Below are 122,845 nucleotides of genomic sequence, written 5' to 3' on the forward strand. Positions count from 1 at the left end.
GTGGTTCGTTCCGCTCAGCACTCCTGGCTGCGGAAGGCGCGTCCATGTGACCGGGGAGGGGGGGGCAGAACCTGGCCTGGATGTCCTTCGCCCACGCCGCGGCCCGCCCATCCGCACCTGGACTGGGCCAGAGCTCGAGGCCGCGGGGTGACCCTCAAGGTCGAAGGGCCTTTTCCCGCGGCCAGGCCGTGAGGCCTGAGGCCAGATCCTGACGGGACAAGGCGGTGACCGAGCCCTTTGCTCGGGGATTTCCAACCCAGAAGTGAAAACCCAGGCAGCTCAGTTCTTGGCTGCCCTTTCCCGAGGCCCCAGATAAATGGCGTGTGCGTCTGCAATAGCGAAGGATATTTCTGCGTCCCCCTACCCTTACTCCCCGGCCGCGCGCCACACACACACACACCCCCAGACCTAGGAACCGCGAGCAGCAGATCAAAATTCAAACTTCCGGGATGTAGTATCTTGGGCAAGTTATTTCCTCTCTCTGCGTATATTCAACTATTAAATGGAAATAGTTATCAGCTACTTCATAGGGCTATTCTCATTTCGTATGAAAAATTCCTGATAAAAAGGAGACCCTGAATTTAACGACAGGGGTTATCCTAGAGATCTCAGTATTCTCTCTTGCATTTAGAAGGTGGCCAGAAATTCTTTCTTTGTCAGACCATGCGTTCTGAGTTTTGGTTTGGAAAATGTGGTCACAGGTGAGTTGGGATATTGGTCTGGGCCACTGCCAGATGGCAGCAGGAAAGACACTAGAGGCTGGCTTGAGAGGAAGGAGGGAGGCTTACCCATGAGAGTTGGAGGAGGGGGGCAGGGGCTCTGTCCTCCCTCGCCACCCTGGGAAGCCTCACCTGCTCGGACTTGGCACCTATCTAGAAGGGACTCCTGCCCCTTGGGCTGCCTTTCACCCGCCCCCCAGCACCACCACACACATGTTCGCTTGGCCCTGTGGGGAGAAGAAATGGTCAGTAGTCATCATTAAGCCTTCCCCACAAGGTAGACCTGGGGCTTTGCTCCTGACCAGAAGGCCTCCATTAGAGCTTAGCAGTGAAAAGAAAGGTCTTATGACTCAGCCACATCATGCCACAGCACAGAACCCAGGATGTTCACCTCCAGCAGGTGGCCCGGGAGGAGGTAGGTATTCCAGGGCAAGGCTGGGTGGCAGAGCTGTGAAGAAGCTGAGAGGCCTTGAAGCAAGAGGGGCTGCAGATCTGAATCAAGGCCCTTTGGGTGAGGAGCACAGGCTCAGCTGCCACTCTTAAATTCTACCTGCCTCCAGCAGGCAGCGTTTTCCACTTCCTCGAAGCACGGGCTTGAGACAGAGAACTATGTGCTCTGCAAAACTTTGGTTGAGTCTCCTGGTTATTGATTCGTCTGCTAAAGTTTCAAAACACCTTATGCAATCCCCTATCATAGCATGTATCACGTGTATTATAAATGCCTATTTCACGTTCTCCCCTATTTAGACTGTCTTACTTGGGGCAGTGTAGTAGATTGTTGAGAAATGGATTTAGCCCAGCCCTAAAATGTCAGTAAATAGTATAATAACAACATGGGACTTCACTGGCAGTCCAGTGGTTAGGAGTCCGTGCTTTCACTGCAGGGGCCCCGGGGTTCGATCCCTGGTTGGGGAACTAAGATCCCACATGCCCTGCGGCATGGCTGAAAACACACACACACACACACACACACACACACACACACAACATAAGGATAACAAAAATAGCTATCATAACAGGTACCATTTATTAAGCATCTATTCTAAGCCCTGGGCAGATGTTTTTAAATATATTATCAAGTTTATGCTTCAAAATAACCCTGTGAGGAAGTTGTTACCATCCTCATTTTAAGAGGGTTGGAGGGAATTCCCTGGCAGTCCAGTGGTTAGGACTCCGTGCCTTCACTGCCAAGGGCCTGGGTTCAATCCCTGGTCAGGAACTAAGATCCTGCAAGCTGCATGGTGCGGCCAAAAACATTAAAATAAAAGGGACTGGAGGCTCAGAGAGACGAAGTGACAGAAGCAGGATTCAGCCCAGGTGTCTACCTCTGAAGCCCACATCAGCATGAGGTTAGTCTCTGACTCCAGTCAATAACTGGTGTACATCATAGTAAGCTGGAATCCCTTCTGAGATATTGGAAACACCCCCCTCTGGGAGCAAAAGCCCTGAGACCATGGCACCACCAACTCCCCGCACTCCCAGGACAGCAGGGAAATGCTCTAACCCCTGACGTGAATGACCTCATCCAAATGGTTTCCCAAGGAAAACTGCACACCTCAAACAGATCAGGAACTGGGCTGCAGGCACCTTATTACAGCGTGAACCACCCTTGGCAGTGAGTTTTACACATAATAAGTGCCCTGAGTTTATCCAGTGCCTTTGCTGAAGCATTCCAAGTGCCATTAGCTTATTAATCCTTCCAGCGCCCCTGTGAGGCAAAGCTGGCGGCCTTCTTGACTGATTTTATGGAGCATTAGCTCCTTGGAGCGGGAGCTGTGTGGGCCTGCCACACACAGGTGTTAGAGAAAGAAGTAACGGTGGTGTGGCAAAGAAACCGAGACCCTCAGGGAAGTGGTTTTAGACAGAAGTGGGGACACAACCCAGGTGCCTTGTTGCTACCCTGGGACCCTAGACTGTTTCATCAGGAATCCTTGCATTGCCATTATATTGCTGTGTAACTTCGGAAGTTATTTCATCTAGTCTTAATTTTTCCATCTGTAAGATGGAAAAGGAAACAGTACTTACCTCATGACATAGTTTTGAGCATTACAGGAGTTAGTGTATATAACTCAGGTAGCACCATACAGGACACATAGTAAGTGTTCAATAAATGTTAGCTATTATTACAATTATTAGAATGGTACTTGGCACTGTGGAATGAGTAAATGGAATGAGCTTTGCTACTACTGACTCTACAGAGTTTATTTCAAAACTGCTGGCTCGGGCTCCCCTGGTGGCGCAGTGGTTGAGAATCTGCCTGCCAATGCAGGGGACACGGGTTCGAGCCCTGGTCTGGGAAGATCCCACACGCCGCGGAGCAACTAGGCCCGTGAGCCACAATTACTGAGCCTGCGTGTCTGGAGCCTGTGCTCCACAACAAGAGAGGCCGCGATAGTGAGAGGCCCCCACACGGGAATGAAGAGTGGCCCCGCTCGCCGCAACTAGAGAAAGCCCTCGCACAGAAACGAAGATCCAACACAGCTAAAAATAAATAAATTAATTAATTAATTAAAAAAAAACAAAACAAAACTGCCAGCTCTTGTTCTCACTGTTAGCTTTGTGACCTTGGACAGACGGCTTAACTTCAGGACTGAACCTCTATCCTCATCTGTGAAATTGGATAGCTCTGAAATGAAGATCTTTTTTTTTTTTTAAACAGGATTTATTTATTTATTAAATCTTATTTATTTTTAGCTGCATTGGGTCTTCATTGCTGTGCGCGGGTTTTCTCTAGTTGCGGAGAGCGGGGGCTACTCTTCGTTGCAGTGCACAGGCTTCTCATTGCGGTGGCTTCTCTTGCTGTGGATTCTCATTGTGGTGGCTTCTCTTGTTGTGGAGCACAGGCTTTAGGCACACGGGCTTCAGTAGTTGCAGCACGCAGGCTCAGTAGTTGTGGCTTGCAGGCTCTAGAGCACAGGCTCAGTAGTTGTGGTGCACGGGCTTAGTTGCTCCGTGGCATGTGGGATCTTCCTGGACCAGGGCTCGAACCTATGTCCCCTGCATTGCCAGGCGGATTCTTAACCACTGCGCCACCAGGGAAGTTCCTGAAATGAAGATCTTGAACGTGTTTTATAAACTGTCAAGCACTACATGGACATTAACTGTGGTTCTGTACTGTGACTCTACAGGAATCCCAGCTCTGCCCCTCAAATTCCCAACTTCTAAACTTGCCTGGTGGGACTTCCCTGGTGGCACAGTGGTTAAGAATCTGCCTGCCAATGCAGGGAACACGGGTTCAAGCCCTGGGCCGGGAAGATCCCACATGCCACGGAGCAACTAAGTCCGTGCACCACAACTACTGAGCCTGCGCTCTAGAGCCCACGAGCCACAACTACTGAGACAGCATGCCACAACTACTGAAGCCCACGTGCCTACAGCCCATGCTCCACAACAAGAGAAGCCACTGCAAATAAGAAGCCCCTGCACCGCAACGACACTTGCCGCAGCTAGAGAAAAGCCCACGCACAGCAACAAAGACCCAACACAGCCAAATAAATAAATAAATGTATTAAAGTTGCCTGGTGTATAATATGGCGGTGATGATCACATCTATCTCAGGGGGTTGTTGTGAAAAAAATAAATCATGAAAGACAATATATTTAAACTATGCAGCACGGTAGGAGGTAGTCCATACATGTTACTTCCCTACCCCCTAATAAGTGTTGCCTTTCAAAGTCCTAAAGTAAAGGAAGCTGCAGGGTGTGATGGGAAAACTATGGAACTGATAGAGCTGGGATTATTCCTGGCTCTGCCACTTTTTGACCTTGGGCAAGTTACCTAACCTCTCTGAGCTTTCCGATTTCCTAGCTAACGCAAGATAAGGTATGCCTACGCTGCAAAGTTTTAGGAAGAAAAGACAGAGCCAGGGCTTGCCCAATAAATGGGAGCTACTGACAAATGCACAGGCAGGCCTGTGAACTACTCTATGCAAAGGACCCAGTTGGAAGCAACGACCAAAATTCCCCAACCCGAAACCAAATGGGGTCATGAGCTGCAAAATGAGCGATCCGGGCTCCAGAAAGTTCAGCTGACCCTGGGAGGTTCCCGCCCAGCACTGCTTAGCTTGTCTGGACCCTAGCAGTGGACCGGTCAGGAGAAGGCCAAGAGAGGATTCAACCCCCCCCCCCAAAGTGATAACCGGGGAGGGGGAGGCAGGGGGAGGAAGGAATGTACTGATTCACCGCCCCACCCATCCCCTGCCTCTAATCTCTCTTCCGGAATTTTACAGCCCTCTTTACAGGGGCGGAGGCCGAGGGGGCAGGGCGCCGGTCACTAAGGGCTGCAGGAACCTTGCCCCCTCCCCCGCCCCCGTGCTTGTCAATCAGCTTCTGCGGGAAGCCCTGGGGAGTTGTGCAGACCCCTGCAGTTTGCCCTCGGGGGCAGCCTCCAACAGAAGAGCCTGGGTGCGTGCTGCCTGGGGAAGCCCAGCGGGGAGGGAGAGGAGCTGTAAATTCCGGGAGACGTCAAGGCTTGCTTCGCGGGTGGGTCTGCGGGTCAGGAGTTCCCTCCCCTGGTGCCGGTAGGAGCTGGAAAGCTGCTGCTGAATCAAGGCTGGGCCTGGGTGCACTGGAAGGCCGCGGCCTCCTTCTGGATCCTTCCCTCGGCCAATCAGCTATCAGGATACCCCTCTCCACCGCTGTCAGGTGTTACTGGATTTCAGCCAGAGATCCAAAAGGAAAAAGACTTAAGGAACTGACAGCGAGGGAGAGGGAAAAGTTTAGAAACATGGCGCAACCTCCTTACTTTATCTTACTAAAGATGGGGCAACTGAGGCCCCCAGAGGGCGGGGATCAGCTCAAGGCGGTGCTGAGAAACAGCAGTGGACTCCAGGCCAGTACTTTAACCTCTGGCGCTGCCCTGACTGCTCCTTTCAGTTCACAGCATTACCTGACACCTCGAGACTTCGTTTCCCCGTTTGGCAGTTGGAAAATACCAAAGAATTTATTAATAAGTGAAACAAGCGCTGTTGGACGTGAAGCAGCGAATTTCCTTACACAAGGAACGAAGTGATTAGGAGGTAATGATGCTCAGAGCTAACACTTATTGAGCACTTACTATGTGCCAGGCACTGTTGTTGTAAGCCCTTTATAGCTATTAACGAGTTTAATTTCACAACAATCCTAGGAGGTGGAAATTATTATTCCCATTTTACATACGGGGAAACTGAGGTGAATAACAGAGAAGCCACTTGACCAAGGTCACCCAGCTAGTATGTGATAGAGGCAGGATTTGAACCCAGAGAGTATTTGTCCTGAGCCTCACACCCTCAACCTCTATGCCGTCTGCTTCTCAAATGAGAATGTGGTTACGATCTACCTACATTACAGATGTTGGTTTAACCGTGTGAGCTCTTTTCATTATGGCAACTTCTTTTGGAGTGACATAGATTATCTGCTTGTGTATAAATGTTTAATATATGCTCTCTGACCGTGATAATGTTTCTACACACTGAGGCTTCAAAGCACCAGGTTAAATGGGGCAATCAAGGTCACATTGTGAAATCGAGAGGATTCCTTCACTGACGGTACACAGTTGTCTTAATTCTGTCAGGTGCTATGGCCAGAATCCTGACTTTTCCCCCCAACAGTGGCTCCCTGCTCTGCTACCCTCAACATATCCCCTACGCTATCCTTAGCTTGTGTACATATAAACTGAACAATTGAAGATTTCTTTCTTGACTTAAAGCCAAAATGATAGTTCTTATTTTGTTAAAATGCAAGCATCACAAGAGTGAAAAACTGGGCCTTTCCAGCCTTTTTCATGTAATGAGAATGAGATTTATCAACTCCTCCCTAAAAATGAATTTCAGTAGGAGAGAGCAGAAGGACTACAAATTCACCAGAATTAATGTTTGAAAGAACTTCAGAAGTCATCTAGTGTAGCCTCTCCTTTCATAGGCCCAGATAAAGAAAAGGAGTTTCCCAGCCCACTCAGAGATATTGAGGGCCCGAGGAGGGTGGGAGGGCCCACTGTGGGGAAGGGAACAGAAGGGCAGGCAAAAGGACAAAAGATTAGATTACCCTCAATGTCAGAAGCTTTTCCTTCTAGTTGTGTTCTAACCCTCAGCTCCAGCCTTAAAAATTATATGTGCATTTTATAGTATATAAATTATACGTTAATAAGACTGTTAAGGGAATTCCCTGGCAGTCCAGCGTTTAGGAGTCGGTGCTTTCACTGCCAGGGCCCGGGTTCGATCCCTAGTCAGGGAGCTAAGATCCCACAGGCCACGTGGTGTGGCCAAAAAAATAATAATAATAACGCTGTTAAAAACTAAGACATGCTTCCTATAAAAAAAGTTTTTAATTACAGAGATGAATGCTTAATAAAGTAAAAGTCCCCCATAATCATACCCAAAGAAAGAACCACTATTAACAATTTGTATTATATTGTTCCTCCCAATTTTTCTCTGTACATTCATATTTTTTCTGTGTATTCATATATGCATACACATGTGTGCGTGTTTATAATAGAGTTAGGATTGTTTCTCTTAACAATATGTCTTGGACGGTTTTCCATGTCAATACATTTAGATCTACCTCATTCTTTTTTTTTTTTTTTAATTTATTTATTTTTGGCTGTGTTGGGTCTTTGTTTCTGTGCGAGGGCTTTCTCCAGTTGCAGCGAGCGGGGGCCACTCTTCAGCGCGGTGCGCGGGCCTCTCACTGTTGCAGCCTCTCCCGTTGCGGAGCACGGGCTCCAGACGCGCAGGCTCAGTAGCTGTGGCTCACGTGCTTAGTTGCTCCGCGGTATGTGGGATCTTCCCAGACCAGGGCTCGAACCCGTGTGCCCTGCATTAGCAGGCAGACTCTTAACCACTGCACCACCAGGGAAGCCCCTACCTCATTCTTTTAAAGGCTGCGTACATAGTATGGCTGAACTATAATTTATTTAACAGATTCCCTAATGATAGATACTTGGATTGTTTCCATTTTTTTTGCTAATACAAGCAGTACTACAATGGACATTTCTGCACATACATTTTTGAGCCCTTTTAGAGGAATTCTGTAGGATAAATTCCCAGAGAAACTGTTCCTTTTAAAGCAACATGCCTCATAGATTATCATTTTCATCTTATTCCAAATGCCCTGACATAAAAGCCTGACCCTGATCAAAATCACACAAAGTGCTCAGGCTATAGTACACATTAAATAATGTGTTATTTTCATGTTAGTTATTTTCATGATTATTATTACTATTATTTCATGATATCATTAGATTGGTGGGTAGAAGTTCATTCCTTCAGTTAACAATTATTGATGAGCTTCTGCCAGGTGATGGGCTGGAGGGTCCAGCAGTAAACAGAAGTAGACCCTGCCCTCAGGAAGGTGACAGTCTAGTTGTTGATGGATGTATCAACCAGTGATTACAACACTGTGAGATAAATGCTGCAAAAGTGGTAACTGTAGGGGAGATAAGGGAGCATGCAGGAGGGACAATGACCAACCTGAAGAAGGGCAGGCAAGAGAGGGGAGATGAAAAAGAAGTGACAGCTTGAATTATCCAAAGAGGGAAGGTAATGAGCGCCCCAGCCACCAGAGGTATCTGAGCAGAGGCCAAGACACCATCTCCAAGAACTACTGGTAGGAACAGTAAACCAAATCAGTGGTTTCTCAAATGTCCACGCTCAGACTGGTGCTAGTGGATGGGGATAGCAGAAAATTAAGGATAAAGAGGTAAATTTCATATGCTAAATCTATTCAGTTTAAAGGACAGGTTTTCATTCTGAAAGTATACCCTTCCTATCCTTTTTGGTATTAAAATGTCCTTCCTTTCATGAAGCAGTGGTTGTAGTAAATGATAGTTGTTTTTCTTTAATTTTTTTTTGGCCAAACTAAAAGCTAGCAACCATGTCTGGATTTTCCTCCTTTTTTTTTTTTTTTTTTTAATATATTTATTTATTTATTTTTGCCTGCCTTGGGTCTTTGTTGCTGCACGCGGGCTTTCTCTAGTTGCGGTGAGAGGGGGTTACTCTTTGTTGCGGTGCGCGGGCTTCTCTTGTTGTGGAGCACAGGCTCTAGGCACGTGGGCTTCAGTAGTTGTGGCTCATGAGCTGTAGAGCACAGGCTCAGTAGTTGTGGTTCATGGGCTTTGTTGCTCTGCGGCATGTGGGATCTTCCCCGACCAGGGCTCGAACCCGTGTCCCCTGCATTGGCAGGTGGATTCTTAACCACTGCGCTACCGGGGAAGCCCTCCTCCTTACTTTTTAAACTTCTGGGACCTCTGAGCCAGGTGACTTCTAAGGCTCTTTCCATCCTTGTGATCATAAGATTCTCTACTCAACAGTGATCATGACCTGAAGCTAAATTAAGTTTTCATTCTGTGAGCCAAATCTTTTTCAACAGACCCAAGGTAAAAAAAACAAAACAAAAACACAAGTATGTGAGTAAGTAAAAGAAAGAAAAAAACTTGGTACTCTCTTTTTTTTTTTTAATTTATTTATTTATTTATTTTGTATTATTTTTAGCTGTGTTGGGTCTTCGTTTCTGCGCGAGGGCTTTCTCTAGTTGCGGCGAGTGGGGGCCACTCTTCAACGCGGTGCGCGGGCCTCTCACTATTGCGGCCACTCTTGCTGCGGAGCACAGACTCCAGACGCGCAGGCTCAGTAGTTGTGGCTCACAGGCCCAGTTGCTCCATGGCATGTGGGATCCTCCCAGACCAGGGCTCGAACCCGTGTCCCCTGCATTGGCAGGCAGATTCTCAACCACTGTGCCACCAGGGAAGCCCCCTGGTACTCTCTTAAACACTTATTTTTTGGTTCCCAAACCACATCAGAGTACCTCAAGTTTCCATATAGACTTGCTCTCTTGCTCCCAGAAAATGCAGCACTGAAGAAGAGAAACCACAGAAATAACAGATAGAAGTGATATGGGAAAAATCAATTTGGTGCAGTTTTCACAAACCTTTAAAATAGAGCAATTTAAGTGATGATGGGGTTTCATGACCAGCAGCGGCAGAGCCTCTGATGGGACTGCTGGTGTTTTTCTAGCATTTCTCTGAGCAGGTGGGGAGGGGATTTTTTTTCCTCCCCTTTCACTTAGAAGAAAATGGAAGCAATGAAAAGCAGAAGCCTCCTGTAAGGTCACATCAAGAGGAACAAATGAAATGCGGCTCCCCTGTAGCCAGAAGCAGTAAACCCTCAGACAGGCACCAGGCAGTACTTCCCTGCAGGAACTGAGTATTCGCCAGCACACCTGGCTCTGCTGTTACCATGGCAACTCCTCACCTTTACATTCCTTGACTTGGGGGTTGAGACTGGTTCAGGGCACATTTGAGTTTTCATGTTTCTCCTTGGCTTCTAGAAAAGGGAAGGGGAGGAGAGGGAAAGGATTCAAATCAGCTGACCTCCTGCCTTGGCTATTTGCTTTGCAGCTTGTGTAACTAGGCCTCACTGGTGAGAGGGGCCTGCAGCAGGGTGAGGGAGCCCAAAAGGCCTAGGTTCAAATCCCAGCTCCTCAACTGAATCCATTTATTCATTCCAACAAGCCCTCCTCTGGGCCAGGCACCAGCAGTACAGAGAGATGACTGAATAGCCAGAGTTGGCCGTCAGAGAGCTGGCAGTCCAGAGGGAAAGCTGGGTCAGCAGCCACAAGCCAGTGTGACAAGTGACTTCACAGAGGCAGGTGTCGATTCTATCACTGCCCAGAGAGGTGACCTTGCAGGGAGGGGAGAAACAATATGTGACTCACACTGCATTGAAAAGGACTCTTAGGAACACTCTAGCAAGAGTTCCGTCCTCTTGGGCCCAAAGAATTCAGCATGAGAGCCTCAAATTAAGGCTGACAAGAGTTGAGATTTGCACTGTGACCTCAGGCATGTCAACTCACTTTCCTGAGCCTCAGTTTCCCCATCTATAAACCAAAGCTAATAATAACTACCCTACTCCTGTTGAGAAAAATTACATTAATTAATATAGAATGATGAATCAAAGAACAGATAGACGTGGATCCAAACCCTGACTCTTCAATGATCAACTGAGAGATAATTCTGGACTTGAACCCCTCTGAGTCTCACTTTCCTCACCTGTAAAAGAATCATCATAATCATACAACTCATAAGTGTTGCTAGAATTAGATGGGATAACACAGGTGAACCACATAGCACCAGCACACAATAAAGTGCTAGTTACTTCTTATTACAGAATCTCCTGATCTAGTGCCTGATGTGTCCCTAAGTCAGATGGTATTGTTATTATTGTCACATGGCACCTGGTAGGCACTCTGTAAATGTTACTTTCCCAGCTTCTTTGGACCCTCTCCTCCAATGACTCACCTTTGCATCATCTCCAGCTTTCAAATCTGTTGGCTGTTTCTTTCCCAAGCCAAGGAGAGTGCAATTTAATTTGCATCCCTCCCCAGCATCCCCTTCTTCACCTTGGCCTGAGCCTCTCTCCTGGGCTGGGCCTGGCCCCAAGGAGCTCCTCTGGAGACTGAGGTGGGGGAAAAGGCAGGGAGTGCGTCAGCCCTGATGCAATCGCAGGCTCATTGCTTGGCCCACTTCCTCCTCTTTGGGTGTTTACTGGAGCCTGGATTCCACAGGAACCCTTGGAAGAGTGCACTGACAGTGGGGGCGGGCAGCACACAAAATTGTGCCTGCTTTGGGGACAGTTTAGGGAGAAAGAGATACCGTGCCAGCCTGGGCCTCACGCACCCTGGGCTCATGGACACGAGAAAGAGATACCAGGTGTCAAGTCCAGAGGGAGGGGCAGGGAAGACAGGCTCGAGGAGGGGGGACTAACCACTGGCTGCTGCCAGACCACTTCCAGACCAGCTCTGGGAGGCCCGATGAATAGGCGCTTTATCCCTGAGCTTAGAAGCTCGGGGGAGGGAGCCCTGGAAGAGGGTCTCAGGTGACAAGGAGCCTCAGAACAAGCTGAGAGGATCCTGTCCCTTCCTTCTCAGTAGAAATCCGAGCTGGAGAGAAGCTTGTTTTCCAGGTATTTGCTGAGGATCTTCATTTGGGAGGCCCCTCGCCAATCCCACAGCCTTGCTGTGTCACCTAGAGACATCCTCAGAAGTGCAGAGCTGCACAGGGCAAAGAACACAGGCTTCTGGCAGTCACTTCTCAGAACTTCCCGTTACTGGCTGGATGCCCCAGGCAAGTGACTTCACCTCTCTAACTCTCAACTTCCTCATGTCAAACGGGATAGTCAAAGTAGTAGACCTCAGAGATAAAGCCTGTAGGCCCTCAGAACAGTGCCTGGCAAGGGTGAAAGCACTCAGTAACTGTTACATATTGTTATTTTTATTTTTATTAAGACACAGCAGGAGGCAGAGAGGCAAAGGATCCCAGCATCAGCTGTTTGCTTCCAGATCCAGCCACTAAAATTCTTTCCTGCTTAGAGAGCCTTTTTTTTTTTTTCCTGTCTTATTTTCCCTCTCCCTTTACCTCTCTCCCTCTCCCTCCCTCCCCCGTCTCTCTCTTATTTTCCTGAAGCTGAGGCCTAATTGTCCTTCTTTCAGTATCTAATGACTGTTTCCCAGTTATCAGGAAAGCATCCGACTGCCCCTCCCCCAGAGCTGTGAAACCAAGTAAGCAGAGCTTGCTTAAGCTCCTGAGTCATTCAGCAAAGCCAGCCTGAGATAATCAGTGGATCAAGGAAACTAGATGCAGAGAGGGGAAAACCCAGCAAAACCCAGCCACAAAGCCTGGGCCTACTCTCAGGGCAATTTCCCTCTCCTGGCCCCTAGGATGAGCTTTCATTCAGGCTCCACAAACACGACAGCACCCGGCACCTGAGTCCTTCCCAGGCCCTCCTGTACCCAGAATAAGACATCAGCTACACCTGGGTCTCTAGCCTGCAGCCAGGCCTTCCCATGGAATCTTGTTTGACACAAACTCTTTGCCCGTGGACAAACTCTCTCCTTCCCGCTGCACCCCGGTCCTAGGCAGAGTCGACACCCTGCCTCCCATCCTCCATGCCCAATCATTTCTCAGCCCCTGCGCCTTGCCTTCGGCCCAACCACTCCACTCCCATCACACTCATCAATGGCCTCTTAGTTGCCAAATCCAAAAGACTGTCTCCGGACCTTTCCTTCTTGCCCTCTCTAAACACTCTGACCACTCCCTTCTTGAAACTCTCCCTCCTGGCCTTCTCTGAGGCCACAGCCCCATGGTTCTCCTCCTCCCTCTGTGACCAGCACTCCGGTTGCTGGCTGCTCTCCCTGCTCGGCGTTGCTCCTTGTGGTTCTGCTTTTAGCTCTCTTCCCTTCCTATCTTCTCGCCCCTTCCCAGGTTTAATCTGTGCCCAGGTCTTTAACTTGCACCTCTTTGCTGGTCACTTTCCAGACCATATCTCCAGCACAGATCTTCCCCCAAATGCCACTAAGCAGCTCTATTTGCATGACCCCAGGCACAGCAAGCTCAACATGCCCCAAACCCAACTCTTTACTTCCTCCCAAACCTGCTCCTCCCCCTGGGTTCCCCATCTTGATGAATGACACCACCTTTTACCCTGTTACCCTGTTACCCAGAGGCTCAAACGTCTTCTTTGCCATCTCCCTGCCCTGCCCACAAATCACCATGCTCTTAGCATCTTATAAATCTCCTCCTTTCTCCTCCATTCCCACCGTTTCTGGTTCAGTTCAGGCCTTCATCATGACCTGAAGCCGAGATTATTACATGTCTTATAAGTAGGCTCTCAGCCTTCATTTCTTCCCCCTTTGTACTAGACTTGTCTGGGTGTGTCTATCCAACTGCAGTCCTTTTCCTGAGACCCACTGTTGCCTACAGACCTCACTGAAGAGGTGCCCTTAGACTCATGTTGACCTCACCAAAGGCTGCCTTGTGATCATCACAGTGTTTGAACCAGAGGTGTACATTTGACCCAAGCTGAGCTGAACTCTGTATTCTGGGACTCTGAAATTGGGACGTAGTGACTGCAGTCCAAATGCCCCCCAGGGTCACATCAGTAATGACAATGAGTGGAAAAGCCCAAGGAGAGACAATGGGGAACAGGCGATGGTGGCAAATGGAGAGTTCGGCCCTTGTCTCATGACAGCAGCTGCTACTCTGCTCTGGCAGATGGTTGCCATGGGAATATAGGCCCAGACTTGTCAGATATTCTGATTTTCCATATTTTTATGTGAAATTTCCAAATTTTCAAATATTGGGCTCTAATTCATTTTTTTAATGCCACAGGCTAAGAATATCTTGTGCATCATATTTGACCTACAGGGCTGCCAGTTTGTAATTGGCACTAGGGAGTGAGGGTTAGGAACTGGACCCAAAGCTGGGGACGGCCACTTTCTGCCATGTGTATGGAGAAGCAGAGAAAGCCCTCTGTGTAGACAGAAGAACAAAGGCTGTTCCTCCCGGCTCCTTGCCCTCTGCGCCCCCATCCCCACCCCAGGTACACTATAGGCCCACCTGTCCTGGCCCCAAACCTCCTGCCCCTCTTTCCAGGCCCAGAACTATGTGAGAGTTAAACTTATGGACTCTGAAGTCAAAGAGACCTGGGTTCAAACGCTGACTCTGACCCCTGGCTGTGTGCTCTCGGGCAATTGACTTCACCTTTCTGAGCCCTGGTTCGTTCCTCTGTAAAATGGGGTACTTTCTTCATAGGGTTGTTATTGGGGTTAAAGGAGATATTGGTCAGAAAGCTCTTAGCACAGTGCCTGGTACCCAGTAAGCATTGAATGAGTGTTAGCCATTATTATTATTATTGCCATTAGTAGCAGTAGTATTCCTCCTCAGCACAGCCCTGTCTCAGATCATTTTCTTGTTTGTATAACTCTGGGCACTTACCATTTGTCCTTATTACTTATCACTATTTTATCTGCCTTGGTATATTGTAGACTGCTAGAGGGAAAGGCCACGTTTTCTCTCTCTTTATACGGAAGGGAGGGGAAAGGAAGTAGAGTTGGAACACAGTGTTATGTACATAGTAAGTGCTCAAGAAACATTTATTTGTTGGTACACTACTGGAATTTAAGCTCCATGACAGCAAGGACTTGTCCATCTCATTCACTATTTTATCCCCTGAGCCTAGTACACTGTTGCACACATATAAAACCCTCAATAAACATATACTGAATAAAAAACTGAACGGCATCTCCTCATCCTCCACCAGGATTCTTTGTTTAATATATAAATTTATTTATTTATTTATTTATTTATTTAGGCTGCATTGGGTCTTCGTTCCTGCACGCAGGCTTTCCCTAGTTGCGGCGAGCAGGGACTACTTTTCGTTGTGGTGCGCGGACGTCTCACTGCGGTGGCTTCTCTTGTTACGGAGCACGGGCTCTAGGCGCGCGGGCTTCAGTAGTGGCATACGGGCTCAGTAGTTGTGGCTCGCAGGCTCTAGAGCGCAGGCTCAGTAGCTGTGGCTCATGGGCTTAGTTACTCCACGGCATGTAGGATCTTCCCAGACCAGGGCTCGAACCCATGTCCCCTGCACTGGCAAGCAGATTCTTAACCACCAGGATGTCCCTCCACCAGGATTCTTTAACATATGTAGGAGGTTATTGGTGCAAATCTAATTCACTGTTTTAAAATAGTAGGTTCTGGAATCTCTGTTAAGAGCTCCCCATTTTTCCTTAGGGAAACTGTCCTTCCCCCACACAATGTGGCTGCCCCACCTGAGTGCTAGGAATGGTCATGTGACCCAGGGCTAGCCAATTAGAGGAAACTAACCCCTGGCCACAGTGATTGGTTCAAGATGGGCTTATAACTCAATCAAAGCCAATAAGACTTGAAAGGATTGGAAAGGAGAAATTTGCTTTCCTCAGAGGAAGCTAAGTCATGAGAATACAGGCCTAGAGCTGCTAGTGGCCATGTTGCCACCAAGAGGAGAAAGCTTACCTAGGAAGGAAGCAAACACAGAAAAAGGTCTGAGAAATTGAAAGAGATAGGTTCTTTTTTTATCATTTAAATTTTATTTTATTTTTTTTTTACATAGAAGGTTCTTATTAGTTATCTATTTTATACATATTAGTGTATACATGTCAATCCCAATCTCCCAATTCATCCCACCACCACCACCCCCCCCCACTTTCCCCCCTTGTGGTCCATACGTTTGTTCTCTACATCTGTGTCTCTATTTCTGCCCTGCAAACCGGTTCATCTGTACCATTTTTCTAGGTTCCACATATATGTGTTAATATACGATATTTTTCTCTTTCTGACTTACTTCACGCTGTATGACAGTCTCTAGATCCATCCACGTCTCAACAAATGACCCAATTTCGTTCATTTTTATGGTTGAGTAATATTCCATTGTATATATGTACCACATCTTCTTTATCCATTTGTCTGTCGATGGGCATTTAAGTTGCTTCCATGACCTGGCTATTGTAAATAGTGCTGCAATGAACATTGGGGTGCATGTGTCTTTTTGAATTATGGTTTTCTCTGGGTATATACCCAGTAGTGGGATTGCTGGGTCATATGGTAGTTCTATTTTTAGTTTTTCAAGGAACCTCCATACTGTTCTCCATAGTGGCTGTATCAGTTTACATTCCCACCAACAGTGCAAGAGGGTTCCCTTTTCTCCACATCCTCTCCAACATTTGTGCATTAATTTTGTATCCTGCAACTTTATCAAATTCATTGATTAGCTCTAGTAGTTTTCTGGTGGCATCTTTAGGATTCTCTATGTATAGTATCATGTCATCTGCAAACAGTGACAGTTTTACTTCTTCTTTTCCAATTTGTATTCCTTTTATTTCTATTTCTTCTTTGATTGCCGTGGCTAGGACTTCCAAAACTATGTTGAATAATAGTGGTGAGAGTGGACATCCTTGTCTTGTTCCTGTTCTTAGCGGAAATGCTTTCAGTTTTTCACCATTGAGAATGATGTTTGCTGTGGGTTTGTTGTACATGGCCTTTATTATGTTGAGGTAGGTTCCCTCTATGCCCACTTTCTGGAGAGTTTTTATCATAAATGGGTGTTGAATTTTGTCAAAAGCTTTTTCTGCATCTATTCAGATAATCATATGGTTTTTCTTCTTCAATTTGTTAATATGGTGTATCACATTGATTGATTTGCGTATATTGAAGAATCCTTGCATCCCTGGGATAAATCCCACTTGATCGTGGTGTATGATCCTTTTCATGTGTTGTTGGATTCTGTTTGCTAGTATTTTGTTGAGGATTTTTGCATCTGTATTCATCAGTGATATTGGTCTGTAATTTTCTTTTTTTGTAGTATCTTTGTCTGGTTTTGGTATAAGGGTGATGGTGGCCTCATAGAATGAGTTTGGGAATGTTCCTTCCTCTGCAATTTTTTGGAAGAGTTTGAGAAGGATGGGTGTTAGCTCTTCTCTAAATGTTTGATAGAATTCACTTGTGAAGCCATCTGGTCCTGAACTTTTGTTTGTTGGAAGATTTTTAATCACAGTTTCAATTTCATTACTTGTGATTGGTCTGTTCATATTTTCTATTTCTTCCTGGTTCAGTCTTGGAAGGTTATACCTTTCTAAGAATTTATCCATTTTATTGGCTTAGAGTTGGTTGTAGTAGTCTCTTAGGATACTTTGTATTTCTGCAGTGTCTGTTGTAACTTCTCCTTTTTCATTTCTAATTTTATTGATTTGAGTCCTCTTCCTCTTTTTCTCTGTGAGTCTGGCTAAAGGTTTATCAATTTTGTTTATCTTCTCAAAGAACCAGCTTCTAGTTTTATTGATCTTTGCTATTGTTTTCTTTGTTTCTATTTCATTTATTTCTGCTTTGATCCTTATGATTTCTTTCCATCTACTAACATTGGGGTTTTTGTTTGTTTGTTTGTTTTTAACATCTTTATTAGAGTATAATTGCTTTACAATGGTGTGTTAGTTTCTGCTTTATAACAAAGTGAATCAGTTATACATATACATATGTTCCCTTATCTCTTCCCTCTTGCATCTCCCTCCCTCCCACCCTCCCTATCCCACCCCTCTAGGTGGTCACAAAGCACCGAGCTGATCTCCCTGTGCTATGCAGCTGCTTCCCACTAGCTATCTATTTTACATTTGGTAATGTATATACGTCCATGCCACTCTCTCACCCTGTCACATCTTACCCCTTCCCCTCCCCATATCCTCAAGTCCATTCTCTAGTAGGTCTGTGTCTTTACTCTTGTCCTGCCACTAGGTTCTTCATGACCTTTTTTTTTTCCTTAGATTCCATATATATGTGTTAGCATACTGTATTTGTTTTTCTCTTTCTGACTTACTTCACTCTGCATGACAGACTCTAACTCCATCCACCTCACTACAAATACCTCCATTTCATTTCTTTTTATGGCTGAGTAATATTCCATTGTATATATGTGCCACATCTCCTTTATCCATTCATCCGATGATGGACACTTAGGTTGCTTCCATGTCCTGGCTATTGTAAATAGAGCTGCAATGAACATTTTGGTACATGACTCTTTTTGAATTATGGTTTTCTCAGGGTATATGCCCAGTAGTGGGATTGCTGGGTCGTATGGTAGTTCTATTTTTAGTTTTTTAAGGAACCTCCATACTGTTCTCCATAGTGGCTGTATCAATTTACATTCCCACTAACTTTGGGTTTTGTTTGTTCTTCTTTCTCTAGTTCCTTTAGGTGTAAGGTTAGATTGTTTATTTGAGATTTTTCTTGTTTCTTGAGGTAGGCTTGTACTGCTATAAACTTCCCTCTTAGAACTGTTTTTGCTGCATCCCATAGGTTTTGGATCGTTGTGTTTTCGTTGTAATTTGTGTCTAGGTATTTTTTGATTTCCTCTTTGATTTATTCAGTGATCTTTTGGTTATTTAGTAATGTACTGTTTAGCCTCACGTGTTTGTGTTTTTTACGTTTTTTCCCCTGTAATTGATTTCTAATCTCATAGTGTTGTGGCCAGAAAAGATGCTTGATATGATTTCAATTTTCTTAAATTTACTGAGGCTTGATTTGTGACCCCAAGATGTGATCTATCCTGGAGAATGTTCCGTGCACACTTGAGAAGAAAGTGTAATCTGCTGTTTTTGGATGGAATATCCTATAAATATCAATTAAATGTATCTGGTCTATTGTATCATTGAAAGCTTGTGTTTCCTTATTGATTTTCTGTCTGGATGATCTGTCCATTGGTGTAAGTGAGATGTTAAAGTCCCCCACTATTATTGTGTTACTGTCGATTTCCTCTTTTAGAGCTGTTAGCAGTTGCCTTATGTATTGAGGTGCTCCTATGTTGGATGCATATATATTTATAATTGTTATATCTTCTTCTTGGATTGATCCCTTGATCATTATGTGGTGTCCTTCCTTGTCTCTTGTAACATTCTTGATTTTAAAGTCTATTTTATCTGATATGAGTATTTCTACTCCAGCTTTCTTTTGATTTCCATTTGTATGGAATATCTTTTTGCATCCCCTCACTTTCAGTCTGTATGTGTCCCTAGGTCTGAAGTGGGTCTCTTGTAGACAGCATATATATGGGTCTTGTTTTTGTATCCATTCAGCAAGCCTGTGTCTTTTGTTTGGAGCATTTAATCCATTCACGTTTAAGGTAATTATCGATATGTATGTTCCTATGGCCATTTTCTTAATTGTTATGGGTTTGTTTGTGTAGGTCCTTTTCTTCTCTTGTGTTTCCCACTTAGAGAAGTTCCTTAAGCATTTGTTGTAGAGCTGGTTTGGTGGTGCTGAATTCTCTTAACTTTTGTTGTCTGTAAATCTTTTGATTTCTCCATTGAATCTGAATGAGATCCTTGTCAGGTAGAGTAATCTTGGTTGTAGGTTCTTCCCTTTCATCACTTTAAATATGTCATGCCACTCCCTTCTGGCTTGTAGAGTTTCTGCTGAGAAGTCAGCTGTTAACCTTATGGGAGTTCCCTCGTATGTTATTTGTCATTTTTCCCTTGTTGCTTTCAATAATTTTTCTTTGCCTTTAATTTTTGTCAATTTGATTACAATGTGTCTTGGCATGTTTCTCCTTGGGTTTATCCTGCCTGGGACTCTCTGCATTCCTGGACTTGGGTGACTATTTCCTTTCCCATGTTAGGGAAGTTTTCGACTATAGTCTCTTCAAATATTTTTTCGGGTACTTTCTCTCTCTCTTCTCCTTCTGGGACCTCTATAATGCGAATGTTGTTGCGTTTAATGTTGTCCTAGAGGTCTCTTGGGCTGTCTTCATTTCTTTTCATTCTTTTTTCTTTATTCTGTTCTGCGGCAGTGAATTCCACCATTCTGTCTTCCAGGTCACTTATCCATTCTTCTGCCTCAGTTATTCTGCTACTGATTCCTTCTAGTATATTTTTCATTTCAGTTATTGTATTGCTCATGTCTGTTTGTTTGTTCTTTCATTATTCTAGGTGTTTGTTCTTTAATTCTTCTAGGTCTTTGTTAAACATTTCTTGCATCTTCTCGATCTTTGCCTCCATTCTTTTTCCGAGGTCCTGGATCATCTTCACTATCATTATTCTGAATTCTTTTTCTGGAAGGTTGCCTATCTCCACCTCAATTAGTTGTTTCTCTGGGGTTTTATCTTGTTCTTTCATCTCGTACAAAGTCCTCTGCCTTTTCATTTTGTCTATCTTTCTGTGAATGTGGTTTTCCTTCCACAGGCTGCAGAATTGTAGTTCTTGCTTCTGCTGTCTGCCCTCTGGTGGCTGAGGCTATCTATGAGGCTTTTGCAAGCTTCCTGATGGGAGGGACTGGTGGTGGGTAGAGCTGGGTGTTGCTCTGGTGGGAAGAGCTCAATAAAACTTTAATCCACTTGACTGTTGATGGATGGGGCTGGGTTCCCTCCCTGTTGGTTGTTTGGTCTGAGGCAACCCAGCACTGGAGCCTACCCAGCTCTTTGGTTGGGCTAATGGCAGACTCTGGGAGGGCTCACACCAAGGAGTACTTCCCAGAACTTCTGCTGCCAGTGTCCTTGTCCCCACGGTGAGCCACAGCCACCCCCCAGCCTCTGCAGGAGACCCTCCAACACTAGCAGGTAGGTCTGGTTCAGTCTCCTATGGGGTCACTGCTCCCTCCCCCTGGGTCCTGATGTGCACACTACTTTGTGTGTGCCCTCCAAGAGTGGAGTGTTTCCCCCAGTCCTGTTGAAGTCCTGCAATCAAATCCTGCTAGCCTTCAAAGCCTGATTCTCTAGGAATTCCTCCTCTCGTTGCCGGACCCCCAGGTTGGAAAGCCTGACGTGGGGCTAAAAACCTCCACTCCAGTGGGTGGACTTCTGTGGTATAAGTGTTCTCCAGTTTGTGAGTCACCCACCCAGCAGTTATGGGATATGATTTTATTGTGATTGCACCCCTCCTACCATCTCATTGCGGCTTCTCCTTTGTCTTTAGATGTGGGGTATCTTTTTTGGTGAGTTCCAGTGTCTTCCTGTCAATGATTGTTCAACAGTTAGTTGTGATTCCGGTGCTCTCGAAAGAGGGAGTGAGCGCACGTCCTTCTACTCCGCCATCTTGAACCAATCTCCGAAAGAGGTAGGTTCTTAATGGTATTTTTTGAGCAAATAGATCTAGCTGTGCCTAAATCCAAGCCCTTGACTGTTCTGTTAGAAACAGTAAATTCTCTTTTTTTGTTTAAGTCATCTTGAGTTGAGTTCCTGTCACATATCCAAAAGAGAGCAGATTAATATTTGGATTCTATAGATAGGGAGTCATAGCAGACATAAACATACACCTTTATAGGAATCTGCCCATCCCACAGCAATCTCCTCTCTCTAAGAACTGGCCCCTACCCACAGACTAGACTAACAGCCATGTTAGTACTGAACCCTGTCCCCCAACTACACAACTGGTTGGACCAGAAGTAGACGTGTATTGCAGCATAATCAGATCAGATTCTCTCTCCTGGGGATTTGGGTTTAGGACCGAGAGATCCTAGTTCAGTCTGAGCTGCATGCTTAAACTGAGGGGATGTAAATTGGCAGCTGGGAGAAGGTCACATTCGTGGGGGAGCAGAGAAACTGATCTGCTGAAGAAGAATTAGGTTGACTCACACATGGAAGCAGAGGCCGTGACCTCTCAGGGGGAGAGAGAGAGAGAGAGAGAACAGAAGAGAGAGACAGGAAAAGAGAGAGTTGCTTCCTGATCTCTCATGAGACTAATTACTTCTCCTTTTGGGTTCCAAGAGATTTCTCTGTGTTCATATAATTCTCTCCTCCACCATTACCCTCCCTGCCTTTTCTAAAATTTACAATAGCTTTAGTGTTTTGGGGGGTTTGGTTTTGTTTTTTCTTGTAACTAAAATATTTTTAGACAACCATCCTAGGAACAAGTCTACAGCCAAGGCTGTTTATTAGGCTGACAAAGACCCTGGCTTCCTAATCAAGACACCCACACATTCAATTATTAGCTGTGTAACCTTGGCCAAAATACATGGATTCACTGAACTGGCTTCCTCCTCTGTAAAATAAGAATAATAATGCCTACCCTACCAGGTTGTTGTTAAGACTGAAAGAGATAAGGTAGAAATAAGAGCTTAGCACAGTGCTGGACACCAAGAAGCCATGTAATCATTTTGTGCTGAATGCAGAAGAGGGGTTGGGTCCAAGCCTAGAGCCAGGCCACTAGTAGGTGCCAGCCAGGACTACAAAAGGAAGCTTAAAGGGACAATCCCTCTCCCCATCAGCACCCTTTTCATCATTTGTACCGAATTTTCAAAAGCATTGAGGAGGGAAAGAATATCTTTATTTTTAAAAATCCCCATTCTGGAACTCTATTCTAATGATATAATCAGACAAGAGAAAATACATATGCATAAGAATGCTCATTGCAGTAGTGTTTATACTGGAAAAAAATTGGAAATGACTTAAATGTTCAACACTGTTTTGGTTAATAGATGATAGTACAAACATACAATAGAGTATTATAAAGATTAGGAGAACAAAAGACACAATATTTTCAAATAAAAATAAACATGGAGTAGCATGCAAAATATTATAGAGTATAATGCAAAATTTGTCTGAAATTTTAAGGTAAAAGCTCGATATTTCAAAGAAGTTTCTCCCACTCCCTTACATTCCAGCACCACACACACTGTCTCACACACCACTCACCCAGCAATGCATTCATCTTCTCTGCCTTTGGGGTAACTTGGATGGAAAAACTGAAGAAGCATTTATGTAAGTACAAGTCCTGAGGCCTCTAACATTAAAGGTATTGACAAGGATGGATGTTCACAACATTTTTCGAGTTTAAAAAAAAAAGCAGGTTACAAAAATATTGCCGAAAATGTGAACAATGGTTATCTCAGGGCATGGGATTTCAGGCATTTTTTTTTTTCCTTCTTTGTACTTTCACATATTGTTTGAAATTTGTATAATGCGTGTACATTATATTTATGAGAAAAAATAAAACTATTTTCATAAGGGGAGGGAGCTACTTTGATTTTATTTTCTCCTATATTGTCCTCAACACATGTTCTACCAGGTTACCTCTAACATACCTTCCTTCTTCAAGCACAGGGAGATTTACCTGGCTGCCCTGTTCTGTGGAGCTGCTCCAGACAGAAGCTCCTTGTTCAGGGAGAAGAGCCTTCCATGAGCCTGGCAGAAATGCTAGGCAGCTCACTACTTCCCTCTCCTGGTCAGAACAGGTCAGAGCCTTATCTAGCTAAACAGCACACCAAGTGCATCCTGACTGGCCAAGGTCATCCCAGAGTCGTGACTTCTGGCTACCCCTGCAGTCATCAGTGTGCTGCACACCACCACTTGCTCTAGCAGTTGGAATAGAATGTTTCCTGGGAGTCTCTGGCTTGGTGTGGACAGCACTGTCCAGATGGGCTTGCAGTCATTAGACTCAGCCTGGCTAAGCCCAGGTCATGGCCTGTTTGAGGGTGGGGTGCTGAGCCAGTGATGGGGACCTTTCCTGCCCACTAGAGAGCACTGATGGTCTGGACTTGAGGTTTGAGAAAGTAGAAGGCAGGGTTGCAAGAAGATAAATGCAATCATCCTAATTATAAAAGCTCTTGTTCTTGTATGGTTCTAATTACTTTTCAAGTATTTGCCAAGGCAGCTTGACATGTACAAATAAATTCGTACAAGGATGATTGCTGAAGAATTGTTGGTAACAGCAAAAAACTGGAAATAATCTAAATATCCCTCAGTATGGGAGCATTTGGACAAAATGGAATAGTATGCAGCTGTTTAAAAGAATGAGGTAGATCTTCATGTGCTGCTGTGGAATGATCTCCAAGATTCATTGTTAAGTTAAAAAAACAAACAAACAAAAAAAAAAAAACAAGCAAGATACGTAACCATCAATAAATGTGAGTGTGTGTGTCTTAAATAAGGATCTGTATAACTGTATACATATCTATTTAGATATGTATAGAATACATTGGAAGGAAATACCAGAAATTAATAATAATGACTGTCTCTGGAGATAGCAATAAGAAAGAGACCTACTCTCACTGTATATCCTTTTGTACTGTTAAGTTATTTACCATGTGTATGTATTACTTTTTAAGATAAAATTTGTTTAAATTTCTAAAATAATATTTTTCAAAAGACAGTTTGATATAATAGAATCAGAAAGACTTGGGTTCAAATCCAGACTCTGAGACTTAACCAATTGCATGACCTTAAGTAAGTCACTTAACTACTCTGAACCCTGATTTTCTCATTTCTAAAAGGGAATTAGTAACATCAATCTCATCGCATTATTGTGAGGATTGAAGATAAGCATTTGGAATCGGGAAAATCTTATTGCACACTTCCATATGGCATTATTTACATTGTTTTCTATATTATTGGCACCCTCTGGGGATGAACATTGTGATGGTCCTGTTGAATACAGGGCCTGGTACATAATAGATGCAGGGAAAAACATTTACAATTTTCATATACATTTTCTCATTATAATTTGTCATTTCTTCAAAAGAATTTTATACCTGAAGAAACAGAAATAGATCAGCAGCAAAACTTGGCTTGGAACATGGGTCTCCAACTCCTACTCTAAGCTGAAAGCAAAACACTAGGCAGATTGGCCTAAAGGCTATGTGTGAGAAGAATGAAAGACAGAATAAGAGTTGGGGATTGTGGCATCTAGATTGGAAAGTAAGAAGTCTATTTCCATTTGCAGATGACATGATATAGGACATCCTAAGGAATCCACACACAAAAAAAAGACTATTAGAACTGGTAAATGAGTTCAGCGAGGTTGCAGGATATAAGATCAATACACAAAAATCAGTTGAATTTGTATACACTAGTGTCTTAGTCCATTCAGGCTGCTATCATAGAATACCACAGATTGGGTGACTTTAAAACAACAGAAATTTATTTGTCACAGTTCTGGAAGCTGGAAGTCTGAGACCAGGCTGTCAGCATGGTCAGGTTCTGGTGAGGACCCTCTTCCGGTTGCAGACAGCTGTTTTCTCTGGTGTCCCTTTTATAAGGGTTCTAATCCCATTCACTGGGCTCACCCTCATGACAATATCATTTCCCAAAGGCCCCACCTCCTAATACCATCACATTGGAGATTAGGATTTCAATGTGAACTTTGTGGGGACACAAACATTCAGTCCATAATAACTAGCAATGAACAATCTGAAAACGAAACTGAGAAAATAATTTTCTTTACAATGGCATCAAGAAGAATAGTACACTTAGGAACAAATTTAACAAAAGGAGTATAAGGCATGCACTGAAAACTACAAAACGCTGTTGAAAAAAATAAAAGAAGAAATTAAAAGAAGACCCAAAACATATCTAAGACCTAAATGGAAAGAAATCTGTTCATGGATTGGAATGAACAGATGGCATTCTGGGGAGTAAGATGGCAGTGGTCCCCAAACTGATTTACAGTTTCAATGCAATGCCTATCAAAATCTCAGCTGGCTTTTGTGCAGAAATTGATAAGCTGATCCTAAAATTTATATGGAAATGCAAATGACACAGAATAGCCAATAGCCAAAACAATTGGGGCGGGGAGGGATTTCAAGCTTCTTACATAGCTAAAATAATCAGTGTGTGGTACTCACATATGAATAAAAATAAGGTTAATGAAATAGAAATCAGAGTCTAGAAGTAAACCTTTACATTTATGTTCAATTAATTTTATTTTATTTTTTAAATATTTATTTATCATTTATTTATTTTATTTATTTTTGGCTGCGTCGGGTCTTGCGGCACGCGGGCTCTTTCATTGCGGCACAGGCTTCTCTCTAGCTGTGGCATGCGGGTTTTCTCTCTGTGGTGTGGAGCACGGGTTCCAGAGCACATAGGCTCTGTAGTTTGTGGCACGCGGGCTCTAGTTGAGGCGTGCGAGCTCAGTAGTTGTGGTGCGTGGGCTTAGTTGCTCCGCGGGCATGTGAGATCTTAGTGCCCTGACCAGGGATCGAACCGGTGTCCCCTGCATTGGAAGGCATATTCTTTACCATTGGACCACCAGGCAAGTCCCTGTTCAATTAATTTTAGACAAGAATGCAAAGGAAACAACTGGATATCCACAGGCAAGAGAACAAAGTTGGATCCCTACTCACACCATATAAACAATTTAATTCAAAATATATCATAGACCTAAATGTAAAAGCTAAAACCACAAAACTCTTAGAAGATATAGGAGCAAATCTTTATGACATTGGATTATGCAATAGTTTCTTAGATATGACACCAAAAGGACAAGCAACAGAAGGAAAAAATAGATAAATTGGGCTTTGTAAACATTAAAAATCTTTTGTGCTTCAAAGGACATTGGAGCAATGAAAATCTTCTGGAATTAGAGTGTGGTGATGATTGCACAACTCTGTAAATATACTAAAAATCACTGAGTTTTATACTGAAAAGTGAGTTTTGTTGTATGTGAATTATATGTCAAAAAAGCTGTTGCTTAAAAAAAAAAAAGAGTTGGTGATCGTTAAATGGGAAACACTCATAACTTCTTCCTGATCTTTCCCTTCCATGGGAAAGGCATCCATTGACGTAATAATCCTGGCTCCTCTCTGCCTCCAACTCATTCCTCTCCTAAAGGAGAGAAGTGACTTAATCTATCTGAGTTTGGGATAAAGAACTGGTATGTGCAGTTCTGCACACTCGTTTCCTCCTGGAGGTGGCGTTCTGCCTATTTCTCTATGCCTATTTCTCTACAGCATCGGGCACTGCCAGTGAAGGGTGGTTAGCTGGTCTAATTCTGGGGTCAATATTAGGAAGCACACCTAGCCACAGACATAAGCTACTACCTCCAACATCAGTTTTATCAATAATAAGGCTGCTATTTTAGTCTCCATATATCTTATTTCTTCATCTTATTTATCAAATCGTTCAGAACTTTTTCAAGCAGGGAGGGTGCTATTTACTGACTAATCCCCAAGAACCCCAGCAGCACTGCGGGCCTGGTGTGAGCACCATCAAATAGCTACTTGTGTATCACAGAGACATTGAGTTTGGAGAGGTAGCATGAAGCAATGGGATGAGTCAACAGACCTCATTTCTCCTTCTAAATTCATTCATTCATAAGTTTATTCAACAAATATTTAGCAAGCACCTAGTATGTGCCAGGCATTGCTAAAGGAGTTGGAGAGTCAGCTTTGAAGAAAACTGACCAAACCCCTGCTATAAAGGAGCATACATTTTAGTGAGAAGACTGGTAATAAACCAGAGTATATATTATCTTAGATGGTGCTAAGTCCTAAAGAGAAAAAAATAGCACAGGGAAGGAGAATAGGAAATATCAGTGGAGGGTGTCAAATTTGGGGTGGAATGTCCAGGAAAAGCCTCATGAGAAGATGGCATTGGAACAAAGACCTGAAAGAGATCCAGAAGCAAGTCATGTGTGTATCTGGGGGAAGAGATTTCCAGGCAGAGTAAACAGCATATGCAAAGGCTCTGAAGTGGTAGGGAGGAGGAAACTAGAACATGAGGTCAGAGAAGTCTCAGGAAGGCAGCTCAGATAACGCCTTGTAGCTTAGAGTAAGGACTTTAGCTTTTACTCATCAATTTACCCGTTGAAGCTTTCGAGCAGAGGGGTGACATCTGAATCTGTTGAGACTAGATTAAAGAGGGCAAAGGCAGAAGCAAGAAAACCAGCAAGGAGGCTATTACAATAATCCAGGTGACTGATGATGATGGCTTAGACCAGAAAGGGAACAGTAGAGGGGAATTCCCTGCCGGTCCAGTGGTTAGGACCCCGCGCTTCCACTGCAGGGCCCCGGGTTTGATCCTGATCCCTGTGGCACCAAAAAAAAAAAAAAAAAGAAAAGAAAAGAAAGAAAGGGAGCTGTAGAGAGAGTGAGAAAGGGTCAAATCTGGAGGTATTTTGAAGGTAGAGCTGACCAAGTGTGCTGATAGCCTGGAGCTAGTGTGTATGAGAGAGAGAAGTTAAGGATAACTCAAGGTTTCTGTCCTGAGCAACTAAAAGATGCAGTTGCAATTAACTGATCGGGGGCTGGGGAGAGTGGACACCAGGAACTCAATCCTGGACATGTTAATTTTCAGATCCCATTGGACATTCAAGAGGATACGTTAAATAAGCAGTTGGACATGCGAGTCTGGAGTTCAAAAGAGAGGTCCAAGCTACTCATTGGCTTACCGTTTAGCCATTTGCTAGCCTCATGACCTTAGACAAGTCACCTATCTTCTCAGAGCTACACTTTCCTCTTCTGTAAAATAGGGATAAAAACAGTAGCTATAACACAAGGTTGTTGTGAGGATAAAATGTGATGATCAGTAAAATAACTGGTTCACAGGAGGCTCTGAACAAATTATCACTAATATTAAGTTCAATTAAACATGCATCTAGTTGCTAGAAGCACAAACAATGAAAGATACAGTCCCTGCCCACAATCCCGATGGAGAAAACTTTGTCAAAGCTTTCAACAAACAATCTTTCAGGTAACAACAATCATCTGGGAGAATCATCGGGTCCTGGCACCTAATAGGACAAAGAGAAGAAAGGAAGAGTCAAAGATAATGGACAAGTAGCCTCAGGATGAAAGCAGGCCGGGGGATTGGAGGGAAAACCAGAACTTATATCTGGTCCTCACACCTACTTCTCTCACTTCCCTAACGGGTAAACCCCAATCCCTCGAGATGTTTAAAAGTGACCAAAGTTGCTCAGGGGAAAACCACAGATGCTGTGATGCCAGTCACATCACTTCCCTCATGCCTATTTTCCCACCTGCTCTCTTCTGATTGAGCCCTGTCTCCCCATGAGGACTTCTCCAAACTTCTGTGGGTCCTGAGCCTGGTTTTTCTCAGCTTCTAGGCAGAAGGGTAAATAGCTCAGAGACCCCGTGCAACTTTGAAGAACCTAGAACACAGGGGAGATAGATGCTAGAACCAACACGAAGGGGAAAATCAGGAGCATAAGAGGAGGAAAGGTATCATTGAATTCCTACTGGGCCAGGGGCTGTGCTAGGTGTTTTCAGGGCTGAGAGAGTTGTTCCAAGAATTCAATATGAATCCATGTTAGGGCATTGGGCCCAGGGCCTGGCACATAGTAAGAGCACAATAAACGTTGGCTGTATTTTTATCTCTTTTAATCCTCACAACAACCCTACAAGCTGGGCTCTAAACTAACAGGCAGTTTGGTATAGCGGTGTATGCTCTTGTGTCAGACAAACCTGGGCTCAAATTCCATCTTTGCCACATCTAGGCTTTTGTGACTCTGGGAAAGCTGTTTTACCTTTCTGTAGAGAGGAGGAAAAATGGTCCCTACTAAACAAAGATTCATCTAAAACCCTTAGTGTAGGGCCTGGCACACATTAACTGCTCAATAATCACTAGCTATTCTTAGTACTCTTGGAGAAGAGGACATAAAAGTTCCAGAGGTTAGGTTACTTTTCTAAATTCACACAGCCAGGTAGAATAGACTCTTGTGATTTTGCCCTGCTCAGCAGGCACACTCCTCTTTTGGTTAAAGTACCGTCACTCTCTTTGGGGAACCACCCTCCCCCACTCTTAGGCCTTGTGATTTAGGTGGAGTTGACACCTCTATTTCAAGCTCCAGGGGAGAGCATGTGACCCACGTCTGGCCAATTGCTTATTCCATCTCCCTGGTCACAGTAATTGATTTGAGAGTGGACTTGTGACCCATGCGGAGTCAATGAGAATGCTGGACCTTTGTTGAATCCATTGGGAAAGAGATGAACCTGGTTGTGGACTTGACATTGGGAGGATATAAGCTTGGATTCGCTGGGGGTTGCCTGAGTGCCAAGCAAATCCAAAGGAAATAGAGCTGAAGGATGGAAAAAGACTCAAGCCTGCAGACTTTGAGCTCTTGCCTAAACACTTGAGCAGATACATCTAAAGTCTGTACCTCAAGCTTCAGGTACACGAGGCAATAACAAGACAAGAATTCACATTCTCTCTTCCTCCCTTAAGACAACCAAAAGAATCCTTATTTGGCAAAGGCATCAGTCAGGGTCCCAACTGAAAGCAGATGGTACATTGAAATTAGAATTATTTGAAGAGGGTTTGTTTACTACGGTACAGACGGTGTAGGAGAACCACAAGGGGTAGTGTGGTAACCTAGGGCTAGTAACAGCTGAGGAGTTGTCACCACCCCTAGGCCTGAAGGGACAGAGGAGAGATAGTCACCTGAACCCAGAGGGAGGGAGTTTGGGAGAAGAGGCCTCCTTAAGAAGAGCAGTGACTGTCAATCACAGCACACTGCCAGCCGTGGAGGGAGCCAGGGGCACTAATACCTCTCTCTCCTCTTGCCTCTCATCCACAGACTCCCCCTTGAACATGCCCAGCAAGAAGCCAGAAGGCAAAGGAGCCTGTGGGTATAGCGAAACAAGTCAGACCCAGAACAGGATGAGGGGTGGGTCTGGAGGGGCAGGCAGGAACTAGCCCCACAGCCTGGTCTGGCTGTCTCTCCCACAGTCCCATGAAGACTTTTTGGAAGCTCAGAGCAGAGTTTTAAAACTCTCATAGTTCCCTTTGGTCTTCCTTGTACAGTGCTCGCCCTCCTTCCCTAGAGAAGAGCCCCAGGTTGGCCCACAGGAAATAGGGATTCTGAGCATGTGGGAAGAAGATGCTAACCTTGCAGGGAGAAAGAAGCCGCCAGGCCAGCTGCCCACATGGCCAGAGAGTCCTGGACTGACCCTGAGGCCCTCACCCCGCCAGCTCCCTTGCCTCCACGGAAATCTGTCCGCCGGCCAGTTTGGCCCCAGTCTCGGGCACCACGAGGCAGCAGCTCTGTGACTTCCCTTTCTCTCCATAGGAGATGTCTCTTTCCTTCTGCAGCCAAGCCAGAGAAGCTTCTGGGATTCCCCACTACTGGCAGGGGCCCAACAGGGCCCTAAGGACAGGGCTGAGCGGCATCCAAGTATCTCATTTTGGCCACACAGACACCTGTTCCCTCTTCTTCCTTTACAAAACAACTCACCCTAATCTTTTTTTTGCCAAAATAGTTTCCTCCCTACCTTTCAAATCCAGTTTAAGCCTTAGGATCTCCTCAGAAACCTTCCTCATTACCTTGCCTGACCTACACTCTCCTGCTATTACAGTGATTATTACCAGAAGTACTTCTGCAGGTAAAAAAACTAATAATAGCAACTCATATTTACTGAGTGCTTTCTATGCGCACACCACTGAGCTAATTGCCTTGTAGAAACCATCTCATTTAATCCTCATGACCACCTTGTAAAGTAGGTGCTATCGATATATAGAATATGTTGTCATTGGCACCCTTCAGATTGGCACCTTAGAAGCAATTACTTTATCCGTTTCTACAGAGGAGAAAACTGAGGCTCAAAGAGGATTAAATTACTAGTTTAAGTTCACACAAGCAAGCAACAGGAGGAGATGAGACCTAAACCCAGGAATGACCAGCTATGAAGCCCAAGCTCCTAAAACCGAAATGTTTTACTATAGCCCAGCTATGTGCAGTCCCAGAGTTAGGTAGCGGCTGGAGGAGTTCCTGAATCTTCTCTCTGACATGGATATACATGTGCTGGCATCACAGTCGAGGAACCTAACTTATTATGCACATATCTGTACACTGTAAGTAACGCTATCTCCCAAGTTTTTGCAGCAGACATCACCATCGTCCCTTTGTGGTTAAATCCACTTGGTCACCACTCTGGCTCTCAAATCCTAATGAGATGCCAAACACTTGAAGAAAATTTCATTAGTGATGTCAGAACACATTAAGGACAGAATAGAGAAAGCAAAGGAACCGACTAGGAGTTACTGGTAAGACACTCAGGCTATTAGCCTGCCCCATTTCCCACTGCCAACAAACCATCTTTAGCCACTTGGAAAATTGGCCTTGTTTTCACTTCCTTTGTGAAATGTTTCATGTGGTATTTTTCCCGCAGTGTAAACAAGTCTTTTTACAGTAATCAGTTCATTTAATTCTCACAAAAACACTATAAAGTAAGCACTGTTATCATCTCCATTTTATATAGATGAGGCATCTGAGGCACAGAGAGGTTCAGTAACTTCCTCAAAGTCACACAGCTGGTAAGTGACAGTGCTGGGATTTGACCCTTTGAGTCAGCCTCCTGAACTTATGCATTTAACAACTGCTACTCTGTAGTTTGACAATAAGGCTAAGTGAGATTATTTGAAAACCCATCAAAGCACTAAAAATGAAAAACATGCTCTGGAAGAGTGCTTTTTCTGTAGAATCCATGTGCTCCAGTAATGCAGAGGAGAGATCTCCCACCTAGAATGTGTGGCTGGTTGGATTGACCAGCAAAGAAAATCTGGAGAACAGAGAGCTGAGGAACAGCCATCAGAGTGTCTAGTGGGACAGGCAGGTAAGCTTAAAGAGGAATCAGGGAACAGAGATCCATGGCCGAGAATGAGTGAGCAACCCTCAGACCAGCAAGGGTAAACTTGAGGATGGTGCTGGAGCATCAGCTGGCAGGGGAAGTCGAGAGGAAGGACCTAGCAAAGTGAAGAAGAGGACCCCCTTCTTTTCCTTCCTTAAACCCCTGTTTGCTGAATTCCTATCCTATGCCAGGCACTGCAGCCTTCACGGAGTTTACAGTCTAGTGGGGGAGTGTATTAGCACATTTTTTGTTGCAAGTGACAGAAACCAATTCAAATTGGATTCAACAAAGGGGAATTTATTGGCTCACTTAATTGAAAAGTCAGGGCTTCCCTGGTGGCGCAGTGGTTGAGATTCCGCCTGCCAAGGCAGGGGACACTGGTTCGAGCCCTGGTCTGGGAAGATCCCACATGCCGCGGAGCAACTGGGCCCGTGAGCCACAATTGCTGAGCCTGCGTGTCTGGAGCCTGTGCTCCGCAACAAGAGAGGCCGCAATAGTGAGAGGCCCGCACACCGCGATGAAGAGTGGCCCCCGCTTGCCACAACTAGAGAAAGCCCTCGCACAGAAACGAAGACCCAACACACCCAAAAATAAATAAAGAAATAAATTAAAAAAAAAAAAAGTCAGTTGGTAGGATGGGCTTCAGGCTGGTTGATCCAGGGGCTCAAAAATGTCAGTGCGATTCAGTCTCTTCCTACCTTGACTCTGCTCTCCTCTGGGTTTCCTCCATTCTCAGGCAGCTTTTCTCCTTGTGGTGGCATGATGGCTGCCCCTCGCTCCAGGTTTTCTTCTTAGCCTGTCAGTACCATCCCTCCACCCCTGCCCCTGAAAAAGACTGTTTCTTTCCCAGTCGTTCCAGTAAAAATCCTAAGATTGGCTCTGATCAATTACCTTGATTCCACGCTTAACATTGACCCAGTTATGGGGCTTAAGGATGGAATATGCTGACTAGCCAGGCCTGAGTGATAGGCGCACCGTTCTGTGCAGCTCTACCTAGACCACACAGATTGAGGGTGGAGGGATTGTTCCCAGGGAAAATTGCAGTACTAACTAAGAAGAGGGGAATGAATGCTGAGTAGGCAAAAGCAACAGATGGTTGATCCAGGGATTCAGGCAATGATCCTGGTAATTATAACACAGTGTGATAAATGACATGGTGGGAAGGAAGTGGCTGGGGGAGTGCATAGGCAGCACCTAACCCAGAGGAAGTGACTGTAAACTGAGACTTGAGGAGGTCTCAGGACAAAGAGGGGCATGAAAGGAGAAAGGAGAAAACAGGTCATGCAAGTTTCTTGAGATATGTGAGATTGTGGCCTGAACGTTAAGAGGAACAGTGAGAATGAAGATGATGGGCCAGATTATGAACTGCGCCTGAGCAGAAGGGAAGGAAAACGGATTTGGAGTTAAGAGGAGATGAAGATTTCAGTTTGGAAGTAGAGTTGCGGATGTAGAAAACAAACTTATGGTTACCAGGGGATGGGGGGGAGGGATAAATTGGGAGACTGGGATTGACATATACACACTACTATATATAAAATGGATAATTGATAAGCACAGGGAATTCTACTTAATACTCTGTAATGGCCTATATGGGAAAAGAATCTAAAAAAAATAGTGGATATATGTAAAAAAAAAAAAAAGATTTCAATTTGGGATGTTGTTTTTGAGGAGCAAGTGGGTCATCCTGTTAGAGATATCAAAGAGCCAGCTGGATATGTGGGTGGAGAGTTTAGGAGCAGAACCTCTGGAGGCAGCACAAGGATGGTCATTGAAGTGTGGGTGAGACACTTCTGGGTGAGAGGATCAAGGTTGATCAGACTCTTTGAAAAGAACAACCAAATGGCCAATAATAAGCATATGAAAACAACATCATTACTCATTAGGGAAAACACATGAAAACAATGAGATACCACTACACATCTACCAGAATGGCTGAAATTAAAAGGAATGAAAAGATCGGGTATTAGCAAGGATGCCGAACAAACAGAACTCCCATACACTACTAATAGGAGTGTAAATTGGCATAACCACTTTGGGAAAATGGCGTTATTTATTAAAGCAAAACATATGTATCCACTATGACCTAGCAATTCTACTCACATATATATATAGCCAAGAGAAATAAGTGCTTAAGTCTGCCAAAAGATGCGTAAAAGAATGTTCATAACAGCATTATTCAGAAGAGCCAAGGGGCTTCCCTGGTGGCACAATGGTTGAGAATCCACCTGCCAATGCGGGGGACACAGGTTCGAGCCCTGGTCCGGGAAGATCCCACATGCCACGGAGCAACTAAGCCTGTGCACCACAACTACTGAGCCTGCGCTCTAGATCCCATGAGCCACAACTACTGAGCCCGCGTGCCACAGCTACTGAAGCCCGTGCGCCTAGAGCCCGTGCTCCACAAGAGAAGCCACCACAATGAGAAGCCCGCGCACTGCACCGAAGAGTAGCCCCTGCTCACTGCAACTAGAGAAAGCCCGTGTGCAGCAACAAAGACCCAACGCAGCCAAAAATAAAAATAAATAAATTAAAAAAAAAAAAAGAAGAGCCAAAAGCTGCAAACAAACCAAATGTCCTTTGTTATATGTTCATTCAATACAATACTACACCATACACATTAAAAAAGAACTAAGTACTGACATGGATGAACCTTAACAGTTACAATGTTGAATGAAGGAAGCCAGACTGTGATCTCATTTATAAAAAGCTCAAGGGCTTCCCTGGTGGCGCAGTGGTTGAGAATCTGCCTGCCAATGCAGGGGACGCGGGTTCGAGCCCTGGTCTGGGAAGATCCCACATGCCGCGGAGCGGCTGGGCCCGTGAGCCACAACTACTGAGCCTGCGCGTCTGGAGCCTGTGCCCCGCAACGGGAGGGGCCGCGATAGTGAGAGGCCCGCGCACCGCGATGAAGAGCGGTCCCCGCACCGCGATGAAGAGTGGCCCCCACTTGCCGCAACTGGAGAAAGCCCTCGCACGAACCGAAGACCCAGCACAGCCAAAAATAAATAAATAAATAAATAAATAAAATTAAAAGAAAAAGCTCAAAAGCAGGTATAACTAGTTGATGGTGATAGAGGCCAGAAACAGTCGTTTCTATTGTGGGAGGGGATGCACCTGAAAGGGAGCCGCAGGAGGCTTGCCAGGGCGCTGAAAATGTTTTGTATCTTGATCTGGATGGTGATTATAAAGGTGCTTACAGTATAAAAATTTATCCAGCTGTTCATTTAAGATTTGTGCATTTGTACAACACGGGGAATATAGCCAATATTTTATAATAGCTATAAATGGAGTATAACCTTTAAAAATTGTGAATCACTATATTGTACACTTGTAACTTACATAATATTGTACAGCAACTATAGTTCAATAAAAATAAAGTACTTAGAAGAGTTAAAAAAAAGATTTGTGCACATTACTGTATCTATTTTATACCTAAAATCCAGGAGGGAAGCTTAGCCCCTCCTCCAAAAGACAAAAGAAATTATGATAGCACTGACCCAGGGACTAACAATATTTTACAGTTTGTGATATGAGATGACAGTTCCCCGGACCCAGCTTGATGGTGAAGTCCCCCAGGGCCAGAAGTCTTTTTTTGATTCTGATCTCTATTGTTCCAAAGCATCTATATTGGGGTTCAGATCTCAGCAGGCCCACAGCATTCAGGACTCAGCGTCTGCTCAGAGCAGCACACTCCAGCCCCTGAGTGTTCAACTCAGCACTTATTTCTGGCATGTCTGCTCTGTGCCAGGCCCTGTGCTGAGAGCTAGGAGTATGAAGACAAAACACCATCCCTGCACTTAAAAGCTGCCAACCAAGAGGTCGGTGCTCCAGGATGAAGGAAGGGTTCTTGCAGCAGTGAACTCATCCATCAGCACATGTAAAATAATAATAGTAACAAACAGCCACCATTTAAAAACTGCCAGGTGCTTTATGTAACAGATTTTTTCCCCTTAATTGCTATTTAAAACCACAACTGCCTGCAGATACTTTTGTCTGTTAGGGGAGTGGCATAATTTTTCCCTGGGTATAGGGATCTTTGTTTAGGAAAATACTTAATAAGCTGCTTTGGAATGAAGAATGAAGCTCCCCAGGGCTAGGCAAGACAAAAGAGCTGAATCGCTTTGCAAATTAGAGTGGGGAAGTGTGGCCCTAGGGAGAGGGAGGGAGGTCTGAAAACCTGAGGAGGGGAGACGTTAGGAGGTATGGTTCGGGAGATCTATGTTTTTGTTTTCTGACATTCTGTTCCTTAGAGCACCAACCCCTTTGCCTTCCTAGCGTCACTCGTTCTTCAGGTTTTGCCTTTTCAAAAATCACTTCCTCATACCACACACAGCCTTCAAAAGGAATGAGGCAAAGCTTGTCCTGACGTGGAAAAAGGCACAGGATACGTTGTGAAGTGAGGAAAAGTAAGCAGCAGAGTAGGTGCTTAATAGAATCCCATTTTTTAAAAGGAGTGCCATATATATGTATTTACACCTGGCTACATAAGCAAAATTCCTGAAAAAGTACTGTATTAACAGCTGTTACTACTAGGGAGCGGAGGGGCGGATAATCAGAAGCTTCTATTTTCAATTTTTCCCCTTTTTACCTTTAAATATTTTATCATGAGATTTTATCCCTTTTTCAAAAGTCTCTTCCTCCAAGCAGCCCTCCCTGATGTCTACGGTAGATCAGGTCCCCGTGGTATCCTGCCCTCCTCTGTTGCGACATTCAGACCTTTGTAATTCCTGCTCCCTACCTCTCCCACCCCTCTACCTCCTGTACCCACTGTGCTCTCCTCAGCTCCAAGATGACAGGGACCAGGAACTCCTAGCAGAGTGCTTGGCATAGTTGTTAACCAAATGAATAAATTCTTCCACCTTCCAAAGAGTTTTCTCCTGCCTGGCTTTGAATCTTCCAGAGAGAGGCAGCCCCACCTGTGTGTGCTGCTCAGGCCCGGCTCACAGTGTTCCAGCTAATTCTCTGCCCCGGGCGGGGTGAGATGCCCTCTTTCTTGTTCTGGAGAGAAGCGTAAAGGCAGCAGCTCTGCCCTCTTCAGTGCGTCAGCCCTGAGGGACACCGAAATGCCTGAGACCAGGACAACCTGTGAGAGGTGTGAGCAGGTGGGGGAGCCAATTACCAGAACGAGCCAGGGAAGCCTGGCTGACCTCGGCAGGAGCAGAGACGGCTTCCCTTGCATCTTCCTTTTCTTTCCAGCAGCAGGGGGAGGAGGAGACGAAGGCCTAATTGCTTTCACCTTGAGAAAAATCTGCTGCTGACCATGTGCAGAGAGAGAATCGCTCAAGTTATACAGCAGGGGCTAGAGATGATATCAGATCAGGAAGGCTGACATTTTCCCTGAGGCCCTCACTAACGACTAAGGGGAAGAGATGTATGTACTGGGCCTACTGCTTCCTCCTTGCTCGGGCCCACCAATCACATGTCAGCCCATCTCCAGCTTTCTTTCTGCCCAGAACCCCACAGGGAAATCTCCATGTCTGCCTCCTTGCCCCGCAGGCTGCTGTCACTAAGTTGTTGCCTTCACTAGGTTTTGCCCAGGCCAGAGCGAAGGTTCTGGGAGAGAATTTAGCTGTCTCACAGGCCCAGACTGCCGAGTGGACGCCTCTATCGACCCAGCCAGCCTGTTCCCACCAAGTTCAGACAGGAAAAGTGATGTTGGCTGCTGCAACAGCCAGGGAGTGGCACTGGCCAGCCACAAATGCCTGATTCTGCTGGAACACTTCTAACAATTAAAGCAAAGGATGAACTCTCAAGGCTTTCTCCATCCCTGATGAAAGGCAAATTCAAAAGCCACACACTGTCCTCAACCCCTGGGTTGAAGCAAGGAATGTGATAAAGAGAAAGCACTGCAACTCAGTAGAGCAGTCTTGAAGTTATACTGATGCTATACAGGGAAACTGCCACCAGAAGTTCAGCATTCGAGCCACTGAAAATCACCCAGGAAATATGTGATACTGTATGTGATACAATTAATGACATAAAACTTAAGCGAACTAGCTGGTCACCTATTGGGTCCCGAGTAGAAATTTCCTTTAAGAAATTCTTGAGGACTTCCCTGGTGGCGCAGTGGTTAAGAATCCGCCTGCCAATGCAGGGGACGTGGGTTCGAGCCCTGGTCCGGGAAGATCCCACATGCTGCAGAGCAACTAAGCCCGTGCACCACAACTACTGAGCCTGCGCTCTAGAGCCCGCGTGCCACAACTACTGAAGCCCACATGCCTAGAGCCCCTGCTCCGCAACAAGAGAAGCCACCACAATGAGAAGCCTGCACACCACAAGGGAAGAGTAGCCCCAGCTCGCTGCAACTAGAGAAAGCCTGCGCGCAGCAACAAAGACCCAATGACGAAGACCCGATACAGCCAAAAATAAATAAATAAATAACTTAAAAAAAAAAAAAAGAAATTCTTGAGAGGCAATAGAAGCCCACAGCTTCATATATAGGCCACTTCAACCGCTTTCTATCTGTGTGACTTTGGTCATGCCACTTAACCTCTCTGAGTTTCAATTTCCCCACCTGTAAAATAGAATTAATAACACCTACTTCAAAGGGTGTCACAAAATAATATACATAAACTATCTAGCACAGTATTTAGTGCCCAAAAAGTGCTCACTAAATGGTAGATGTTCACATTATTGTCGTGGAGCCATCAGTGCACACTCCAGCACAGACATTGGTGAGGTGGAAAGTGGGGAGGCCTTTAGGACCACGCAGACCTGGTTTGAGATCCTAGTTCCATTACTTCTATTGTGTGGCCTTGAGAGAGTTAATTCACTTCTTTGAACTTCAGTCTCCCTCTCTAAGAAAACATTAATAATACCGACCTTGTCAATGGGATGGATAGAGCCCAGCCATCACCTGAGCCTGAGCACCTAGAAGGTGCTTAGGGAATGTTAGCTGCATGGGTACAGAAGAATCATCACCCTCTTTCCAGCATCCTCCACATAGTCTGTTTGGTAGTTTTTACTGAGAGACAAAAGCCTGCTCGAAGTGACTTACTTTGTGGCAGCATATTGATTTTATCAAAGCCAGTGGTCTCTTTCCTGTTGATTCTTTTTTTTTTTTGGCTGCGTTGGGTCTTCGTTGCTGTGCGTGGGCTTTCTCTAGTTGCGGTGAGCAGAGGCTACTCTTCATTGCGGTGCACGGGGTTCTCGTTGCGGTGGCTTCTCTTATTGCAGAGCACAGGCTCTAGGCACTCAGGTTTCAGTAGTTGTGGCACGCAGGCTCTAGATCGCAGGCTCAGTAGTTGTGGCACACAGGCTTAGTTGCTCCGTGGCATGTGGGATCTTCCCGGACCAGGGATCGAACCCATGTCCCCTGCATTGTCAGGTGGATTCCCAAGCACTGCGCCACCAGGGAAATCCCCTGTTGATTCTTCTAGCCATCTCTATACTATTTGACCCTGGTGATCACTTCTGAATTTTTTGAGACCGCCTCCCTGTCCCCCATGGTTTTCTTGACTCTGATCCCCTGATCCCTCTCTCTTTCTCTCTCCCTCTCTCTCCTTCTTCCCAGGCTCTTTAACCTCTTTGGCTTACTCCTTATTCTTCTGACCTTTTGTCTCCACATTCTCCGCAGTTATCATTTTCTCAGAGTTTCCTCTGATGTTGGTGTGGTGGTGGTGACGGAGAGCTACCTGTCTGAGGAGTTGGTCGATGCCTGCTGAGACACCTGTCTATGCCTTCAACTTACACCGGAGGGCAGAGCTGGTATCTCGAACATCCTCCTGGATGGCACAGCATAGTGTCATAGTGATTTGGAGTTGGACAGGCGTGTTCAAATCCTAACACGTCACTTTCCCACTGGTTGCAAGACCAACTTCTCCCAGTCTCACTTCCTCATCTGAATAACAGCAGTCATAATGGCCTCATAGATTTGTTGTGAAGATTAAATGATAATGTATGCAAATAACCCTGCACAGTGCCTGGCACCGAGTCTAATTCAATAAAAGGTAGAGATTATTATAGTTCCTGGCACCCTTCAGCCTAAGCATTAGTTATGCATCCCTGCTCATTTGCATAGTCAAATAGTCATTTACATAGACTGTGATATTTTACTATAGGTATATCTGCTTTCAAAACAGCTCTCTTTTCCAACTTTCCATTTTTATAAATGGCACCACTGTTCCAATGCTCCCAGGCTCAAACCTTGGCAGTGTACTCGGCTTTTCCTACTCTTCCATGGGCCAAACCCATTGGCACTTAACCATGGGCTGTCGCTAACTGTTCTGAGACTGTCTTAATTCCCCAGTGGGACTGTAAATGCTTTGAGAGCAGGAACTCTGACTTATACTGCCTTGGTACCTATTACACTGGCATAGAGCAGGAACTCAATATATATTTGTTTTCTGACAAGATGCTATCAACAAATTAATTTACAGGGGCAGGTGTGAAGGAGGTACTACGCCAATCTGAAACAAGGATCAGATATTTTGTAATTATATTTTATCCTCTCCCCGTTCTCTACTCCATGAATTCCTCCTACTCATTCTTTTTTTTTTTTTTTTTTTTTATTATTTTTTATTTTTTATTTATTTATTTTTGGCTGTGCTGGGTCTTCGGTTCGTGCGAGGGCTTTCTCTAGTTGCGGCAAGTGGGGGCCACTCTTCATCGCGGTGCGGGGACCGCTCTTCATCGCGGTGCGCGGGCCTTTCACTATCGCGGCCCCTCCCGTTGCGGGGCACAGGCTCCAGACGCGCAAGCTCAGCAGCTGTGGCTCACGGGCCCAGCTGCTCCGTGGCATGTGGGATCTTCCCAGACCAGGGCTCGAACCCGTGTCTCCTGCATTAGCAGGCAGATTCTCAACCACTGCGCCACCAGGGAAGCCCCTTCCTACTCATTCTTTAAGCCCAAATCAATATCCTCCTTGCTGAGATCGGCCATAAACATTATTTCCTTTCTTTCTTTCACTTATACTACTTATTTAATTGCATAGAGTTTTAACCAATTTTTTAATTAAAAATTGAAAACACTGGAGTTCCCTGGCAGTCCAGTGGTTAGGACTCGGCGCTTTCACTGCCATGGCCCAAGCTCAATCCATGGTCAGGGAACAAAGATCCCGCAAGCCACGCGGCGTGGCCAGAAAAAAAATAAAAACCTGAAAACGATATAGAAAGGTGTAAAGTGATGATGAAATTTTTTTCTCTTTGTTCCACTTCTCAAAGGTAACAATTGGAAATTGGTGGGTATCCCTCCAGATCTTTTTCTGTTGTATTGGGAATTGATACCCTATACTATGACAGAATGCAAAATAAAATTTTAAAAATAATTGTATTTCTCTGAGATTTTACATGCCCCCAAATGGCCATTTTCTAGGCCAGGGGGAGGGGGATTAAAATAAATCCAAGTTGTGAAATAAATGAGTAAACTTCAAATCTGTTCCATAGCACTTTGACACCTCTCTTAGAGAGTACCTATCACACTGTAGTTTGTGAACACCTCTGCCTCCCAGCTAGCTTGTATACTAGAGCAGCAACTGACATTAATTTTGATATTCCCTGGACTTCCCTGGTGGTACAGTGGTTAAGAATCCGCCTGCCAATGCAGGGGACACAGGTTCGAGCCCTGGTCTGGGAAGATCCCACATGCCGCGGTGCAACAAAGCCCGTGTGCCACAACTACTGAGCCCGCACACCTAGAGCTGGTGCTCCACAACAAGAGAAGCCACCGCGATGAGAAGCCCACGCACCGCAACGAAGAGTAGCCCCCGCTCGCCGCAACTGAGAAAGCCAGCACGCGGCAATGAAGACCCAACACAACCAAAAATAAATAAATTTATTAAAAAAAATTTTTTTTACATTCCCAACACCTAATTTGCACATAGTAAGTACTCAATAAATGTTTAGTAAAGAATGACTTAGGGACTTCCCTGGTGGTCCAGTGGGTAAGACTCTGTGCTCCCAATGCAGGGGACCCAGGTTCGATCCCTGGTCAGGGAGCTAGCTCCCACATGCAGGCCACAACTAAGAGTTCGCATGCTGCAAGGAGGATCTGCATGCCACAACTAAGACCCAGCGTGGCCAAAATAGATAAATAAATATTTTTAAAACCTTAAGAAAGAAAACGCAATTGCTTAACATGAGCTTTATCATAGCAACTTAATATTATAATAGTTTGAGAACAAATTAATTCGTTTAGGTCAACTTAATGGTACAAAGAAATTCTGTTTTTATGTGTTGTAAATGTTTTTTGGTAGGCATTGTATTGATGCCATTGTAGAATCACCAAATCAGTATAATTACACCTAGTTTTATAGAACTAGAGGCCAAAATTTACCAATTTACATAATTTTAGGAGTTTATGGTTGTATCATTTTCTTTAAATTCCTAAATTGGTCACATCTATGGTGTAGTGCTTAAAAACGTGGGCTCTCAAAAGAACAGAACTGGAGGAATCACACTCCCTAGCTTGAGAGTATACTACAAATCTACAGTAATCAAAACAGTATAGTACTGGCACAAAAACAGACACATAGATCAGTGGAACAGAATAAAGAGCCCAGAAATAAACCCACGCACTTATGGTCAATTAATCTATGACAAAGGAGGCAAGAATATACAATGGAGAAAAGACAGTCTCTTCAATAAGTGGTGCTGGGAAAACTGGAGCGCTACATGAAAAGAATGAAATTAGGACATTCTCTAACACCATATATAAAAATAAACTCAAAATGGATTAAAGACCTAAATATAAGACTGGAAACCGTAAAACTCCTAGAGGAAAACATAGGCAGAACTCTCTTTGACATAAATCATAGCAATATTTTTTGGATCTATCTCCTAAAAGCAAAGGAAATAAAAGCAAAAATAAACAAATAGGGCCTAATTAAAGTGAAAAGCTTTTGCATAGCAAAGGAGATCATCAACAAAACATAAAGACAACCTACTAAATGGGAGAAAATATTTGCAAATGATATGACTGATAAGTGGTTAATATCCAACATATATAAACAGCTCACATAAGTCAACATCAAAAAAAAAAACCCAACCTGATTAAAAAATAGGCAGAAGACCTGAATAACCATTATTTCAAAGATGAAATACAGATGGCCAACAGGCACATGAAAAAATGCTTAACATGGCTAATCATCAAGGAAAAGTAAATCAAAACCACAATGAGATGTCACCTCACACCTGTCAGAATGGCCTATCATCAAAAAGCCTACAAATAAAATGTTGGTGAGGATTTGGAGAAAGGGAACCCTCACACACTGTTGGTAGGAATGTAAATTGGTGTAGCCACTGTGGAAAACAGTATGGAGGTTTCTCAAAAAACTAAAAATAGAACTACCATATGACCCAGGAATTCCACTCCTGGGTATATATCTGTAAAAAACAAAAACACTAACTCAAAAAGATATATGTACCCCACTGTTCATAGCAGCATTATTTACAATTGCCAAGATATGGAAGTAATCTAAGTGTCCATCAACAGATGAATGGATAAAGAAGATACATAGATATAGATATAGATATACAGAATGGAATATTACTCTGCCATAAAAAAGTAAAATCTTGCCAATTTCAACCACATGGGTGGACCTCGAGGGTAGTATACTTAGTAAAATAAGTCAGACAGAGAAAGACAAATACTGTATGTTTCACTCATATGTGGATTTAAAAATAAAACAAACAAATGAATATAACAAAACAGAAACAGACTCACAGATGTAGAGAATAAACTAGTGGTTACCAGTGGGAAGAGGAAAGGGAGGAGGGGCAAGATAGGGGTAGGGGATTAAGATGTACAAACTATTATGTATAAAATAAATAAGCTACAAGGATAAGAGAATGGACTTGAGGACATAGGGAGGGGAAGGGTAAGTTGGGACAAAGTGAGAAAGTAGCATTGACATATATACACTACCAAATGCAAAATAGATAGCTAGTGGGAAGCAGCTGCATAGCACAGGGAGATCAGCTCGGGCCTTTGTGACCACCTAGAGGGGTGGGATAGGGAGGGAGGGAGGGAGACGCAAGAGGTAAGTGATATGGGGATATATGTATACATATAGCTGATTCACTTTGTTATACAGCAGAAACTAACACAACATTGTAAAGCAATTATACTCCAATAAAGATGTTAAGAAAAAATATAAGCTACAAGGATATATTGTTCAACACAAGGAATTTAGCCAACATTCTATAATAACTATAAATGGAGTATAACATTTAAAAATTGTCCAAGCTGCTCTGCGCGGCCAAAAAGAAAAAAGAGAACAAAAGAAAAAGAAAAATTGTAGGGAATTCCCTGGTGGTCCAGTGGTTAGGACTCCACACTTTCACTGCCGAGGGCATGGCTTCAATTCCTGGTCAGAGAACTAAGATCCCACAAGCCGTACGGCATGGCCAAAATAATTAATTAATTAATTAATTAAAAATAAAAATTGTGAATCACTATATTGTACACTTGTAACATATAATATTGTACAGCAACTATACTTCAATAAAAAATAGATTAATTAATTTTATTTTTTAATTCTTTTTAAAAATAAATAAATTTATTTATTTATCTTTGGTTGCATTGGGTCTTTGTTGCTGCGCGTGGGCTTCCTCTAGTTGTGGTGAGCAGGGGCTACTCTTTGTTGTGGTGCACAGGCTTCTCAGCGCGGTCGCTTCTCTTGTTGCAGAGCACGGGCTCTAGGCCCGTGGGTTTCAGTAGTTGCGGTGCGTGGGCTCAGTAGTTGTGACTCACGGTCTCTAGAGTGCAGGCTCAGTAGTTGTGGCACATGTGGCTTAGTTACTCCGCAGCATGTGAGATCCCCCCGGACCGCAAACCCGTGTCTCCTGCATTGGCAGGCAGATTCCCAACCACTGCGCCACCCAGGAAGCCCAGATTAATTCATTTTAAAAGAATTTGGGCTCTCGAGTCAGACTGCCTGGGTTCAAATCCCTGGTGACCTTGAGCAAGTGACTTAACTTCCCTGCACTTTTATTCTTTCAACAACAAAATACGAATGACAGTACCAGCATCATAGGACTATTGTGAGAAATAAACTGAACACATGTAGATGTTGGCTATTATTATTTCTGTGATTCCAAGTTCCTAGGTCCTAGTAAAGAACAGCCCGTTCTATCAAAAAAGGTATCTGAAAGTGCCCTAGTGAGCTTGTCTCAGAAAAAAAGTCTGATTATACAGGCAGTGAACCATTATCCCAAGAAATGCAGACCAACTGTGCCAATAAGGAATCATTTTATGCACAACTACCCTAGAGGTTAGGGACAAACCTAATGAGTCAGTTTATTGGAGCACAGAATCAACTGACTGGTCCCATCCCTTGATAAGCTGGATTTGTCAAGTGTCCTGTAAAAAGCTTTAAGCAGGCCCTAAGTCTCTTTGCCACACTGCACACCCCAAGGCTATGGCCTCACAGATGATAGGATTTAAGTGGTCTCAGGCAGTTTCCTGGCTAGGTCTTTTCCATTACTCAGAGAGTAATGATTTTTCCCTCCTCTGTTCCTTTTCATCTAGTTAGGGATAATCAGAGGTGTTCAACAAGAATGCTTTGTGTTTTTCAGCACTGAGTATATCAGGTTCAAAGTTACAGCTCAACAGATTATTATTAAGACTGACGATATCAGGAAGAGAAGCAATTGAGGGTTGGACAGTCCCCTGAACCATGTCATTCTGCTGCTGGAAAACCTTTGAAAGTCTTTCCTATGCAAACTCAAAAGGTTTACATTTTAAAAACCACAAAACTTAAGGCTGATTTCTTTTTTTACAGGATGTATACCTCTAAGACCCAGCCATGCTGAACTCCTTGTGGGTCCTCAATTTCACCAAGTTCTTGTTCCCCTCTAAGCCCCCTTAAGGCCTGGGATGCTCTTCTCCAGCCCTTCCCATGACCAATTCCTGAGGACTTTCAAGTTCAGCTTAAATGGCACCTCCTCCAGGAAGCATTTTTTAAGGCCTCAGATTGGTGACCCTCCTCTGTACTTTCACAGCACCTTGTACCTTACTCCTATTCTAACATTTACTATACCGATAAGCAACTGCCAGTTTACTTGTCTGTATCTCCCACTGTTGTCAGCAACCCAAGAACAGGAACCCACATCTTATTCACTATTATATCCCTAGCAACATGCACAATTCCTGGCACATAGGAGATGGTCAAGAATTATTCATTGACCCTGACTTCAAACTATACTACAAAGCTACAGTAATCAAAACAGTATGGTACTGGCACAAAAACAGACACATAGATCAGTGGAACAGAATAGAGAGTCAAGAAATGAACCCACACTTATATGGGCAATTAATTTATGAGAAAGGAAGCAAGAATATACAATGGGGAAAAGATAGCCTCTTCAATAAGTGGTGTTGGGAGAACTGGACAGCTATATGCAAAAGAATCAAAGTGGTCTACTCTCTCATACCATACACAAAAATAAATTCAAAATGGATTAAAGACTTAAATGTAAGACATGAAACCATAAAACTTCTGGAAGAGAACATAGGCAGTAAGTTGTTTGACATCAGTCTTAGTAATATTTTTTTGGATATGTCTCCTCAGGCAAGGAAAACAACAGCAAAAATAAACAAATGGGACTACATCAAACTGAAAGGCTTTTGCACAGCAAAGGAAACTATCAACAAAATGAAAAGGCCACCTACTGAATGGGAAAAGATATTTGCAAATGATGTATCTGATAAGGGGTTAATATCCAAAATATACAAATAATTCATACAACTCAACATCAAAGAAACAAATAACCCAATTTAAAAATGGTCAGAGGACCTGTTTCCAAAGAAAACATACAGATGGTCAACAAGCATATGAAAAGATGCTCAACATCACTAATCATCAGGGAAATGCAAATCAAAACCGTAATGAGATATCACCTCACACCTGTCACAATGGCTATTATCCAAAAGACAACATATAGGGAATTCCCTGGCTGTCCAGTGGTTAGGACTCGGCACTTTCACTGCCAGGGCCCAGGTTCAATTGCTGGTCGGGGAGCTAAGATCCAGTAAGCCTCATGGCGCAGCCAAAAAAAAAAGACAACACATAATAAGTGTTGGCGAGGATGTGAAAAAAAGGGAACGCTCATGCGCTGTTGGTAGGAATGTAAATTGATGCAGCCACTATGGAAACAGTTTGGAGATTCCTCAAAAAAATTAAAAATAGAACTACCATATAATCCAGCAATTGCACTCCTGGGTATTTATCTGATGAATACAAAAACACTAATTAGAAGAGAAATATGCACCCCTATGTTCATTGCAGCATTCTTTACAATAGCCAAGATATGGAAGCAGCCTAGGTGCCCATCAATAGGTGAATGGATAAATGAATGGATAAAGAAGATGTGCCATATATATATATATAATGGAATATTACTCAGCCATAAAAGAGAATGAAGTCTTGCCACTTCAACAACATGGATGGACCTAGAGGATATTATGCTAAGTGAAATAAGTCAGACAGAGAAAGACAAATACTGTATGATTTCACATATATGTGGAATCTAAAAAACAAAACAAATGAACAAACATAACAAAACAGAAACAGAGTAAGAGACACAGAGTACAAATGGGTGGTTGCCAGAGGGGAAGGGGGATAGAGGGAGGAAAGAAATAGGTGAGGGAGATTAAGAGGTACAAACTTCCAGTTGCAAAATAAATGAGTCATGGTTATGAAATGTATAGTGTGGGGAATATAGTCAATAACTATATAATATCTTTATATGGTGACATATCATAACTAGACTTATGGTGACCATTTTGAAGTGTATAGAAATATCAGGGGAGTTCCCTGGTGGTCCAGTGGTTAGGACTCGGCGCATTCACTGACATGGCCTGGGTTCAATGCCTGGTTGGGGAACTAGGATCCTGCAAGCCACATGGTGCAGCCAAAAAGAAAAACTCAAATCACTATGTTGTGTAACAGGAACTGACATAGTGTTGTAGGTCAATTATACTTCAAAAGCAAACAAACAAACAAACAAACTCATAGAAAAAGAGATCAGATTTGTGGTTACCAGAGGTGGGGAGTGGGGGCAGAGGGAATTGAATGATGGCAGTCAAAAGGTACAAACTTCCAGTTATAAGATAAAGAAGTACTAGGGATGTAATGTACAACATGATAAATATAATTAACACTGCTGTATGTTACATATGAAAGTTCTTAAGAGAGTAAATCCTGGAAGTTCTCATCACAAGGAAAAATTTTTTTTCTATTTCTTTAATTTTGTATCTATATGAGATGATGTTCACTAAACTTCTGTGATAATCACTTCCTGATGTATATAAGTCAAATCATTATGTTATATACCTTAAACTTATACAGTGCCATATGTCAATTTTGTCTCAATAAAACTGGAAGAAAAAATAACAACAATAAAACACAGGTTAATTTCTGTACTAAATAAACAAATATTTGTTGAGTATTTACTGTAATAGCCTTTTCATTGGTCTTTGTGCTTCTGTTCTTCCAGAGAACAGAAGCCAGAGAAAGCTCCTTACTGCAACCTACATGGCCATACTGGATTCTGATCCTCCCTACCGCACCCACTTCACTCCTATAGCTACCCCCTGTGCTCACTTATTCTCCAGCCATTTGGCCCTTGTTCTATTCCTAGAATTCACTCAACCAGTTCCTGCCTCAGGGCCCCTGCGCTTGCTGTTCCTTTTTTTCCAGAGCAAGTTTCCTTCAGCATGGGCCATGACTGGCTCCTTCTCCCTCATCAGGACCCCCTCAGAGAGACCTTCCGGGACTATCCCACCTAAAGTATACAACCCCCAGTCACTCTATCACAGTATCTTGCTTTACTGTCTTTCTGAAACTTCTTTCAACCCTGTTAGTTTGCTTGGTGATTATTCATCTCCCTTATTTAGAAAACGGCACAAAAGCGGGGACCCTGTCTATCTTGCTCACCACTTACCTCGACACTCAGAACAACACTTGGCATCTGTTAAGTAGGTATTTAATGAATACTTATTGAATGAATGCATGCATGCGTGAATAAGACAAGTGCTGCTCTTGAAGTAGACGCTTTGGGTGGGTGTGTTCTGACAGTGCCATCATCCGTCAAAAGTATTTGAGGATCACTTTAAAAGTTACACAAATAAATCAGATTCACTACTCTGTAGTCACACTCAATTCTTTACTTGAAATTTTTCTCCCAATTTGATTACTACCTTATTTACTAACTTTGGCTCTGAATTACCTGTTTCCCAAAATTAAATTCACCCTCAAGAATAAAAATTTGGGGACTTCCCTGGTGGTCCAGTGCTTAAGAATCCGCCTTCCAATGCAGGGGACACGGGTTCGATCCCTGGTCAAGGAACTAAGATCCCGCAGGCTGCGGGGCAACTAAGCCTGTGCGCTGCAACTACTGAGCTCGCGCACTCTGGAGCCTGTGCGCCACAACTAGAGAGAAGCCCTCGTGCCGCAACGAAGAGCCCACACAACGCAGTGAAAGATCCCACATGCTGCAATGAAGATCCCTCATGCTGCAGCTAAGACCCAACACAGCCAAATAAATAAATAATTTTTTTTTAAAGTTCAAAACAAAAAATAAAAACTTGTTAGCTTTAATGTTAAATGCTATTCATGCTACTGCATAAATTGCATATGTGTTAATTCAAAGAGTCAACTATAAATTCATGAACACAACGACAACAAATTGTCAGCTTTGATAATAGTCAGAAGAATGGGCTTTAGGCTCTGAAAGCAGCTTGAAAAGCAGAACCTCTGATTTCAACATGTAATTTCTGGAGTGTTATGCTGATTTAAAATGATTACCTTATTTTACGGTGAAACCTCATACAGTGGGACAATGGTGTTTTCACCTCTGGATTTGTTTCTTGTTTTAGTTATTTTGAAATAGTTCCATTTTAAAGAATTCAATTTCTAGACAACAACCCAATGGTATTTAGATTAAAAAACAACTTGGGGGTCTAAACAGTTTGCTCTCTTCTCTTCTATAAAAATCATTCCGACCCAACACTTCTCTATTCCTCACACATCTCATGCATTCTCACCAGTTCTTCCTGTTCTTCCTTCTGACTAGAATGGACTTTCTATGCTCCAACCCAAGTCCAAGCAAAATTTTATTATTCCTTCCAGGCCCAGCCCAAATGTTTCCCTAAGAGCTCCCATCCTTCAGAATTAATTCCATCATCCACTGATCTCCCAAACCACCTAGGTGTAAACTGTATGAGGGCAGAGGCCGTGTCTGTTTTCTTCATGACTATATTCCCAGCACCTAGCACATTATCTGGCACATGGTAGGGGCTCAAAATATATTTGCTGAATGAATGAATGCTTTCTATTCTATTATATAGCACTATTTAGTTATTTAAATGTCTTCCTCCACAAGACTGTCAATTTCCTCTGTACTAAGGACCATGGTCTTATCTATCTTATATCTCTCTGAGACATGGAGAGGACAAGGGCGGGCCCAGAAGAAGGTAGCTTTTATCTTGCTAAACCTCTAAAGTTTCCATTCATTTACTCTCAGACCAGCCAGGATCACAGTGGATTTCCTGTTTTGTTTTTATCTTCTCTTTGGTCCAAACAAAGCTTCTGATGGTGGAAGAAGGGCCCTAGGATCTGAAGCTTATTCCCCTCCCCCACCCCAAGCCTGAGCTCAGCTGACTGAGTCCAGATGTAGGGTCCCTTGGGCCTAGGTGTCTCCAAGTTGAATATGAACTCCCTTTGTTCCCTGAGTTCCTCCCGCTGCCATTGCCCTTCCCCCACCCGCTCAACCCTCTCCAATCTCTTCTTCCATTCCCCCCACCAGAATGATCCCTCTAGAGCTGGGTCACTAACTCAAATGCTTAGAGAGTCAGGCTGGTAGAAAAAAATGCCTGGGAAGTTAGAGGCAGTGCCTTCTAAAGGTGGAAGCTAATTATTGTTTGCAGGAGTACAAACCCAGTGTTCTAGAACAGCTGATGTTTTCAGAAAAACTAGAAATGCAGAATTTTAAAAAATATGTGAAATCTCCCAATGTATAAGTACTGGCAACTCTTTCAATTTTTTTTTAATTAGGCAAGCCAATTAAAACATATGCACAGGCCAGATATGGGCTGTGAGCCACTGGTTTCCTTCTCTGCTCTACATCTCTGACCATGTGATCTTGATGCTCCCCCTGGGCATTCTATCTCCTTACTTGACCATCAAGACATGGACTACCTTTGGGGCCTGAAAAATCTCCTGCCATTTTCCATGCACCTCCCTCCACCCCCAGTCTAGATCATACCATGTGACTTGCCATTCCAGGGCGCCATGCCAAGCTTTGTAATGCTTTCATGTCTCTGCATGTGTTGTTCCTATTTCTATTCACTGAGCCAACAACTCTTTGTTGATCAGCCAATCCAGCCAATCTAATATGTGCTGGTTGCTGGGGACATAACCATCAGCACCGCAGGCAAAGTTCCTGCCCTCATGGGGCTTACATTCAAGTGGCAGAGGTAGATGTTACTCGAATAATCACATGAAGAAGTAAACTTCAAATGTGGTAAGTGTTAGGAATGAGCCCTAAGAACATATCACAACGAGAGCTAAGCTGACTTGCCCTGGGGATCTGGGAAGGCTTCCCTGAAGAAATGTCATTTTTAGAAGTCTGAAGGATGTGTAGGAATTACAGCATCTATGGAAAAGAGGTGGAGCAGGGAGGGACTGGAGTGGGGGGAGGGGAGCCATGATTGGAGTTTTAGGAGAAGAAACCAGACAGCGTGCAGTCCGGGGGAGGCAGGAGTCTCGCTTGTTTGAGGAACTGAAAAAGGCCAGGGTTGCCAAGCAAAGGAACTGAGGAGAATGGCATGAGATGAAGCAGGAAAGCCAGGCAGGGCTCTCCATGCGGGCAGGGCTGGGTCAGACATGGTAAGGGTTTTGGTTTTTATCCTAAGAGCAATATGAAGCCACTGAAGAGGTTTAAGGGTATGTGTGCATGAGAGAGAGAGACAGACACACAGACATGATCAGATTTGCATTTTGAAAACATTATGCTGGCTTCTGGGTGGAGAATAGAGAAGAGGGGCAGGAGCAGGAGAAGTTGGGGACCAGTTCAGAGGTTGCAGAAGTTCAGGTGAGGCATTACGGCACCTCAGATGGAGGCACAGGTAGTGGAGACAGAGAAACACCGATGGACACCATTTATGAAGTAAACAACAATAGGATTCAGGCATGGATTGTATAGGGTAGGCATAGAGCGGTGAGGCAGCAGAAAGAGGTTAAGGATGACTCCCAGATTTCTGGCTGTGTGGTAAGTTGCGGATGTTGTTCCCTAAAACAGGGAACAGTGGAGGAGAAGCAGGTCGGTGGTGAAGGCAACGGGGAGAATGAGAGTTTAATTATTTAGCAGGTATTTACTTGGTCAACACACATTTATCAAATGCCTGCTTTGTGCCAGCCTCTGTCTATATAAAGACAGAAGTGGTTCCGGCACACAAGCTGCTCTGGTTGGCAGGTCAGGAAGAAAAAAAGTTATTATAATCCAAATACCACGCAGGCCTCATAACCCTGTGGACTCAAACAAAGCCACATGAGCACTAATCATCCCAAGTTCCTGTTGTTGCCCCTGCAAAGTTCCCTTCAAGTATTTTTGGGACATTTCTAGAGACTTTTCACACGTGACTGTGTGACTAAGCTGTGGGGCCAAGTCATTGGGCACATCAGCGCTGCTCTGACCCCCTTTGTCTCTGCCCACTGCCCCTACCAAGGGTGCCTTCTGTGGGAACGCTAAGAACACCCCTAGACTAGAGTGAGGCAAGCAAGGAGATGGCCCTGAAAGTGGATGCCTCCTTAAGTGTTGCTGGCCCTGATGCTCTCGAGGTGCTGGAGCAGTACTGGGTCTAACTGAAGGATTTAATTTCTTTTCTTTTTTTAAATTTATTTATTTATTTTTATTTTTGGCTGCGTTGGGTCTTCGTTGCTGTGCATGGGCTTCTCTTGCTGTGGAGCACAGGCTCTAGGTGCACAGGCTTCAGTAGTTGTGGCTCGTGGGCTCTAGAGCGCAGGCTCAGTAGTTGTGGCGCACGGGCCTAGTTGCTCCGCGGCATGTGGGATCTTCCCGGACCAGGGATCGAACCCGTGTCCCCTGCATTGGCAGGCGGATTCTTAACCGCTGCGCCACCAGGGAAGCCCAGGATTTAATTTCTCAAGTCATCTGAGCCCTGAAGCAGCACTGCTCGTGGCAGAAGTTGGAGTTCTACTGGGGACATGTTGAGTTTGATGGGTCTCTGAGACATTGAAATGGGGATGTAACAGGGCTGCAATTGGCTATCTGGATTTGGAACTCAGAAGTTTGGGTTAGAGATCTACATTCCAGATCATGGAGGAGGGAGAACAGGCACGGGACCTAGCTCTGTTGAACTCCCAACATTTAAATGCCCTGCCCCCACTCCACCTGGCATCTTCCCCCAAAATCCAACTTCCCTCATTTATGTTGGCAGTTGACCAGTCACTCCTTCTGGTGCATTCCTTCAGCTCTTTGTACAGTCCTCTGTGATAACACTTTTCACACTACTAACTCTTGATTTATATATTTGTTCCCTTCACTCTACAGTGAGCTCCTTGAGGGCATGGACTCTCTTATTCAATGTTGACCCTCATGCCATTTTCATCTACCACATTGGCAAAGACTAAAACTATGGGCAGGGAATAAAGAAGATGTGGTACACGTACACAATGGAATGATACAAATGAACTTATTTACAAAACAGAAACAGACTCAACAGACTTAGAGAACGAACTTTTGGTTACCAGTTACGGGGGCGGGGGTGGGGGGGATTGGGGGGAAGGGAGGTGGGGGGAAGGGATAGACTGGGAGTTTGGGATTGACATGCACACACTGCTGTATTTAAAATAAAATGCCTTTCCATGAAAAAATAAAATAAAATCAGGTTAAAAAAAATAAAACTATGGGAAGAGAGCACCCAGAATTGATTGAGGAGGTACGAGAAGAGGATGCTGCTTATCCTGCTGCTTGGCACAGTCTTTCTGTGTCATTTCTAGGAATTTATCCCATAGATATATTGATATTAATGCACAAAGATGTCCTGTAGGGTGAGGCTCATTGCAGCATCATTTGCAATACTGAAAAGCTGGAATCAACCTATATTTCTATCGGAAGGGAACGGATTGAGAAGTACTTGGTGGAATAATATGCTACCATGAAAAATGAAGTAGAGAGGACTTCCCTGGTGGCACAGTGGTTAAGGATCCCCCTGCCAATGCAGGGAACATGGGTTCGACCCCTGGTCGGGGAAGAGCCCACATGTTGCGGAGCAACTAAGCCCACGCGCCTCAACTACTGAGCCTGCGCTCTAGAGCTTGTGAGCCATAACTACTGAGCCCACGTGCCACAACTACTGAAGCCCGTGCGCCAAGAACCCGTCCTCCGCAACAAGAGAAGGCACCACAATGAGAAGCCCGCGCACGCAACGAAGAGTAGCCCCTGCTCTCCACAACTAGAGAAAGCCTGCGCCCAGCAACGAAGACCCAACGCAGCCAAAAGTAAATAAATTAAATAAATAAATTAAAAAACATATTTTCCATGTCTCTATTTGACTTATTTTTTTTAATGTTATTTATTTTTGGTTGCATTGGGTCTTCGTTGTTGCACGGGGTCTTTCTCTAGTTGCAGTGAGCGGGGGCTACTCTGTTGCCATGGCGGGCTTCTCATTGCGGTGGCTTCTCTTGTTGCGGAGCACGGGCTCTAGAGCGCAGGCTCAGTAGTTGCGGCGCACGGGCTTAGTTGCTCCGCGGCATGTGGGATCTTCCCAGACCAGGGCTCGAACCCGTGGCCCCTGCATTGGCAGGCGGATTCCTAACCACTGCGCCACCAGGGAAGCCCGAAAATATATATATATATTTTAATGTAGTGGATTTATAAATAACGACAAGGGAAGGTCACCAGAATATTTCATTTAAAAACTGGTGATCCGGGGCTTCCCTGGTGGCGCAGTGGTTAAGAATCCGCCTGCCAATGCAGGGGCCACGGGTTCGAGCCCTGGTCCGGGAAGATCCCACATGCCATGGAGCAACTAAGCCCGTGCGCCGCAACTACTGAGCCTGCACTCTAGAGCCCGCGTGCCACAGCTACTGAAGCCTGCACGCCTAGAACCCATGCTCTGCAACAAGAGAAGCCAACGCAGTGAGAAGCCCGCGCACCACAACGAAGAGTAGCCCCTGCTCGCCGCAACTAGAGAAAGCCCGCGTGCAGCAACAAAGACCCAATGCAGCCAAAAATAAATAAATAAATAAATAAATAAATAAACAAACAAACAAACAAACCCAAAAAACTGGTGATCCAGTGGTTAAGGATCCGCCTTCCAATGAAGAGGACGCGGTTTCAATTCCTGGTCGGGGAACTAAGATCCCACATGCCTCGGGGCAACTAAGCCCGCGCCTGGCAACTACTGAGCCCACGTGCCACAACTAGAGAGAAGCCCCGCATGCCTCAACGAAGATCCCGCGTGCCGCAACTAAGACCTGACGCAGCCAAAATAAATAAATTTTTTAAAAAAAGTCAAAACCTGTTTGTAGAGTATGCTGCAGTTTGTGTTTAAAACAAAAAAAGATAGACTTGCATATACAATAGATGCAATAAAAATGTCTGGAAGGCTACACAAGCAACCATTGAATAGTGTCTTTAGAGAAGGGCAGTCAAGTGAATGGGTCAGGATTTAAGGGGAATTTTACTTTTCACTTTATGCCTTTTTTATAGTTAGATTTTTCTTAAAACTAGAAGCATGTATCTTTTATAATAAAATGTACTATTTGATATTTATAATCTGCTGGGCATTACTCTAATTACTTTATATAAATGCACTCTTTGAGCCCTCATAAGAGCCCTATGAAGTAGGTAGTAGTTTTTTGTTTGTTTGTTTTCTGTTTCTGGCTGCAACCTGCGGCATGCGGGATCTTAGTTCCCCGACCAGGGATCAAATCCGTGCACTCTACAGTGGAAGTGCAGAGTCCTAACCACTGGACCACCAGGGAATTCCCAGGTAGTAGTTTATCCCTATTTTAGAGAAGAAGAAATGAAGCATAGAGATGTCAAATAATCAAAGCGTATATTTTTATAATTTAAAAAAATTTTAGTAAAAAAATTAAATATTCTCAGTCTTGCTTTCTCCTTCCACACCCTCCACATATTTGGCACTTTCTTCCAAGAAGAGAAACTGCCCAGGGCTGGAGCCCTTCTTCTCCTGGAAACTGTCTTTGAAGCAGCGGAGGCAGACAGGGCTACAGATCCTCCATTGCTGGGTCAAGCACGGGTCAAGCAGCTACAGGCAAAAAAAAAAAAATCCTTCCAGCCCCTCAGTTAGGGACTCACATGAAAGTGAAAGTATGCAATAAGGTACTCAATAAAGTGTGTAGTAATAACAATGGCCGCTATCACTTATCAAGCACCTACTAACTGTCAGCTCCTGTGCTGAGTGCTTTACAAATACTATCACTTTTAATCCTAACAGCCCCAAGGTAGGATTGTTATGACCCCTTTTTTATCAAGCAGCAGAAAGCAGAGGCTGAGCAAGTTTAAGTAACGTGCTCAGTCATTCAGCAGGTAAGAGGAAGAGCCCGATTTGGACCTAAATCCATCTGAATCACAATGCTCTCAATTGCTCCTGCATCCTACACCACAGTAATTCAATTAAGGGAGAAAATAGGGTAGAAAGAACTTCTCCCTCCCCCACCCCAAAACAAAGTCTAGCTATAGTCAGTGAAAACGAGACAGATTAGAGAACAGGCCTTTCAGATCCACAGCTAACATGAAACATCCAAACATCTTCATTAGGCACTAAATGGAATAATAATAATTATTATTCTGCTTATAAGTCCAGGAGGTTTACACTGGTATTTGTTAATGTTCACAACAGTTCTGCAAGGTAGATGTCATCATCTCCACTTTATATAGGAGGGAACGAAGGCTCAGACAGGTTGTAGTTCTCCTAATGACACACAGTGAGGACAAGGCGTCACTGGCTTATGAATTTGTCTGCCTCACTCCAAAATCAGTTTTTTCACAAGGCCATGCTGTTAATAGCTTCAGGTGAACCTGAGGCAGCATATCGTGGTCAACACAAAATGAAATCCAGACCTCTAGGCTTTCAGGACAGGAATTACTCTTCCCTGACCCCAGGGAAGGCCCCCGTCCCCAAACAGAAGGCTGTTGCTTCACCTACTTGGTAACTACACTGCAGCCTCACAACCCACCACCTCAGAGATTATCTTTTGTGTCTCTCACTAGGAAGAAGAGCTCAAACTTCGCCTCAACCCCACCTTTAGACAAAGTACGTAAAGATTTGGCAGCCCTGGAAAGAATGTTGAGTCTAGTCTAGAAACCCACAGTTACCACTACCCAGTGCCTTTTCAGACATTTCTTTATCAAAGTTTTATTAGCCTCAGCTCAAGGTACCTCCATCTAGGCATCTCATTACAGAGCAAGGACACTTCAGCCATTTGTAACACCACCACCCAAGCAGAGGTTTCAAGGACAGCAGCAGAAATGTGTTGCAAGGGAGCTATAAATCCTCCTCATCCCCTTTCCCTTCCTCCATGCATTTGCTCTCTCAATTCACCTATTTCTTCACAGTCCGCAACTGGATTACTCCCATTTCTTAAACTATCTGTGACATTCTCATCTCTGCTCATTTATTCACACTTCCCTTTGCCTGGAACTCATTCTCTCCTAGCCGAAATCTATCTTCCACTTTGAACTCCAATCCCACCTAATTTATCTTTGGGCACCTGTCAGCTTACATTCTTCATTACAATTATTCAAAACCATTCTTTTTTTCCCCCTCCTACTTGACTATAAACTACCTATGTGACCTCAAAGTAAAGTACTGCCCTAGACACTGGAGATAAATATGTATAACATATATGTGATAATTTACGGAGAGATTGTGTTTTGTTCTCATTTCTGCTGGTGATTTGTCTCCCTACCCCCAAGAAGGTAGCCAGGCCCTAATGTTCCCTAGCTGAAGGCTTCTAAGTTTCAGATCTAAATATCAGCAGTTTCCAGGCACCCAGAAGACAATTTCCAGAAATGCTTTTGAAAAGTGTGGGCTTATTAGAGGAACTGATCCAGAAGGAGAAGGGATGGGAGCGAGTGCTTTCAATGGGGGAAGCAAAAATCTGTGGAGGGAAGGAAAGGGTTAGAAAAGGTACCAGGTGTTTGAGAGTTTACGGGAAAGTAAAGACCTAGCTTTCATTTGCATATAGCACCCCAGGATGAGGAGAACGCTGTGGGAGACTGTCCACTATACCTTGGCCTTGAGAGCAGTGGTAAGGGTCTGTCTCTTTGAGCAAGCGTGGAATGATTTATTCATCGTGAAGGGCAGGAGGATTAGCACTCACATCCGTATAAGGCGCCACCCTAATGATTACGCAGCTGGCCTCTACCCCATGTTTTTGTGGAAGAAACACGTCTACAGAAAGCAGTACTATATGTAGAGAACTAAAATGCTTCGCCTTTTAAGACGACTTCTCTGATCAACAACGGCTAACGTTTAAGAACCTACTATATTGGAAACCATGGGATACGTACTTCTTGGATTCCCTGCTTTGTCTGGGGCCCTTTTCCTGGCTAGATATCAGGTCTCCGATCTGAACCCTCCCTCTTAGTTTAACTCCACCAATAGCCTTCAGCCTTTCCATTGACCCGTCCTTCCTCAATGTCCCCCTCCAAGCTTCCCTTCTCCACCCCTCAACTCTGAGTCAGACTCTCCCTTAGTCGTCCCTTCTTCACGCTAATCTCTCCCTCCTCTCTTTCTGCCCAGACAGCCCCAATTCTCTCTCCTTCCCCTCCCGCGTCCCCCAGGCGGGTCTCCTTTCATTTCCATACTTCAGTGACCCCTCCCCCTCCCCCACCCCATTGAGTTCCACAGCTCAGCCGTTGGAGGAGGCGTGGCCCCGCGAGCATCAGGGCTCCCGCCCCACAAGCCGCGGGCCCGCGCGCAGACAAAGACATTCCACAGCCTCCGCCCCCTCCGCGCTCTCGGCCAGAAGTGGGAGGAGACACGTGTCCCTCTTGCGCCGAGTCACGTGGAAAAGAAACGAACGAAGCCCGCGGGCACCCGCGCACGCGCACAAGGCTCCGGCCTGGCGGGCTCGGAGGAAAAAGGGGAGCGGGGAGGCGACTTCTTCGGGCTCCGCGGCGGTGCGCAGGCGCCGTGGCCCGACCGGGGACTTTGTTCTCCGCGGAGAAACCCAAGGGCGGTGCCGGTACTAGCTGCGCACGCGCGCCGCCTCATTTCCGGTCCTCTCTTTCGCTGGGTCGCTCGGGTCGGCTTCGGTCGCCGTCGCTCCCGCTCTCCCACGTTCGCCAACCGTCGCTCAGGCCTCTGCCGCTGCCGCGTCGCTTCCTCGATCCCTCGATCGCAAATCCTCCCCAATGCAGCGCCGGGACGACCCCGCCGCGCGCATGAGCAGGTCCTCGGGCCGCAGCGGCTCCATGGACCCCTCAGGTGCCCACCCCTCGGTGCGTCAGGCGCCGTCTCGGCAGCCGCCGCTGCCTCACCGGTCCCGGGGAGGCGGAGGGGGGTCCCGGGGGGGCGCCCGGGCCTCGCCCGCCACGCAGCCGCCGCCGCTGCTGCCGCCCTCGGCCACGGGTCCCGACGCGAGTGTGGGCGGTCCAGCGCCGACCCCGCTGCTGCCCCCCTCAGCCACTGCCTCGGTCAAGATGGAGCCGGAGAACAAGTACTTGCCCGAACTCATGGCCGAGAAGGACTCGCTCGACCCGTCCTTCACTCACGCCATGCAGTTGCTGACGGCAGGTAAGGGGGCCTCCGGGGTCCCTGTGGGTCGCCCGGCCACCCGGGGGCATGGGTGGTAGCGGCTTTGTTCCTCTCCCTTACCGCCCCCTGGGGACCCAGGCAGTCGTGGACTCCCCTTCTCTCGTACTCGTCTTCGGGACCCTAGATTCTACAATTCCCATCCCGGCCCAGGGTGCGAGGGAGAATTTCTAGGCTGCAGTGGAGGCCTGAAGGGGACTTCGCGATCTCTTAGCGCAAAGATTTTGATGGATAGTGCCGCGCTCCCTGCCCCCTTGCCGACCCTTCCCCCTCCCACCTCTTGCAGCTGCCCCGCGCTCTGAGTGCTCAGATTCTTCCAGAAATGAACCTTCATCTCCCGCTTCCCCAAAAGGGGAAGCTTTTTTGATCGCGGGTGGCGGTCGGCGCCTCAACCGAGGGTGTAGGAGGTGAAGGCAGCCTGAGCCGGGAGGGAGGGAGGGAGGGAGGGAGGGAGGGAGGGCCGAGGTGAGATGGGGTGAGGCTGGGTTGCCCTGTCCAGCGCGCCGCGGCAGCCGGGGCCGGGTCGGACTTCGCGGTAACTGGAGCTTGAGTTGCTCGGAGGCAGGAGCAACCTGTGGGAATCGGAGCTTGAGGTTTTCCGAATCAGATTTCCGACTTCGGCCGATAAGATGGTCATTGCTGCAGAGCCAGACGGTGGGACCCCTTTATTTTACAACGCGTGTTCGTCATTGGAGAAGGGAAAAGCAAATCTAGAGACAGTGAAAGGGGGTGATAACAGGGAGATTAAGGATGGTTTGCATGACATTCCCAATAAGATGGGAAAAAATTGAAAGAAGTTGCATGGTCTCCCCCCTCCCTTTTTTGCTTCAGTCCTGAAATAGATTAGGAATAGTAGTCTTTGTTCTCTGTGTGTAGACTAGCGCTTCTTTTTTGCTCAAAACTGGCCATCACCTAGTCGCCTTGATTTCTCCCTAAAGCCGTCTGTTTTGCTCTCTCTCCTAGTTAAAACGTTTTAATAAGTGTACCTTATGATACCTAAATTTTATTAAGCAAATAAAAATTCACAGCATTCCAACACTGAATGAGTAGTTGGACTCTTTGGCAGGGTTGATATAATGGACACGTCCGTTATGAAAATACCATTTCCCTCCCTTTGTTCTCTTGTCTCCCACCGTTGGTTAGAGGTCCTTACTTTTAAACACAGTAAACAAAGCCTGAGGCGGTCAAGAATAAGAACGTTTAGATAAACTGCTTACATTTTCAACTCTGTGCTTTGCTGTTCTATAACACAGTCAGATTGTTTGAAACATTACTGTTCATTGTGTTCTTCTGGCAAGCTCTTTGAGGGCAAGGAATGCTTTTTAATCTTTATATTTTTCATATTGTGTATAGCAAACACCAGGTGTTTGAAAGCAAGTACATGCAGATTCAGGAACGTCAGACTAAATGGTAAAGGTTGACTGGGTCTTATTTTTATTTCCTCGTGTCTTTAATCAGTCCATATTAAATGAGAATAAAATAACAAACTTTAGAACTTTAAGGTGTTGGCTTCGGTTTGAAATTCTAACTCTTGACTAGTCACCTACTCTCGGGAAACTTTCTGAACCTCAGTAACCTCATCTGTAAAGTGGGATGGTGAGTTGTGAGGATTAAATGTTGTGTAAAAAGCACCAGCACAGTTCCCTTTGACTTGTAATCATTAGATAATAACATGTCACCAGTTTTCTCCTAGTTGTAAATTCGTGGTACTGAGTAAGGTATGAAAATGCAAGCTTTTTTTGCCTTTCTGAGCACATCAAGTGTCCAGTATGGTGCTCGTCTTTTTAGTAAAAGATGGTTTCTTAGGATAGCCATCAAAAACTACTGATCCTTAAAAGTTACTTCCGATTTTCACCCTTCTTTCATTTTTTAAACTTGGGTGCTTTTTTTTCCCCCACTCTTCGCACCTTTTATTTTATTATTATTTTTAACATCTTTATTGGAGTATAATTGCTTTACATTGTTGTGTTAGTTGCTGCTGTATAACAAAGTGAATCAGCTGTACATACACCTATATCCCCATGTCCGCTCCCTCTTGCATCTCCCTCCCACCCTCCCTATCCCACCCCTCTAGGTGGTCACAAAGCACCGAGCTGATCTCCCTGTGCTATTCGGCTGCTTCCCAGTAGCTATCTGTTTCACATTTGGTAGTGTGTATATGTCAGTGCCATCCTCTCACGTTGTCCCAGCTTACCCTTCCCCCTCTCCGTGTCCTTAAGTCCACTGTCTATGTCTGCGTCTTTATTCCTGTCCTACCCCTAGGTTCTTCAGGACCAGTTTTTTTAATTTAGATTCCATGTATATGTGTTAGCATATGGTATTTGTTTTTCTGACTTACTTCACTCTGTACGACAGATTCTAGGTCCATCCACCTCACTACATATAACTCAATTTCATTTCTTTTTATGGCTGAGTAATATTCCATTGTATATATGTGCCACATCTTCTAAACTTGGGCTTTTTTGATGTCTTTTTCCTTTAACCAAATTGAATTTTAATTGGAGAAATGGGATTGAGGTAATGCTGGCTCATTGAGAAAACTAACTTGGGATATGTGAATATTTCTTAGCATGGATAAGTCTTGATATATGTTGGACCTGGCTTTGAAGATTTTTTTTTTAATTGAAATACAGTTGACTTATTTTAAGATATTTTTGAATGATCTGGAAAAGTGGTTGTAGTAAAGTCAACCAATTGTGAGAAAGTGAGATTGGGAAGACGGAATAGTAGTATTTAAGCTCTGATAAGGATACAGGTAAGAAAAATACAGCTAACACTATACTGGATGCTGGACACTGGCCTGAGCACTTTACATCAAATGTTTAGTCTTCATAACAATACTATGAGGAAGTTACTCTTATTATTTTTACTTCTACACATGAGGAAACCAAGGCAAACAGATTAAATCATTTGCCTAAGGTAACAAAATTAGTAAGCAGCATATGGAGGATTTGAAGTCAGTCTGAGTCTGGATCCTCACACCTAACCCTCTTTGCCCCCCCCCCCATCCCCCACTATAGTACCTGCAACAAATTGTACTCAAAAAAATAAAAATAAATTTTCTGCTAAAATATTAAAAGAAAATCTGTTTCATCAGATTTTCTGAACACATCAAAGTCCTAGCCAACAGGGCAGTGAAGATCACAAGGCAAGACAAAGAAGGAGGAGGAAACCCAGAGAGCAGAGCCTAGCACTTAGGACTGTGACTCCTCCAGGTAACTCTGCCTGTTTCCCAGGAGGTGCTACAAGACCCAGACCACTCTTCTTTATCAGCCACATAGCCCTCCCTGTACCTTTTCCCAGCTTTAACTTATTTTGCACTTAGCAGCATCTGATGCACCATATGTTGTAGTTAATGTGTTTGCTTGTTGGCTGCCCCTTCTTTATGACTAGAATGTCAACTCTACCAGGGCAGGGATCTTTTGTCTGCTTTGTTCATGGCTGTATCTTCTTTTCCTTTAAGAGTGCTGCACAGAGTGGCCTCTTACTAAATATTTGATAAATGAATATTCATCCTCATTGCATGATGGAAAAATAACGCAATTCTGAGGGATTTCGATTTTGAATATAGATTTCTATATTAGCCGAATTGATCTTCAACCACGATGACAATTAAATGCATTTGCAGACATACAGAGACTCTCAGGGTACCCATGCTTGTTTTCTGAAACCAAAATAATTTATCATATTATTTGTGTTAAATATTTACATAATAAACATAAGATGTTTTTACGTATATCAGTGTTCTTTTTCTACTTTTTATAACTAGGAAAATACAAGTTAGTGTAAATGACTCAGGAATAAGTAAACATTTTCAGTAGATTAACAATCCCCAGATGATCTTGAAAAGATACGCAGAAATTCATCTTCCAAAAGCATTCAGTGCAGGGACTTCCCTGGCAGTCCAGTGGTTAAGACTCCACGTTTCCACTGCAGGGGGCATGGGTTCAATCCCTGGTCAAGGCTAAGATCCCGCATGCGGTGGAGCAGCCAAAAAAAAAAAAACCCTCAGTGCAGAATATTTCCAGACAAAAATCTATTGAAATTTCAAAATAGTACATTTCTTTATTTTATTTACAGTATACTATGGAAATACACTTAGATGTCCCCATTTCATTCTACAGAGCTAGCAAGACCTATTAAAACCAGAAAGTGGAATTGCAAAGGAACTATAGACCAAGTATGGCTCTTCATATCCGTGGGTTCTCCATATATGTGGATTCAACCAACAATGAATCAGAAATACTCAGGGGTGGGAGGGATTCCAAAATTTCCTAAAAGCAAAACTTGAATTGGCTTTGCGCTGGTTTACATTGTATTTACAACTGTTTACATAGCATTTACATTGTATTAGACATTATAAGTAATCTAGAGATGATTTAAAGTATACAAGAGGATGTGCGTAGGTTATATGCAAGTACTGTGTCATTTTATATAAGGGACTTGAACAGCCTCGGATTTTGGTATGGGAGTTTGGTCCTGGGACACCAAGGGATGACTGTGTAGGTATAAGTATAAATATTAGGAAAGAAAGAGACAGAATTTATCATTATTTGCAACAACTTCATGGTTGTTTACCTAGGAAAATGGTGAGTGATGTGGCTGATTACAAGGTAAAGATGTATAAGTCAGTACTTTTCTGATATAGAAGCAGTAGCCAATTAGAAAAGAATTGACAAAATGATCTCATTTTTTAGAATAGCAAAAACTTTGGGATAGGCAATAAAAATCAATTCAAAATGTATGTGAATATTCATAACAAACAATAACAATATTTAACCTTTGTAGAGCATATAACATGTGCCATGACCTGTGGTACTCATTAATTCCATCTTCATGGCCATTCTGTGAGGCAGGAAGAATTTTTATCTCTATATTACAGATGAGGAATATTGTGATCACATATTGTCGACTTAAAATTTTATTGAAAGTGGTAAACGAAGATGTGAATAAAAAGAAATATGCCAGGCTTCCCTGGTGGCGCAGTGGTTGAGAATCTGCCTGCTAATGCAGGGGACGTGGGTTCGAGCCCTGGTCTGGGAAGATCCCACATGCCGCGGAGCAGCTGGGCCCGTGGGCCACAACTACTGAGCCTGCACGTCTGGGGCCTGTGCTCCGCAACAAGAGAGGCCGCGACAGTGAGAGGCCCGCGCACCGCGATGAAGAGTGGCCCCCCGCTCGCCGCAACTAGAGAAAGCCCTCATGCAGAAACAAAGACCCAATACAGCCAAAAATAAAAATAAATTAATTAATTAATTTTTTTAAAAAAAGCTACAGTAATTAAGATTATTTAAAAAAAAAAAATTTGCCATGTCCTGGTGGGAGGAGGAACTAGTCTTACAAAGATGACAACTTTTAAATTAACATGTTGGTTTTTTGCATTTTTCAAACTAATTCCAAACTGGATTTATTTTTTTCAACTTGACATGTTGAATATAAAGTAGCTAAAAGAGAGAGACAACAAGGGGTTGTACTGTATAGCACTGGGAACTATATTCAATATCCTGTGATAAGCCATAATGGAAAAGAATATATACATGTGTATAACTGAGTCACTTTGCTATACAGCAGAAATGAAACACAACTTTGTAAATGTACTATACTTCAATAAAATTTTTTAAGTAGCTAAAAGAGTAAATGAAGATAAATGAGAAAAAAAAATTTTGGAGACAAGAAAATAATGAAAACCTGTTACATTGACAGAAATGAAGTCAAACAAGACTTAGTGCTTGAGGGGATGTGGATTAGAAGGAACAGTGCTGGTAGAAGTGTGAATTGGTACAACCACTTTGGATAACAGTTTGGCATTTCCTTTGAAAGCTGAACATTCAAATTCTTTAAATTGAGCAAGGTTATTCCTAGGAATATACTCAAAGAAACTTTTGCCCGTGAATGTCTCACTCATAAAATAGTGCACCTTGTTTCGCCATTGATTGGATACTGTGAGATTTTCAAAATGAAATACTTACTACAGTAGTGAAAATGAAAACTATAGCTGAATGCCACAACATGGAGAAATCTTGGAAATCTAATGTTAGGTGAAAAAGTCAATCCCATAAGGCTACATACATATGGTACAATACTGTTGTGTTGTTTTTTTTAAATTTATTTTTTATTTTTGGCTGTGTTGGGTCTTTGTGGCTGCACGTGGGCTTTCTCTAGTTGCGGCGAGCGGGGGCCCCTCTTAATTGCAGTGCACAGGCTTCTCATTGTGATGGCTTCTCTTGTTGCGGAGCATGGGCTCTAGGCACGCAGGCTTCGGTAGTTGCAGCACGCAGGCTCAGTAGTTGCAGCTTGTGGGCTTCCGTAGTTGTGGCATGTGGGCTCTACAGCGCAGGCTCAGTAGTTGTGGCACACGGGCTTAGTTGCTCCGCGGCATGTGGGATCTTCCTGGACCAGGGCTTGAACCCATGTCCCCTGCATTCCAGGCGGATTCTTAACCACTGTGCCAGCAGGGAAACCCTATAATACTCTTTTTATGGAGCATAATACTAACAAAATTAAGTAAAATATTGTTAGCATGTATAGGTCTGTGATAAAGCAGTTTTTAACAAAACTAAACATGTGTTTACCATATGACTCAGCGGTTGTACTCTTAGGCATTTATCCCAGAAAAATTAAAGCTTATGTTCATATGAAACCTGTATGTGAATGTTCATAGCAGCTTTATTCATAATAGCCAAAAAACTGGAAATAACCCATATGTCTCCAATTGATGAATAGTTTAGCTGTGGTACATCTATACCATGGAATACTACTCAACAAGAAAAAGAGATGAACTGTTGATAAATGCAGCAATTTGGATGGATCTCAAGGGATTTTTTTTTTTTTTTTTTTTTTTTTTTCCGGTCAGGCCGCACGGCTTGCAGGATCTTAGTTCCCTGACCAGGGATTGAACCCGGGCCCTGGCAGTGAAAGTGCCAGATCCTAACCACTGGACCACCAGGGAACTCCCTCAAGAGAATTATGCTGAATGAAAAACCCAATCTCAAAAGGTTACACACTGTACAATTCCATTAGTTTAACATTCTTGAAAAGATAAAATAATAATATGGAGAACATTAGTGGTTGCCAAAGTTGGGGAGAGAGGAGAGGAGGTGACTGTGGCTATAAAAGGGTAGCATGAGGGATCTTTGCGGTGGAACTGTTCTGTACTGAGAACAGAAGTGTGGTGGTCACATGATTAAATTGCATAGAACTAAGCAGACATACACACACACCCATAAGTACATGCAAAACTGGTGAGATCTGAGTAAAGTCAGTAAGATTGTATTAATGTGAATTTTCTGGTTATGATATTACAGATATGCAAAATGTTATGGAGAATAGTGGGTGAAGGATATACGAGATCTCATATTTCTGACAACTGCATATAAATCTACGATTATCTCAAAATAAAATGGTTTGTTGTTTTGTTTTTAAGAGAAAAAAAGCCTTAAACTCTTAAGTTGTGCCCTAAGAAAGAGATTTGGGAGACTATGGTCAATATGCTATAATAGAGTTTGCCGCTATCCTGGAATGTGGGAATTGAGCCCCTTAGAGGGCTCTTAACTGAGGCTTTGAGGGATTTTTTTGAGCCAGTACCCACCCTTAGTCAACATTGTATGTGAAATACTGTGTTGGTATCTTTTTCTGGGGAGCTAGTCTGTAGGGGCTCATGACCCCAAACCAGATTAAGAACCTATAGCTCGGTACTCTTGCTTTAAATAATAAATAATTTGAAAAATGAAAAGAATGGAGTGGTTTTATACAAAATTAATGAACTTACTGGATTTGTGATTCCAAAAGGATTTACCAACAGAAAAGATACAGGGCAAAGAACTATAAATTTGGGAATGATGAAGTTATATGAGTCGTTAAGGGAAGTTAGGGGGTGTTAATGGTACATTTCTTTAATTTGGTAAATGTTTATAGATGCCTGTTGTCTATTAGACACTGTACTATAAATGGCAGATAGTTTAGTAATGGCAAGGGTCCAGAAATTGTTCATAGCAGGGGAAGGTGTGCTGTCGTTAGATGTATGAACCAAATACATTGATAGTCTGGAGGAGGGCATGACAGCTGACCTTTTGGAGCAGATATCCTATGAATCTTGCCCTCCTAGAAGTACTATCTCTGGATGCCTTAGTCAGAAAATCTTGCTTGTCTTGCTCCTTATCACATGTTCAGTTAATGGAATATACACGATAGCCTTTTTTAGTTAAGCCAGTCCAGTTGATAGAATCTGTATATAATTTTTTTCAAACTTCTCTTGTATTAACAGTTTTGTGTTCCTAAAATCTTCCATTAAAAAAAAATCCTTTTTAAAAGTAAGAAGGAAGACTAAATGAGGTTTAATGACTTGCCCAAGGTCACACAGCAAGCATGTAGCAGAGCTGGGAGTCAAACCCAGTTCTGTTTAGCTTCAAAACTCAGGTTCTTTCCTCTGAGTCATACATTTAAGAAACAGTTCTCATCCTTTGGAGCTAACAGTCTGGTTGTGATAACACCTACCAAAAAAAGGAAGGATTAAGTTATAGTAAAAGAGTAGAAGAAAAGCCACGAGATTTGTTGAATTTGCTCTGACCAACGTAAGGAATAACCTGGGTTTAAATACCTGCTCTGTCACTAATTTTGTGATCTTGGACAAGATTTATTCACTAGTTAAGTGGGGATAATCCTGGTTATAAAGATGAAGGGAAACAATAAATACAAAATTCCTGACACATAAAAGGCATTCGGTAAGATATGATTATTGTCAGCATCTGACTTTGAAGCAAATGGGTCACCTCTCTGTGTTGTTTACACCTTAGCTTTTCTTTGACTCTTGGGATATCCAGGGTCTCCGGAGGCCCAAGCAAAGATCTTTTAAAGGAGTCAGTTTCAGAAAGATTGTCTAGAAAGTACTTTTGCCTGAGGGTGAGGCTTTTTTTTTTGTTTTGTTTTTAATGGCTGTGTTGGATCTTCGTTTCTGCGCGAGGGCTTTCTTCAGTTGCGGCAAGCGGGGGCCACTCTTCATCGCGGTGTGCGGGCCTCTCACTATCGTGGCCTCTCTTGTTGCGGAGCACAGGCTCCAGACGCGCAAGCTCAGTAATTGTGGCTCACGGGCCTAGTTGCTCCGCGGCATGTGGGATCTTCCCAGACCAGGGCTCGAAGGGTGAGGCATTTTTAGGAAGCTACTCTTTGATTTTTTTTTCTTCCCATTACAGCCTGCTCCTTAGCCCTCCACAAGAAGTAAGGCCAAGAAGAGAAATTGAAAAAGAAAAAAGAAAAAAAAGAGAGAATTGAAAAAGAAAAGAAAGATCAGGCAGCTGAACATCTGAGGCACATGCAGAGCCCTCTTGTTGTCTTTAGCTGCATGACAGTGTCTGGGGGTATAAGCAGTACTTCCCAAAACTTTACAAAATCAGCTCTTTTTTGCTTAAATAAAGTGCTCCCCACAACTCCCCACTGAAAGGCAATAATAAAAGCATGAGGTTTGAAGTTAGAGAAAGCCTGGCTTTTAATCCTTACTTTCTTACTGCTTTAACAGCTTTGTGACTTAGAGATTTAACTTCTCTGATTTTGTTTCCTCAGTTATAAAATGGGGATAGTACCAGCTACTTCACTGAGTTATTTTTTAGGATAAATGGGCTAATATTTGTATAGAGTTTGATACATTGTAGGCATTTAATAAATATTTGGTCCTTCCCCTTCCAAACATGGAAGACTACCCTTCTTGAAGGCTCAAGGTGCTTCTTATTCTTTTGCTTTCTAGGCTAACCCCCTGATTGTTTTATCTTTTTAGTTCTGTTTTACTTAAATCATTGTTCTCTGAATTCTCTAAAAATGCTTTAACATTTTTTAAATTGTGAGGTAAGTGGACAAGGGGATCCTAATTAAGATCTGCCTAGCTCAAAATATAGCAGAAGGATCCATGTTATAGAAAGGTCTTAAATTCACAGGGCACATTGCATTGATATTAAACAAACCTTTCTACTGGGTTCAATTTTTGCATCCCTGCTTCCTATGGAAGTACAGATTAACAGACTTTGAGTCTTATCTTCTTGTTCTAACCAATTAAAGTTTCTGGAAAGTGGTATAAAGTACAGTTGAAGGGCCTAACTAGATGGCAGCAATTAGGACACACGGAGAGACATCGATAAGATGAAGTTTGTAATTTGTTCCACATATTTAGAAGCTCCTCAGTGATGTTTTCAGATTAGAAATGTGGCATCTTTGTTCCTGTGGACTTTGGAAGATTGAGTGCCCAGTTTCCCAGCCCAGAAACTCAAGAGGTGTGTTCAGAGGTGGTAGGCTCAAAACTAGAGACTACAAAAAGTTAATATTAGCAGTAAGTGGGAAGGGGTGGGGTCAGGATACACTACCAGTGAAACAGTAAACAAATAGGGTGTTGAATGAAGGAAGCATTTAGTCTGTTGATTGTAAGGTCAAATTTGTTTTCTATTCCAAACAATGAAAAATAGGAGTGCAAAGAGCACTGTCATTTACCGTTCTTATAAGAGTGTAACATTTGAAATTAGGCTTTTTAATAAACAGAAGCCTTCAGTTTGAAATTCTGAACTCTGTGTAGTCTGTCAGTCTCAGTAACTTTCCTTCATCCGTGTACTTTACAGCTGGACTTAGTCTAAACAGTTTTTTTTTTTTTTAATTGTTAAAGGTTTAGATTTGCAGTATGTGTTTGAAGTCATATGTCTTTATACAGAACCGGTGGTTTTCAAAGTGTGATCCCTAGAGCAGCAATATCAGCATCACCTGCTAACTTGTTACAAATGCAAATTCCTGACACAATCCCAGACTGGGATTGGAGCCCAGCAATCTAGTTTAACAAACCCTCCAGGTGATTCTGCTGCGATGAAGTTTGAGAACCCTTGCCTTAAAAATTATAGAAGAAACCCTGTGGAAATGTTATATTAGGAGAACATTCTTTGTTAGTTAGAATGTTCCACTAGTTTTAGGGAGTATAATTTTTTTGGTTGTTGTTGTTCTCAGTGGATCATAGTATAACCTTTTAGTTGCTGCTGTTCATTGCCTCCATACTCGGCCCCCATCTTTGTTAGTACTCCTGTTGTAGCATTTAACTATACTTCATTGCTGACTTCATAGACTGGGAACTCTAGTATATAGACATAGTGGAGATTGGGACCATGTTTGACTTGTTCTGTTGATTCTCATATACTTTACAGGACAAGGTGCCTGGCTCTTAGTAAGTCTTCCATAGTGGTTAGTGATCATACCTGTATCTGTCCCTTCATGTGCCTCTCCATAGGAAGCACTCAAACACTTGCAGTCACTGAATGAATGGATGGATGGGTGAATGAAGTTCCCTGATGATAGGAAATCTTTTTGGTTGCTAAGGTTCTAGCTGATGAAACTGTCTTAACCCGTGAATTGAAATTACCTTGGTGCATTTTTTCCATTAAGACACTGAGAGAATTTGGGCTAGATAGTGTTGAGTATATATTAAAACACTTACTGAGAAATGGGCTTTTGAGACTTCCCTGGTGGTCCCATGGTTAAGACTCCACGCTTCCACTGCAGGGGGCTCGGATTTGATTGCTGGTCGGGGAACTAAGATCCCACCTGCCAAAAAGAAAAAAAAGAAAGAAAGAAATGGGCTTTAATTAGCATGTTTACATATGTTATTTTATTCTGTTTTTATAGCAACCTCATGAGGTAGATATTGCCTCCATTTTACAATGAGGAAACCAAAATTCAGAGCAATTAAAAAACTTTTCAGAGTTCACACAACTGGTGAGTGGCAGAGTAAAAACCAGGTCTTTCAGACTCTTAAGGACTACTACTGTCCAAAGCACTACTGTTACAGAATTTTAATGGGACTCTCGGTTGTGTATTTAAATTATTGACTTTGTCTCTTTTTTTTTTTATTTTATTATTTTATTTTTGGCTGTGTTGGGTCTTCGTTTCTGTGCGAGGGCTTTCTCCAGTTGTGGCAAGCGGGGGCCACTCTTCATCGCGGTGCGCAGGCCTCCCATTATCGCGGCCTCTCTTGTTGTGGAGCACAGGCTCCAGATGTGCAGGCTCAGTAGTTGTGGCTCACGGGCCCAGTTGCTCCGCGGCATGTGGGATCTTCCCAGACCAGGGCTCAAACCCGTGTCCCCTGCATTGGCAGGCAGACTCTCAACCACTGCACCACCAGGGAAGCCCTGACTTTGTCTCTTCATAAAGATATGACTTTGTACTTTTTTCTTGATGCAGATTTTAATTTTTTTAGTTCGTTTATCCCCTTTTCCCCAATTCACTGCTAAATCCATTTTGTGTTAAGAACATTTGAATGCTTCTGTAGAGGTTTCCACTAGAAGTGGAAGAGCAAACTGCTCTTATTAGAAGCAGGCTTTGGGTTTCCTAGTCACCTTCATCTAGCTTTGGTGCTTTCACCCAGTCTCCATTTGAAATTAGCACTTTCTCATTACACAGTACTTTGTGTTATTGCTTTAAGCTAAGCAGACTCAGAATTTTGCCTTTATTTAAAAGAAAAAACTAAATTAAATTCTGTTTATCCTATTCAGAAATTGAGAAGATTCAGAAAGGGGATTCAAAAAAGGACGATGAGGAGAATTACTTGGATTTATTTTCTCACAAGAACATGAAGCTGAAGGAGAGGGTTCTGATACCTGTCAAGCAGTATCCCAAGGTAAGGGAAAGAGTGCCTCACTTTGAGTTGTCTTTGGTAGTATGAGAGTATGTAGTATGTCTTGTAACGTGGGCTGTAGCAGAAGACTTACAGAGATTGTGAAGTGTCAGAAACTTAAGCTGGTGAAGGTTCTGTCCCATATATGTATCTGGCAGTTGAAACATACAGGTCCGTCACTAATAGCATAGCTATAGCCAGGATGGAAATATAATCATCTTTTTATTATCAAAAAAAAATTTTTTTTTTCTCAAAGTTTCTTTTTTGGAAGGCAACTAGTTATATTTAGTTTATCAAACCAGTACTGCCAAAGGGTACCATATGTCTGTTCTGTTCTGAAGTAACTGGCTTTAAAATGTTTATGTAAAAGTACGAAGGGTTGCAGTGTGATATTATGGAAAGAGTGCCAAACTACATCAGGAAATTCAAGTCTAAGAACTGCCACTTTCCAGTTGTATAACCGTAGGCTAATCACTTTATCCGTACAGCCTCAGTATATCCTTCAGTAAAATGGGAGTGATAATACTCTACCTATTTTACAGGATTATTGAAGATAAATAATACGTGTGGAAATATTTTATAGGAACATATGTGTTTAGAAATCTGTCTTTATTTTCTGTCAGTTCAATTTTGTGGGGAAGATCCTTGGACCACAAGGGAATACAATCAAAAGACTGCAAGAAGAGACTGGTGCAAAGATTTCTGTGTTGGGAAAGGGCTCAATGAGAGACAAGGCCAAGGTAAGCTCACATTAATGAGGCAAGAAGACACCCTAATGCCTTCCAGTAGCCCAGAGTCCAGTATAGATTCCTTATGGAAGCTAGCACTTGCATATGTACAGAATGTGATTCCCTTAAATTTGCATTGGATATAAGAGATTATAGACCAGTTAATTCACTTCTTTGACAACGCTGGAAGAACATAGGTGTGCCCTGGTAATTGTTTTCTTTCTGACTTTGACTGCATAGTAATGGAAACAGCAGTAGCAACTTTGGCATTTAGTAAGCTTATCTATGAAAACTTGGAAGGGGAGCTGGATGTACTGAAACTTACTGAGACTAAAGACACTAAAATGTGAACAGCACATTCCCTTTCCAGTAATGTGGAAAAGTGAGAGCACTAGTGTTGTGAGTGCAGGTGAGTCAGAGGATTAGTTGGCTGGTTTGTTTCATAGCCAGCTGGAATGTGAGGCCCTCAAAAAGAAGATATTACAAAAGGAACCATGAGTAATCCTGACAACAGAACCTAATGCTTTTTTTTTTTTTTTTTTTCCATGCCATAGCCCCATACTCTTCATGCTGTTTGTAAGTGTGGAGAAACTTACCACTGAAACAGAATAGTCTTAGCCTTCTAGGGTCAGCTTTTTAGATGAGACATACCTGCTACAGCCTAAGAACTTACTCTTTCAGGCCTCCTTTTATGCAGCCTAATTGACAAACATGTTTTCTCAGACCCTCTTTTGTCCACTCACATTTCTCACTAGATGAATACAGTTAGGGCTGAAGTATGTTATTCTAGCTAATGAGATTTACATGAGATTTTCTTCTCTCTGTCCTGACTTTTTTCCTTCCCTAGAACTTCCCAGACCATATAAGCAGATAAGAAGAGCTGGTGATTAAGAGCTCTACCTGGGATTTAAAAGCAAATGCTTGGCAATAAATGAATGAATGGATGAATGCTTGGCAAACAGCTGTTATCTGAATGGAAGCTGGAAATAAGTTTGTCTCTTGTATACCTTCTAATAAGAGCTCCAATGAATACACCAGTGATTCAAAACAGAAGAGCAGCAGACTAATTGCAGGTTTAGCAGACTGTGTAAATTACTATTCTCCAGAATTTGTTTTGCTTTTTTCTTACACTTTTCTATTTTTTTAGGTGTTGGGGTCATTTCTCAGTGTCTCTTTGGCCTAGAGGTAAAGGTGTCATTTTCTCCCTAGTCCAAGTGATGCGATGTTTTTGTGCATCTTTCCCCAGGAGGAAGAGCTGCGCAAAGGTGGAGACCCCAAATATGCCCACTTGAATATGGATCTGCACGTCTTCATTGAAGTCTTTGGACCCCCGTGTGAGGCTTATGCTCTTATGGCCCATGCTATGGAGGAAGTCAAGAAGTTTCTAGTACCAGTAAGGAAATCTATATCCTGTATCTTTTGAGCAAGAGAAAACTGGGATCTTGTGCTTATTGCTAAGGCAGGGTTTCTTATCCAGGGTCTCTGCATAACCTGAAATTATATACCAAATTCTGCATTTATGTTCATTTTTCTGAGGTGGTCCATTATTTGTATCTGGTTTTCAAACTAGTGTGCCCCACTGCCACTCTCCCACTCCATGTCTAATGTGGTTTTAGTTGTATACCAGTATCTTTTGTCAATATTTTGGATCCACAGTGTGTCTGGCATTTTAACATCTGGTTAACAGAGATTTAACGAGGTCTTCACTAAATTGTGTATTTTGGTGCTAGAGTAGAACCAGAAGGTTATGATAGGAAAATGACTAAGGTGGTCATAATCCCCTGCACTTAGGGGGGTTTTATTCTAGACTCTAGAGAGTCTAGATGATAACAGCAAGAAGCCTCTAGCCTCCAGTGTTAATGGATTGAATTCCGACCTGAGTGCATTCAGGGCTTTCTCTCCTGGAGGAGTTTACTCAAGTAGAGTTGATTTGAAAGAGGCATGATGGTTGTAGGCTTAACTGTTGATGATATTAGACAGATTGGTGTACAGCTCCTTTCAGAATGTAACTAAGGCCCTGGAAGAATTGGGACAGACCAGGTTACCTGTGTTGCTTATTATTACCTGGTCAGAGATTTCATTCTTTGAGTAAGTAGAAAATGATGAATTTTTGCCATTTGGTAAGACCTGTTAGTTTTCAGAGTTACTCTGAAAACTACTTACTGTTGAATATTTAATAACCAAGTATGAATCTGGAACCTTAAGAAGCATTTGGAGTACTATTCAGGCAGAATTGAGTAAGCATCATAGTTTCATCACTGAGAGGAGGTGATATATAGTTCTTGGTTTTCTTGTATATGTAAAATGAGGGAGTTGGAACTGTATCAGAGCATGTGAGAATTGGTAGAGCAAAAATTTATAGGGTGTGTGTACCTGTAATGCTGAGATCCAAGGATTCCAACACTGTCTCAAATGTCTCAGCAGCTGCTTTGCTTCTAAGTATCTCGTCATCATTAGAGTGTTCAACATGAAACAGCCAATTTAAAATATCCTAGGAAAAACTCAGAGCTCGTAAATTTTCCCTTGAGGATTTGCTTTTTACTCTTTGAGGTATATGTTGAAGCATCCTGAGCCATCCGTTTCCTGAAGGACTGCAGGGGAATGCCCATCTCCTCTTTATCATTAGTCTCAGCATATTTCTCAAAAGGGCTAGGTTTACAAGGCTTCCATGTAAGTGGATCTTCAAAAGAGAAGCCTGCCAGGGAGATCTGGGTTTCCTCAGTGTTGCTGTGGCAGTTAGAGGAATATGAGCAAATGGCCCATCATTGGTCACTTGATTCTCCAGTGTGAGTCTCAAGCAGCAGAAATGTGTACGGTAGGAGGAGGTGAAGAGATGAGTGGGGGGGCATCTCTGTGGTGACTAGAATCTTCTAGAAGCTGTATACACCTGGGATATATAAAAATGCATGAAGTATTAAGACTGAATGATTCTCATCAGGAAATACGTGAAAAGATTTGCAAATGGCATTTGGCTCAGTTCTTCCCCCTGTGAAGAAAAAAAGTGAGCCTATTTTTGCGTCCATGACCAGAGCCCTCCGTTTTCCCCTTAGAACCTGGTACAGTAGGAAGAGCACTGGACTGGGAGCTTTATCTGCATCATCTTGGACAAGTTATTATATCACTTTTCTGAGCCTCAGGTTCCTTGTTCATCCCAAACATTTGTTAAGTATCTGGTAGGTGCCTAATACTGTGCTTGGGTCTGAAGTTACAAAAATGGCTCTTGAAGAGCTCACAACCTAGTGAGAAAGACATACAAACAATTCTAAAATGATGTGGTAAGTGCTTAGAGAAAATTACATGGTGCTGTGGGAAAAGAGGAGGGAGTGAAGGGTTGGCATCAAGAGAAAGTTTTTCAAAAGAGGTGAGGTAATATTTTAGATTAAATCTTGTAAGAGAGTCCCTCAGGTGGACAAAAAAAGGCAATATAGTCTGATGATTCAAAGCCTAGATTTTGGAGACAGGTAATTCTGAATTTACATGTAGAATCTGCCACTTAACTAGCTCTATGTCCTTAGATTGATTGCTTTATACTTCCCGAATCTGTTTTCCCAGATGTAAAATGGGAAGATCTGCCTACTTCAGGGTTAATTTGAAGATTAAACTGAAAACCCTATGTAAAGCTTATTATATGGTACCCAGCCATAGAACTTCATTAATGGTAGCGGCTTTTATTATTCTAGAAAGAGGAAACTATTTGCAAGAATGGATGTGTAAGAGTATGCCATGTTCTGAACTGCAAGTTGTTCAGCATGGCTTGAAAGGAGGTTATACATGGAGAGAGGATGGAAGTGATCTGGAGAGCTAGGCAGGGACCACATCATGAAGAACTTCATCTGAATAATGAGGGGTCTACCGTCAAGACTTTCCTCAAAGAGGTGACAGGTAGAGTGCCATTTGACTTCAGAGAATGAATGACCTGAGACTTCATCTGGACTTTCAAAGTTGTTCTTAGCATCCAAGGCTCGTATGGGCTAGATGCCTTCTCAGCAGAAGGTAGAGAATATAACACTCCTCATTATCTTTTATCCACAGGATATGATGGATGATATCTGCCAGGAGCAGTTCCTAGAGCTCTCCTACTTGAATGGAGTACCAGAGCCCTCTCGTGGACGTGGGGTGCCAGTGAGAGGCCGGGGAGCTGCACCTCCTCCTCCACCTGTTCCCAGGTATAAATAATGGAGACAACTAGAAATGGGATGTGAATTTGACTGCTGGTACCATCTCTGTTTTACTGGTGCTCGTATCTCCAGCTTAGAAGGGGTCTCAGGATTTGTATGTTGCATCAGGAGTGGAGTTCTAGGGAGTTCCCTGGTGGTCTAGTGGTTAGGATTCGGCGCTTTCAGTGCTGTGGTCCGGGTTCAATACTTGGTCGGGAAACTGAGATCCTGCAAGCTGCATGGCACAGCCAAAAAAAAAAAAGAGTGGAGTTCTAGATCTTGGTCACTTTGACCATAGTCAGGTACAGCAGTCCTGAAGCTTTAGGACTTCAGGACTAAAGCTTTTTAAAAAAGCTTTTTTAACTTTTGGACAGTTTTAGCATTTTTAAATGGTCTTTGACTTTAGAATTTTACCTTTGGTGGTTGACCTTTATGGACTGTTCAGACTCTCCAAGGTCCACTAATGAGACATTAACAGGTCCACCATGGGACCTGGGGAGCCTTCCAATATGGGTCCTTTACCCACCTACACATTCATCTGTGTTGTTTTGTTTTGGCTGCGCTGCGTGGCTTGTGGGATCTTAGTTCCCTGACCAGGGATTGAACCCTTGCCACGGCAGTGAAATCGCCAAGTCCTAACCACTGGACCACCAGGGAACTCCCCATTCCTCTGTGTTTTGATAATAGTCTATTTAAGGCATTGTAAAATCTCCTATCTAGTTCCAGAATTTGCAAACAAATCTGAACATGAAAGTAGCCTATTTATAAAAATCTCCATTTGAAATAAACTTTCTTTTTTGCAGGGGCCGTGGTGTTGGACCACCTCGGGGGGCTTTAGTGCGTGGTACACCAGTGAGAGGAGCCATCACCAGAGGTGCCACTGTGACTCGAGGAGTGCCACCCCCACCTACTGTGAGGGGTGCTCCAGCACCAAGAGCACGGACAGCAGGCATCCAGAGAATACCTTTGCCTCCACCACCTGCACCAGAAACTTATGAAGAATATGTAAGACATTCGGACAATGCCATTTCCTAATACCTAACAGGTTGCCAAAGGAAGTTGAATGACAGGGCCTTGGCCCTTGATGTAGGTGGCAGGGACTGCCTGTAAGATATGGAATCTGCCCTCTTCTCTTGCAGTGAATGTTAAACTATGAGAAGAGTTTTCCATTTTTAAGCATGGTTTACTGTATGTATGTAGATTAAACAGGAAATAAGCTGTCCCTTGATGTTTAGTGTGTTACTAAAGGAACTCACACTACTACTGCTGATAATGCTGAAGTTCAACCTTGTACCTTATTTCCTGCCCACACTGGAAGGGTTTTATAAATTTGGTTGATTGTTTTGTTTCTTTTTTTTTTTTCTTTAATCCTTTCTTTCTTGACTATTCCACAACAGTTGTTAACATTTTGGAGGGAAATTCCATGTTTTGTTAATCCAGAAGCCCGCCATACTCCCATGGGATATAATTACCTTACCTACTTTCTGTGATTCTGACTTTCTGTTTCATTTTATTTGTTCTAGGGATATGATGATACATATGCAGAACAGAGTTATGAAGGCTACGAAGGCTATTACAGCCAAAGCCAAGGGTGAGTCAGGCAGTAGAAGTGCTGTTTCATGTCCTCGGGATGGATAAGAGGGAGTTGGAGGAACTGAGAGATTTAGGCAGCACAAATCTAAGGAGCAGGGTGGCTCACCTCTCTTCAGGGTGTCTTCTCTGCTTTTGACATCTGTAAGGCACACACTTGGATCTGCAAATTTGGATAACTGTGAATCTTAAATTATAGTGTAGAATCTGGGGTTAGCAGATGAAAAATTTCTGAGCTGTGACTACATGGAAACAAAGGGAAAATTATTAAATTATTATTATTTTGATTTATTATTATTTTTATTATTATTTTGATTTATTATGGAAACAAAGGGAAAATTATTAAATTATTATTATTTTGATTTATTATTATTTTTATTATTATTTTGATTTATTATTAAAAAATGTCACAGCCACATTAAAGTTGCATAAAGTTTAAAAGGATACTAGAATCCCACTATTGTAACTCAGGTTCTTTTCTGCTCTTTTTTTAAAAAACATTTTTTGTGTATGTGTATATATGTATCTTAACTGTGATTGAAAAGGTCTCTCATAATTCTATAATGGGGACAGAACAGTTCTTTTCATGTTTCTTTAATCTCTTCCAGTTAGCCCTGTGAATACATGTGTGTGTACACTGTGGTTAAGATTGAGCTTTTTCACTTTAAATTGTTGCTATTCATTTTTCTTTGCTATAGTAGTCACAGTTTTTAAATGAGTACCTAGTGTATACATGCTTTGGAAATATTTTGTGGTTTGGAGATGGGGTAAAATGAGCATCTTTTTGTTTTATACCCACAGTAAAATGACTGAAATATGGAAATATTTGGGAGAAAGGTAAAACTGAAACGTGGTTACTATATAGCTCTAACACTCTGTCTTTGGCTTTCAGGGACTCAGAATATTATGACTATGGACATGGGGAGGTTCAAGATTCTTATGAAGCATATGGTATGTCTTTATTTCTGTGGTGGGACAAAATGTGCAAGTAAGTGCACTGGAGAATGCTGGTGACCAGATTTATTGGGGATCAGTCATGCATCTAAGGAGAAACCTGTAATAGATGGCCAACATGTTGATAGATGTGGCAGTAGGAGTCGTGCTCTTAAATTGTGTGGTGTGCGGTAGAAAGAAGGACTTACTGAAATGAGATAGGTGTGCTATTACTCTTGGACGGCTAAGCAGATGTCCTAAACTAGGGCTCAGGTCTAGGTTGGCCTGGTTGGAGCAGCAGGCTTTTCAGCTGATGTTGATTCTTTTTCTACTTTAGGCTGGGAGATGGCTAGGCCTGGGTTATGTTGCTGGGCCTTTGCTGCTGATACCTAGGCCACAGTGGTGGATAATAAGAATTTAATCATATCCAATTCTTCTGCCCCACCTCATTTTTAAAAACAATTTTGGATCTCATCATGAAGAATCTCAGTGTAGAGGAAATGCTAGCTGAAAGAAACCTAAACAGCAAGAGCAGGTTGGGGACAAGAACAGTGCCCGTTAGATTAGAAACTGGGGGCTGAAGCCAATTCAGGGCAGTACTGGCACCAAGCTCCTTACTGTCTTGGAGACATCTCAGTTCAGTCCTATAATCCTAAGAGAGCTATAGATGCTGGAATGGCAGCAGGACCAAACTGCCTTTCCTGAGGCTTAGTTGAAAACACATTGCTCAAGAGTATCCTCAAGAGCCAGTTATGGCCCCGTATTAATGGGTCCCAGAGGGAGTACCATGTGGCAGTAGATGCAGAGAGAGCAGCCTTTTAAATGTGAGGTGTTTCCGGCATACCCAAGGGAAGTCCAGAGACTTTGGCAAGGGGGTCAGCAGTTGACCATTTAAGTTACTAGTTGACAGTCTCCCTTACCCCTAACTGAAAAGAGAGAGCCTCTTAGGGTTCCCACAGACAAACTCCTCAACTCCTCAGCACAGTACGTAGTAACCAGTCAGCTGCTTGCCCAGGGAAACAGTTTTTTACCAGTTCTAGCTAAATGGTACTGGACAGCTGCCATCCGTAACACTGCACTGCTCTCTGCTCATATGCCACTATTTAGAAGGGTGGTATGATTGCTCCAGGGTATTTCCCTTCATCGGTGAGGCAGCACAATGGGGCCTCTGTATGTGTTTGACTAAATTACATTTCTGTTTTGCTGGAGAAAAGACTGCACTGAAATAGGCAGGCTGCTCCTTGTTCTCCTGGTATGATGTTGCCACTGTTAATCTGTTCTGATTTCTGCCTTTATAAGCAGAGTTAGAAAAATAAACTGTCTTGTTGGTACCCAGAAGCCACTTGGAAAATGATGGACATATCTGTTTTACTAAAGGTATAAACAGGCTTAGATAGCGTAGGACTTTGTGCAACATCCATAAAGGAGTTGTAGACCTGTAGTGATGGAAGCAGATGTTTGTGAATGCAAGCAGCTAGAGAAATAACAGGCCTGGGTAACATCTGGGGGTGAGTGGGAAGAATAAGCTTATAAACACAATTCGTGTTCATAAGAGATCAGCTCTAGTAAGTGATCATCTCTCCTATAGGCTTTTCCCTGTCACAAAGGAAAACCATTTGAGGATGTCAGTCATGTTGTCTGGCTTCTCTGGACTATTGGCACAAAAAAGGAGATAATGAATTCTCCTAATGAGTGCTGTTAACACATTTGATTGTACTTCCCACTGCCAGAGCAGTGGACCAGCTCTGCTGGTGGAGGGCTCTTGAAACGTGGCCATTGCTTGCTCTTCCCAGGGAGCCAGGGGACATTTCTCCACGGGGAAATCAGACTTGCTGTTGCATGGAAAGGGAGCTACCTGCTGCTTCCGATCTGAAAGACTTCCAGAAATTGTCACCTTACCTGTGGCTCTGTGCCAAATTGCTTTGGAAACAGGAAAGAGCATTGCAGATCCACTGAGGTCGATTTCCTCATTGTCCCAAGCAAGGTGTTGGGTTTATTCAGGTTTGGGGGCTGGAGTATAGATTATGTTGCCTATGGTCAGCTGCTTTCCTGGATGTCACTCCAAGTCCTTCCTGAACTGTTTCCTCTGTCCGTCCACTCAAAATTGTCCTACAGTTGGAAAATTGCCTAAGCTGCTCAGGAGGGCCAAGCAGAGTAAAAAAGTAAGGACCACCCAGGAGGTGGCAAGACATTGGAAGCAAAGCAGTGTTTTTGGTGATCTTTACCAGGTGACCTATGCCTGCCCATCTGGAAATGCCATTGGCACATGGGTTATAAACTGTTCTTGCTTTTTCCCCACAGGCCAAGATGACTGGAATGGGACCAGGCCATCGCTGAAGGCCCCTCCAGCTAGGCCGGTGAAGGGAGCATACAGAGAGCACCCATATGGACGTTATTAAAAACAAACATGAGGGGAAAATATCAGTTATGAGCAAAGTTGTTACTGATTTCTTGTATCTCCCAGGATTCCTGTTGCTTTACCCACAACAGACAAGTAATTGTCTAAGTGTTTTTCTTCGTGGTCCCCTTCTTCTCCCCCACCTTACTCCATTCTTAACTCTGCATTCTGGCTTCTGTATGTAGTATTTTAAAATGAGTTAAAATAGATTTAGGAATATCGAATTAATTTTTTAAGTGTGTAGATGCTTTTTTTCTTTGTTGTTTAAATATAAACAGAAATGTACCTTTTCTAATAAAACAAGTTGAGTAAAAAAAAAAACCACAAACCTGTTAGTTTCAAAAGTGACATTGCTTGCTTAAAGGTTCTGAAGTTAAGGCTTGTTAACTTTCTCTTAGTTTTGACTTGAGGCATCCCGTAAAGTTGTAGTTGCAGAATCCCAAACTAGGCTACATTTCAAAATTCAGGGCTGTTTAAGATTTAAAATCACAAACGTTAACGGCAGTAGGTGCCACCATGTAAAAGTGAGCTCAGACGTCTCTAAAAACGTTTCCTTTAAAAGCACATGGCGGTTGAATCTTAAGGTTAAATTTTAATACGAAAGATCCTCATGAATTAAATAGTTGATGCAATTTTTAACGTTAATTGATTTAAAAACAACAACAGCAAAATTAGGTTCGTAAAACTGACTTTTTCATTATGTGGGTTTTGAAATCTAGCCCCAGACATACAGTGTTGAGAGATACTTAGTGGGAAGTAGGTTTCGAAGAGGTTGATTTGGGGAGAGGGGCTGGCCACTTGAATTTGATGCAGAGCTTTTTAGTCACGAACAACCTTTCAGTAATAGTACGAATAATTAACATTTCAGTATTTTAAAAGGCAAAGTGTTTTGTCCATCTGAGATTCTGCACTCCATGAAAAGCTCACTTGGACACTGGGGCCAAAAGCTGATGATTTTCTTAAGTTGACGGTTGTCAATATTGAACTGTTACCAAGGTAGTTAGTCAAGTATGTCTCAACACTAGCATGATATAAAAAGGGACACTGCAGCTGAATGAAAAAGGAATCAAAATCCACTTTGTACATAAGTTAAAGTCCTAATTGGATTTGTACCGTCCTCCCATTTTGTTCTTGGAAGATTAAATGCTACATGTGTAAGTCTGCCTAAATAGGTAGCTTAAACTTATGTCAAAATGTCTGCAGCAGTTTGTCAATAAAGTTTAGTCCTTTTTTAATCAAAGTAAATGTGATGAATTGTCATTTTTTTGGGTGGACAATAAAATAGTTTTCTCTTTCAAATAAACTTAAATTAACTCTAAAGTTAATGGGCTTGTTAAAAGTGGGAGACATTCTTAAAAGTGGTGGTGGGGGATTTTATTTTAAGTTTACCAAAAAAAAGTTTATGAGTTGTTAAGTTTTAGTTTAAAAATAACCAAAGCTTTTTCACCCCCTGGAAGTTGTTGAAAGCAGTTTTACCCAATCCTTATCACAAGCTCTAATATTTGGAGAGAAAAATCCAACTAAGTTGAAACTTGGATTGGTTTCCATACGTAGGCCTCAGTACTTAAAGTTCCAGCCATCCTAGTTTGCACCTTCTGTAGAGCCCGTAGGTGGCCCTAAGAGTGACACCAAATAATCTCTGTGAGCTTGGAAAGGGATAGCACTTGCCTTTAGATAATGACAATTCAGCAAACCCTGGGTGCCCTTAAGGGTTTCCCTTCCAATCCCAGAAATGCTGTTAATAAATCAACTGGACTGGGGCAGGATCTGGCATGATAGCCTGGCTCTGAACCTCCCTCCTGAGAGACCAAGAGAGGAAATGATGGAATTGGCTGACCCTGTTTCCACTACTCTACATTAATTCTCAGGGTTCTCATGCCTTCCCTAAGGGAGCCACCTAAACTGCTCGGGGGTGAAAAATCCTCTTGTATGAAGTGCCAAGCTGCCTGCAGCAGTGCATGATGGACATTTTTTTTTCTTTTTAAAACACACCAACAAAAAAATGTATTTGTAGATTGTGATAAAGTGTAAATAACTGAATTTTCAACCATGGTTTGAAGTCAGCTTTCAGGGCATTATGTCTTGTTTTGATGAAAAGAGATCACTCTATACCCCCCTTTTTAAAGGAAAATTATCGCAAGAGAATCAGGATGTGTAAAGCTAACATGCATCGCAAAAAACCAAAGGTAACCTAAATGTCTGATTTTAATAGCACATATTTCTCTTTTACATAAACTGTGACAGCAACTTGCATAAACAATTCTTTAGCTGTTAATTTTAATGTTAAAACTTTGCAAAACTTGTTTAATAAAAATAGCTGTAAAAAGAAAAACCATATGCTGCCGCATAAATTAGCCATAACTCTTAATAATCCTGCCCATCACAAGTGAACTGTAATGTAACCTGGGCACAAAGTCTGACATCTTAAATGACACATTGTAAAATTTCAATGACTGTAGTTTAGACCTGCTGCTCCCCAAAGTAAAGCTTTCTGCTCAGCTATTTTAAAATGTACAAGGATGTGAGCCCCTATAGGTCCCCGTATTGATATTCACAATGAAATGTTAGTTAAAATTTCTTTAAAGTTGCATGTTTCTCTCCTGTAATGTGTAAACTGCATGCAGGATCTCTATCTTTTATTTTGTATGTCTTTAGAACTTCCTCTTTAAAAGACTTATCTTTTACTTCTCCATTTTCAGGTGATTGAAAACTCCTGAGGCATTTCTTGGAGTAGAATGGGTAGTGAAGACCCATGTCAGGTATGTTAAGGTGGCTTTCTATTAAGGATATTGGACTTTTATCCTAACTAAAACAGTTTTGCCAGGTGGTAGCCTGGGAGGTAATCAGTGGGCAAATCTTGCTTGTATGTAATTTGTACCATATTTACAACATGACCATGCTTTTACGTTGGTTTACAGTCCATGTTGAATTTACTTGTAATGACCAGACTGTCAGCTTAACATCTTTTGACTCCCACTATATTTTGTCAATAACCTGATAAGGTGGTGTTTCATTTGGAGTTCATTGGTTATAAGCAACAAAGTGACTGGCTCATGTAAATGAATTTACATTTATTGGATTTATTGGAAGGATATTAGGGGTCCACAGATTTAATGTGAAGGCTAGAAAATCTGGCTTGGGAACCAGAGTGGCTACAGCGAACTGGGACAGCAGTGGTAGACCACAGGAGTGGTTTTAAAGCTGGGATTAGCTCCTTGGACACTACTGCTGGAATAAGTACACTCTTAGCCATGTTTGGTTTCAAGGTTCAAGTTCTAGGGAGGCAAAGTGTCAGACTGGATTAGCTTGAGTCACATGCCCATACTTTACCAGTATGCAGTAAGAAAAAACTAATTCCTCAAAAGGAAGTCAGGGTGTTATTAGGAAAGAGAAATAGATACTGAGCAGCCAAAGGACAGTTATTCAGTAATAACCATATTTTACAGAAGTAACTGAGACTTAATGAGGGTAAGTGACTTCCCAGGGTCACATAATTAGTGTGGGTAGTAATCAAGCCCAAGTTTATGTGTTGCCAGAACCTAACATCTTACCTCTCATACTATACCACTTTCAATCTAAGAAAGGGGTATTTCTCACACAGAAGAGACCCCTGGTTAGAGACATTGTGGTGGAGTAGAAAGGACATGGAACCTGAGAAACCTGGAGTTCAATCTATGAGCTCTCTTTTGTTTGGTGACCTAAAACACATCACTTATTTCCACACCTGAGAAGGAAGACAGGGATAAGGTACACTTTACAGTGGTTGGCAAACTGAAGGAGTTCAAATATATATAAGGCCAACCAATTCCGTGCCCTATACATAGTAAATATTAGTGTTCTTTCCCTAAAAAAGTTTAACTCCCTGGTTGGGTAGCTGGGGGCTCTGACAACTGAGTGAGCCTTCCTATTGATTTTTCCTCTGCCCCTGAGTAAGTTGTTAGGGTTATGAGGGCACTGAGGAGAAAGGATCCAACTAGGTAGGCCAAAGATATTGTGTCCTTTGACAGTGAAATTTGCCTTCTTGGAGATCATTTCTTCCAAACCCGCCTCTCGGCCAGGAGCCTCTGCGATACGGAGGCTTTAAGGAGGGCCATGTGTACTGAGCATGGTTCTGTGCATCCAGAAGTCCTAAGTTTGATACTGGTCACATGAATGGTTAGGACATTTTAGGGGAAAGTCCCTGAATGCAGAGAATTTAGTCTCAACTCTTCCTAAGGTAGTCTTAAGAGCAGAATTTTGGGGAAACTTCTTTCTTCATTTGGCCTGTAATTTGTGCTTGGAAAGGCAGGTTCCATTGTTGGCAGACCCAGGCCTGCCAGTGGTCTGCCTATTCTGGGTATGCAGTTTCAGTTCCAGTGTTTTCTATCACTACCTGTGAACTTTATTACATCTATAAGTTTTAGAGCCAGGGAAGACTGGGGACCTGTCCTGGCTCTGCCTCATCATAGCCCTTGTCTTTGTTTTAACAACCAAAAAAAAAACCCTTACCCCCTGTCTCATTTCTTTTTTTTTTTTTTTTCTTAAGCATAGTGAACTTTTTTTTTTTTTTCGCTGTGTCACACGACTTGCAGGATCCTAGTTCCCCAACCAGGGATTGAACCTGGGCCACGGCTGTGAAAGCACCGAGTCCCAACCACTGGACCACCAGGGAATTCCCTGTGTCTTATTTCTTTTTTTGATTTGAATTTTATTTTAGTTATTATTTTTTTTTATATATAACAGGTCTGTGTCTCATTTCTTTATCATTAAATGGAGTTGATAATAATAGCTAACATGTATCACTATGTGCATCATAATATCCTAAGCAGTTAATAAAAAACTATCTCATTTGGTCCTCTCTACCTTTTTCTTTTTTAATTGAGATAAAATTCACATAACATAAAATTTACCATTTTAATCATTTTAAAATGCACAGTTCAGTGGTTATTAGAATATTCACAGTGCTGTATGAGCATTATCACTATTTAATTCCAGAAAATTTCCATTACCCCAAAAGAATCTCACACGTGTTAGCAGTCACTCCCAATTTCCCCTCTCTCCCACTAAGCTACTTTCTGTTTCTATGGATTTCCCTATTCTGGACATTTCATATAAATGGAATCATATTATATGTGCTTTTTGTGATTGGCTTCTTTGACTTTGCATAATGTTTTCAAGGTTCATGCATGTTATAGTACATATCAGTACTTCATAGAGTGATAGGAAACAATATTACTTCCCAAAGCAGCCCATTTCATTTAAGACAGCTCCAAATATTAGAAGTTTTCCCTCATTTTGAATGAGTCACTCTAGTAGCTTATACTGATTCTATTTTGGACTTCTGAAGGGATTCCTATCATGTATTTGAAGATCATTTTCACTCATGTTTCTTTCCCAGCTCTAAAAGTTATTTGTTAGACTTGTTAGATCTGATTTTCAAGAAAAACTAGAAATTTGGATTTTATATACTGCCGGTTGTTTAATGTTTGCTTAGATTTGTGTCAGTCCCTGTAAAACATATGCTGCAAGCCAAGTTCTGCCCATCACCTGCCAGTTGCAGCTTCTGGTTAGCTTCTGTTAATACAGATTAAAAGGTATATTAGGATTATTGAGATATAATTCATATACCAAACTATTCACTCATTTAAAGTGTACAATTCGGTGGTTTTCAGTATATACAAGAGTTGTACAGTCATCAACACAATCAATTTTAGAACGTCTTTCTCACCCCAAAAAAGAAATCCCGTGCCCATTAAGCCATTTCCCCACAATCAGCTTATCCTTTCTAGCTCTAAGCAACCATTAATCCACGTTCTGTCTCTATCAACTTGTCTATTCTGGACACTTCATAAAGTGGAATTATACAACATATAATCTTTTATGACTGGTTTCTTTCACTTAGCATAACGTTTTCAAGCCTCATCCGTGTTGTAGCATGTTGTCAGTACTTCCTTTTATTGTCAAATACTATTTCATTATATGCATATACCACATTTTATTTATCCATTTACCACTTTTTGGCTAATATGAATAATGCTTCTATGAACATTCATGTACAGGTTTTTGTGTGGACATATGTTTTCAATTTCTTGGATGTATACCTAGGAGAGGAATTGCTAGGTCATATGGTAACTCTTTGTTTAACTTTTTGAGGAGCTGCCCATCTGTTTTACACAGAGACTGCACCATTCCTACCAGCAATGTGTGAGGTTTCTAATTTCTCCACATCCTTACCAACACTTGCTATTTTCTTTTTGTTTATTACAGCTAGCCTGCTGGGTGTGAATTGGTATCTCATTGTGGTTTTGATTTGCATTTCCCTAACGAATAATGTCGTTGAGCATCTTTTCATGTACTTATCCACCATTTTGTTTATCTTCTTTAGAGAAATGTTTATTTAAATCTTCTGTCAATTTTTAAATTGGACCATTTGTCTTTTTATTATTGAATTGTAAGTTCATTATATAGTTGGATGATGGACCCTTATCATATATGAGATTTGCAAGTATTTTCTCCTATTCTGTGAGTTCTCTTTTTATTTTCTTTGAAACACAGAAGTTTTTCATTTTGATGAAGTCCAATTTATCTGTTATTTTCTTTCATTGCTTGTGCTTTTGGTGTCGTAGGTAAGAAGCCATTGTCTCATTCATGGTCCTGAAATTTTATACCTTTTTCCTTCCAAGAGTTTTATAGTTTTAATTCTTACATTTAGGTCTGTGATCCATTTTGTGTTAATTTTTGTATATGGAATGAGGTGGGGGGGTTCATATTCGTTTGCATGTGGATATCCAGTTGTCTCAGCACCATTTATTGAAAAGACTGCTCTTTCCCCATTGAATGATCTTGGCATCCTGGTTGGAAATCAATTGACCATAGAGGTATAGGTCTATTCCCCTTTGAAGTAGGTATTACTTAAAGTGATTAATATAATTTTTGGCATATAGTAGCTACTCAATAATAAATAATAGCTGATTGGACTATTTTGGCATCATTAAGAGCTAGTAAGTGGTGGGGCTAGGATTTGATCCCAGGTATGGGTGACCCCAAATCATGTCTGTAATACTGCAGGCTGCTAAAGTGGAAATGAGGCTGTTCTAGCTGCCATGCCTGGCCATATGTAATTCTCCAGAGGCTCAGAGGCTGAGGCCCCACATGCCCTCCCCCCACCATCAGCCTCCCTTGCTCCTCCCCCCATCTCCCTCCAGGGTTTCCAGGGTACTCTTATAGATGACACTTGCTGCTAAGGGAACTCTCTCACCCTTCCTTACCTAGGGATATGACAGTATTCAGATAGCCTTAGGGTTTGTCCACTCTTGCTTTCTCTCCCACCACTTCCCACCTCCTGTCCCAGGCTAAGAATGTAGGTGAAGATGCATCAGCAACTGCTAGGGCTTTCTGGCCACCAAGGATGAAGCAGACTCAGACTGTGTTTTGTTTCAGGAACAGCAGCCTGAGAGTTAGGACCCATAAGGCTTCTTGCCTACACACGTGCAGAGTGCTCCCGAACCAAGTGAACTAAGGGGATAAAGGTAGTGATGGTGGATATTTTGCTCAGATATTTGAAGCTTAAATAATCCCTCCCTGGCCTCAAATCTCTGAGGCTGTATGTCGCCCAAAGATCATTTGAGTTAGAATGCATAAGGCAGCACGTGGGCTCCCTTTTTCTTGATATGTTCTCGTGCTTTGTGTTAGCCTATACAGGCTGCTGTTAGCTGGCAGAGTTACTATTAAGTAGTCATTTTAATTTTCCCTCATTTTATTACTTTTCTGTCTATTCCCATTAATTGGTCTTGACCTCATTTTTTTATTTATTTATTTATATTTATTTTTGGCTGTGTTGGGTCTTCGTTTCTGTGCGAGGGCCTTCTCCAGTTGCAGCAAGCGGGGGCCACTCTTCATCGCGGTGCGCGGGCCTCTTCACTATCGCGGGCTCTCTTGTTGTGGAGCACAAGCTCCAGACGCGCAGGCTCAGCAGTTGTGGCTCACGGGCCTAGTTGCTCCGCAGCATGTGGGATCTTCCCAGACCAGGGCTCGAACCCTTGTCCCCTGCATTGGCAGGCAGATTCTCAACAGCTGCGCCACCAGGGAAGCCCCTCATTTTTTTAAAAGGAGAAAGTGATGTAGAGAAAATAGGCAGCTTTACCTGGCTAAGGGAGAAGAAAATTTAATTTGAATGTCTACTGTGTCTCTGTTTTTGTAAATGAGGCAGTTGTTACTAGGAGAGGTGAAGTAATTTACCACAGTTGCATTGCAAGTTGTGGAGGAGGTCCACATCAGCATTTTTGTGTACCAAAGCCCATTCTTTATGCTGAAAGCATGCTGCTTCTATAAGGTGAACACCATATTTCATTGACACTGAGGCCATGTATTATAAGATGCATCATTAAATACTGCAAAGAAATAAAAAATACTGCCAGTTAAACTGACACAGTGGTTTGTTTTCATATAAGTGTAACATGCGTCCTGATTTCAGAAATGTTAAAATCTGAAAAAAGGTTACTTAGCTACTATTGCATTTTTGTCAATTCTAACATTTATTCTTTACTGTGTACCATGCACTATCTTCTCTACCTGTAAAGTAGCTATTATTATCCCACTTTTACACAGTTTAACACACATTTTTACATAGTGTAACTAGTTTTGGAACCTTAGGTGGGTTTTCCCCTCCAAGTCTCAGTTTCATCGTCTATAAAATTGGAGGATAATATCATTTATTTTATAACGTTGTGAAGATTGGGTGAATTAATGCATGTAAAACATTCAACATGACATGTAATAAGCACCCAGTCAGTACATGTTAGCTATAAACAGAGGCTAGGAGAGTAAGTTAGTGCCGATTTTGAAAAGCTAAATTTTAGTCAAGGGATTTGGACACTATTCTAAAGCTTAGGGAGCTATTTTAAGGCCTTAAGTAGGGGAGTGACTTGAACACACTCGTGTTTGCCCTTGTGCTGGCGAGTTGGGGAAGTAAGGGAAGCAGAAGGGAATCATCTTCCATAAAGTGCACCACTCCTTTGTGGGAGAGCAAAGGAGGTGTTCTCCCCTCCCCATGCCTGACTTCTGCTCCCTCTTACCTAAAAGCCTCTTGGTTCTTACGTTTTTCAGAAAGAATAACCTTCTCTCCTCTCAGATATTTGGGCTCTTTGAGGGTGGGATGTTAGACCTTCACCACATGTTGAGGGCATCATCCTGTATCCTATCCCTTTCACCCACCCTATGAATTAGAGAGCAAAACTCTGTGAGTCTCCACTGATGGAAACTTCACTCTTAAGGAATTATTAAGCAAGGCTTTGCTTCACCACTTTTAAGTCTTGAATGAATGAAGTCTCTGCCTCCATTTTAAGCTCTTAATTCTGTACTAACTCTCCGGGGAGTATCATATTGCAGCATCCCATGGAATTCTCACAACTCTGTGAAGTGAGGATTATCCTGGGAAACTGACATGCACAGGTTAGGATGACCACAGGGTCCAAGAACTAGAGTTCAGACCCTAGTCTTTCTGCTACTACTTGGCTGCCTCCTGGTCTTTCCTCTGTACCTACAGTGGCCACCAGAAGATCAGCTTACACTGAAAGTAGTTCCCGGCTTTGATATACAGGATGCGTGGTGCCCCTAGCTTGGTTTCCAGATTCCTGAAGTTAAAAGAAGTGGATCCTTCTCTGCCCTCCCTTTTTCTCTCTCTCTGGACCCTCATGTACCTCTTGCTCTCTGGATTAATTGTCATTGCATGTTTAAAGCTAGCAAGTATCTGATGAATATTTAATAGCCTTGAGCAGACAGGCTGCATGCAGTTGTCTGAGACAGCAGCTGCTGGGGGGAAGGGGAGGAAGCACAGTGCACTGCCTAACTGTGCATTCTTTTGTTCCCTGGCCTAAGCCCTTGGGAGCAAAGACCTATGGTGGGCACTGCACCCTAGTCCTATTGTGGCCTGATAGCTCCCCTGGGCTCCCAGTGAGGCTGCATTCAAGCAGTAGACCAAACCCTTTTGTTTGAGGTAATGAGCAGATATGTTCACTGACCTCTAAAAATCAATTTTCTAACCCCCAGGCTGGAGGTCTTCTGCTCAATAGCCTGTTATGGCTCTGGGGCTGAGGATGTGGAAGAGAACACTAGCTCTCTCTTCCAAAAGGAGGGAGCCTTGTATCTGAAAGGGATTTGAATTTCATAACCGTGCTGCTGGAGGTTAGTTTCTTGACATGCCTTGACTACAAATCCAGCAGCTTCTCAGCAGTAGGTGTACTTCTCCCTCCTAGCCTAAGCTGTGCTGGTTGTCTTTGGCTGCATCTCAGGCAGCAGTGGGCAGGTAGGAGTTCTCAGACAGGTACACAAGGTGTCACAGTGCTTCCCCCCACTAGACCAGGGAACTTTTTGCTTCAAGGAGGCCTTGTCATTTCCAGGTCAGATTGGGAGAGGTTGTGGGGACTCCTGAAGAAAGACGGCGCGTTTGACATGTTTCCAGGCAGAGTGTGAGGTACAGCCAGGCTGTCAGCCCAGATTAATCACCGAAGTAGAACACATTGCTGGAAAATCGGGGACTGTCTACGTTCTTAATACTGCATTAAGATGCCTGAATTAGCTCTTCCCTTGTCAACCTTGGGAGCCTACCTTGGCCCACCTCAGGATAGCCAGTCTCTTCACCAGGCACATAAGGAATTTGAGATGGAAGAGTTTGGGTTTAGATACAGAGCTAATTTTTCTCTGCTTTCCTCTGGCTCCTGCAGCCTTCGTGCTTCCTACTTACGGCCCAGATTTAGGTATAAAATTGGGTGCTCCCCATCTCTCAGCCTTTCCAGGGTTGGAATGTAGGAAACAAGCTCTGCATCTGCCTTTGAGAAATAGAAATACCTTGTGCTCTGATACGATTCTTCATAAGCTTCTCTCCAGAGAGCAGTATGAATGACCCCTTTCATTCCGTTTTTTTAAAAATACATTCACTATTATAAATTGGAACATCTGTGTGCTAGGCAATGGAGAGTCAGTGGCAAGTGAACAAGGTAAAATTGGTCCCTGACCTCATGGAGCTTATAGTGTATTTGGGGACACAGACACTAAACGTATTCATCTCATAAATAGCATAAATCATCTCAGTTGTGATACATGCTGTGAAAGAAAGGAACGGGTGCTATGAGGGTATACAACAGGAGCTAACCTAGCTCTCGGGTTTTCCTTGAAGAAATGATGTTTAAGCTGACATCTAAAGGCAGAGTTAACTAAGCAGAGAGTTTGGGAGATGGTTTGGGGAAAGGCATGAAAACACATTCTAGGCAGAGTGTAGGACTGAGGCAGGTTCAAGGTGAGGTGGAAATCTGGGCCTTACGCTGTGGTCATCACTGAAGACCACTGAATTCCAGTAGTGAGGGGTGACGCAATTAGATTTCTGCTTTTTAAGCTTCACTTGCTCCTGAGTGGAGAATGGGTTATGGGGACCTATGAGGAAAGACATGAGAAAGACCTACACTGGAGAAATGAATGGATTCAAGAACTTCAGAGATAGAATGATTGATTAGATGTGGGAGAAGAGGGACGTACTAATGAGGGCCCCCAAGTTACCGGCTTGAAAAACTGGGGCATTTTTTTTTTTTAAGATGAAGAGCACAGCTACAGGCTTTGGCATAAGATTAGGGCTCTGACCTGTGCCCCAGGCTTAGGATGTGTCTCTCCTGTGGATAACGCTGAGAACTGGGGGCTAGGAAGAACCCCTCATAAGGCCAGAAGAGGTGGACCCCTGAGCCTAGGATTGAGGTACTAATAATAGCTACGAGAAGATTCCTGTTCCCCATTCCCTTTCTTCCAAAAGATTTAAAGCTCTTTGTTAATCGTTATCTTTTTCACATCTCTGAGAGAGCAGAGATGATTTTCCCCTTTATATAGCTGGAGGCCCCAAAGCTTGTATAGTTAAAGGCCCCGAAGATCTAGTTGATTCTGCCCCGGATCACTCAGCTCAGGCATGGCCAAGGATGGGAGGTGTGAGGTGTGAGTCTCCATTTTCATTGCCTGACTGATAGCAAAAAGAGAGCTCATAGGCTGTGGACTTCTGTTTTCTACCCACCTGTGTACCTAAAAACCTTGTCCTGAATGCAGCAAACGGGGGTTGTGCTGTGGGGTGGGGAGGTTGTGAGGGAGGCAAACCAGCCAAATGGGAGGCTGGGAAGCCCCCGATACAGCAACTTCACGCTTCTTAATTTTCTGCCTATGTCTTTGCAGCATCACAGGACTCCCGGAAACCAGGAGAACCGCCTGCTGTGTCAAGGCTGGCCTGAGGGCATTTGCTGAGCACAGAGAGACCCAGGAGAGGAGATCAACAGTCTTTTCCCACCCACCTCTTGATCTGTCTGATTTACCCACAGAAAGCCACCCAGAATCCCCTAAGAGTCCCTAGGCCCAGAATGGAGTCCTTAGGGCTACAGGGGGCTGTGATGCTAACAGTTAAACCTGCTCAGGACTTTAAAGAATTGAAGGGGACTAACAGTATCCTCAGCATGGCCTCCTAGATGTGAATAAACTGGCAACTCTTACTGTGTCATTCCCAGTTTGCCTGCTTCCCCTTAGTCTCCAGCAGCACTGGCTGGAACACCCTACCACCACCACCTGTTTCCCACCTGCCACACATGCGTTGTGGATGCCAGCCTTGAACACTTGCAGAGGGCTCCCAGAGAGTGGCTGGTCACCAACTCTGTAACAGGCTGAGGAAAGCCAAGTGAGAAGTTTCGGGTACTTCAGGCAAGTTATTTAACCTCGGAGCCTGTTTTTCTCTTCATTGTTGATTACTAACGTCCAAAAATCTCCTGAAGGATAGGGTAGGGCTTTTCCCACTTCACCTCTGGACTACATCCCTTCCCCAGCAAACATCTGGCACTGAGGAGCTCAATAAAGGTTCAGTCAAGTGATGAAGAGTCCCACTCCGGTAGCTTTTATCAGCTTTGGGAGAGAGCCAAAGGAGGTCCCCTGTCTAACTCCCACTCTCTATCCAGCTATGTTGGGCTAGCCATTTATCCTAACATTTTCTCTTAAAGGATTGGAAAGTCAGTGTTTCCTAGACTTCTGGTTTCCTGTGGCCAATGCCATAGGCTGGTTTTACACTGAGCACCCAGAGAGGTTAGGGACCTCTCAAGTACTACACTCTTCCTTCAATGCCTCCTGGTTATTTATCCTAACAAGGGAACCAGGGGAAGGGCTGAGTTTGGAGAGACCTATCCAGACTGTGCCTGAGGCATTCTAATGAGCTTTGGATTCTGTTCTTAGTAGTAAAGGGACCTTGAAATCAGTTGTTGTTTGGGGAAGTTGTTTAACCTCTAAGCCCATTTTTATCTTCATTATTGATTAAAATATATAATAGCTAATAATTTATTGAATGCTTAGTTGTACCAGGCACTATGTCAAGCATTTATATGTGCTATTTGACTTAATCCTCCAATCCACTATACTCATTTTACAGATGAGGAAACAGAGGCTCAAAGAGGATAAATAACTTGCCTAAGGTTAAAGAAAGGTGCTATCAGACTCCATAGCCCCTGCTTTTGACCTGTTTGTACCTCTTACAGCCACAAGTACTTTGAAACAGTAAAGCATTGTGTTTCAGAGATTTATTTAGGGTGACAAACCATCCAGGTTTTACATGACTGAGAAGATTCCTGGGATGTTGAACTTCAGTCCTAAAACCAGGAAAGTCCCAGGCAAACTGAGATGAGTTTGTCAGTCTGTGTTTGCACTGAGACTCTCAGTCCAGAGTTGGCCACTGAGGCTTCATTTTCCCTGACTTCTTAGTCACCTACTCCTCATCTTGTGGCCAGTTTCTTTAGCATTTGAGGACCTGCTTCAGTCCAGCAGGCAGGAGAGGAATTTAGGGGGGGGGCAGTTAGGGAATCAGATTGCATCCTGGTCATGGAAAAATGGAGGTGCAGAACCTGGGTCACTATTTGAGAAGCCAGCGCTAGATTCTAGGCAGCCTTACCTTCAACCCCCAGATGGAGGATATCTACTTGGGAGCCATGGAATTACAGGAAAGTCCACAAGGGCCAAAGCTAAACATCTAGATTCAAATCCTAGCTCCTCACTTATGTGTACTTTTCTGGGCCTGTTTACTCTGTAAAAGTAGGATAATCATCCCAATCCACTGAATGGGATCTGAGAAGCAACTGAAATGTGTGTGAAATACTTCACACACAGTCTATGCATAATACTGCTCAATACTTAGGTGTCCTTCCTCCTCTTTTCCGGCTTGTGTTTCTTACCCAGCCCTGTCACCTGTCAAGTCTATCACATACTCCCTCCTCCCATTACCACTTGCAGCCGTAGGGATTTTCCTTTGAGACCCCTGACCTAGTGGGCCTGGCCCACCCACCCAGCTGCCCTGCAAGTCAGTCACCTCGCCTGCAAGCGGAGAAGGGATGACGTCACCTTTCCCCCCTCCCCCATCCAAAGCCTCTGGACTGTTTTGAGCCATAAATATTTTAGCTGGGCCTCTCTCTGGCTGTTGCCAGGGTGATGGACTCTCAGGGGACTGGGGTGGGAGTGTGGAGGCGGGGCTCGGCAGCCTGGGGCCTAGAAGCAGAGCTGGCCCTTGAGGGGCGGGTTTGAAGTCTGGCCAAGAGCCAGCGCTTGCCGCAGCAATTCTGAAGGCTGTTGCTCTGTCTGCCTGCCATCCCTTTCCTGGGCCCCTCAGAGCCGTTCTTACTGCTTTCCAGGCCCAGCTCTACCCTTGAGTGCCACTTGATCTTGGGTTAATTGCTAAATATCTCTGGGCCTTGATTTTAACATCTGTAACAGAAAAGTCCCTGTTTAAATCACTGTAAGTGGGGAAGGTAAGGTAAAGGAGGTTTTGTAAAAATCCGATGAAACAAGTTTGGTTAGTAAGTCATGATTGGAGAAGCTAGGTCCCACAGCCCTTTCTGATAGACTTGCATGCTGGGGTCCCAGGGCAATGTAGATGCCACTCTAAAGGCTCATAGTCAGATATGGCACTGCCTCCCATTCTCCCCGCCCCCCATTCCTCATGCTGTAGCCCCAGCTCCTTTTCTGAAGTTCCCAGGCCTGGCTAGACGACCTGGCCTGGCCCAGGGTGTTCTAAGGAGTTTGGCCCTTATGAGTAGAGTTGATGAAAGCCTTTTTTGATTAAGATACAGAAACTCAGGCCCCCAAACTGGATCTGGCCCTCACTCTCTTCTATCCCCCCATCCTAGAGCTCTTCAATCTGAATAGCTGCTGAACTCTAGCTTGCAGCAGCATGCCCACTCCTCTCCTTGGGATGGGTCTAAGAAACAAAAGAGGGCCAGAGAGGGGGCGCCTGGATCCATTCCCTACCCCTACCATCGAGAAGCTCTGGATTGGGTCCAGAATTCCACATCCCCTGCCTAGCCCTGCCCACCAGTTTTCCTGTGGAGCTGGGAGCTGTGCTTCCTTTGTGTCGAGCTCCCTCTGGTGGCGTAGTTGTGCATTGCACAAAATAATACCTCAAGCGAGACTAAATTGCAGGCCGCCCTGAGAGATGGGATTGTTTGCTCTATACCAAAAAGAATCCTCGACCCCAACTCCTGATGACAGCCATTCCATTTCCTATGTGGGATAACGCTGCTATATGTTTGCTTCTCTAGGTCATTAATCCTCACAACAATTCAATGACATGAGAATTACCCTAATTTTACAGATGAAACAGGATTAGAGAGGTGAAATCAAATCCAAACTCTTCACTCTATGTAGCCTGTAGCATTCAAGATCCTCAAGTGATAGGAACTTAACCTGTTTTTCCAGCCCCATATTCCATTTTCCCAAGCCAAAATGACTTACTCTTCTGGAACATAGCTTGCCTCTGGACCTTTACTCATGCTGTTTTCTCTATCTTCATTGCCCCCACCCCCACCCAGTACATTACATACCAAAATCCATACATTTTTGAAAAACTAAAGAAATGCAGCATTTTCTCAAGCTTGCATATATTATCTTTGTAATAACCAAATATTATAAGACATGGATGAGAACAAATGTCTGGATGAGAACAGGTGGGTGAGTGTCCCTGAGATGTGGAAGGTTGGATGGGGAGACTAACATGTACATGGAAGTGAGAATTGCCCAGGAAATTAAAAGAACATGAAGACATCTGGATTCTCTGGTAGGTTCTTGTAGTGAAAATTCGATGTAAGTATTCTTGCTGGCAAAAGAGCAAATCTCTGGGAAGCTGAGGCAGAGATTCAGGTGACATTTCTTCAAAAGTCACCAATCTTAAATTCACATTAGTTTTCTTGTTACTTCATAATATATCCATGTTTTAATAACAATAACAGGTGATACTTAAATAGCACTTCCCAGGCACCGGGCATGTTCTAAGTACACAGGCTAACTTAATCTTCACCATAATCTTATAAGATAGGTACTAATACTACCCTCACTGGTTTTTTTTCAATTGAGGTATAGTTGGTTTACAATATTAGTTTCAGGTGTACAGCACAGTGGTTCGAAATTTTTATAGACTATACTCCATTTAAAGTTATTATAACTTTATATTGGCTATATTCCCCGTTCTGTACAATATATTCTTGTAGCTTGTTTATTTTATACATAGTAGTTTGTACCTCTTCATCCCCTTCACTTATCTTGCCACTCTCCTCTTCCCTCTCCCCACTGGTAACCACTAGCTTGTTTTCTACACCTGTGAGTTATACTATCCTCACTCTACACTGAGGAAACTGAGGCATAGAGAGGCTAAGTAATTTCCTAAGGTCATGCACCCAGTAAGTGGTAAAGCCGGGATTTGATTCCATATAAGTCTGGCTCAGAGAAGGTGCTCTGGATAACTACACTTTAATATTGAAAATATTGCCTTACATTGCCGTGAATAAAACTGACACTCCAGGAAGCAGTATTGTGTTTTATCCTGCGGTTTCAGGACCCCCACTGTGTACCACCAGAGGTCTGCATAATCCAGGGTGAAAACTGATCAGACTTGCCAGCCTTGGCCCCAGAATAACAGGACCAAGGAAGAGATCCCAATTCCTGATATCCAATGACACATGACTGGCCTAGAGCCAGTGGCATTTCCTCAAAAACTCAAGACTCCTGGAAGAGCCAATAGAGAGCAAGTTAATCAGGAAATGAAGACATACAGGAGGGAAGTGAGGGCTTCAAGGTCACAAAACAGCTGAGATGTGTGGCCACAGATCTGGAGGACGAGAACCGAACCAACATCCTGCCATCTTATGATTATTTTCCCAGGGAGCCTGTAGGCGGCAGATGTAAAAGGATTAAGGCCCTAGACGTTTCTGGTAGATACTGAGAAGTGTATATTGTTCTAGATTCTTGCAGTAGCAGTTGTCAGACACTAAACACAAACTGGCTTTTTGTTAACAGAAAAGTCCATAAAGGCTTCAGGTATAATTGGATCAAATGATGCCATCAAGAAATTGTCTCCTGACTTCTTGACTTTTCTGTGTTTCTTTCATTGTCAGCTAGTTCCCCCCAAAAGGTGGCAAGATAACCACCAAGAACTTCAAGTTTATATTTTATTTCCTTAGCCATCCCAGAGGGGGGAATATTTATTTCCCAATAGTTCTAGCAAAGATCCTAGGATTGCATCTCATTTGGCCTAATTTGGGTCACTAACACACCTCCACCCTCACCCCAACCAGTCAGTGTAGCCTGACGTGGCAGGGATGGAATGCTTTGATTTGTCAGGCCAGGGTTATCTGCATACACTGAAACTGCAGAGTAAGGCAGCCGCACTAAACCACATGGCCTGAGAGAGTGGGAGGAAGGGTAGATTCCCAAGGGAAAATTGGTATTCTTACCAGAAGAAAGAGGAATGGATGCTGGGCAGGTAAAATCAGTAGTCAACCTGTAGAAGGTGGGCAGGAGCCACGGGTCATGGGTTACATGCATAGTGGTCCATTTGAGTGGCCTTACCCTCTTACCCTGGGTTGTACGAATGCCCTCAAATCAATTCAGCAAACGTCTCCTGAGTATTTGCCATGTACAAGGTCCAGTACCTTCCATATAATAGATGCACACAGCTAGACAGTCCCCTGCCACCAGCCCCAGTAAGGCAATTACCAGACTCAAGCTACTGCTTTCTCCCTGAGGAGTATAACAGGCAAACTCCTATTCGTCTCTCAGAAGCCAGCTCTGATGTCATCTCCCATGAAGCCTTCTCTTGACTACCTCCCCTGTCAGGGTTAGTCGTCTTCCGTCCACCTCTGAACTTGGTATATACTGCTATTGTTATCACACTGTCATAATTTATTGATTCTCCTCTCTGTCTCTCCCACTGATGAGTGGCATCTCTGTATCCCCCAGTACCCAAGATATAATAGGTGCTCAGAAATGTTTACTGACCTGAGTTAAAATGAGTTCCCAGGAATGTCTCAGCCTCAGTCTTCTATGGAATATTCCTGAAACCCTTTAGCTTCCCTTCCCAACTGGCCTTTTCAAGAGCCAGTGTGCCACTACCTCAGTTCAACTGAACTAATCCTAGGTGAATGCCTATCTCTTGCCAGGTGGTGTTAGGCTTTGGGGATTCAGTAATTAACAAGATACACTTCAAATTCAGTACTCCAAAGAGGTCAGAACCAGCTCTTCTAACCAGACTTTCCTTGGCTGGAAAAAGAAAAAGCAGGCTTTGTGACCTGCTTTGTGACCCAGTCATTCTCCCTCCCTGGGCCTCTTTTTCCCCAGAAACAAAGGCCTGACTTGGTATAAAATCTATAATAGATGTATATGTGTTAAATTAAACTCCATATTTCCATTTGCCTAGGCTAAAAACCTTGGAGTAATCCTGATCTTCTCTTTCTTCCACACACCTATCCAAATTTGTCAACAAATCTTGTTGACTTTACCTTCAAATCCAGACTCAACCATGTCTCATCACCTCACCCAGTCTGGTACAAACCATCAATATCTCTTGCTGAGATCACTGCCGTAGCGTCCTGGTCTCCCTGATTCCACCCGTGTGCCACTACAGTCTATTCTCACAGGGCAGCTGGAGTGATTCTTTAAAAATGGAAGTTCAGGTGGCTTTCCTGGTGGTATAGTGGTTAAGAATCCGCCTGCCAATGCAGAAGACACTGGTTCGAGTCCTGGACTGGGAAGTTCCCACATGCCACGGAGCAACTAAGCCTGTGCGCCTAGAGCCTGTGCTCCACGACAAGAGAAGCCACCGCAATGAGAAGCCCGCACACGGCAATGAAGACCCAATGCAGCCAATAATTAATTAATTAATTATTTTTTTAAAAAAAATGGACGTACAAACCCTCCAGTAGCTCCCACCTCATTCAGAGTAAAAGCCACAGGTCCATTCCTTCTCATTATTCCATTCCAAGCCACACTGGCCTCCTTGCTGTTTCTTAAACACACCAGGCATGCTTGTACCTGAGGGCCCTTCCAATGACTTTTCCCCTCTGCCTGGACTGCCCCCTTTCTCCAGATATCTGCATGACTGACTCACTCATTTCCTTCAAGTGTTTGTTCAAAAGTCACCTTCTCAATGAAGCCTACTGACTACCCTGTTTAAAATTGCAACCTCCCATCCCCCTTTCCTGTTTTCCTCCACAGTAATCATTCCCTTCTAACACACTGCAGAATTTACTAATTTTTTTTCATCCATCTCCTCCCATTTAACTGTAAGCTCTGTATCTATTAATTAAATATCTACTAAATCATTTAATTAACCAACTACTGTTGTCTATTATGTGCCAAAGACTGTGCTAAGTAACGGAGGTACCAGATGATTGAGACATCTTATAGGTCTTATGAGGGAAGAAATCGTAACGGTTACTAGTAGCAGTTCATTTATCGAGTGCTTCCTCTGTGTTAAGTGCTTGCCATATATCATAATAGTAATGACAGCGAACATTAATTAAAACAGACTCTGAAAAAAACAAAAACAGACTCTGGGGCTTCCCTGGTGGCGCAGTGGTTGAGAATCTGCCTGCCAGTGCAGGGGACACGGGTTCGAGCCCTGGTCTGGGAAGATCCCACACGCCGCGGAGCAACAAGGCCCGTGAGCCACAACTACTGAGCCTGCGCGTCTGGAGCCTGTGCTCCGCAACTAGAGAGGCCGCGATAGTGAGAGGCCCGCGCACCGCGATGAAGAGTGGCCCCCGCTCGCCGCAACTAGAGAAAGCCCTCGCACAGAAACGAAGACCCAACACAGCCAAAAATAAATAAAATAAAATTAATTAATTTAAAAAAAATACCTAGCTCCATCATTAAAACAAACAAACAAAAAAAAAACAGACTCTGTTCTACATGCATTATTTCACCTTATAGGCCACCAAGGCCTATAAGGTGAATATTACCAGTAAAGAGCAAGAAACAGGATTTCAAGTCTTGGAACTGGCAGAATCAGGAATTGAACTAAGGTGGTGGAAGAAGGATCGGGTCAGATGTGATAAATAATTAGGACTTAGGGTCAGCAATACTAGGTGGAAGATTGGATGTGGGGGTAGAAGGAAATGGGGAAATAACTCCCCGGTTTTGATTGGAGTGGACCTAAGAGCAATAAGGCCAAAGAGAAAAGATGAAAGCCCAACTTGGGACGCGATGAGGTTGAGGCGCCGGAAGACCACTCATGGATGCAGGAACCGAGAGGCTATTCCGGCCCCCTCCCTCGGCCCTGAAGAGGTGCTGTGAGAAGGCACTCAAGGTAAGAGCAGAAGGTGGGTTCTCCTCCCTCTCGGGTTTTTCAGCAGCAGCTGCAGGAAAGGCGTGGGGGACCGCGAGACAAAGAGCGCGCGGGACTGCTTTGGTCCGAGCGGCCCCTTTAAGAAGCGCGCCCCCAGCTTCTAGCCCGCCTTGTATGCAAATTTGGCGGCGAGGTGGGAGCGCGCAGCTGATACCAGGGGACTGGGCTGCGGCGCTTAGTCCTCTCCCGGCCGCCGTCGCCTCCGACATATTGCCCGCTGGAGCTGCGGCGGCGAAGCGGAGAGCGCCGGGGGGAGGAGATGGGTGAGCGGCGCGGGTCCAGCTCGGCCCGGGAACGGGCGGGCTCGGGGGTTAGGACGGCCAAGCTGCTAATTGCTCCCCCACGCGGACAGGATCCCGGCGAGGGGAGGGGGAGGGGATGTGGGCGTAGAGGGACCCCGCCCCCTCCTGTCGTTTTGCGGGTGGGGCTTCTGTTGTGGGGGCGGGACATCGGAGCAGTGGGAGGGGCTTCCAAATGCGGTGGCTCCTGGGGGCTTTGGTGAGGACCCACTCTTCTGGGCTAGAGTGGGCCGAGGCTTAGCGGCGGGCGTGGCCTTAGCGCTAAGGGCGGAGCTCCTGATCTGTAGGCCCCGGTGCAGGGGCAAACTTTCTGGGCAGTAGGGGCTTTGTACTGGCGAGGTGGGCCGGGAAGGAGACCCTCCAGACGAAGGGAGCCCACTCTGGAGCCGGGCTTCTGGGCAGAGAGAGCTTTTATTGGCTTGTGGGCGGGTTTTATGAGCTGACAATTGTGTGTAGGCGGGGCTTCTGGGCTGAGGGGCTTTATGTGGGTGCAGAGCTTCTAAACAGAGGAGAGTGGGTGTGGGCAGAGCATCTGGACTGAGGGTGCCTGTGTGGGGTTTTCTAAGCCAGGTACAGTAGTGCATGAACAGAGCTTTGGGGCTGGGAGCTGTTTGGGGCAGAGCTCCCGGACAAGAACTTTTCCGAGACGTGTGGGAAAAGCTTCCAGGCTGAGAAGCTAGGGCAAGGGGTGTGTGTGTGTGTGGAGGCTGCTCTGCTGCCATGAGGAGGTATGAACAAGGCTATAACTTTGACTGGGACTGGGGTGGTGCCTTGGAGCTTTGTTGCAGGACTTTTGTGCAGGGTGGTGCCTGGGAGCTTGGGCTAGACTGCTAAGCCTAGAAAAAGAGGTTGCAGGTCCAAGTTTTGGGTTCACAACCACACCATTCTCCCTTGACACGGTGCTCAGGCCCTGGGTCCTGACTGTGAGAGTCCAGGATGCCCACTGAGCTGGATCTTGGGTCCTGGAGAAAAAACTTCACGGGTGCCCATAATTGTAAACCTACAGGGAGTTGTAGTATCTGAAAGGAGCAGTGTACACCAGCGCTAAGAGCTCAGGACCCAGACCCCCAGACTACCTGTGACACAATGTAAACTGAGTTTACCAATCTGTGGAACCTGTCCGGATTCATTACCTCATCAACAGTTATTGAGCACTTACTTCATGCTGGGCACTGTGGTAGGAGGAGGGGATACAACAGTGAAAAGGACATATCAGGATAGTGACCTCACTGGCCTTCCATTCCACTGGGAAAGATAGATAGTAAATATGTTAACAAATGAATAAGATGAAGAGTGAATTGTGAAAAAAAATAGAAATAAGATAGAGAGTTATGGGGGCAGATACTCACAAAATGGCAGGGAATGGCTCTCCAGAGAGTACAGCAAGTGCAGAAGGTAGCAATAAGCTTGGTTTGCTCAAAGAGAGAAAGGCCAGGCTGGCTGAAGCATGGGGACGAGGCAGAGAATGGTAGGAGATAAGTTGGAAGAGGTGGGCAGGGGCCAGATCATGGGTCTCTGTAACTGAGTGACAAAATGAGAACTGGTAGCCAGTATCATTGCTGTTATCCTTGATATATGCCCTCTGGCTTGAGGATCTACCTTGTGTCGAGCCCTACAGGAGGACGAAGAGGTCCCAACAGGACATCCTACTGTCGAAATCCACTCTGTGAGCCAGGATCCTCTGGGGGCTCAGGTGGGGGCCACACTTCCAGCGCATCAGTCACCAGTGTCCGTTCCCGCACCAGGTAAACTACTTTCTGTCTCTTGTGCCTCACTGTGGGCTCTCAGGAGCAATCTGGACAAAGCTCTCCCTGACTGGGCTCTAGGGTGTGATACCCCAGATGCCAGATGGGGGCTTAAAGGGTGGGGAGCAGCAGAAAAGTCCCAGAGGGTGGTCAGTGGGACAGATGCAGTGGGACATCTGGAAGGCCTGGATTCCAGTTACAGTTCTGCTTCTGATTTGCTGGTGGCTTGGACAAGTTGTCTCCCCTCTCTGGGCCTCCTTTTCTTCATCTGTAAAATGGACCTAACAATTCTTTCCTTCCTGGGGAATGTTGGAAAGCCTGAATAAACTTATGAATAGGAAGAGGCTCTGTCAGCTCCTTTGTGTGACAGGCCGAATTAGGAGGACTCCATCCTTGCCCTGAGCTGCTTTTCTGGTCCTGCTCCGCAATCCTGTGCCCCAGAAGCGCTTCTTGGTAGGGTTCTCAGGTCAGCTCCTGATGTTGTTCCCTCCCACCCCAGGAGCAGTTCTGGGACGGGCCTCTCCAGCCCTCCACTCGCCACCCAGACGGTCGTGCCCCTGCAGCACTGCAAGATCCCCGAGCTGCCCGTCCAGGCCAGCATTCTGTTTGAGTTGCAGCTCTTCTTCTGCCAGCTCATAGCCCTCTTCGTCCACTACATCAACATCTACAAGACAGTGTGGTGGTATCCGCCCTCCCACCCGCCCTCCCACACCTCCCTGGTAGGTGCCCAGCTAGGACCCGCTGTGTGTGTGTGTGTGTGTGTGTGTGTGAGTGACATGTTTGGTTTTAGTTTAGCATAGCTTACCCAGAACCCTGTGTGTTTGGCCTCATGCTGGGCATGGGAGGTATGAAAAGAACAGGAAACTGATGATTCCTGAACGCTCACCCCTAGTGTGCTCAGCACCGCACTACACAGTGTAATGGTAGCAGAGATGAATCTGACTCAGATTTTGTCTAAAGGAGCACAGAGTCTTAAGTCCTGTGGGGGAGGTGAGCCACAGGCGTACATGGCTATTTCAAGGAGAGGAAAGAGCTCTGTGCAGAAGGAGAGGTGCAGGGGCAGGGGCATGGGTGATCAGAGCAAGAGGGCTCACACACCACTCTCTTGTCTCCAGGGACTGTCCCACTTTCCTCCTCTGGGTCCTGTTCTACTCCTCTAGGTATTTTCCTGGTCTGACTCAGCTGGAGGCCTATGAAGGTCAGAGAGTGGGGACAGTCCTGATGGAAAGGACTGGGTAGGGGGAGGTGGGTATGCGAAAAGCCCGTACATGGGCAGGGGGCCCACGTGACCCCCAGCCTCTGCCCCCTGACAGAATTTCCACCTGATCGACTTCAACTTGCTGATGGTGACCACCATTGTTCTGGGCCGCCGCTTCATTGGGTCCATCGTGAAGGAGGTGATTGGGTCCCAGAGGCTGGCCGGGGAACTCTGGGACTCCCCTTTACCCGTGGGGGTACCAAGGAGGTGTGCCCAGCCCTTCAACCCTGAGGCATTTCCTTGGGGCTCCCTTTGAACTTGGTTGAAGAGTATTACATCCCATCGGCTCTTGGAGTTTCCTGGGCGTCGAGGGAAAGGATTCGCCTTGCCAGGTTCTGCCCAGCCTGCTGCCCCACGTTTCCCCGGGCGGGATCACGGGCCATGCTGGGTGGGATTTGGGCACAGCCCCCATGACCTCCATCCAAGGCCCCATCCTGTCCTATCTCGCCCTGACCCAGGCTTCTCAGAGGGGGAAGGTCTCCCTCTTTCGCTCCATCATGCTGTTCCTCACCCGCTTCACCGTTCTCACGGCAACAGGCTGGAGTCTGTGCCGCTCCCTCATCCACCTCTTCAGGACCTACTCCTTCCTGAACCTCCTGTTCCTCTGCTATCCGTGAGTACCCCTCACTCCACCCCCTCACTGCCCAGCACCTGTTCCTGACCTCTGCCCTGAGTGTGGCTGGGCACCGGGCCCCCCTACCCAGTAGACTCACAGGCAGGCAGCAACAGTACCCTCTCACATTGTCTGACAATATCGTCCTGAGATCAGGACAATTAGCTTTCTTTTGCAGGAGCAGAAACTGAGACGGCAGGCATAATTTCCCCAAGGTGCCATCAAGGGGGAGGTCAGAAGGGGACTCAGATCTGAGTGTATATCCCACAGCTCCTGAGGGGGGATGCACGGGCTTCGTCTTCCTCTCTCTTCCTTTCCTCTATCTCTGGTTCTTTCTCTTTCTCTGTCTCTTTGTATATCTTAGTGTTTATGTAGTCTCTCGGTGCCTCCCCCAGGTCTGTATGCTTGCAAGCACCTGGGTGCATGCATGTTTCTGTGTGGTGTCTGTGCATGAAGCGTGTGTGTGTGTGTGTGTGTGTGTGTGTGTGTATCTTCACATGCATATCTGTATGTCTGTCTGTGTGTCTGCTTTGCTCACTCACTTCCTCCATCTTGCCAGAGCCCAGATTGTTGAGGATGGAAAGATAGTGTCTGGGAGGAGCACAGGCCTGCCCCTTTCTGGACTAGAATTGGGGAGAGCTTTGGCAAGATGTCCACTCTGGCTGTTTCTGGGGCAGGCTGCTGGCTGCCTGGGCATTAACAGTCATTTCCCAACCCCTGGGCTTTCTGAGTCATGAACTTCCTCAGTCTGGGTCACCTCTGTTCCCTGGGAAGCTTCAGAGCTGGGCACTCGTCTCTCCCCTGTGTGATCAAAAGGTCACTGTCATGGTAGGAGCCCAATCACACTTGCTTTAGTTATAACTAGTTTTTAATTATAAGAGTGATACATGTGTCATGTAACTATATTAAACTTTACAGAAGGTTTTAACATAGAAAATGGAAGTCCCACATAATCTCAGTTCTCCAGAAAACCATTATCTTGCAGCATGTCCTTCTAAATTTTTTCTGTTCAAGTACCCACACATATACATTTTTTAAAAACAGAAATAGGGGGGCTTCCCTGGTGGCGCAGTGGTTGAGAATCTGCCTGCTAATGCAGGGGACACGGGTTCGAGCCCAGGTCTGGGAAGATCCCACATGCCGCGGAGCAACTGGGCCCGTGAGCCACAACTACTGAGCCTGCGTGTCTGGAGCCTGTGCTCTGTAACAAGAGAGGCCGCGATAGTGAGAGACCCGCGCACCACGACGAAGAGTGGCCCCCGCTTGCCACAACTAGAGAAAGCCCTCGCACAGAAACGAAGACCCAACACAGCCAAAAATTAATTAATTAATTAATTAATTAAAAAAAAAAAAACAGAAATAGGGTTAATCTCTATGCATGACAATGTATAATTTATTACATGTTCACATAGTCATATAACTTGGATATTTTCCCATGGCAGTATATATGGGTCTGCCTCAGTTGTTTAAATGGCCTCATAGTATTCCATTGAATAGACTTTTCACAATTTGTTTTGTTTGTCTTCTGTTGGTGGACTTTTGAGTTGTTTCTAGCTTTTCCCTATTGGAAACAATGAGGCAGGGAACATTCTTTTGCATACATCTTTGCACACTTATCCAATATTTCTGTACAACAGATTCCCAGAAGTAGAATTATTGCACCAAAAGGTATGTTTTACATTTTTGATAGATATTAACAAATGGCCCTCCAAGATTGTACTGATTAGAAATGTCAGCAGTTGCCTTAATTTGACACTTTCTGGTTACTACTCAGACATCACCCAGTGTTCATATTTTGCTTTATTTTATATTATTTAATCTTTAAATTTTTATTAATATAAGAAGTATATCATAAAAAAATCAAATTCAATAGTGCTAAAAAACTTGATGGGAATTCTCTGGTGGTCCAATGGTTAGGACTCCGTGCTTTCACTGCTGAGGGTGCAGGTTCGATCCCTAGTCAGGGATCTAAGATCCCACAAGGTGTGGTGTGGCCAAAAGAAAAAAAAAAAAGCTTATGATGAGAAACAGCCTTTAACCCCACCCTCCAGATTTTTAGTGCCACTTCTCAAAAGCAACCTCTTTTACTGTTTCTGGTTTTAAGTGTTCTCTGAGTTACCTCCATAATTCTAATATCCTTATGCTTTTGTTTATTTCTTTACACATTTATTTATTGATTTTATAATTGGATAATAGGTTCACATCATTAAAACTGAAAAACAGATAAAAGAATGTAGAATGAAAAATTCTTCCCTTGACTCCTGTCTCCCAGCTACCCAGTTTCCCTTCCACTCTTAGAAGGAAGGGAACCTAACCACCACAAGAGGTAACCACCATGTTTCTGGTTTCTTGTATATCCTGGAAATGAATGTTCTGTGCATATACAAGCATACCACACACACACACACACATGCACACACGCACACATGCACACATGCACATGTACATTGATTCCCTGCATTGACAGATGAAGATTTACTTCACCTTCCACCTGTACTGTTCCTAGTATTTGATAATTGTTATTATTTTTAGTTGTCTGTTGGGCCTCTTTTTCAATAATATGAGTATGCCTATGTTTTTTATTGCATCAACAATAGTCAGTGTCTTAATCCCTTTTATGTAAGAACATAATATTAGGAGCCCTATCCATCGGCTTTTCCTCTCCTCTTCCTCCTATCACTTCCTGGCCGCTGTACTCTTATATTGTCATGCTTGACATTCACATTCTCCTATATAGCCACATTTAAGTCTTCCATTCTTTGTCAAAGGCTAATTCTAAAAATTAAAAACCCATAAGTGGCCTTGATATTATTATGAGTGTGAAAATATTATTCACTGCAGGACTGAGTAGTGTGCATAGATGATATTCCTTTTCTATATTTACCGAATTATAATCTTGGGCCTCTTAAAAAAAGAATGTTCCTAGTGTCAAGGTCAAATGGTTTCTCTTTTCTTATATTCCATCAGTTGCTTAAAACCATGCCACATTTTAGTTTGCTTCATATTTAGATTGTAACTTTCTTATATAGCTTTTTATTTTTCTTGGAGTTTCTAATTGCCTTTCTTTTTTCTTGTTGACAAAAGAATGATGGGCCTTCAACATATCCTCAGGTTTATCCAGCCTGTCAATCATACTACCTGTTGCCTGGAGTCCAGTTTCCCCGCAAAGACATCCCTCCTGGAGCCCTCCATCCTCCTGCTCCAGTCTGGAGTGGTTGCTCTTTAAGCCTGCTATACAGCTCTCAGCCTGGGGCTTCCTTTCGCTGCCCTCCTGGGTTGGATCCACTGTTTCTTGGATCCCATGTCTTCCTCTTTCTTGGTTTTCTTCCTTATTTTGCTGGAGTGCATTATGAGATAATTTTCTTAACAAGGGGTATGTGGGAGGTATATACAGTCTTAGTCCTTGCATGTCTGAAAATGTCTTTATTCTGCCCTCATACTTGATTGATGGTTTGGCCAAATGTCGATTTCTAAGTTCAAGTTCATATTCTCTCAGAATTTTGAAAATGTTGCTCCATTGTCTCTAGCATCCAGTGTTTCTAATGAGAAGTCTGATGCTAGTTTGATTCCAGTTACTTTGTAGATGACTTGTTCTTTCCTTTCTGAAGGCTTTTGGGAGTATTCTGTTTATCTTTTGATTATTTGAAATTTCACAAGAATGTGTCTGATATGGAACTTTTGTCATTCATCTTATCAGTACTCTAGGACTTTTTTTTTTTTTTTTTTCATATTTATTTTTGGCTGTGTTGGGTCTTCGTTTCTGTGCGAGGGCTTTCTCTAGTTGTGGCAAGCGGGGGCCACTCTTCATCGCGGTGCGCGGGCCTCTCACTATCGCGGCCTCTGTTGTTGCGGAGCACAGGCTCCAGACGCGCAGGCTCAGTAGTTGTGGCTCACGGGCCCAGTCGCTCCGCGGCATGTGGGATCTTCCCAGACCAGGGCTTGAACCCGTGTCCCCTGCATTGGCAGGCAGATTCTTAACCACTGCGCCACCAGGGAAGCCCTAGGACTTTTTTAACCTGGAGATTTGTGTTTTTCTTAAGGTCAGGGAAATTTTCTTCTATTATTTCTTTGATAATATCTTCCCTTTCATTTTTTCTGTTCTCTCTGGGACTTCTCTGCATCGGATGGTAGACCTCATAGATTGGTCATCTGTTTCTCTTATATTTTTCCTCATACCTTTCATCTTTCTCCCTTTCTTCCTCTCCATCCCTCCCTCCCCTCTTTCTTTCTCTCTCTGACTCTGTCTCTCTCTTTCTCCCTCTTTCTCTCTCTTTCTGTTTACTTTGTCTTTAGGGGGATTTTCTCAACTTCATCTTCCAGCTTTTTTATTGAGATTTTTTTCAGCAATCATATTTTTCATCTCTAAGTCCTCTTTCTTGATTTCTGATTATTCTTTTCTCATAGCATTCTGTTCTTGTTTTAAAAATCTCTTATGTTCCCTCAATGTTGTCTTTCCACTGGGTCAGTTTTTCTGTTTCATGCTGCTAGTTTTCTAAGTATAGTTAGTTTCTTTGGTTGTCTGTTTACATTTAAGAGTGGAGGACTGAGTGGCTTGGAATGCATTTTCTCTCCCTCTGCCATTGTATACATGAATGGGAGTTTTGACTGGGAATTCTAAGTATGTGGGCAGGGCACACTGACTGGTAGACTTTGCTTTAGGAAGAGTGAGTGAGGTGCTAATTGTCAGGCTGTGGGCACCCATAGACCAGAAAGGGGAGGGGGGTATTACTCTAGGGTGCCCCCATTAGAGACCTCAGTTCTCCTCAGTTTATTCAATTTCTTTAGAGAAGAATCTTTCAGGGCAGATTGTGTGAGGTTTGTAGGAGAATAAAGGGAGTGACTCATAAATGAATACAGATCTGTGTTTAATCCCATTTGTTCAGCCCTGCTTCTCACTTCTACCCTCTATCAAATGTGCCCACTTCAAGCCAGTCTCTCTTGGGTCACTCTGGGCAGATAAGCTCCTACCCCCATTGTAACCCTCTCATGGCACATTCTAGACCTACGCTATCCAGTTTAGTAACTTCTAGCTGCCTATTGTTATTGAACATTTGAAATAGGCTAGTTTTAACTGAAATGTGCTGTTAGTGTAAAACGTACACTGGATTCTGAAGACTTAGTACAAAAAAAGAAAGTAAAATATCTCATTCATAAATAATGATTATATATTGAAACGATTATATTGTGCTTATATTGGGTTAAGTAAAATAGAGTATTAAAATTAATTTCTTCTTTTTTTTAATGCGGCTACCAGAAAATTTTAAATTACCTGTGTGACTCTCATCTTTCTGTTGGACAGCGCTGCTCTAGATGATGACCTCCTCATCTGTCAACATGTTTCCATCTGCTATCTAAATTTGTCAGAATCACTTATGTACTGATAACCCCCACTCCCATTCTCTTTGCTGATATGGATTTATTTTCTACTTTTATTTATTTACTTTCTACATTGATACTGTCACATCTAGGATGGAGAGGATGAAAGAGGATCTGCCATCTTGCATGTGAAGTTGTTTCTAACTGGTGACCTGTCAGAGCAGCTACTTGCTGTTACCAAATAATTTAATTGTATCGGCAGTCCTTCTTAGTGGCAAAGCCAAGAAGATTCTTGAGTACTTGTCCTTAAGGTTGAGTCTGAAGCCCTTGTATGTTCATGTAGGTGCCCTACGCCCTCATTCCCACCGAGTGCTCTGAAGAGTGTTTTGGGAATCCCATTTCAGTGTTCTTTTCTGTCCCACAGAATCATTGACCTCTTTCCTTTCTAAACAAAATTGTATTGATCTTCTACTTTGGGCCAGACACCATGCTGGGCATTGTTGCAAAGATTAAAAGAGAGTATTTATAAAAACACTAGCATAATGCCTGACTGAGCATAGAGAATCAGTACAAGCTAGGTAACTTAAGGCAAGTTAAGGAAACAGGCTCTTAGAGATTATATAACTTGCCCTAAATCACAGCATTAGTAAATGGCAGAGCTGGGATTTTAATCCTAGCCTATTTGACCCCAAAGTTTATGCTCTTGACCAGAATTCTCTAAGTTATCTTACTTGAACCTTACCCTAGGAGAAGTGGAAGCATTCCCATTTTATAGGCCAGAAAGCAAAAACCCAAAGAGGCTAATTATATGAGTGCCCAAGAACACTCATATATCCCTTCCTGGAAGTTCAGAATAAAGAAAGAGAACATTACTATAGGTAAGAAAATGTAGCATTCTCACTGGCTCTGGCTCCTGGCAGCAGCCCAGGGACTCTTCTGGAGCTATGTCTGAGGGCCTGGGGAAATTGAGAGGCCCTAAGCTAAAACAAGGACTGCCTGTCAAGAGCACCTATCATGACGTTCCATGTACTGTGCTTGGCACTTACCCACTTTAGAAGGTTTTTTTTTTTTTTTTTAATTTACTTATTTATTTATTTATTTTTGGCTGTGTTGGGTCTTTGCTTCTGTGCGAGGGCTTTCTCTAGTTGCGGCAAGCGGGGGCCACTCTTCATCGTGGTGCGCGGGCCTCACTATCGCAGCCTCTCTTGTTGCAGAGCACAGGCTCCAGTCACGCAGGCTCAGTAGTTGTGGCTCACGGGCCTAGTTGCTCTGCGGCAACTAGGATCCGTGGGATCCTCCCAGACCAGGGCTCGAACCTGTGTCCCCTGCATTGGCAGGCAGATTCTCAACCACTGCGCCACCAGGGAAGCCCACTTACCCACTTTATGATCTACTCTTCTGGGCTATGGGTCTGTCTAGTTTTCTCCTTAAATGATATCAGCCACACACTCCATCTCTTAATTAGCTCTAGCCCTGACCTAGGGGTACTCCTCAGGGGAAGTGGTTTGTACTGTTCAAGGGTCCATTTCAGTGCCTGGCACATAATAGACACACAAGAAATATTGTTCCTGAACTGTCCTCCTCTGCAAGCTAAAGAGCTGCCTCCATGTGCACCCATGACAATGTCTACCTCTCCTTTGTGGTACCATGTATATTTTCAATTAATGAATTACTTGTAGTATTTGTGGAGTATCTGTCGTGATCACCGGTACCAGACAGTTCTGGATTTTAATCCCAGCTCTATTACCTCCTTACTAGTTGTGTGACCTTTCGGAATCCACTCCACCTGTCTGAGTCAAAGCTTCCTCAGCTGAAAAGGGCACAAACTAACAGTACCTAACACAGAGTTAGGAGAAACAAAAGAAGAGAAGGCATGTAAAGCACTTAGTACAGTATCTGGAGCACAGGTTGTGCCCAGTGAATGTGGACTGTTATGATTACTGCTGGGCAGCAATAGTCTGTGAGGGCCGGGACTCGTGTCTTGCTTCCTACTGTATACCTGCCGCTCAGCACAATGCTTGGCATGCACTTAGTGCTAATACATGGTTTGAATGACTGATCATTGGCTGGGAGGCTGGATGGCTAGAGGGACCGGTAGAGTCTCCCCTCTGAACAGCCAGGAGAGTTAAAGCCCAGGAGGAAAGAAGATTCCCTTGGTGGTTAAGAGTTGGGATCCTGGCCCTTGGGCAGGCCTGCCCTCACCACTGTCTTCCCCAGCAGGTTTGGGATGTACATTCCGTTCCTGCAGCTGAACTGTGACCTCCGCAAGACAAACCTCTTCAGCCACATGGCCTCCATGGGTCCCCGGGAGGCGGTCAGTGGCCTGGCACGGAGCCGGGACTACCTGCTGACACTGCGGGAGACGTGGAAGCAGCACACGCGGCAGCTGTACGGCCCGGACGCCATGCCCACCCACGCCTGTTGCCTGTCGCCCAGCCTCATCCGCAGTGAGGTGGAGTTCCTCAAGATGGACTTCAACTGGCGCATGAAGGAGGTGCTGGTCAGCTCCATGCTGAGCGCCTATTATGTGGCCTTTGTGCCTGTTTGGTTCGTGAAGGTGCGTAGCTTGACCCAGGGAGGGAAGGGGCCTCACCCTGCTGCCTGCCCCCCAGGAGCCCTCTTGCTCGCATAAATAACTCTGCTGCTCTTGATGAGATTCCCATATGTGCTCTTGAGGGCCAGAGTGACTACTGCCTTCATTTTAGAGTGGAAAAAACAAGGCTCACTGAATGGCTGTGGCCCGCACGAGGTCACCCAGCCAGCAAGGGGGACGTGGCGTTGTTGTTTGTAATACTTGGTAACGGAAGGCAGTGACTTGGTGTTTCAGTGTGGTGGTTTTGGCACAGGCACGTCACAATGTCCTGCTTTGTCATTAAGTTCGAAAGGCAGGACTCATCCAGATCTGAGTGACTCCAAAGGCCTGTGCTCTCTCTCTGGCTTGTATGGCCATGTGGGAGGGTACCTCCCCAGCTGGCTTGACACATTTCTCTGAGGATGGGCTGCACTGAATGATTGGGGGTTGAGAGGACTTCATGTCCGTTGGGCACCTACAACCTGCTAGAGCTTTGATGAGTATTATAATCCTCCTCATGCCTCTCAGAGGTGGTTACTCTTACCCTCATTTAACAGATGAGGAAGCTAGCCCAGAGAAGTGAAATGACTTGCCCGAGGTCACATAGTGACTAAGCAGCAGAGCCAAGATTTGAACTCATTTCCGTTGAACCCCAGAGCCTGTTCTCTGGCTCAGAGTGGGAACAATTTTTCTTTGTAGAAAACTGAGTAGTGGGCATAGGGTTTAAGCCCATGGTTAAGCCACCTTTGTTAGGTGTTCAGTCCTTCATCTCAGGCCACCCTGAGGTCTCTCTAGGGCTGTCTTGACCTCCGAGACAGGTGGGATCAGGGATGGGGGAGGGAGTGAGGCCATTATGGGTGTCCAAGGTCTCACCCACCTCCCGCTGCCCCCAGAACACACATTACTATGACAAGCGCTGGTCCTGCGAGCTCTTCCTGCTGGTGTCCATCAGCACCTCGGTGATCCTCATGCAGCACCTGCTGCCTGCCAGCTACTGCGACCTGCTGCATAAGGCCGCTGCCCACCTGGGCTGCTGGCAGAAGGTGGACCCAGCACTGTGCTCCAACGTACTGCAGCACCCGTGAGTCTGCCCTTCTCTGCTTGACCCCAGCCCCCCCCCGGTCAGTGTCTGGAGTCACTCACCTCCCTGCTCATCAACTCATTCATTCAGTCAGCAAATAGTTATTGAGCAATGTCTTATATGCTAGGCCTTGTGGCCAGAGTGGGATATGGCAGGGCCCAGGAAGGACATGTCTCCTGTCCTTGGGTAACTTGCAGTGTCTTGAAGATGGGAGGAAGGCAAGTGGTAAATTCATAGACTCATTGACTTTCTCATTCACTGACTTAGTTACTTGCTCATTGGCTGATTTGCTCATGCATTCACTCATTGCTTCCCTCCTTCCACTCACTCATCCATCCAGTCATTGGCTCATCTGCTCTTTCAGAAAGCATTTACTTCTACCTAAGCTGTCCCAGGCCTGGTGCTGTGTATTGGACAAAGGAGCTTGGACTTTGACCTATAGGCAGAGGGGAGCTATGGAGGGTTTTGAACAGTGGAGGGATCCATTCCAAGGTGTGCCTTAGAAACATCAGTCTGGTAACAGGGTATGGTACTGTGTTAGTTGATAACATACCCTGGCCAGGGAAGAAAAGCCACAGGGAGGAAATGGCTTAGACGAGACCCCTTGAGGAGTTCACAGTCCGGTGCGGGTGATAGCCATGTACACAAAGAGTTAGGATGAGTGGGGTGAAAGAGGCCCAGCTGCAGGATGGCATTGCACTCAGAGCAGAGGCAGAAGTCACCCTGCTCAGGAGCCCTGAGGGACTGGGCTGTCCTCCCCTCAGCCTGACCCATCCTTCTTGGTGCCTAGCATTTCTACAGCCCTTCATCACCGTCTTTTTACCCCGGTTATGCTAATTTCCTGCCTGTATTCCCCCATTAGACTGGAAGCTCCTCAAGGCTGGGACCATCTCTGAATCACATCTGAGTGTTGGGCCCAGCACAAGGCCCAGCCGAGAAGAGGCCCCTAGGACAGGTTTGTAGAGGTAGGCCCACAGAGATGCAAAGGGAGGCTGCAGAGGCCAAGCCTCCTGATGTTGGCCCTCCATGCCAGTCAGGGTCCCTCTCAGGCTCTGTCCAGGTGGTCCAGAGAGGGGATGGATATTGCCAAATGGGCTGAAGTGGGGCTTGGCTTAGCCTAAGGCTCTGAGGGGAGGGGGGAGTAGAAAGAGAGTACACGGCTGAATATGAGGATAAACCTGCCCATGGCTCACCATGGTCCGCAGGTAAGATCCAGGCTCCTTCACGTGGCTTCCCATGATGAACTGGCTCCTACCAGCCTTTCTGCTCCGTCTCTTCTCATGCCCCAACTCATACTCTGCTCTAGCCAGACCCAGCCTCTTCGGATCCTCCAATTCTGTATGTTCTTTTTTTTTTTTTTTGGCTGCATTGGGTCTTCGTTGCTGTGCACGGGCTTTCTCTAGTTGTGGCGAGTGGGGGCTGCTCTTTGTTGCGGTGCGCAGGCTTCCCATTACAGTGGTTTCTCTTGTTGCGGAGCATAGGCTTTAAGCGCACGGGCTTCAGTAGTTGTGGCTCGCGGGCTCTAGAGCACAGGCTCAGTAGTTGTGGCGCATGGGCTCAGTAGTCGTGGCGCACGGGCTTAGCTGCTCCGCGGCATGTGGGATCTTCCCTGCCCAGGGATTGAACCCGAGTCCCCTGCATTGACAGGCGGATTCTTAACCACTGCGCCACCAGGACGTCCCTGTATGTACTTTTGTATCTAGGTTTTTGCCTATGATGCATGTTTTGCATGGAATGACCTTTCCAACTTTATTTTCCTGTTTAATTCCTATTCATCCTTTAGCACTTTGCGTCCTCCAGGAACACTTTCCTGACCACCCAGGATAGGTTCAGTGTCCCTGCCCTGCCTGTACTCCCCCTCTGCTGTGTTTGCTTAGTTACTTGCCTGTCATTCCAAGACTAAAGCTCCTGGAGGTCAGGGTCCTTGTCTGTCGAGCACTCGGCCATCTCCTCACTCCTGGCAAAATGCCTGGCTTGTGATGGGTCCAACAGCAAATTTTTTGTGTTTTTTGTATGTAAGCTTTTTTTAAGGTAAAATTTCCATACAGTGAAATTAACAGATCTTGAAATTTCCATACAGTGAAGTTAACAGATCTTCCCCCATCAAGATACAGAACATTTCCAGCCCCTCAGAAAATTTCCTTATGGCCCTTCCCAGTGACCCCCTCCCCCTGGCAACCATCTTTTCATTTCATTTCACCATAGGTTAGTTTTGCCTATTCTACAGCTTCATGTAAATTAAATCATACAGTAGACATTCTTCTTGGGTCCAGCTTCTTTCATTCAGCATATTGTTTGTGAGGTTCATCCATGTTGTTGCATATGACATGGTAACTGTTTCTTAAATGAAGGAATCAACAGGACAGGAGCATGAGATTGAGCTTCTTGCGGACAGTGATTCTCAGTCCTCTGGCCCAGGACCCTTAGAGTTCCTGGGAGATCTCAGAGAACAATGGGAGAAAATTCACTGGTCCCACAACCTTATTCACGTGCTCTCTGGGGCGTCTCTGTGCCAGGCCTTGTGGCATGCTCCGAGGACACAGAAATGAACTGGACACCATCCCTTCCCCTTCAGTGCTCCCAGACTAGTGAGGAATACAGGGAAATAAATAAGTGACAACACATTGGGGAAAGTGGACCAGTAGCAGGAGATTCAGGGAGCATTTAAAAGATGCTGAACTCTGTGGGATAAGGCATCTGGAAGAGCAGTCCAGCTGGAGCGAGCATCTTATGCAGAGACAGGAGCAGTCAGGTGTGCTGGAGGAACTAGAGGCAGTTCTGGGTGGCTTGAGCAGGCGCTGTGCGGTGGGGGTCATGGAAGGCCACACTGGGACTCGGAGGCCGTAACACATCGTTGGGGACTTGACTCCAGGGGCACCGGAAAGCCTTCAAAGGGTTTTGAGAAGAGACTAGTCAGGCTCGGCTTGGTGTTTTACAAAGACCACTCGGGCAGCTGTGTGGTGGACTGCTGGGAGGCTAGAGGTGAGACTGATGGGAGCCCAGATGAAGAAAATGACCCCCTGGGAGGGAAAAGGGTTTTCTCCAAATCCCTCAGAGACATGAATGTCAGCCCTAAACCTTCCGACTCCCAGTGCAGCGAATTTCTTACAGTTCTTACCCATTTTACACAAAAGGCAACTAAGACCCAGAAAAGGAAAGTCACTGTGTCTAAGTGATAGAAATGGGAGTAGAGCCCTGGTGGTCACCCCATGCCCAGTCTTCTCGCATCGCCTTGTGTGGGTGAGCTGGGCATAAGGGGGTTCTGTCGGGCTGTGCCTCCAGGTGGACTGAAGAATGCATGTGGCCACAGGGCGTGCTGGTGAAGCACAGCAAGAACGTCTACAAAGCAGTGGGCCACTACAATGTGGCCATCCCCTCCGACGTCTCCCACTTCCGGTTCCACGTGAGTCTCCTCCCCTGGGAAGGAGGGGTGGGACCTGATCTAGAGGGCAGGAGGATCAGCTGGGCAGGAAGGTGATGTCATAGCAAGAGGCGGCTATTTTCAATATTTCCCAAATCCAAAAGAAGACAATGCACATGTGCAGCCCAAGGACAGCCATACAAATGATCCCTTCATAACTGTAGCTCACTTGGTACCAGATCTTTGAAAACATTGGGTGGAGGTAGAAAAGATGATACAACAGAAGGAGGGGTTCTTGCTGGTGAAAATAATTACACTCGTCATTCCTTATTGTGTGCCAGGCACTGTGGTAAACACTTCCCATGCACCCTCCCATTCAGTCTTCACCAGAACCTTGTGTATGAAAGAAATACCAGGGCTGTCCTGGTTTTCAGGTACTGAAATCAGCTTAGAGAGTTTAACTTGTTCCAAGGGTGCCTTACTGGGAAACTTGGGAACTAATGGTAATGGCTCATGGACTCAGTACTACGGAAAGGGCTGCTCAAAATCATCTGGCCTGGTGGTCTCCATTTTATTTACTTATTTTACTGTCAAAATCCTTTTTTCCAACTCAGTCAAACTAAAGTTCAGTATATAGGACCTCATGGCGCTGCTCTGTTTGAAAGGGTTGGAACTCCCCTCACTTCCTGCTTACCACTACGGTAGCCCCTAAAAGACCTCCTGGAACCTGGGGCTCTGAGGAACACAGTTTGAGAAATCATTGATCTGGGCTAACCTCTTCTTTTCCCAGTAGAGAAACCTGAGGTTCAGACAGGGAAGGGACTTGCCCAAGGTCCTGCAGCCTGTCAGGTGCAGAGCTGAGCCTCGCGTGCTGGTCTCTCGGACTCCTGTTTCCTGGCACTTGTCCTGCCATCCTATAATCAGCTCTTGAGGTTTAGGTACCTTGGCCCCTGCAGAATCAAGATCCCTGGACATCGATCATTCTTTTAAACTTACCGGAAAATTTTTCTTAGTCTCTACACTCTACCTTGCCCTGTAGACACCAGGTAAGAGTGACGTGTCTCCGTGTCCCCTGGAAGCTTCCGGCCTAGCGGGGGATGCTACACATGAAGTAGTAAATGACTCAGGCTGTAGAGTCTATAATAACTTTCCATGCCTCTGTCATAAGATTCTACTTTGTTCAGGCCTGACAGTACCCAGGAAGTCACATATAATAAGGTGTTGGTTTTTGACCAGCAAAAGTTTGAGAGAACAAGCAGGACCTCTCAAGAAAAGCTTCTGGGAGGAGGTGGAAGTTGATCCGGATCTTTTTTTTTGATCCGGATCTTAAACAGCTTCTGTGGGAAGCAGTAGTCTTGACAGAAGGAACACCACAAACAAAGGCAGAGAGATGGCAAGGTCCACGCCCAACCCTACGAACTCTTCCTCCCCACCCAAGTCTGCATGGGGCCCAAGAGCTTGACCCCTTCACTGGCCTACCCAGAACCCCCTTCCAAGAGGCAGGTTTCTGGAGCCCACTTTCCAGTCCATGCCTACTCTTTCCTGGGCAGTTCTTTTTCAGCAAACCCCTGCGGATCCTCAACATCCTTTTGCTGCTGGAGGGCGCTGTCATCGTCTACCAGCTCTACTCCTTAATGTCCTCTGATAAGTGGCACCAGACCATCTCACTGGCACTCATCCTCTTCAGCAACTACTACGCCTTCTTCAAGCTGCTGCGAGACCGCCTGGTATTGGGCAAGGCCTACTCGTACTCGGTCAACCCCCAGAGGGACCTAGACCACCGGTTCTCCTGAGCCCCAGGGCGACCCAGGGACAGCATCCAGGCTTCAGCCAGGGGCTCCCTGGGAAGCGGCTGTGGGAGAGGGATGGGTGAGGGGCAAAAAAAAAACAAAAAACAGACAAAAAAAAATCCACCAGAGCTTTGTATTTTTGTTACATACTGTTTCTTTCTTTGATAATTGATGTGATTATGAGGAGAAAAAAAAAGTCCTATTTTTATACTCCCAATAAGCCTGTGTCCTGTATTTCTTTCTCCTTTTCTTGCCTGTCAGGCAGAGAGCAGAGGTGTGGGATTCTTGGCCAGGACACCCCATGCGTGGCTTCTGGGGCCCCTGTGAGCTCTGCCTTCTCCGGTGGAGAAAAGATGAGACCCCCGAGGTCACCGGAGCATGGTAGCTGCTGCTGGCTGAATGCTCGCTGTGTGCCCGAGGCTGCTCTACGTGTATTACAGGCCTTGTCTTAATCCAGTTTTTATGACAACCCTAGGAGGTAGGTGCTGTCACTCCTATAGATGAAAACAGGAGCTCAGGGAGCTATCTATCATGACTTGCCCAAGGTAACACAGCTAGGAAGTGGTAGCGCTGGGTCCCAAAACCCTCTGAAAGATGACACTACTATCCCAGCAGAATGTGATGTACTGATTCCCAGCACGCAGTCACTGAGACCCTGCTCTGTGTCAGATGCCGTGGTAGATGGTGAAGATGCCAAGACACAGAAACAAACAAGTCACTACACTGGGAGGGGTATAACAGTTACAAGGTACAGAATAGCACAGGGGAGAGAACATTTAATGCTCTCTGGACTTCTTGGAGGAGGGGATAGTCTGAGATGTATCGGCCACGTCCTAGGTGGACAAGAGGGGGTAAAGGCACTTCAAGCCGAGCAGTAGCATTCTGGGGTATTTGGGGAAGGTAAGCAGAAAGTGGTTCCTAGAGCAAGAAAGATAAGGAAAGTTGGGGGGAGATGGGCTGGATCTGGAAAGGTCTGCAGGGACTGGATCAGGGAGGACCGATGGCTCTAGGCTAGAGAGGGTGTGTGAGCAAGGCCAAGGGCTTGAATGGAAACAAAGCCGCTTGGAAGGCCACCTGGCTCCTGTGGAGCATAGGATGGAGGGCTCAGGGGCTGGCAGGAGAGGAGACATGGTCATAGCCATTCATCTAGTCTGCCCGTGTACCCTGAGCCCTTGTTTGGCTACAAGTTATGCAGATGCTCCAATGGTGGTGTACAGGAGGCAGACACTGCAGCAAATGTTTGTGGTACCTCTGCTGAGGCAGGCATTGTGCCAGGCACTGGGACAGAAAGATGAGGAAGATACTGTTCCTTCATAGACAACCAGGAGAGAGAGACACCTTGTGAACAACTTAGATTGCCAAGTGCTGAGGAAAATGTGTGTCCAGGGCACGGGGGAGCAGAGAGGACAGATAGTCTGACTCTGTCTGGAAAGACAGGCTTTTTCAAGAAGGTGAAAATTGCATTCGGTCTCGAAAGTGAGTAGTTCACCTCTAGTCAAGGGGGAAGGGAGGGCATTGCATTCCAAGCAGAGGAAAGAGCATATGCAAAGGCACGAAAGAAGACAGGAGCATATTTGGGGGAATGTGGTTCCCCAAATATGGATGGAGCCTGGGTTGCCTGGTAGGGAGTAGTC

The 122,845-nt window shown here is 44.3% G+C and overlaps 2 protein-coding genes and 1 long non-coding RNA gene across 8 annotated transcripts; 2 read left to right on the forward strand and 1 right to left on the reverse strand.

Annotated features, from left to right (window-relative positions):
- Positions 1-9,172: 9,172 nt before the first annotated feature.
- On the reverse strand, positions 9,173-11,509 carry LOC114236333 (uncharacterized). Of its 2 annotated transcripts, XR_003622304.2 has the most exons (4): positions 11,455-11,509; positions 10,989-11,145; positions 9,943-10,014; positions 9,173-9,544 (listed from the first exon to the last, which is right to left on the reverse strand). It is a non-coding gene; the product is annotated as an uncharacterized LOC114236333 (long non-coding RNA). The 2 variants fall into 2 exon arrangements; XR_003622303.2 differs by lacking the exon at positions 11,455-11,509 and having other exon boundaries at positions 10,989-11,391.
- A 48,009-nt stretch (positions 11,510-59,518) lies between these two features.
- On the forward strand, positions 59,519-95,023 carry KHDRBS1 (KH RNA binding domain containing, signal transduction associated 1). Of its 2 annotated transcripts, none has more exons than XM_057546471.1 (11): positions 59,519-60,074; positions 72,602-72,726; positions 73,347-73,463; positions 74,698-74,844; positions 77,484-77,617; positions 78,412-78,613; positions 79,132-79,199; positions 80,091-80,149; positions 82,433-82,625; positions 85,229-85,288; positions 94,713-95,023. In XM_057546471.1, the coding sequence occupies exons 1-9, from the start codon at positions 59,693-59,695 to the stop codon at positions 82,528-82,530; spliced, it is 1,332 nt and encodes a 443-aa protein (XP_057402454.1). In that variant the 5' UTR covers positions 59,519-59,692; the 3' UTR covers positions 82,531-82,625; positions 85,229-85,288; positions 94,713-95,023. The 2 variants fall into 2 exon arrangements, with proteins under 2 accessions (XP_057402454.1, XP_007170654.2); XM_007170592.3 differs by having other exon boundaries at positions 59,520-60,074; positions 82,433-84,715.
- An 8,281-nt stretch (positions 95,024-103,304) lies between these two features.
- Positions 103,305-121,431, forward strand: TMEM39B (transmembrane protein 39B). 4 transcript variants are annotated; one of them, XM_057531875.1, is made up of 9 exons: positions 103,305-103,439; positions 105,094-105,220; positions 105,720-105,939; positions 106,534-106,617; positions 106,937-107,091; positions 114,628-114,964; positions 115,873-116,060; positions 119,343-119,463; positions 120,756-121,431. In XM_057531875.1, the coding sequence occupies exons 1-9, from the start codon at positions 103,436-103,438 to the stop codon at positions 121,212-121,214; spliced, it is 1,695 nt and encodes a 564-aa protein (XP_057387858.1). In that variant the 5' UTR covers positions 103,305-103,435; the 3' UTR covers positions 121,215-121,431. The 4 variants fall into 4 exon arrangements, with proteins under 4 accessions (XP_057387858.1, XP_007170655.1, XP_057387866.1 ...); XM_007170593.3 differs by having other exon boundaries at positions 120,972-121,431; XM_057531883.1 differs by lacking the exons at positions 103,305-103,439; positions 105,094-105,220 and adding an exon at positions 106,336-106,418 and having other exon boundaries at positions 105,806-105,939.
- The last annotated feature ends 1,414 nt before the right edge of the window (positions 121,432-122,845 follow it).

Source organism: Balaenoptera acutorostrata, chromosome 1 (assembly GCF_949987535.1).
Source record: "Balaenoptera acutorostrata chromosome 1, mBalAcu1.1, whole genome shotgun sequence".
NCBI lineage: Eukaryota > Metazoa > Chordata > Mammalia > Artiodactyla > Balaenopteridae > Balaenoptera > Balaenoptera acutorostrata.

Excerpts from the sequence above, each read along its gene's own strand:
- KHDRBS1 (XM_057546471.1), top strand. The coding sequence starts at position 59,693 with ATGCAGCGCCGGGACGACCCCGCCGCGCGCATGAGCAGGTCCTCGGGC. Across the intron at positions 73,464-74,697 it reads CAATGAGAGACAAGGCCAAG|GAGGAAGAGCTGCGCAAAGG; the intron begins GTAAGCTCACAT and ends ATCTTTCCCCAG. Across the intron at positions 77,618-78,411 it reads CCTCCTCCACCTGTTCCCAG|GGGCCGTGGTGTTGGACCAC; the intron begins GTATAAATAATG and ends TCTTTTTTGCAG.
- TMEM39B (XM_057531875.1), top strand. Across the intron at positions 105,221-105,719 it reads AGTGTCCGTTCCCGCACCAG|GAGCAGTTCTGGGACGGGCC; the intron begins GTAAACTACTTT and ends CTCCCACCCCAG. Across the intron at positions 105,940-106,533 it reads CGCCCTCCCACACCTCCCTG|AATTTCCACCTGATCGACTT; the intron begins GTAGGTGCCCAG and ends GCCCCCTGACAG.